This window comes from Lepidochelys kempii, chromosome 7, assembly GCF_965140285.1.
Source record: "Lepidochelys kempii isolate rLepKem1 chromosome 7, rLepKem1.hap1, whole genome shotgun sequence".
Classification (NCBI taxonomy): domain Eukaryota; kingdom Metazoa; phylum Chordata; order Testudines; family Cheloniidae; genus Lepidochelys; species Lepidochelys kempii.
This window is the reverse complement of record NC_136386.1, coordinates 108,361,971-108,488,434: the sequence shown is the minus strand read 5'-3', so window position 1 is coordinate 108,488,434 and position 126,464 is coordinate 108,361,971. Positions and strand designations below refer to the sequence as shown.

The 126,464-nt window shown below is 41.7% G+C and overlaps 2 protein-coding genes across 9 annotated transcripts; one reads left to right on the top strand and one right to left on the bottom strand.

The window, feature by feature from the left end:
- Window positions 1-4,911: 4,911 nt before the first annotated feature.
- On the bottom strand, window positions 4,912-38,063 carry MCMBP (minichromosome maintenance complex binding protein). Of its 4 annotated transcripts, none has more exons than XM_073354211.2 (16): window positions 37,809-38,057; window positions 35,728-35,825; window positions 32,484-32,624; window positions 32,023-32,064; window positions 29,524-29,625; window positions 29,143-29,272; window positions 27,181-27,332; window positions 26,056-26,156; window positions 22,015-22,190; window positions 16,494-16,617; window positions 12,997-13,114; window positions 12,269-12,434; window positions 7,848-7,981; window positions 6,864-7,028; window positions 5,940-6,028; window positions 4,912-5,329 (listed from the first exon to the last, which is right to left on the bottom strand). In XM_073354211.2, exons 1-16 carry the CDS (start codon window positions 37,864-37,866, stop codon window positions 5,203-5,205), a joined length of 1,923 nt encoding a protein of 640 aa, XP_073210312.1. In that variant the 5' UTR covers window positions 37,867-38,057; the 3' UTR covers window positions 4,912-5,202. The 4 variants fall into 4 exon arrangements, with proteins under 4 accessions (XP_073210312.1, XP_073210314.1, XP_073210315.1 ...); XM_073354213.2 differs by having other exon boundaries at window positions 35,728-35,813; XM_073354214.2 differs by lacking the exons at window positions 4,912-5,329; window positions 5,940-6,028; window positions 6,864-7,028 and adding an exon at window positions 9,552-9,753 and having other exon boundaries at window positions 7,888-7,981; window positions 37,809-38,063.
- SEC23IP (SEC23 interacting protein) lies at window positions 37,966-77,240 on the top strand. 5 transcript variants are annotated; one of them, XR_012160062.2, is made up of 19 exons: window positions 37,966-38,329; window positions 47,044-47,582; window positions 48,903-49,119; window positions 50,679-50,872; window positions 51,639-51,728; window positions 53,048-53,168; window positions 54,093-54,182; window positions 54,856-54,997; window positions 55,313-55,521; window positions 56,821-56,939; window positions 57,711-57,881; window positions 58,214-58,309; window positions 60,812-61,009; window positions 61,666-61,821; window positions 62,690-62,792; window positions 63,680-63,865; window positions 70,331-70,431; window positions 72,412-72,479; window positions 74,564-77,240. XR_012160062.2 is itself a non-coding variant. In XM_073354208.2 (19 exons), exons 1-18 carry the CDS (start codon window positions 37,981-37,983, stop codon window positions 70,410-70,412), a joined length of 3,225 nt encoding a protein of 1,074 aa, XP_073210309.1. In that variant the 5' UTR covers window positions 37,966-37,980; the 3' UTR covers window positions 70,413-70,431; window positions 74,564-77,240. The 5 variants fall into 5 exon arrangements, 4 of the variants coding, with proteins under 4 accessions (XP_073210309.1, XP_073210310.1, XP_073210311.1 ...); XM_073354208.2 differs by lacking the exon at window positions 72,412-72,479 and adding an exon at window positions 64,869-65,031; XM_073354209.2 differs by lacking the exons at window positions 51,639-51,728; window positions 72,412-72,479 and adding an exon at window positions 64,869-65,031.
- Window positions 77,241-126,464: the final 49,224 nt, after the last annotated feature.

Here is a 126,464-nt window from a genome sequence, read left to right as displayed (position 1 = left end):
CCCCTCTTTCCTACCCCCTTATGGGAGGTAGCAATGAAGTCAGGTAATCTGTCTTGAGAAGTGTAGTTCTTCTTCGAGTGGTCGTTCACATCGATTCCAATTAGCTATGCGCATGCTGTGTGCATGGTTGTTGGAAACCTTTCCCTTAGCTCTAGTTGGGTCTGCTAGGGAGCCCCCTGGAGTGGAGCCTTCATGGCGCTCAATATGACCTTGCTGAACTGCCCCTTCATTTCCTTCTGACCGTCTGTGGCAGCATTGGAACTGCATTCACTTGCTTGCAAGTGCTCCCTTAGCTTAGTGTCTAGTTGTTTGTAGTTTTAGTTTGTTAGTAGTAGTGATTGGGGACCAGGATTGATTGTATCCTGTTACCCCACCTTGGGCTGCAGGGCACGCTGCAAGCCCAGGGGTTTAAGTATTGTAGTGTTTGCCGGAAGCCTATGCTCAATAGTGACCCCCAACGATTCATCCCTTAGTTGACGTGCCTTAGTTGAAGCGCATCAGTTGGAGTGCTGAAAGATTTGGTTCTGGACTTGAAAGCCTTGCAAGAAGGAGCGGGATTTCTGTTTAAAACAACTATTGATGGAAGCCGCACTCCATCCCATGGCACCGACTGCCCAGCCGTGGACCTGAGTTTGTTGGTGCAGAGTACCCCGGCATCGGTCCACGCCTCTATGCTGAGGAAGGACTCCTGCGGGAGAGACCCTGGGCACCGTACATACAGCACCGGTCTCGACTGAGGGACAGCCAGCACTGATCCTCAACTCTGTCGTTGTGACACCGATCCCCAACCTCTTCTTCATGGCACCGACTGCTGTCGTGCCCTCGGGTTCCTCTGCCTCCAAGGCCAAATCGTTTTATTCAAGGTGCAGGAGGCCTAGGTATGGGAAGCACTAGAGAGACCTCCAAATGGCCCGGCAACCATAGTGACCACCCCCACACAATGCCCTTCTGGACCCCAGGGTACCCCTTCAAGGGCTTCCAGGTCAGTGGTCTCAGGACATCACCCCTCCCACTCACCAAAGGACAGACCTGCCCCTTGGGTGATGGGTGCAACCCTTGCCCAACTGCAGAGCAGTCACGGGAGGTGGCTCCAGTGCCACCTGTAGGCCCAGGACGCTCTTGACTGGGCTGGAACGATGGGGGAGCCGAGCACAATCCAGGCACCAGGGCACCTTGAGGGTCATGAGGACCCTGTGTCCCTGATTTCCTCCCCATCGTTCTCGCCTGACAACATGGTGGCAGGAGCGTCAGCCTCAGGGCTCACCAGGACCTATTCCGTTGTATTGCCCATAATATGGTAACTGAATTGGAGGACCTAATGGTGGACAGTTTTGCTCTGGAGGGTCCTTCCAGAATGGCACTACCAATAATTAAAATGATCCAGAACAACAACAGGACCCAGTGGCAGACTCCAGCCTCCATTCTACCCCCTGCCACGGGGGGGGGGGGGGGGGAGAGAAAGTACTTTATCCCCACCAAAGAATTAGTTTTTATTCTCTCATACCCCTGCTCCCTAGTGGTCTCAGCCGTGAATGAAAAAGAGCACTAGCGCCAAGAACCGCTGGCTCCCAAGGTAAGGAGGACAAATGTATGGACTTATTTGCCAGGAAACGGTATGCTGCTGGGGGCCAACAGCTGAGGATAGCCAACCAGTGGGCATAATTAACTCTTGGGATACTATGTCTAAATCCAAAGAGAGTCCCCGTGGAGTCAAGAGTGGAGTTCTCAGCTCTGGTTGAGGAGGGGAAGGCAGGGGCCAGGACATCCCTTCAGGCCTCCCTTGACATGGCTGACTCAGCAGCACAAACCATTTCCTCGGGGTGGTTATGAAGAGAACCTCCTGGCTCCAGGTCTTCCCCCAGAGGTCCAACAGACCCCTCCAGGACCTTCCCTTTGAGGGTGCAGGGCTGTTTTCAGACCTGACAGACTAGAGACTCCATAGCCTCAAAGATTCAAGGACAACACTGGAGTCTCTGGGGATGCATACACCTGCTACCCAGAGAAAACCTTTCAAGCTTCAACCTTAGCAGCAGCAGGGGCACTATCAACCACTATCAATCCTACCCAAGGCAGGACCCAGGCCATAAGGGCAGGAAAATAGGCATAGGCTGTCTAACCAGTCTTCAAGCCAGGGCCCAACTAAGCCACAGTCAGGCTCTAAACAAGGGTTTTGAGGGGATGCCCAAGGACAGTGTGCCAGACTCCATACCCCTACCTTCCCCATTTTCCAAACCGCCTATCCCACTTGTACTGTGTGTGGTCCCTTATATCAGCCCCATGGGTCCTTCACATGGTAAAGGTGGGATATTCTCTCCAGTTCTGCTCCTTCCCACCCCCCTTCTCTGTCCCTCTTCAGGGACCCTACTCAAGAGCAACTCCTTGTGAGGAGCCATTACACCTCCTGTACCTCAGGGGCAGTGGAGGACATTCCTCAGGAGCTAAGGGGCAAGGGCTTCTTCTTCCACTACTTCCTAATCCCTAAAGCAAAAGGCAGTCTCAGACCCATCTTAGACCTGTGCAGACTCAACCAGTTTATGGTAAAGTTGAAGTTCCACAAGGTTTCCTTGAGTTTGATCATTCCTTCCCGGATCTGGGGAACTGGTATGCTGCCCTTGACATGAAAGATGTATACTTCTACATAGCCCTTCATCTGGCCCACAGACATTTCCTGAGATTTGTGGTCAATTACAAGCACTACCAGTTCACAGTGCTCCCATTTGGTTTCTTGACAGCCCCCATGGCCTTTCTCTGCAAGAGGCAGGTACATGTGTATTCCTACCTTTTTGACTGGCTGCTATGGGGGTGTTCCAGAGAGCAGATGGAGTCTCAAGTCCAGTTGATCACAAAAATCACTTCCAGAGATTGTCTCCTGCTCAATGTGGACAAGTTGATGCTGTCACTGACCCAAAGACTAGAATTCGCTGGGGGCAGTGCTAGACTCTGTTCAGGTGAGAGCCATACTACCAGGGTCCAGATTCCAAGCACTAACAGGAATCAGACTGTCAAGCAATACTCCACCATGACTGCAAGGGTATGCCTGAGGCTCCTTGGACACATGGCAGGATGCACCTATGTGGTCAGACATGCCAAACAGACACAGGCTTGGCTCACCTCAGTTTATCACCCAGGCGGACACAGTTTGCATGCAGTAGTAACTGCTTGGACGAGTCCTAGACACTCTACACTGGTGGCTGGACAAGAGAGTCCCCTTCAGTGCTCCTCAGCTGTCCATGACCTTGGTAACAGACTCATCAGACCTGGGGGCCCACCTAGGAGATCTACAGATGCAGGGCAGGTGATTGTAGTCTAAGATCTTGCTCCACATCAATATAAAGGAGCTCAGAGCAGTGAGATGAGTGACAGACTTCAAGGTCACTGCATGGCTGTGTTGATTGACAATACCACTACCATGTTTTACATAAACAGGGTGGAGCCTGCTCCTCCCCTCTCTGTCAGGAAGCTCTCCAGGTTTTGGATCTTTGTATAACCCACTCTATTCACCTGGAGGTGTCCTATCTCCCAGACCTGCAGAATGAGATTGCAGACTGTCTCAGCAGGTTGTTTCTCAACCACAAGTGGTCAGGATGTTTTACATTCCATCTTCCACAGATAGAGCTTTCCCCAGGTGGACCTATTTGCTGCCAGGAGCAACAGGAAGTGTCCAGCATTCTGCTCCTTCCAGAAACACAGTTGGGGCTCCATCTCAGATGCATTCCAGCTACCTTGGGGGGGACCACCTCATGTATGCCTTCCTGTTGATCCCACTCATCCACAAAGTGCTGCTCAAGATCTGCAGAGAAAGAGCAGATGTGATCATCCTGGCCCCAGTGCGGCCAAGATAACATTGGTACTCCATGCTTCTGGAGAGGTCTGTGGACACTCTGAGAGCACTGCCACTTAATCCAGATCGGATCTCACAGGACCATGGTCACCTCCTTCACTCAGAACTGCAATCCCATCATCTCATGTCTTAGAAGCTTCATGGTTAAACCTAACAGAGTTATAGATTAGGTATAAAGTTATTCCTTATATACACATTAGCAATAGCACTGCAGTTGATAAGGTATATTTCATTGTTTATACTCCCAAAGGCAAATGGATGATGTAGCATATACTTGGTCAGTACTAGCCACACTTTTTCAACTACATGAAATTTAGCACTTAACTTGTAAGCACCACTCAACCATGATTAAGTGAAAAGCAGCCCTTTCCATTAATCTGTCTCACATGAGTGCTACAGGAGACTCCATGTTGCCAGGTAGGGTTTCAAAATGAAGTACTGTCCCATCTTGTAAGATTATCAATGGAAGCTCTCTGAGAGGTAGTTATGCCAGTTTTTTTAAACACTGGATTGACTGTGCAAGAATAAAAAATGTAACTTGTACCACCATCTGGGTGTTATGTATTTGATATGTCATTTGAAAAAACTAGAAGTTTATTACTAGGTCGAGAGGGACAAGGGATTCTGGCTTCTCCAGGTGGTCTAGAAAGTAATGCCCTTTCCATTTTCTGCTGATGAAGATTGCATACTGCCTATTCACTGCTCTGTTCCACTATTTGTTTTTAACTTTGTCCTTTTTACAGGATGTGCTTGAGTCAGGTAAGTTGTGTAAAAGTTGAAATACAGAAGTTCTTCTCCTTGGTAAACTGTTTTACAGATATTTATCTTAGAATAAGCCTGTTCAAGCAGCAACCATGGTAGTTGCAATCTACATCTGAGGCTTTTTTCCCTCAGTGTAAAAAATATGGGTTGGTTCTTGTCACATGATTTAAATACATAAGCCTGCTGCAGTGCAAGAGCCAAAGGCTGTGAGTGGAATGACCTGCATCTTATGAAGCAGTCAACCCTACTGTGCCTCTAGAACCTGTGATCAGACTTGACTTTACACTTAAGGAAATGCGTTTACACAATTTCAGTATTAAACTTTTAATATCAAACAAGTTGCTCGTTATTAATTCTCAATTACAAAACAAGCTCCAAAAAATTTCATAAAATCAGTAAGTTTCAGCATTAGCTTACTGAACCCCATATAAACTAAATGGGTTCAGGTTTCAAGGGTAAGTGTCCATAATTTTTTGGTATAAATTATCTACAAGAAACTGTGGAATAAACAGTACCCCATTCTTAGTGCTGGCTCCACTTATGATTAGGACAAACCTCATTTTCATAGTCACAGGTAAGCAAAATAATAGGAGGAATTATTAAAGTTCATTTCCATTGACACACTTCTGTTGCTGGAGCCTGGTTTTACGTAATGCTTCCAGCTGTTTTGCTCTTAGCCACCGCTCTCTTGACAGCGTTGTCTGCCCAGCACTGAGAGACAGAAACCTGGGGGCAAAAGTAGTATAAGTTAAATAGCAGAATTCATACAGATTCCCTCTTAAGCTTTGCCATGAGAAAGAAAGTAATAGCCCTACTACAGCAGAAAGTTACAGAACTGAGCAGTCAGCAGTCCTTACGAACCAACACTCATCCCCCACCCCTTTATCCCAGCAGTCAGTGCTTTAGAACCTCTTATTGAACTAAAAACAGGAAGATGTATTTAATAGTTTCTCTTACTAGCAAGAACATCTCCCACATTCTCATTTCAACCTTCCAGTGAGGTACTGGGAGCAGGCTGGGACACTCAAAAGTGGCGAAGCCCCAAATGGGAGGTAAGCAGAAGTCCTTGACATGGGAGTAGGGAGGAAGAGTCTGCCTCACTGTTCAGTGGCCACAGAATAGTTCTGGCTGTATAAGAAGTGGCCAACTAGCCCATCTAGGGGAATGGACTTAACTTGTCCCTGCTCTTCCTGCCTATGCTATTTTCTTCAACCCTCCCACATACTGAAATAGTTTGAAGAGGTAGCCAAACAATTATACAAGTGTCACTGGGAGGAAATTACATGCAGCTATCACAAGTGAAAAAAGCAGATTCACTAGTTATAAGGCTACGCACCTTGCTACAAGCAGAGTTCTGTGAAGGTCATCAGCGGTTATGCTCTCAGGGTCATTCTTACGCATTTCTACAAAGTCTTCCTCTACTGCCTGAATTAAGACAATACATTGATAGGTAGTTAGAATTTAGCTTCTTGCAGTGAACACAATATATTGCAATAGAGGAGATACTTCAAAAAAGCTACAGCACTAGGGCTACATGAAGAATATTCCTAGTTTCCTGAGATTATAAAATTCCTGCAAGACTTGTATAACTCCAAGGAGGGAGGCTAGTTTCAGCCTTGCTTGCTGGGGAAGCTACAGAGCTACTTCTGCCTAAAAGGCAGTAAAATGGTTGCTCTCTGGGGCCCTGCTTCAGAAGGTGCCTTAGAACAGCAGTTCTCAACCAGGAGATCGGGGCCCCCTGGGGGCTGTGAGCAGATTTCAGGGGGTCTGCCAAGCTGTTACTCTCTGGGGCCCTGAACCCTGCCACCCAGGACTCAAGCCAAAGCCTGGGCAGTTGCCCTGCTTGCTACCCCTGGTTTTTATATGCAGAAAAACACTTGTGGCACTGGTGGGCTGTGGAGTTTTTACAGCATGTTGGCGGGGGCCTCAGAAAGAAAAAGGTTGTGAAGCTTCCTTAGAATCAAGTCTCGGATTTTTCAAAGGGGATAAAGTTTTCACAAATTGCCAATTGTAAGAGCCATAGTTTTGTGCCTTTTGCTGAGGTGCTCGGAACATCAGCAACCCTTCTTAGGGATAGGAGTCCACCCAAAACAAAATGCATCCCCTGTCCCTTGCAAAGGAGTCTAATACCACACGGAGTTAAGTGCAATTACTAATAGGAAAGTAGTATTTCAGCTGTTCCAGCTTCTACAGAATTACTTCTCCCTAGTGGACGGCAGAAGTTATATAAAGGTGTTAGTATAAGAGAAGCCTTCCATACCTTGGTCACCTCATCAGATATGCTGTAATCCAACAGCCTCAGCAAGCTTAAAAAGATGCGGAATTTGTTCAGCATGGATGGTAGCACTGCTGTGAGAAGGCTGTTTATATACTCCTCCATGTTTGGTGGAATTATCTGTGGCTGTAACTGGACCTGACAGTCTGACTGAAAAACAAGATGGGTTGCACATCATCCCTTTCCCCATTCACATCTGTTCCATTCCAGTAAGACACTTATGATTTCAGTACAGCAGTAGAAGTCAGTGTCATCCAGTGTTGTCGAAGACAGGATAAAAATCAGTTTAATATCAACCATTTAATAATAAATGAAAACCTCTTTCCTGAAGAGCTCCCAGTCTGAAATCTCTTGCTGTTTTAATCACCCTTCTTTGGGAGGGAACACTTTTGCTTTGAAGAGAAATCAATATCACAATTTTAAAACAGCCAAGAGAGCAAACGCTCAGTACATAAAGGGTGAAGACAAGTTGTTTGAACAACTAATCATACTGTGTACTAGCAGCTGTAGACACCTCCATAATCCATCATACATAAATATAAGCTGAATTCATAGTCTTTTTAGTATGAATGTGAGATGGATCTCTCCACCACAAACAGGGCAGTTATTGCACTGGAATGGGATTGCTATCTAATAATAAATCTGGATCTACAATCTTTTTCCATTACCAGGACTACCCATATACTCTAATAATTTTTCATCCTCTTGCTACCATTTCTGCAGCACGCAGCCACTGAGAAAAATGTCAGTTTTTCCTTTCACCAAATAATTTTTTTTGCAGGCCACTGTCACTAAACACAGGTTTTCTAGGTGCACTAGCTGGAGCACTGTAAGCCAGGTCAGCAGCCTGCCCAGGCAGCTCACGGCAACAAGATCATCTCCCTGACATTTCTGGAAATGGCATGCTCAGTTTTCATTAAGCAGCTATCAACTGTAATTATCCCCCAACTTAAGAAGACCTTGCCATACCGGTAGAAGTGATCTGCCTTCTGAAGTGATAAGTACATTAATATTGCATGGGAATTCCATCTGGTGGTAACTGAAGTCATAATCCACCTTCTGCCAAGTTATCAGGTTACCCAGTGCTGTCACATTATGTACACCTAGAAAAAGCAAGAAAACAGATGCTGACAGCTGGATGTAAACAATCGGCAGAGTTGAAATTGATTTTTCATTCAGGTTTTAATTAGCAGTTAGCAGAAACTATTACTTGGTCACAGTGGAAACAACTAGGTTACTAAACGAACCTGACGTGCTAAACAAAATCAAGAGCCTTTGAAGGATTTCAGGCATAAAAGTTGACCAGCCCTAATATTAGTGTAGTTTATGGGAAAGATCAGATTATAAACATGTAGAAATATTTATGCAAAATTTGCTAGAGGGAATAAGGCTGTAGTTATTAGAAAGAGTTAAGCATGAGATTGGAATGGGTACCTTACTTACAAATGAGTAATTCAGGACATCCCAAATTAATATGGCTAATGCTCTATTCCAAACCGCACCATTGTGCATTCTGTATATTTTAGAAATGTACTTAAAAGTTCTGACTTTTTTGTCTTATAGCCATAAGGATACCATAGACACTGCTGGCTCAGCTCTCGAATACATTGACTTGAAGGGTGCAGGATCAGGGCCCTAGAGTTTAAACAGACGAGGCTCAGAACCATAACTTTTCTGTACCAACCTGTCTCCCCACCCCGCAAACAAGCCACACACAAATCTTTCAAGTCATATCCCAGGACCATTCAAGATCAGGAGTGCTTATCCAGCACCACTGGCAATGGCATAAAGCTCCAGTTTCTAGCCAAGGAGAGGTGAGATACTGGACTTTTAATGTATAGAAATAACTGAACTGGCTGAGGAAGACACCTACTTTCCTAGCTTCAAGAGGCCATATGCTGAGGCTACCCTCTCCAGCAGGTTTAGATGATGGAAGAAGTTCCTTTCCAACATTCAGGAATATCATAATAGCCAGACAGAAGCAGCTTTTAGCATGGAAAGAAGTGGCAGTATTTGCTGGAGTGACAATTCCATCGCATCAAGGAAACCCAGCAAGTTTTGGAATCCAAATGCTGATCATGTGTATCATAGTGCACTTGCATTCGTCCTAAGCAGCTGAGCGAATTTGACAGACATTTTCATGAGACACTCAAACCACAATTTGTTCTCCACAACTGGCTGTGTAACTGCAGTAAGCTATTCTCAAAGTAGGCATCTCTGATCTTGCTGCTGCTCAATTAAGTGATCATGTTACTTTTAAATTGCATTAGGAACAGCAGAATAATCCACGTTTTGCCAAATGAAATACACAGAAACGGAGAACAATGTTAATCTATGATTACAAACCACTCTTTAAAATGAAAAAGTCAGTTACAGAAACCTGGCATGATGGTGTTACTGTCCCTTGGGAAGTTCTGGAAGACTGTATGGCTTAGGGGATTGGTGATGAGCTTTAGAGCCTTTTTACTCTGTCACTGGTTAGATTCTTCACCTGCAGGCCTATAGTGACCAGTACAGTAAAGATCCTCAGATACCATGAGGAGTAGTGCAATGTGAAGACAGATCCAAGGGCTTACGTGAAAATAATTGGTGATTTTTGACCAGAACCTAGAGAACTGATAGCACATCATAAACACACTACCACAACTCACCAGGCATGAACTATTCTCTCACCCTAAAGTGGAATACTCTTCTGTACTCAGGCCCATTCGTAGATGTGGGATAGCTTCCACTGTAGCTGACCCTGTTGCTCCAATTCTAAGTACAACTTCACTCTGCAGGGCTGTCAAACCAGCTTTTGACAGATTCTCTACAGCACTCCCCTCTATTTCTTTGTACGTTACTTTTACGATGGCAATACACTGCCACTTTACATCTGGATAAGAGAACAAATCACTTTTTGAAGTCCAAGCAGAGAAGAACGCCTCATTACATAAAAGGTGAAGACTGGCCAACTAAAATGAGGAACAGCAGAAAGATTAAAGGGGAGAGAGGAACTGACTAAAATCTGTAGTTATTCCAGACTACTGGTAGAGTGATTAAAATCAAACAAACCCATTTATTAAAAAAATTATAGTAAGTTCCTTCCCACCCTGCAAAAAAAAGTCAAACCAGAAAAGACTTAAAAAAAAGTTAAAAAATGGAATTGAAACTTCATTTAAAGATAGTTTGTTGAAATAGTGAAATCCAGCTAATAAAAATCAGATTTCTCCTGAACACCACCACCTACTGTGCTTTGTATCTTTCAGTCCAGCAGACAGTCATTAAATACTCTTTAAAAAGGATGGCAAGCTGTGTATAATTTCCTTCTTTTGGGATTCTTTCCCCTCTCAATTCCTTAGTCCTTAATTACAGCAACATAGTATCAACTTGAAATCTAAAACTGGCTACTTCTGTACAGTTTTCAAATTGTCTATATTCTGTCTGGCCTTTGGTCTCAACTCTTCGAAATATACAAATGAACACTTATGGTTCACGGTTATTCCACTGTTATGGCTTGTAAAGAAGATGAAAAGAGGTCTAACAGGTATGGACTCACTAGAGCATTTCTTAACAGCGGAACTTAAGATCGTGCATCAGGACAGTTTTTGGTGTCACAAGCTCCAGGAGGGATAAGGTACCCTTGTTATATAAGGCGGATTAGGATGCTTCTTTTATTTTAATATAATCACCTTCACTGGCTTCCTATTCACCTGTAATCCAACTCAAAATTGGCCCCTGTGGGTTTGTAGACACATTGCTTTTGCTCGCTTCACTTATCTGACTTTGTGTTCCAACCTGATGTCCCCTACCTGAACCCGGAAGATGGAGGGGGGAGAAAAGTGAAAAAGCACCCCAATTGTATATCCCAGCTACCTGAACCCTCATCTGCTGCCTCACTCCCAGCTGTCAAATAACTTTTCTTCAAAGCTCACCTTAAGTCTTCCCTCTCTGTCTAGGTTGTGATTCATTGCTTTATATGAAGGAGTGTTGTAAGCAAGACACAAGAAGTAATTATTCCACTCTACTCTGGCTCAATTGGAATACCGTGTCCAGCTTGGGCACCACACTTCAGGAAACAAGTGGACAAAACTGGAGAAAGTCCAGAGGAAAGCAACAAAAATGATTAAAGGTCTAGAAAACATGATCTGTGAGGAAAAGTTGAAAAAATTGGGTTTGTTTAGTCTGAAGAAGAGAAGACTGAAAGGGGACACATGATCACAGTCTTCAAATACATAAATGGTTGTTATAAAGAGGAGGGTGATAAGTTTCTCTCCTTATCCATTGTGAACAGGACAAGAAGCAATGGACTTAAATTGTATCCAGGGAGATTTAAATTAGAGATTAGGAAAAAACTTTCTGTCAGGGTAGTTAAGCACTGGAACAAATTACCTAGTGAGGTTGTGGAATCTCCATCTTTGGAGGTTTTTAAGAGCAGGTTAGACAAATACCTGTCAGGATGGTCTAGATAATACTTAGTCCTGCCTTGGTGCAGGGGACTGGACTAAATGACTTATTAAAGTCCCTTCCAGTCCTACATTTCTTTGATACACAGAACAAGTCACAGTTTACAAGATAAATCTTGGAAATCCATAACACACAAATGAAAACTACTTCTTGCTCCTACACAGCATTCACTTTTCAAATGGGAAAAAAAAACCTAAGTGACTTCAGTGCTCAAAGGTGTCAGCTATGCAACCAGGGGTTGTTCTGTTTTCTACAGGAAAGGTGCTATACGAAATGGCAGAAACATAAGGTAGCCCACACCGCTCCACTTGTGACTAACCAAAACCTAAAAATACCACTTCTGTGGGGCAAGACAGTAGCTCAGGTTACAGCTTCATTTAATTTCTGGCCTTTTCTATTGAGAGTGCCAAAGAAGTCTTTGCAATGCAAATACCGATAAACTAAGAAATCAGACTGAGCAGTAACAGCTCATTTCACAATGGTCATTTGCACCCTTTCCTCGATTTTAACCGTTCACCTACAGGTGAAAAGATTCCTAATGACTTTCTCACCCTCTCTAGGAGCTCTATTTAAAGCTACCAGTTTTTACCTGAAACCTAGAATATTTTAAATAAAACAAAATAGCCAGATGCTTCCTGACAGTAAAGCAGTAATAAGAGAAATAAAATACAACTGCCTTGTTGAACTGTGATCAAGCACGCAACTTCATACAACAAGGCCACAGACTGACAGCAAGCTAGTCTGATACATGAATCAGTTGTGATATTCATGGACAAGGTGGTTTTTCCCCCACACAGCTTAACAGTGGAAGACCTGTATTAAAAGGTTTAACTATTGCCACATAATTAACATCACTGTATGTCTTGAAATGTACTAATTCAGTCTACTGTAATGTATTAGGTCAAAGTTTTACAGGGAGGACAAGAATACAAAGCACTGCCTACCTGTTGTGTCCAGCTGTCCTTGCTCAAGCAGCATCTCATCTATCACGAGGGAAGTGTTACTGGCCAGTTGCAATACTCCACTGACTAGGCGGTTAGCTGTGTAGTCCTTGTGTGGGATAAACCGTGAGTGATTCATGTTTTCTATGGTCATCTGCAGACGATAGGCCTGCGAAGAGCAAAGAAATTATTAGCTAAGGAGGCAAATCCCCGCTCCTCCACTTGTTAGGTAAAAGTACCCTGCTTTAATAAGATCATTAAGTTTAGAATCCCATAATAGGTACAAAATTATAAGGACAATTAAATGAAATACACAGTCAATATATGTAATCACAAGTTCCAAAGCTCTTAAAGGGAAAAAGGATTTCAAAGGCAAACTACTTTATGGCGAGTTAAGTTTTTAAAAATATAGTTATATATAGCTACGGGAATATCAGTACAATGTGTTGCAGTACTGTAAGTTACCAGTCAATATGGTCCCTTTTCAAATTACTGTGTTTTCTCTGCAAAATACCTTCCAGGAATTTGTCGTCACTGGGGGGGGGAGAAATCTAGGTGCTCTCTCAGATGAAAGTTCCACCCCCATTTTAGTTTTTGGGCTATCCTTTATCCAGGCACCAGGAGCCTGCCTCAAACTGAACTTAAGTTTTGTTTCAAAAATACAGTAACATTAAAGCTAAAAATCACTGCACAATCATAAATCCATTAAAGCATATTAATGCCATTCTTACTGCTGGAACGAGCTGCTGGATAATGCGGTATATGTGCTCTGTGAAGATGCTATTTCTTGGACAGCCACTCAAGTTCACGGTGAATTTTCCCAGAGGAAGCACATCTCTTCTCGCATAGCTAGAAAAAAAAAAGAAAGATGGATCAGCTGAACACTTGATACAGGGACTGCACCCCTGGTAAGTCCTAAAAACTTTTTAGAATCAAAATACACCCATAAAAAGAGCCACAAGCTGTGTGTGAACCATCACCCTTATCACTTTGCTTAAACGTCACTCCTTTTCACACATCTTTGTTTTCTTTCTTGGGGACAGTGACTGTCTTCCTGTGTGTCTACACAGGACTAGAACATACGGGGTGCTACCACACTATAAACAGATGATGGCTGGCACATGTAAAAATGAATCTCATATCAACTTATCTATGACCTTTAACTAACCAAGACCTAAAAAGACCACTTCTGTGGGGCAAGACAGTAGCTCAGTAGATCAGTGACAGAACCATGAGAGATTGGACTAATTATGACTAATGTAATGGGGCGCACACTCTTCCACGCAAGGCAGGAAGGGGCTAAGGAGCTTAAAAAGGATTCCTGCTTAGTTGGAAATGACAGGCAGAGACAGCAGATGTAGTAGTCATTTCTGCAACTCAGAAGGCACTGCAGGCTGGACAGACCATCAGAAGACTGGCTGGAAAAATGAGGCTGAATGTCTGCTTGACCACAAAATGCCACAAAGGGGTGGAATGGTAGAGACTCACTGGAACAACCATGAAAACAGATTTCCACTTAGACCATGAAATGTTCTATTTACACAAGCAGACTTTATGCCATTATGAAGTTTACTAGGCCTACCATATATTCAGGTTTCCTATATGCTGGGTACTAGGGTGAAATTCCTGATCTTCAAATAAGCTACTGGAAAATTGGCCAGGTCGTTGGGCAGGTATGACACCCGCAACACATTTGGCTGTTCAGATGTTTGGCTGTTCTGTGCAACATACCCAACGTCTACACTCAGACTGCTTTTTCTCTCAGGTGCATACATATAGGTCCACATTTTCCAGGGTGGCTCATGATTTTGGGTGTTAAACTGGACATACCTGACAGGGGTCTGACTTTCAGAGAGTTAGTGTTCAGGTTCTTTTTTAAGGCATCTTAAGTTGGGCAATTAAGATCACTAGGAGTTTCTGAAAATGTACCTAACTTTTTAATGAACAAGAATAAATCAGAAGAAAAATGTCAGTCATTCTCTAAACTAGTGGTTCTCAATGCATGGGCCACTTGCGGCCCAATCTGCACAGAGCTGTGACATGCTCAGCACCGAAACTAGGGCAAGGCGGGAGGGGCACCTGCGCCAGGCACAGAGTAAGTGGAGGGGTGTGTGTGCGCAAAAATGGGGTGGTGCAGGATGGGGCCCAGTGACATCAGGCCCTCCCCCGCAGCAGGATTGGGCCCTGCAGAATCAGCAGGAGGTTAGGGTGTTCAGTGCTCCCCCACCCTGCAGGATCGCGCGTCCAGTGACACCAGCTGTAGCAGGCTCCCTGGCACTAGGGCCACGGATGCACGAGGCAGGGCAAGCTTCATGGCTGAGCTAGGTGCAGCAGAAGGAGGAGACCAGCGGGTGCGGGAAGGAAGGTGCAGGGGGCTAGGGCAGAAGGGAGGGAGGTGCAGGGGCACCAGGGAGGGTTGCCAACTTTCTAATTGCTGAAAACAGGACATCTCTGTGCCGCTCCTTCCCAGAGGCCCGGCCCTGCCACCACCCCACCTCTTCCCCTAACACACACACCCCGCCCCCCCGGATTCACTTGCCACCTGCAGAGCCAGGCTGCCCAAATCGGGACACAGGGGAGATGGGGGGGTTGCTCCATGGAGTGAGGGGTTGGGGGCAATTGGAGCACGACAGGGTGGAGGGGGGTGATTGGTCCCCGGAGCAAGGGGCTGGAGACATTGGTGCACAGTAGGGCAGACAGGATTCCCGCTCTCCTCCCCCCACCCCACCTCATCATTGAGGAGGCTGTAGCCAGGTCCCGGAGCCAGCCAGCAAGTTCTCTCCATAAGGAGTCAGCAGCTGAGCAGAGAGCAGTTCCTCTTGGACAAGGGTTCTCAATCTGCAGCCCATGGGCTGCTTGCGGTCTAGTCAGCACACAGCTGCAGCCCATATGACACCCTCAGGGTTATACAGGTTGTATATTGTGTGGATGCAGCCCACATAACACAGAGAGCTGCATATGAGGTCCACCATGGTAAATAGGTTGAGAACCACTATTCTAGGCTGTAACAGCAGCTGCTGCTCTTCCCATCCTCTGGTGGTAGAGGCCGGTAGCTGGATTTTTAGTGTCCAGCAATGCTGACCAGACACTGCCAGGTTCCCTTTTCAACTGGACTTTCCAGTTGAAAACTGGACACCTGGCAACTCTAGGAGGGGGGTGCTGCCAATGCATGGGAGACCGACTTTAGGTAGGGGGACCGGTGGCAGTCCCTGGATGGCGGACTGGGTGTATGGGGAGCAGTCCCTGGGTAGGCTGTTCTTCCCTGGACAGGGCACCCTGTCTCTGCAGGGCAGGCATGTGTGCCAGCCCATTCTTTTGGATTTTTTTTTTTTTGAGGGGGAGTGGGGTTCTGCATGCTGCGGGGGGGGGGGGGGACGGGGGGACAGTCCCAGGGGAGTTGGTGATTGGGGGCATTCCCTGGTTGGGGGGGCAGTCTGAGGAGGGGCTGGGTGCATGGGAGACCGTCCCTGGCTAGGGAGGCACCCCACACCAGGCAGAGCTCCCCATCTTTGCAAACTGGCTCTGCAGCAGCACAGAAATGAGGGTGGCAATATGCCATGCCTCCCTTACAGGCAATTAATTAGTTTTCACAGTTAATGTTTTGACTTATTTTGTGAATTTAAAATGCTCTTGGTAGACATTTGCAATGTTGAAATGAAAGGTACTATATTGATTTGAATGGTATTGCCATCATAACACAAATCCTAAACTTTATTTTTATAGATGTACAGGTAGTATATATATTGTGTGGATGTGGCCCACAATGGTAAATAGGTTGAGAACCACTCCTCTAAACTATTAATGGAAATGTAGTAATAGCAGGTCTGCTCTCACACAGAAAAGAGATTAGATAGGAAACATGACATCCACATTGGTTACATATATATTGCTTGAGGATTTTAGTCTAATCGAAGGACAGAATAAAAAAAGGTGGAGAGAACAGAAGTGGGAGGGACTTTGTCAACTCAAATGCTAGGAAGATACTAAGCTTTGAAATTAGCCTTGTTTTAAAATCTATTTGGACTGTGGACAATAATCTCTGCATTTGTGCCTAATACAATGGGGCCCCTCAGCTGCAGCCTCCCTGGGCACAAAGGAATATAAATAATACTTATACCATCTCTGCTGAGAAGTTATTCATAGACTCTGATAGACTGGCAAAAATAAGTAGATAATATTTTTAAAAACAAATACACTAAGCGTTCTCAGCAGGCATCTACGTACTTACACTGTGGAGATGAGATGCAATATAAGGTACTCAGCAGCCAAGCTGTCTCCTAAGAGTGCATGAGTGAGAAATCCAAGCAGCTCTGCTCTAAGTGGCGAAAGTTCCATCATAAAACTAGACACAACTATCAAGAAAGCAGAAGACAAGTGTCAGAAATGCCCTGCATCTGTTCCCCCTCCTCTCCAAATGAGGCATACCTTGCAATATCACACATTGGGAATAGTGAGTGGAAAAGAACAGCACTCTACTCTGAGCAAAGTTTCCGCATTCACCTAGATTTTTCCTACCTTTTTTAGGTTCAGGACATTGTTCCTTGCTCTGCAGATTTGAGATGGAATAATGCCCTCTATTTAGACTTACAGCATATGTAATTAGAGTGATCTTACCCAAATAGGTCTTCTTTCCTAGACTACGCAAATCCAACTCAGTCTTCTTCACTATGTTGTTTTACGCTCTATTGCTGTGCTCCTTTGTATCTTGCTTTTTGCCACACCATTCCTGATCTCTGGTGACCATAACTTCATGCAACTTAATTGTTTTATCTTTGCATTCTGCTCTGATGGAGGCCTCAGGGCACCACTCTGTGTGCTAGGTGATATGCAGTGCTAAGAAAGTTCCTGCCCCAAATAGCGAACAATCTAAACTAACCTGAATGAGGGGATGTAACAAACACTGGGGGCGGAGAGAGCAGGAAGGCAATAGTATAGTTACATAGACCAGCTATATGCACAATTTACAAATTTGGTCCAAGATTTTCAAAAACTGAATCTAAAATAAGATTCCTAAACAAATGGGCCGCTTCTCTGTAGAGCCAAGTAAACAGCAACTCGCTGACTTTTAGACTCCTGGTTTTTAAAGTCTTGGCCCAAGACTTTTGTCATTTGGATAACAATAAATGAGACATTAATGATCTCAGTTATCCTTTCTTGCCACAAAAAGAAAAGGAGTACTTGTGGCACCTTAGAGACTAACCAATTTATTTGAGCATGAGCTTTCGTGAGCTACAGCTCACTTCATCGGATGCATACCGTGGAAACTGCAGAAGACATTATATACACACACAGACCATGAAACAATACCTCCTCCCACCCCACTGTCCTGCTGGTAATAGCTTATCTAAAGTGATCATCAAGGTGGGCCATTTCCTGCACAAATCCAGGTTCTCTCACCCCCCCCCACCCCCATACACACACAAACGCACTCTCCTGCTGGTAATAGCTCATCCAAAGTGACCACTCTCCCTACAATGTGCATGGTAATCAAGGTGGGCCATTTCTCACCCCCCTCCCCGGAAACACACACACACTCACTCTCCTACTGGCAATAGCTCATCCAAACTGACCACTCTCCAAGGCTGGAAATGGCCCAACTTGATGATCACTTTGGATAAGCTATTACCAGCAGGAGAGTGAGTTTGTGTGTGTATGGGGGTGAGAAAACCTGGATTTGTGCTGGAAATGGCCCACCTTGATTATCATGCACATTGTAGGGAGAGTGGTCACTTTGGATAAGCTATTACCAGCAGGAGAGTGAGTTTGTGTGTGTGTGGGGGGGGGGGGGGGAGGGTGAGAAAACCTGGATTTGTGCTAGAAATGGCCCAACTTGATGATCACTTTAGATAAGCTATTACCAGCAGGACAGTGGGGTGGGAGGAGGTATTGTTTCATGGTCTGTGTGTATATAAAGTCTGCTGCAGTTTCCACGGTATGCATCCGATGAAGTGAGCTGTAGCTCACGAAAGCTCATGCTCAAATAAATTGGTTAGTCTCTAAGGTGCCACAAGTACTCCTTTTCTTTTTGCGAATACAGACTAACACAGCTGTTACTCTGAAACCTTTCTTGCCACAGACAGTCACATCACAGCTACGAAGAGCCAAACTATTGCCTCACTTATACAGATTTCTATGGCATGCCTACCTTCCCCCTCACACACACTTTAATATCTGAATGCCATTACTTGATTTTATTTTAAACATTTTATTTTGAAGATCCTAAGGTATATTATGCAAACAGAGGTAAAGTACATAGAAGTTCCACCTGACATTGTCAGCCTCTGTTACATGCACCCAATTAGAATAGACTAATTCTGAATTATTATAGTGCATTCCTGCATCACAACAGAAATGTTTTTTGACTGTTGTTTTCCATTTGAAGTATTTAAAGGTACCTATCTTGCTGGTATATAAAAGCTCATAAAAGTTATGAAAAAAGTATGAGTTGAGAGGAAGTGGTATATTATCTCCTTGCTCCTTGGAAATTACAGGAGCATATAAATTCTTGTATTCAGAGAGTTATTTTTATTTTATCAAGGTGCATCTCACACTGATACAAACAGAGTTTGGCTTGAATGCTGTCTAATCTCCTCTGGCAGCATTTGCACTCCTGGGTTTACTATGCTTACCAATATGGAACAAGCTACTTTCAACAAATAAGGAATCAAAAGTGATTTTAAACATTAAAGAATACTCAAAAACAAAGGAAGAGAAGTAATCAGTTACCAATCCATAATCCTCTCAATGCAGAGGCCCAAGCTATGTTTTAAAGTGTTACCAAAAATACCAGTCAATGGAAAAATTTAATATTTCGGCTTCTTAGAATTTTTTCAGCAAGCACCAATGTATCCAAGTATAGCCCCTCTGCAAGAATTGGGAACACAAAATTCTCCTTTCACTTCACTATTCCAAGGATGCGGTTCATTCCCATTTCCCTTCTGTATGCCTTCACTCCAGCCAAGCATGTGGTGTACGCAGCCTTTCCCAGGACTGGAGATGGCAGTGCTTTACGGATCAGGATTTAAAGGGAGACAAAGCTGTAAAGACTCTCCCAAAAGACCAAATTAAGCAGCTTTGCAAAAGAGTCTACCAGCCAACAAAGCAAGTCACAGGCATACCAGGGTTGGCCATAAGCAAAGTTGGTCACAACTCAGAATTTCCATATTGTGGGGAAATTTCAGAACTTGGTTTCATTTAAAAAAAGAACAAAAACAGCTGTTTTTATTAACCCAGGAAAAAAAAAATAAATAAATAAACCCAGTTTGTTTTGGCACCACATGGACGTTTGGAGTTTGTGAAACCAAATATCCTCCCCAGCATCTGGCAGCAGCCATAAAACTGACCAGTCTGGATAATTTCATAGGCACCAGTAAATCTGACAGGAATCATGTCAATTTTAGCCACCAGCTGCTAGACTTCGAGGGCTGGGCGCAGCCCTAAATGTGCTGATTTCCTTAGAGTCAGAAACCCAGAACCTCCAGGGTCTGTGGCTCAGAGGCAGTCATGCTATGCTGCCTGCCTTGCGATGCTGACTGACTCAGGATAGGGGACTCCAGGGCTTCCAGAATCCCAGGCCAGCTGGTACCTGGGCTCGCTAACTCAGGGCATCTGGTTCCCCAGACCCAACTGGGTGCTCTTAGGGCTTCCACGTTCTCTGCTGCAGAGCTAGGAGCCTAGACCCTGAGAAGCCTGCTCAAGCCTGGGCTGCCAGGCTCCCTGCCACAGAGCCTAGACCCTGAGAACCCTCAAGGCTGCCAGGCTCCTGGACCAGCTGGCTCCCCGACTCATTTTTTGGTTTTAAACCATGAATCTGTTAGCATCCATGATTTTTTTTAAATTCCATTAGAGGGACTCAAAACAAAATAACGCTTGCCACTTTTGGCAAACTGCAAGTTATTGCCGCAGCTTTCCCACATGCGAACTGGGCTGGAAAAAACAAGACACAAATCTCAAGACACTTACCAAAATTAGTAAGTGACTGTAGCAGCAGCAGCACAGATTCACAGATCTATGGGCTCTACTGCGTGTAAGTTTGGTTTGTTTTTTGGACTCTGATCTGTATGTATTCTGTTTATTCCTTGGGCTCTGCCATCTGTGAGCTTCCACAGCTCTTAAAATTGCTGTAAGTGGAGTTCTATATAGACATACATGACATCTTAAACACTCGCTGCAGGTTTTGAAGCCAAACATATAATACACCTTTCAATTAAAAATCTGAAAGGATTCCCAAGATGATACTGAGCAGATCATACCGTCTGAGTCAGCAGTTACACACTCAGCAAACTGATTCATAAATCTATGCTGCTGCTACATTCATGTCCTCATTTTGGTAAGTCTGTCTTGTGGAATTATGCATTGTTTTTTCCAGCCCAGTTCATAAGTTCAGTGCAACTATTGCAATCTGATCACAGAGAAAACCCTCCTCCAATCCCTGCCACAGGCTCCTGGGGGAGAAGATAATGAAAATAAGAACAGGAGCTACATTCTGTCGAACAAAAACTGAAATGTTTAAATCAAAGGATGATCAAATTTAGCTCCCCACTGCTTCTTTGCTCTAACCCCCAAACTGTTTTTCTGATACATCATTTAATGTTCAATGCTGTTCCATAATGTTAATTGCCACCTTTATATAAATATTTAAGTAACCTATTTTGCATGTTAATGTCATTGAAAGTCAAGATTTTTAATGATAAAATAGGAAAAGTGGTCTATGTAGAAGAAAATATAGTTCATAAAACAAGGCCTAAAAAAAATTAGCTCTGGTTAGAAATGGCAGTTTACTCTCAAACATTATTGTGAAATAAGCAAGAGTTTTATGATTAATGATGTTTAAGAAGCTGCCCTCCATCTCAGATGGATGCAACATAACAGCTGCCATAACAAAAGTAGGATTTTTTAAAAATTAAAATGCCAATATGAGTAGGAATTAAAAACCCATACATCAATTTGTCGAATAACTGCTGACTTGGGACTAGTATGATCTGCTCAACATCCCCTTGGAAACATTTTCAGATTTTTAATTGGAAGTTCTATTATACATTTGGTTCCAAAACCGACAGCCTTCTACAGCTTCCTAAATGTTTAAGATGAGTCAAACATAATATCTATATAGGACTCCACTTGACAGTCATTTTAGGAGCTGTGGAAGTTCACAGATGGAGAGGAAAAATACAAACAACAGAAAAACAGAAGCGCGTGCCACAGTTTGTGGTGAATGTTTAAGAACAATCAAATGGGCAACTAGTTGCATAATTGGTTTTTCTGTTTTGTTTGTTTTTTTAAAACTTAGCTCCCTTTAAGCTCCTTGATAGTACAGACATTCATTACATATTTTATATCCGCAAGGTAATCCTATGTGTCTACATACTTCAGATTTACCTGTTTAGCTAAGCCTTAATAAAAGTAAAGTTTTCAAAAATAAAGTGATTCCTCATTTGAAAATGAATAAATCTTGCAATTTGTACAATAGTAAGTCGAGTTTTCAGACTTACAGAATGAAGTCTCTAATCATGACTACTTCAGAAGTAACTCTTCCTAAAATAAACACTTATCACCATGTCTGAGGCAACTCAGTATAAAGTAATGCAGCTGCCCCATCCCTTCTGAGTCCGCCTTAAACAGACTCTACCATTGCTGCATTTTCCTGCCAACAAACGATAACTTGTTTATAGTATGGAGTAGTACAATGCAGTCCAGAGTGAACCAATCTGTGATAATGTAAGGTTCCATTCCGCAGTTCAGATACTTACAGCTTTTACTCTCCTCTTCATTAAGGCAGGCAGGCAATAATGGATTAATGTGCTGTAATTTCTGTGCCAAAATCACATGGATTCTGGGGACTAATGAGGCAGGAGGACTATGTACTCTCTGTTCTTCTACTGTGTCCATACATTCCATAGGATCAAGTGGTGATGATGAGTTCTCCCTAGTAAATATCACAATTAAACTGAGCTTAAAGACATTCTATGCAAATGCCCCTGCTGTTGTCAAAATGAATCTGGAATCTATTCCAATAATGTTACACATAAACACAAGTGACATCCATTCCCTGCTTCAATTTACTGAAGACTACATTTAAACTAATATAAATTATAGATTTTAATGATAAAAGCTTAATTGAAATATTTTAGGTATCTATAAAAAGACTATAAATACAAAATACATGAAAATCCTATACACTGACAATATAAAACTACTAAACTGGATTTTTACATGTGCCATCTTCTGTATTTCTGAAAATACTTGGAGTGTACAGGCTTTAGTTTTGTAAAGGAGGCAAATCCCTAAATCATTCTACCATTTAAATGAGAGATGTAAAATATTCTTTACATTCTTTACAGGTTTCTGTTCAGCAGGTATCCAATGCAGACATTGTAACATTTCAGCAAATAAAGCAACTTTGTAAAGTAAAGTCTATCTTGTGTGGATACAGAGTTCCAGAAGGCTGCCAGATCATTAATCTTGGACACTTAAATTTTCTGTATAGCCACAGAACATGTAGTGCAGATGAAAGTCAAGAATTCCCACCAGTGTGACTCAACCCTAACTTGGAGAAACCACCCTTTGAGGTGAGAGAACAGGTTAGACCTCATGACTATTCAATTCTCAGTCTCTGAGGCCTTCCAAAAGTAGCTTCAGGTTTTTTTTAATTTTGGACATTGGAACAAAGACACAGACATCAGATGGCAACAAACTTCAGTCACTACTGACTTGGACTGGATTTGCACCAGAGACAGAAGCGAAAGGCTGTATAACCTATTATTAATCTTTAGGAGCCCACCAAATTCACAGTCCATTTTGATCAATTTCATGGTCAGAGGGTTTTAAAATTGGTCAATTTCATTTTCAGATGGGCTTGTAACCATGGGGGTCCCGACACAAAAGGGCTGAAGGGGATCACAAAGCTGTTGTGTGCGTGCGTGTGGGGGGGGGTGTCGCAGGATTGCCACCCTCACTTCTGCGCTGCCTTCAGAGCTGGACATTGAAGGCAACACAGCTGCAGAGCTTCCTGCAGCTTGAGGAAGTACCTGGAGGTGGGTCTGATCTCCCATCCCCTCACCCGAGAGCGGCTGCCAGGGGAAGAGGAAATCAAGTCCCTCCCCAGTCCAGCAGACTAGCAGCTGGAGCCCGCTGAACAGTGGGAACCCCTGGCTGAGGCATCCCCAGCCCTGCCTCTTCCCTACCCCTCCAATAACTAGATTTCACAGTGGAAGTCTGATTTCACAGTCCATGAATTTGGTAGAGTCCTACTAATCTTCTCAGCCTCTCCTCCTTCTTTTGGGCAAGATCTGTTCTTCATTGAAAGGACTGTAACCATTCTTTTCTCTTTCTACTTCATGCAACAAGTTCAAAATCCTTGCTGAATTCCACCATTTTGTCTTAATGTAGTTTGGTTGTCAACAGTCAAATACATTTGATTAGGCATACTGAGCCACCACTCTGGCCTTAGCCTACTGTTGGAAAGGAACAAAAACAGCTGGCTTTGCTCGTTTACCTTTACAAGCTTGCCTGGCTCTACTCAAGAACACAAATATCAAGGCTGTAACATACCAAAAAGAATGTTTTCAAAGGATCAAGGCTCTGAACACCTGCATCAATATGACAGAAACTGACATATTGGATGACGCCTGTGATCCATGCACTCAAATATCTACTCTTAGGGGAATTCTGTACACTGTGCAAGCACAGAATTAATGTTTCCCAGAGACAGAATAATTGATCAGAATAATTGATTCTGATGGGGAGACGAAGGGAAGCTTATGTGGCACCAGCAGAGAGGGCTACTAGCTCACAGACCAGAGCAGCCAGCCGCAGAGAGGGAGGGGGAAGCACCCCGTTTGTGTGGCCAGGTGAGGAGGCATGGGATATGAGGGGGATGGACAGAGCAGGGTACATGGGGCTGCTGGCAGGGTCACAGACTGGGGTTCAGAAGGGCTAATGGTGGGGGACGGACTGGGCAGAGGCACAGGAACTAGTGGCATGACAACATTGAACCAGGGGTTGAATGGGAGTGAGGGGAGAAGGGGTGGCTGAGTGAGGGTGCAGGACACATGGGGACAGAGGCAGCTATACCTGGCTGAATGGAAAGTGGGGGATGCAGGGCCACATGGGGACATGTGCAGATATGCCTGGCTGAACGGGGTGTGGGAGTGGAGGGACACACGGGGGGCACATGTGCTTGAATGAATGGGAGAGGCTAAGGGTCAGCCAGAGTCAACATGGGGGAGGCTCCCCAAATCCCTAACGATCCGTCCCCACCCTTCCCTTCCCCGCAAAAAAACTGTTCCATACTTCTCCCATCCAACCTCGAGATTCACTCTCAGGCTCTGTCCCAGCAATTACTTCCCTCTCCCTCAGCTCCTTCGTTACCCCTGACTTCCCCAAGTCTTTGGGCTGCTTCTGAAGGGTGCAGAAATTCATTTCTGTATTGTAGTTTAAAGGAATTATTACTCAAATTTCTGTATTAATATGCTTAGTACGGAATCTATTTGTCAAAAGATGATTCCTGAATCTTTTGTATTGTCTGTATTGTTACAGACATACTTGCTGACAAGTATTTTGAAATAAATTACCAAAATAATTGAAAGGGGCATAATTATATTGTGTTATTTTGACAAATAAAATATGTAAAATTTTGCAGAATTTTAAAATATTGTGCACAGAATTTTAATTCTTTTAGCACAGAATTCCCCCAGGAATAAAATATCTTATCTCCAAAAGTGTCTAATACAATATAATTCAGAGAAAGGCACTAGGAACCCAAGTGGATAATCATAAAATAACATGCTCTTTAGGGAAGTTTCCTCCTAAATCTCATCAGTTAGTGGTTGGTTTGCACCATGATACTAGGCTTTGAATGCCTTCTATTTTTAAAAAATGTTATCTAATATAACTCAACATTTTTTATATGGAAGTCTAATCACTTTTTTAGATTTTACCAACCTCTTGATCTCTCTACCTTCCTAATCTGTGGCAGTGATATGTACAGATTAATAGTGCATTACATTAAAAGAAAGTATTTTCCTTTATCAGTTTTGAGTCTGTTTTAATTTAATTGGAGGTTCTCATGTTCTTGTATTCTGAGAGGGTAAATAAGAACATCTGATAAAACTTCTTTACACCATTCAGTATTTTGTATACATCTATCATGCCCCTATTTATTTTCTGTATGAAGTAAACAGTCCTAATTATTTCATATTCTCATATGGAAGACTTTCCATGCCGCCAGTTATTTTCACTGCCTGTTTACAGGACCATCTCTCTTTTGGCTATACTTTTATAGGTAGTCTAAAAGTATTTTAAATTTTTTCCAACCCATTTACTTGGTCCTGAAGTAAATTTCTCCAGTTTAGTTCCAAAAATTATCCAGCACTTGAGAAAAAAAAAAAAGGTACATTTGCTGTCCTTTGTTATAGAAGCTAATTGTAATGTCTCATTAACTCCCACACATCATTCTGAAGTTCCTTCAAATCTCTTGGTCCTGTCCTCTTTATAAATTTGTTCCAGCACTAACACTTGATACCTCTGTTTGATAATGGGGCTGTCTGGGAAATATGTACAGCCATTGCTCATGCAGTACCTGTTCTGTGGACAAAGGACTTCAATTACCAGGGCTGTCAATCCAGTACCTTCCACAAGCATTACCTTTAATTTAGGCAAAAAGCATTTTTAGAATAATGCTCAGACAAATGGTTAGACACTTTCTTAATTTTTAGGGCACAACCATTCAAGCACATTTTGCTTTTTAACTTCATAATCCCTGCAGATCAGAATCACAGCCTAAACCTTACCTCTCTTCATTGTTCACTATGCTGAGCACTGGATCCACAGACAAAATGCCATACACCTCAAGAGTATCGTTGACTTTGAAACTATCCCATCTCTCATAGACCTGCCACAGAGATAGCATGATAAAACAAGGAGGCAGACAGAACAGAATGATCTATTGCAAGAACAAGGACATCATGGATTGTCAGACAAGAGCAGAAATCTCAGTAGACAACTGTAGATTCAAGAGATTCTGTGCAGAGAGGCTGTCCAAATAAGTTTTTAAGAAGGTGAGATTGGAAAAATTACTTTCTACTTTTGTAGGATTTACATTATCTGCCTTCTTCTGCCAAAGTGGTAAACAACCATATTCTACGCTTGTTAATTAAAGGATGAAACTCTAAACGTAGAATAGGATTGCTGAAGAATGGGATAGAAACAGCATAGATGAGTTTTACTTGCTTGCAGTTTCATAGTCTGCATTAAGTATTAATCAACAGGAAACTATTTCAAATATGAAGTGAAAACAAACATTGCATTGTTTCCCTCTTGCTTCATCACACCTTTTTCCGCTAGAAGAGCACATCTTGAACTTACTCAAGGGTCCATGAGTCAACATCATCCTTACACTTGGGTGTCTTGAACTGACAGAACACATTTTGCCAAGTGCAGCTATGGATATATGTGCTTTAACACCTACTAGCACTGATGTTAGCAATTCTAATATCCCTTATGGGCAGTGAAGAGGAAAACAAGACAGCTGTTAATTGAGGACACATTCAAGATAATATAGGTTTTACTAAAAAGAAAAGGAGGACTTGTGGCACCTTAGAGACTAACCAATTTATTAGAGCATAAGCTTTCGTGAGCTACAGCTCACTTCCTCAGATGCATATCGTGTATGCATATCAGATGCATCTGAGGAAGTGAGCTGTAGCTCACGAAAGCTTATGCTCTAATAAATTGGTTAGTCTCTAAGGTGCCACAAGTCCTCCTTTTCTTTTTGCGAATACAGACTAACACGGCTGTTACTCTGAAACCATAGGTTTTACTGTAACTGCTCTGGGTTCAGGATTCTCTCTCCCACCCCTAATCTATCCCTCAGTGAGGCAATCACACTTTGGTCATCACCTCCAAAGTCTGGTTACCTTTACGAGACATGCAGGGCCCTTCTCTCCTGGCAGCGGAAAGTTTAGATCAAGTGGAGGGGAGCAGTTTGGGGATATTAGCTGATGTCCTGCAGAAGCTTCAGTTTCTAATCGCTTTGGCTCGCCACAGCCATGGATATCACCTATATTCCCTGCAACATGAAGGAAAGACAGCCTTCTACAGCTTACTTAAGCATAACAGCAAATCCAAACAATTTTCCTTCCTTCAGAAAGCAATACAGAAGCATGCTGAATCAAAAAGGGATCCTGGAAGAACAACAAAGTAGTAGTTTCTACCAACTATTACTTTATTGTCCCTCACAGAAATAAAAGATTTGTATATCTATTGCCAAAAATTAACACCATGATGAATATGTAGGATTTTAGACATGAAAATCTGTTCATCTTGGAGACCTAAACATAGCCAAGGAGATTTAACTTGACTCAATCTATCTTTAAGCATCACATTGTCATCTGCAAGGCAACCTATCATTTGTGTAGAGCTGTAGAAACACTGCATTCTGCATCTTGTGTTTAAAAACAAGTTAAGCAGAAATAAAATACTTTCTCCCAAGAATCTCTTTAGATTTGATTTTCTAATGCAAAGATAAAATACCATTCTGTAACTGCTTACTTTAGGCCAGGGGTTCTCAAACTGTGGACCGGGGCCCAAGCCAAAGCCTGAGTCCCACCGCCCGGGGCCGAAGCCAAAGCCCAAGGGCTTCAGCCCTGGGCAGGGCGATTAAGGTTACATGCCCCCTGCCTAAGGCAGAAGCCCTGGGGTAGCTTTGCACCCCCTCTCCCTCCAGCCCAGGACAGCATGCCTTGGGCTTCGGTCCCCCCTCCTGGGCTCATGTAGTAATTTTTTTTTGTCAGAAGGGGGTCAGGTGCAATGAAGTTTGAGAACCACTGCTTTAGGCTACATATGCAGGTAAATCAATCTGAGTATTTACTTGGAAATCTAATACAGATATAAGAAAAAGGTGTATTTTAAACTGTAAACTATTAGAAAAATACTAAAAACCTTAAAATCTGACAGTTCAACTGACTGAAATATAACACCAAACAAAGCTTTAATTAACAGCTTCTGCAGTACTTTTATAAGAACTTGAAGGACTTATTTTTAAACTAACCCCCTCCTGCTCAAAAGAATACATTAATTAGGGCAGGCAATTTTCTCATCAGTTTGTGAATGCACAGGATGTGCACACATACCTGATTTGCCTCATGCTAACATTTGCCAGTTTTGGAAATACCATCCTTTCAGAAAATCTAAGGATTTTAGGTCTTTTTTCAGGGGACTACAAATGCCTGGTATTCCTCATTTTCCCTTCCAACCTCTGGAGGGCAAAAGACAGTTCCAGGTAATGCAAGTCAATTATATTCCTTTAAAAAGCCGAGGTAGGGGGGCTGTCACTGGAGATAGAGAGGCAAGGTGGGATAGTTCTTGAGGCCCAAATTATCGTTCATAGTAAAGCAGACCCAACTGATATTTAGGCCCCATTTTGATAAGTACTTTCTATACATGTAATAAGAGACAATCCCTATACCCAAAGAGCTTACAATTGAAACTGACAATTCCATTGTCTGTTTTATACCCTTTCTACAGGTAGGGAATAGAGACACTGAGATGAGGTGACTTTCTGAAGGTCACACAGGAAGTTTGTGACAGAGCTGGAAATTAAATTCAGTGACCGAAGCCTTTCCTTTCTTCACACAACAACCACAGTACTACTGCAGCAATCAAAAAATACTAGCTTTTTGTAAAGCGGTAGAAAACAAATCATATGTTACATATGTAACATTTGTCCTGGGCTAATTTCAAGTTAAACTGCTGGTTTTCCCCATTTGTTTCCATTCACAGTTCAACCAGCATAGTGATCAAGACTGGGATAACACTATTGACTCACCCTGATACATAAATAGTTCATAATGGTACTGAAATGACCAATCAAATGTTACCCATATGCTGCTCTTTCTGTTTAGATGGATGCAGCTCCATATCTTCATCTTCCTCATAACTCCTCTTGTGGCGACTTGGAGTGTAGGATGTTGAAGGGCTAACTCGAGCCTGACTCACACTAATATATGCGTATGATTAAGAATTAAGGACATCATCAAACTAATTTGAAAAAAGTCAACCAGAACAAGTAGCATTATCCAAATATTATTAGCCTGGCTATCTTGTTGGGTAAGATACTATTACAATAAGTGTGCAAATTGTACTATAGTGCTGTCCTATGATGAGGCATATCTAAATTAAGGAATTACCCTCTCATCCCCTCAAAATACTTTAAACGAATTTATCATAATTAACATCTCTCAGGCTTGAACAAAGGATATTTCTTTCACCCACGCTGACTCTCCAGGCACCGGCACACAGTAGAAGGTCTGTCTCTCCAAAGTGACCGTTTGTGAAGAGTTTAAATCAATTTCCTGCTGAGGCTACGATATCAATAATAAATCATGAGGTTCAGGTTTTTAACATTGAACGTATTTGTTTTTAAGTCATTACCTTACTTTGTCAGTAGAATTATGTACTTAGCCATAATGAGTTACAAGAAGTAGCTTCCTAATGAAACAATTTACTATCTAAAGCACAAAAATTAAGACTATAAAAACCTAAACACAATCCAGTGGTAATTTTAAACTGCACTTCATACAAGTTTTCCACATTTTGTTTAATCTTCTAGACCATATTTTTGGTGCCATAAGAAAACAAAGATATTCTTCTGAAGTTTTTACATGGAGGTTAGTGGGATATGATTTATTCCATTCTTTCAGTAAATGAATGGAAAATTTTTGGTGCTTTCAGCTGCTTTAACCCCTGTGGACAGAAGTAATAATCATTCTTTAAAGGATTCCCTTACTATGGGTCAATAACTTAATCACATTCTTTGGTCTCAAATGCAATCTCAATGCAATTGCATGAACAATGTCAAAAAGCTCACATTTAAAAAAAATCATTCTTATTCAAGAATAGAAAGAAAGAGTGATTGTTAGTTACTCTCTATACTCCTGAGGGTATTCTGAGCCAAAAAATTAAAAATTCTGCAAATTTTATTTGTCAAATAAATGTGGAGGCTCCAGCATGGCACTGGGGAGCACAGGCCACTGGCAGCACAAAGGTAGGCTATCACTGAAGCTTCCTCTCCCTCCTTCCCCACCCCCCGGACTCAGCGGTGAGACTGCACCCAACCCTGACACAGCACAAGGACTGGTCCTGTCCCAGAAACACCCCAGGGCCCTGCCTCTCCATACCAGGTGCACCAGGTGTAAGCAGGCAGGCTCAGCAAGGCAGGATCCAAGTGGAGGGGCTTAGTGTGGAGGGATCCAGGTGTGTGTTGAGAGGGTTCTGTGTGGGGGATCTGGAAGCACGGAGACTTGTTGGGGGGTTCTGGGTGCAATGGTAATGGGATTTTGCAGGTGGGTCCAGGTGAAGGTGGCTGGGGATCAGCTGGGGGGGGGGAGTTTGTGTGTGGGGATAAAGCTTGGCAGAGGAATCTGGGTGTGGGAGGCTCAGTGGGAGGTTTAGATGCTTGGGGAGTGGGGCTCATTGAGGGGTTCTGAGTGCACAGGGGTGAGGCTCAGTGGGAGGGACTGGGTATGACAGGGTCTGGATGCACAGCGGTTGGGCGAATGGGGGAGCAGGAAGCAGGGTGGGGGAAGTTTGCAGAGATACCTGCAACTGGGGGAGAAATCTGGGGGTTGGTCTGATGCGGCCCTGGATGTCGTGCAGGGGAAGAGGAAGTCCGATCTTCCCCAGCCTAGCCACAACTAGCAGCTGAGCCCGGCGGAGGGAAGGAGCTACTAGCCGGGTGTTCCCAAGTCTCACCCCCTTGCCCCTCTCTGTTGGCTGCCCTGGGCACCTGAAACATACTGCTGGGGAGGGTCACATGACTACTCTTGTGGCTTCCCTTTGCTTCACAGAAAGAAAGTCATTTTTCTTCAGGAAAGCAAAGAAATCTGCAGGGGATAAATTCTGCTCATGCGCAGTGGTGTAGAATTCCCCCAGGAGTATCTCTACCACACTTATGTGCCTCAACAGTAAGAGTGGCTTAAGTCTGCAGAACCTGCTTATAACCAAAAATTCAGATACATTTTGTAAAGTAGAATGGAAGCCTCAATTTTTTTCAATGCTTTGTAACAGAGATTGCAATTCTAGGACTAATGAAGTTATTCTATTTAAAAAAAAACCTTAACTGACTTCATTTTCAACGTTCGAAGACTATATTCCTTTAGGGAACATGCTTTGCCAGTGGTCTAACTTCTTGACGGGATTACTGGCCAAAATTCAATTCTTGGCCACAACTAAACTTCTGTACACAAAACTAATTTTAAGCGGCCTGGAGATGGCTCAAGACCTGTGAGCCACAAGGAATGCTCCCCAAACCTGGAATTCACTTTGAATCCCAAGAGCTGTATATTTCCAGGAACTGAGCTGAAGGGTTGAAAAAATGATTAATACTGCACTTATACAATACTTTTCATATTAACTGCATTTTCCAGATAAGCAATCTTTACAACATTCCTGGTTTCCACAATTTTAAAGACAGAAAAATGGAAGTAGAGAAGGGAAGGACAAAGAGGTAGGTACAAATTTTGTCCATATTACTCTCTAAAAATAACACAGTGAAAGTGGCAGAGATGATACCTTGTTGACAAGGAAAGGGAAATCAACTGATTTATTTTAATTAATTTTAAGGCTCATTGCATATTTTCTTGGAGGTCACTGTAAGGAGGAGGAGGAGGAGGAGGAGGAGAAGAGAGAATGAAAAGCTCAAATTTAATATAGTAAATTAAGTGCTAAATTCTTACATTGTACAGCATTGCACTACTTACCCCACATTCAGATACATCTCTGTATTTACCAAAATGCAAAACCTGCCAAAAAAAGCAATATGATAATTCTGTTCCTTTCAGAATCTTGACTCACATGAATTACTATTGATAAAAGAAACTAAGTCATTAGGCTAAAGTCCTTCCAAAAACATAACTGTGTAAACTTTTACTGTCTGTAGAATTCAAACAGAGAAGGGATTCATTTCAATTCCCACAGATCCCACAACACACTTGTTATAATTTCCACAACTATATCTACTTGTGGCAGATCACAATCAAAAATATAGTAAACTGTTGCGTCCCTAATGCCACTTGAGTCTGTTGAAACTGAACTAATGTTATGCAGCCTTGGAATACTCAAGAGGTTCAGTTCAGTGGACAGAGAAGGGTAAAGACATGAATGAAGAAAAGTTAGTTCACCCCAAACATTTACCCTAACAATTCATCAGTATTTTACTTACACGTGTTTTAGTATTTGGGTCAATTGTTTCATAAACTCCCATGTAAAATTCAGGATCAAACATATCTTGAACCATGCAGCGGAATTTCACTAAACTGTTGGGCTTCAGGTAATGTAGGGGGACGTCATTCAATGATGGTACCTTTAAAAAGTATGAACAAACATCAAATTAATATTAGATCTTATTTTAAACATGATCTATAAAATACTCAAGCACCATGAAGGAAGTGGGATAATACAGAGATACCATCCCATATTTTAGTTACTATCCTTAGATCATCCAGCACCCCTTATTATTCACCTCAATCACTTCATTATTGTGAGCAAAATTAATCACCCTGGTCTGCTCACCAGGTAGTCAGTTAGGAGACTTAATTTTTTGCTCATCTGTCCTAACCCAACTGTGTAAAGCACATTTCCATCTCTAATTTTTGTACCTACTGTTGTTACAGGGAACAGTTGGGATTACTGTAATTAAAAGATTAGGAAAAGTGTATTTCTGTATGTTGTTCCAGTTCATTTACTTTGGCCATTTGACAGCTTTGTGTATAATTAGTTTCACAGATTTGGTGAGGGTCAGTTGCACTTATATCCTGCTGCTGTTTCAACTTTGCTCTTTCCAAGGCTTTGATGTAAGTGAAGCTGAACAAGAAGGAAGGAAGGAAGGATTGGAGGTGGGCCTATTTTTAGTAGTGTTGCTCTTGGACCTTTAAGAGGGGCATAAGAAAAACACTCTACAAATACTTTACAGAATTTTAGTGACATGCAGTTTAAAGGGCATTTTATCAGAAAACTGTTTTTTAAATTGTTGAATTAAAAAAAATTCAAGTTGACAGTTTCTCTTGAACCAGATTTCACTTTCAGCTGATGTCCCTTTTTGACACACTTGACACTATTACTCCTGAGGGAATTCTGTGCCACTGCCCATGAGCGGGATTTATGTCCCTCACAGATTTCTTTGCTTCCCTGCAGAAAAATGACTTTCTGATAGGGAAGCCACAAGGGCAGTCAGGCGACCCTCCCCAGCACTATGGTTCAGGTGCCCAGGGAAGCAGACAGAGGTAAATCACTGTGGGGCAGAGAGAGAGACTGGGAATAAAGCATCATACTTTATGAATTTTATTCAATAAGAAAATTAAAATTGTAAAAGTCACTGTCACAGGGAGGCTGGCCCTTTAGAAGGAGATGGATCTCAGCCCCAGCTGTGACACAGCTAACTCTCCTTCCAAGGTTGGGAAAATGAAGGTCATGTGACCCAAACAGGTCTGTGGGATAGACAAGGGAGCAGCCTCAGTAGCAAGAGACCAGGAGGAGAGACAGACTGAAGCAGAGGCTGAGGGATGCAGAGAACAGAAGAATTCTGCAGGAGACCCTGAGACACCAAGGGAGAAAAGTCTCCAGGTAGGTAGGGCTGGGAGTGGCTTGCCAAAGCAGGGAAGACTCCAGGTAGAGAGACCTGGGAGTGGATTGATGAAGTATGGGAAAGGATGAATACATAAACTTTAATATATGAACTTTCAATATACTGACTTATAACTTTTAGACTTTGAGGACTTGATTTTGGACTTTTGTGATAAGAAGCTAGCCTAGTAAGAGGTTATTGGCTGCAAGAAAGCCTTAGTAAAATTACCGAGGAGCCCTAAAAAGAGGTAAGCTGATGTAGAAACACTCCAGGGCCACTCCATGCCATGAGACAGTGACTTTTTTCCATTTCATCAGGCCTGGCTGCCTTTTTGCTTAGCAACACAAGTGTAAAGTTTCACACACTGCAGGATGCACCTATCATGCAGAAGGTTTTTACAAAAATCTTTATTTTTATTCATTTTCATAGGGGAAAAGCACAACTCTGAGTAATGGGAAACATGAAAGGAATAAGGCCATGTCATTGCAAAAACAAGTAAGATACTGCATACAACTCTTCTGATTATCAAAACATCCACAATTCCAAATGGCCAAGAAAAGGCAGCCAAAACACAGGGTTCCTTTAAGGTAAGGGAGGCTTTTCCGTATGGGATGACGTTACAATTGCAAAAAGAACATAGGTTGTCCAGGAAAACCAAACTGCACGTGACTTGAATGACAGCAGCACAAGCTATACCAGAAGTCTATTTGATTTTGAAAAATCAGGTCTTAGTTGGATTGCCAGATTGCAGGAAAATATCCACATTAAAATATGGTTATCAGAAAAGTTACCAAGTACAACTGGAAACTTTTTACTAAACATCAAAACTTGTGTTTATTTTGAATCAGATCTGCTTGCTTTAAAATAAACAAATAAGGTTTTACTACTTTTAATCCTTTTACTACTACTAACTCTACTGGACCAACGTAGAGAAAGAGAGAGACAGAATTCTATTCCATCTTGTATATTATCAACAAAATTGTTCATTAACTTCCAATTGCAAAATCTTTTGATGCACAAGACAACTAACTATTTTCAGATTCCAAGCTGGGAAAAGTAGCTTTTCTACCATTAAAGTGGCAGATTTGACCTGAAAGTTCCAGAGGGCCAATAAATATAGAAGTCAGTGTCAATTTTAGTCACCTTTCCGAGTAGGCCCATACTTTGAGGAATCAAGTTGCATTGCACCTTACATTTGCAGATTAGGAGACTGTAGTAATCAGATTTCCAAACACAGCATAGGAATTTGGACGACACAAGAGGGTGCAGTTAGTGGGAGGTGTGAATTATTTTTGTACCTAACCAAACTGAAAGGCAGCGGTCATAACAGCTGGTTCTCCAAATCAGTTGAAGTGTCAAGTATTGCAGTAACAGATCCTGACCAGATGCTATGTTGCAGGAAACCACTCCAAACATTTGGAGTACAAAATGTATCTCCAATTTACAAGTAGTCAGGGCAGATTTTAATGCCTATACAAATACAACAGAAGACAGCATTTGTCAACTAGTGCCACCTAATGGAGCACATTTAGGTGGCATTCAGCAGTTTAGGTTCTGATTCAAAGTGCACTGAAGTTACTTCCATTGACTTCAACACACTTTGAATCAGACCCTTACATATTTTGCTTTGTGTACAGGTTTTTCACATTTAAATAACTTTAATATAAACCAAAATTGGGTCTACAATCTCAACAGTGTCCCTTTCAGATAAGTATGAGCAAGTTCCACAAATGCATTTCTAAAGGACACATTTACCAAAAAACAGTAAGTCACTATAATAGAGGAACAAAAGGCAGGAGTTGGAAGGATGGAAAAAAACTCTAAACAATTCAATCAATTTTACCCAATTAGTTGCATTATTTTCTTTTAGCTTCTCTGTAAAGTATTCGGTTACTTTCTTCTCCCAGTCAGGACTTGGACCATTTTGAGCTAGAAAACAAACTGCATTAAGAATAGCAAGAGTACAGTACATTGGACTTCTACTCAGCACTCTGACAGCACTGAGCAATCTGACACTCATTTTGAATCTGCTGATGTGAACTGATTTTTAAGGGGACTTTATCCCTACACAAATGTATATTATAACAACCTTGATGTCATTTGCCTCCTCTCATCTTGCTGTTATAACCTTAACAGAGGGATAAGGAAAATACGGACACTGTAGGTGGGGAAAAGCTCAGACACCATGGATTTCAAATACACTAGAAACTATTGGGAAGAGATGAGGGATTATCTTTTACCATTCCCTCTTACTGTGCATGCATGATTTTACTTTTGCGAAGTGTTTATTTCTGCATGAGCTCCTATACCAGTCATTAAGAAATCAGGAATTATGTTCTGGTTAAAATAAAGAGCTCCATTGGCATGTCCTTAAGTAGTGGTACTGGTAGTTGAGAACTGTATACCCAGTACCAGCAGGGCGATATAAACTCATATGGATTTTGCCTCATTTTACAGTCTATGTAGTGCTGGGCATCAAACAGAGCTTTAAGTATCATTTTTCAAAATGCAGTTTCTAACACTGATTGGCTGGTGCTAGAGCTTATTAGACCGATGTTTACAATTCTAGACAAGAACATGTTTTAGAAACACCTAGCATGCATTGGCTCGGTCCACACTAGCTCACTCAACTGTTACGTATACCTTCTTAGCCGGGACAGAATTAAAGGCATAGCTTCTTAAATTGGAGTCCAATGTAGACAGGGTCCCAAATTATACATGATGTACATGCACCTCATCAGGAAGTCCTTGAAATTAGATCCTTTCTAGTCCACCTCAGCTGCCTTCATTATTTCTTTTTACTACTAGCTGCCCTCACTCCTCACTTTGGACACCAGGAGATATTCAGAGCGTGTACCAATGATTTCCTGAGTTGCTTCTTCAGCAAAGTTTTATATTGCATAGCTCTATTTTCCTGTATGGTAAAATCATCCCTCCTCCTTTCCCTCTAGATGAGCCCACAGTAGAATTTGGAGAGTATTACAACAGACTGATTCAACAACTTCAACCATCGCTTCCTATCACCACCCATGAACCGTCTTACTCTTGCAATACTTTTTTCAACATTATAAAGGTTTCCTTCAAGACATGTAAACATGAAGAAACTGCATTCCAAATGCATCTTTTCAGAGGAAGTGTGAGACTTTTTTGTGAGAGGAGGATTGCAGCACAGTGAGATTATTAATGCAAAAGGAACAGGCTATAGTAAGTAATGGTGCATTCACATCTTGGGCACAAGTGAACGTGCCTGCCTTGCCCTGTCAGGTCCCTCATTAGGAAGGAGACTCCTTCACTGAAAGTAATATTTAAAGTCTTTGGTAAGAAAATAATGTTGCTGTGTCAGGAGACTTTTTGAACATCTGTCTCGGCTGCCCGACAGCTCTGCTAGTTACAGACAGCAACTCTCCCCCACGACATTTCTAGCCCGGCACTTTCAACACCCCTTCCCCAACATGCCCCTTGCCCAGTGTCTCTATTTTCTGGTTATTTTAAGGCACAAAACAGTCCCCAGCACGATTCTGCACCCCAGTGTTGTGATCGCTTCCAGGCTCGGTCTTGCACCAGAAACACCCACCGCCGCAGCCGGCTTGGCTCCCGTCCTCCCGGGCTGGGCTACTCCGCTCCTCCCGCACGCCGCCGACCCGCCCCGAGCCCCGCCAAGCGGGCAGAGGCGCCCCCTTCCCTGCGCCTCGCCACCCGCCGCCGCTGCCGCTCCCCGGCGCGACCCTGGCACCCCTCAGGGCCCCCCCCCCCGCCCCGCCCCGCCCCGGCCCGGCCCGCCCCGCCGCTCGCCCACCGCTTCCCCTCCCCGCAGCCGCCCCCCAGGCGCCCCATTATTCGGCGTCCCCCGCCGCCCCCCGGGCCCTGCCCCGCTGTGTCTTCTCCCGCCAGCCGCGGCGCCGCGCCCGGCCGCCCCGCTCTCACCGAAGATGCCCTGCACGATGCTGAGGGGGCTGTTCAGCCAGTCGGCCACACACGGCATCGCGCGGGCCGGGCCGGGCCGGGGCGGGCGCCCAGCGGGACTCCCCAGGCCCTGCCGCTCGCGGAGATGGGGCCCTGCGCCCCGCCGTAGCCACGCGCTCGCCCGCTCCCGGAGATGGGTCCCGAACTTCCGGCCCAAGCTGCCTCCCGCGGCGGCAATGGCGGCGGCCCGGCCGGCCCCGCCCCAACGCTGCGGCGTGAGGTGCGGGTGGGTCCCAACGCCGCCATCTTGGAGCCGGGCAGCGCTGCGGGCGGAAAGGGCCGCGCTGGCTGCTCCGGCTGTCCGGGGGGGAGACGTGGAAGAGCCGCAGCGATGGCCGCCACGAAGCCGCCTGGGCCTGGTTCTGCTAGCGGCACCAACCTGCTCTTCTCCTCCTCGGCGACCGAGTTCAATTTCGCGGTGCCCTTCATCCCGGTCAGCCAGGCCCCCGCTGCGCCCCCGGGGCCCGCTCTCCTCGGCGCAGGTACGCGGCGCCTGGCGGGGCTGCCAGGGGGGAGCCGGCCGGGGGATACTGGGGAGGCGCATGTTGTTGGGGGCCGATGGGGGCATTGCTGGAGGGGAAGTGTCTGGGATAGCTCGAGTGGTGGGGTGAGGGGGATGAGATGGGAGCCCTGGGGGGACGACGACACGGTGTTGGGGGTAACTGGAGGGAAGGGGGGATGAGATGGGGGCCCTAGTGGGGGGGAACACGGTGTTGGGGGTAGCTGGAGGGAAGGGGGGATGAGATGGGGTCCTAGTGGGGGGGAACACGGTGTTGGGGGTAGCTGGAGGGAAGGGGGGATGAGATGGGGGCCCTGAGGGGGACGACACTGTGTTGGGGTAGCTGGAGGGAAGGGGGGTGAGATGAGCGCCCTGGTGGTGTGGGGGAACATGGTGTTGGGGGTACCTGGTGGGAGCAGGGAAGAGATGGGGGCTCTGGTGGGGGAATACTGTGTTGGGGGTAGCTGCAGGGAAGGGGGGATGAAATGGGGGCTCTGAGGGGGACGACACTGTGTTGGGGTAGCTGGAGGGAAGGGTGGATGAGATGAGCGCTCTGGTGGGGGCGGCATGGTGTTGGGGGTACCTGGTGGGAGCAGGGAAGAGATGGGGGCCCTGTTGGGGGGCACGGTGTTGGGGGTAGCTGGAGGGAAGGGGATGAGATGGGGGGCCCTGGTGGGGGGGAGGCATGGTGCTGGAGGTAGCTGGGATGGTGGTGGGGGACCTCGTGGGAGAAATGGTGTCGGGGTGGTGGGGGAAGGAGATGGGAGAAGGCATTGGAGCTGGTGGAGTAGTGGGGAGATGAGATGGGGTCCCTGGTCGGGGAAGGGTGTCAGGGATAGCTGAGGGCATGAGAGGGGAAGGCATCGGAGCAGGTGGGGTGGTGGTGGGGGGAATGGTGCCAGGGGCAACTAGGGGGAGGGGGATGAGATGGGGGCCCTGGTGGAGGGGGACACGGTATTAGGGGTAGCTGGAGGGAAGGGGGGATGAGATGGGGGCCCTGGTGGGGGGAACACGGAGTTGGGGGTAGCTGGAGGGAAGAGGGGATGAGATGGGAGCCATGTGGGAGAAATGGTGTTGGGGTGGTGGGGGGAGTAGGAGATGTGGGAAAGTGTTGGGGGTAGATGGAGTTGTGGTTGATGGGTTCAGGGGTGCAGCAGATTGGGGAGGTGACCACTCAGTTCAGACCACTTTTTGTTATCTAGTGTCATGTTAGTACAGGTTGCTGCTCTTTTCCCCTATTTCATCAGCGATGTCCTGCAGCATCCTGCGCTGTGACACACAGATGTGATTTTTGTGCCATGAATAAAAACCCTGTGGAGAGCTGCTCCCTAAAAATAAGTTTTTCTCTGGATCTTTCATTTTTTTCAGAGATATGTGCTTACTGTGTTCACTAGGGTTAGCACTAGGAGCAGAAATTAAATGGGGGTATGTATTTCAGTTGAAAGGGCCTCCTACTGTTACATCAGTTCTGGAAGCCTTCCTGGATGATCCTGAATGGAGGGTAAATTGCACCACTTTATATGTGGTCAGAAGGGAAACACCATTTCTCTTTTCACTTTTCTACTTTGAGTCTCTCTGTGGTAGTAGATCCCGGAACTATATGTCCTGCTCTTTCCTCAGGCAGCAAGAAGGCAGACTTCAATCACTATATTTCATACCTGCTCAAAGAAAACTTTCACTGCTGTGAACTGAGTTGTTGTTTGGCCTTACCCTCCTTCTCATAGTGGGGTTCTTTATGTTGTTGTACAGCTGTAGTGCTAACTTTCATTTCAAGCCCCTTTTTTGAGTTTCTTAAAAAACTTTATGGAAAAGTTCTCTTTGGTCTGAAATGTCTTATGCGTGTTCTCTTCCCTGAAGTGTGTCATTTTGCTGTAGCTTTGGGAGGGGGCTGTTTGAGGAAGAAACATTTTTTCCCTTTTGTCAGTTCCCTAACTGAAAATAATAGTGCTTGTTTGAGCTATTACAAATTGTTTGGATGCTTTCATGCACAAGAATAGCTAATGTTTCCCAGGTTTACATACACAGGCTAGAAATCCCTTCAGCCTGGGACCATCACTTCCCCCAGTTCAGTCTTTGTTCCTCAGGTGTTTCCAGGTGTATTGTTGTAGGGAGAGTGTGGTACCATCACTTACTGGAAAGCTCTTTTGCTCTGACCTAGGTCAAACATTCCCAGTGTGTAGTGCTATCTCTGAGAGGTTTCTATTGTATGCAGTTCCTGGGGTAATCCTTGTGCTTGTGAGCATTTCCTCAATTAGCCATTAACATTGTTTGGCCTTTTTACTGTTGTACCTGAACGGCTGCTTGTGGGTGTTTTCAACCTCAAAACATGTTTCAGTAACACATAACCTAGCTAAACTTAGTATCATAACTTCAGATACTATGATAGCATATACAATCCAACGAGATATTAATGTCTCTCAGATTAAGACTTTTAGAGTGATACCTCACAAGGCGTACTTTGTGTAAAACATATCCTAATTATATAACAGGGGTGAATAAGGGCATGCCGGGGTGTCACACAGGGATCCACGTACACAGAACAGCTTCTGAGTTAGAGCCTTCATTTTCACAGCAAGGTATGTGAGAGAGGAAATCTTTGAGGTCCTAAACCATCTAGGTTATTATAATTGGTAATCAGCTTCTGGAATTGCAATAAGTGAATTGACAGCTAATACTGGAAGTAACATATTCTCATAAATCTATCACATCCTCAAAGGCCAGCAGTTGTGTTTTGTTGTCCACATCTGAGAGGAAAGCGTATACAGTAGAATCTCAATTTTTATGAACAGCAATCTTACGAACCACCAGTTATGCAGAGCATTTTTTCTCACAGGAAAAAAAAAAGCATATAAGGAAAGTGGTGTTGATTAAAAACAAGTCAACATCTCTCTATATTCTGTTGCCTTTGATGCATTGGAAATAACTTGGTGGTGGTATGGAGGACAAGAAGAAACCAATGCAGTGTGTCTTACTGCAGCTTATAAACTGTGCCTGCTTTAATTCTGAGATGTTAAATTTTATGAAGTCTTCAATTAGTTTGTAAATAGGGATTCTACTGAAGTTTCTTGGACAGCTGCAGATAAAAGAATCTGTGTCATCATTGGGAGCAGAGATGAGTTCAACAAGATCCCAAGATGGGGCAGTTCTTTTACTATTGCTGAGCAGATGGCCTTGGTTGAGGATGTGGCCATGACTCCTGTTAAATGATGAAGGCTGCAAATGAAAAGGAAATGAGTAGTTAATATGCAGTATAGTTTTATATAAAATATGTGAACAAGATTGAACCTGTGCTCAGTCCCTTTTTCTTTTAACATATTATTTGCATATTATACAAAATGCCAGCCTGTCTTTATACTCCAATTTAGTGTTTAGTAAAGCTAAATGAAAACAATTTTTTGCTTAAAAAGCCCCCAAAACTTGTCATCAGGAACTTTTTTTTGGTCTTTCATAGAAAGACATGTTAGGTCTCCTATACAGCGCTGTTTGGAAGGAATAAGAGTTGGGTGTTTTACTTGTAGGTATTTGGTAAAAAGTTTGAAATGTCTTGTCTTTTTTCTCCCATATCAGTAATTATTATAGTTCATAATAGTCTATATTTTACATGTGATAAGGCGGGGGTGGGCAAACTACGGCCTGCAAGCTGTTTTCATAGAATCATAGACTATCAGGGTTGGAAGGGACCTCAGGAGATCATCTAGTCCAACCCCTTGCTCAAAGCAGGACCAATCCCCAATTTTAGCCCCTGATCCCTAAATGGCCCCCTCAAGGATTGAACTCACAACCCTGGGTTTAGCAGGCCAAGTTTTAAGCCGGCCAGTGAGCTGCACCACACGGCTCAGCCCCGCTCTGGACTGGGTCTGGGGCCACACCATGCTTGAGGTAAGCGCTGCACGGAGCCTGCACTTCTGAGCCTCTCCCCATGCCCCTACCCCAGCCCTGATCCCCCTCCTGCTCTCCAAACCCCTCGGTCCCAGCCCAGAGCACCCTCCTACATCCCAAACGCCTCATCCCCAGCCCCACCCCCGAGCCTGCACCCCCAGCTGGAACCTGCACCCCTTCCCGCACCCCTACCCAAGCCCTGATCCCCCTCCCGCCCTCTGAACCCCTCGGTCCCAGCCCAGAGCACCCTCCTAAACCCCAAACGCCTCATCCTCAGCCCCACCCCAGAGCCTGCACCCCAACCCCAATTTTTTGAACATTCATGGCCCGCCATACAATTTCTATTCCCCGATGTGGCCTTTGGGCCAAAAAATTTGCCCACCCCTGTGATAAGGAATTAAAAATATAACCTAGAGATAAAAAATGTAGCAGTTATGGGAGTTTTCAAAGAGAAAGTTACATGTCTACAGACTGCACATAAATAGTGCTTATCTTGATAATCATAGTTGAGTTCCTGGTTCCTTTTGGCTGGATTGGAAATTAATATACTGAAATGTCTCACTTCATTGACCATGCTTGTAAAGTGCTCGAGGAAAACAGGAAATTACAGGCAAAACTTTCTAATTTGTACTAGTTACTGGGAAACTCGTGGATTGAATTTTTCAAGTTCACTTCTTTGCTAACAAACAGGGATAAAAATTCAAGAGTTACAGCATAATGACAAAAGAGACAGATGCACAAATTCAGGCAGAAGAGATGAAAAACAGAGGAGAAGAGGATGGAAAGAATTGAAAGGCATATCTGAAGGTGCCCTGCACCACTTTTTCCATTGAGATTTAGTGATGCTAAATGTAATGGTTAGTTTTAGTAACTAAGGGCCTGTATCTTTTGGTAAACTTCATTTGGCATAAGTGGGTATTGTTTTATGATTTGAGAGTAGTATATAAGCATAACTTTGTGCCCTACGCCTTAATTAAAAATTCAGTTTGGCCTTCACCACATAGTGATTCACATACTTGGTTGGTTTTTAATTCCGTTTTGGAAGTGCATAATATAATGTCCAAAGGTGAGAGAAACTCACAAATGTAGATGAAGTAGACTGGAACCACAAGACATAATGTCACTCTTTTATGAGGGGAAGAAACTCATTTCAGTATAGCCTACCTTACTGATGGCAGTTGTTTGTGTTAGCATGTAGTATTTAAAAAAAAGTTATTAGGGCAGCTGCCTTTGAGAACCAGTCTTCTTTCTCTTTGGATTATCAGTGGATTCCTCTCCTCTTCCTCAGTGCTCTATCGTATTGTGACCTTTCTTGGCTGCAAATTGATCTATGTTGTTAGAGGTTGCAAACAGCTGTCGGTATCTGAGTTGCATTCTTGTCTATGGTTGAGTGGAGCATGAGCAAAAGTGGCGTTATGGAATGATTTTTCCTCACAGCCTGTGGGGTCATTTTTAGCTCCCAGTGTAACTTAGAACAGTCTCATTGTTTCTCTAAATTGTGTTGCCTGCTAACAGCCTTTAAGGGGCTGTTCTACGTGCCAGGGATTGCTGACGTGCAACGATGCTGAGACCATGCCCTAGACGTTCTCCAAGCACGTGAGGGCTAGCTAAGCTGGCTCTGAGGGGTCTTGTAATTCCTCTGTTTTGTGTTGCTGGAGCATTGCAAAGCAGGAGCTATGAGGGACAAGGGTCTGGCCTTTGATTTATAATTGTTTTCAGTGTCCAAGTTATTATGTACTCACTGCAGGTGAAACTCACATGATGAAGAGGACCAGTGCAAGGTTCCATGCCATTTAAGCCCTCTGCTGGGGCTGCCCAGAGTGGGGCTCCTGTACTCCTTTTGTACCATAGAGCTAATTTCTGCACCAGTCTTGCATAGAGGGTTTAAACAGAATTGGGGCCCTCACTGCACTGTGCTGATGGGATGGAGAGACTACAGACCTGCATTCTGTCTCTGTGTTTGGGTGTGGGGGGTGAAGAGATTTTGCTTCCCATCTTCTCAAACTCCCACATAAAACCTGATGGCTTAGACTTTATGCAAATGCAGTCACTTGCTAAATGACTTTTACTGGTGAGTTTTGTACTCACTAACTTGTTAGATGGGACCCCTTCAGGATTTGTATTTAAGGCAGGGGACAGAATGAATTTCTGGCATGGCCTGTTCTAAGGGAATGTCCCTAAATGCTACTTTTGGACTTGATCTTGAAACCCTACCAATAAGGAAAAAGGTGACCTTGGGTTAAAGGTCAGTGCCACACAGTGAAGGAGAAGGGAACTAAATTAATTATTCTGTTTGTAGCTGGCAGGAAGTTGGATGCTGTTGGGAGCTTTTCCCAGATAAGGAAGCTAGAGGCAAGATTTCACAGTCATACTTTATTTTCTAACTGGCTACTGTGAGGTTCCTTGTTCTTTCCTCAGAATCAACTGGTATTGGACGCTGTCAGAGATAAGATACTTGAACAGGTGGACCACTGCCCTGATCCGGTATTGTGGTTCCTGTGGTCTTTCACTGTAGGTTCTTTCATATACTTACTTACTTGTCTTAGAAGTTTTATCTATCTGAGGCATGTTCATATTTATCTCCTGATTATGTGATGATTCTCAGCCTTCCAATTGAGACACACCCTATTTAGTGTTGATGTTGGTTAAGATGGGGCAAATCCTTGGTGGATCATTCTTGAAAAAACAACAACCTGCCTTTGGACCAAAAGGACCACAGAAACAGAGTGGAGGTAATACGAGTGGGTACTTGCACAAAGCAGAGTGCATGGAGGCCCTGTTCCTGATGAGAGGCTGCCAGGATGCTGACAATGATCAGCTGGAAAATGGGAAAAATCTAAAGATCTGGTGGGGTGTTGGCATGATCATTCTTCTGCTTTTAAAGCCTGTCACGCCAGTATCACGCAAAGTTCAGGCAGAGGGACTTCTTCAAAACTGCCAGCCTAGCGTACAGGAAACCAGATAGCAAAAGTGTCCCTTGTTTTGCCCCTTTTTACCTCCTCTCTTCTTGTTTCTTATGTTGCTCACCTCTCTGCTAAGGCTTCTCTATTAACAAATACTCACCTGCATGTTCGTGTCTCTTCTTTCTTCCACAGCGCTCTCCAACAAATATACCCTGCAGAATGGTGTCCAGCTTCATCTCTTAGTATTATTGTACTGTTACTTTAAAGACTTTTGATATTTCAAAATCTAAGGTTTCTCTCACCTTCCTTAGCTATTGCATAGGTTAGTCCAAGGGTCAGTGTAGTACATTGCCATATCTCAGTGGCAAAGGACATATCTGATGCATGGACCTTCTTATTTTAAAATAACCAAACATTTTTCTATGGAAACTCAGAAAAGGAAAGGTCTGGATTTTTATTGGAATAGGAAGTTTTGATTCTGAGTCCTTTTAGTTGCAGGCTATGATGTCCAAAATCCGAAGTATAAGACTCCAACTTATATAATACGTGCTAAAGAAATCAGGGAAAGTGTGCAAACAGTTAAGGAGCTACCATCAATGGGGTTGCTCCCTATAGCCAATGAAATAAAGGGTAAAAAAAAAAAAAAAAGTGTGTGTAGCATTTCAGAAGAGAACCACACATATAAAGTTGCTTTGGTGGGTTTAGCAGCCTTGCCCTTTCCAAAAATCAGTAAGAGGCAATCAAAGTCTGCAGCGGAGTAATGAATAATGGTGGAAGTAATTTTCTGAACTGTAGTGCTACTCGAAAGAAAATTTGGAAACTGGGAGGATTGAGTTCATCACCCCCCAGATTAGGCTATGGACTACAGTAGTGTTACAGTTCTTTTTGTAATGAGGCTGTGGCATGCTCATTATGGCTGAATTGTATCTGTGCCGTAATGTTTCACAAGACTGCCCTACATTGACCTCGTTTCCATGTCCACAGCTACTTAACTACCCAACCAAGTTTGCATCCATGCTTTATGGGAAAGTATGGATTGTGTGCACAGAGGCCAAGCAACACCATCAACATTATGTTGAAAGCTCGGAGGATGGAGAGCTAGCCAGTCAGTTATACAAGCTCTGTTAAGCAACTTGTCTAATGTAATGAAATAAATGCTATGACCTGGCTGCAGGAAAACAGTTGGACATTGGTAGGAGCATCATGCAGTTAGCAGCAACTTCCATTAATCGAATATAAACCATGTTGTGGTGTGAACACTAAACATATTTAGATCCAACCATGTCACTAATTGTTTAGAAACTTATCTCAAAGTTATGTTGCTGACTTGTGGGAGGGGAAGGGGGAGCTTTTGCCAAGCTGCTCCAAAATGTTCATGTACTCTGGAACTTGCTTCCCACTGGAATACAATAGAGTCAGAGTAAGTTCTCCTTCCATGCACATCTGTTTATACTGGCTTTTTCTTAGGAGGTGGAATGAGTTCAAATGGTCGTCTTTTTGCAGGTGGAGGAAAATAAAAGGGAGTGAAGTTCTTATAATGTAACTTTTATTTACTGCTAGATTAAATTTTTTTGTATTTGCAAGTACGCCTGGGTTGGTATGATAAGCATGTTGTAAATAAGAGGAATTCAGATCTAAGGCTAACAATCTAGGATTTTTAATTAACTCAGATTGCTTTGTCTGTGTTTCTAAAATGGACTATAAAATTATTCAAATGTTTTTGGAGACTTACTACCTTCTAGTGCATAGCTTGTTTAACCTTCATGAATTTGGGGCCTAAATTGTGCCAAAACACTTAAGATAAGCAAAATATTGGACATAGTTTATACTATTATAGAACAGTTTCAGACTGTAGAGCAAATGATAAAATTCCTTAGAATAGCTCCATTAACCATTACTCTGTGTTTCAATGCAGATGATTCCACAGATGTTGGAGAAGAGGACAGCTTCTTGGGCCAGACTTCTGCTACTCCTAATCCACCACAGACTTTTAGCTATTTCTCCCAGGTACCTAGTAGCAGTGATCCTTTTGGAAGCATAGGGCAGCCACCCTTAACAACAGTGACACCACCTGTTGGGCCATCAACCTTCTCCAAGGGTCTAACTTCTCTCCCACTCTTGCCTGGATCACAAGAGGGGCAGAATGCTTTTTTGCCAAGTGTTCCGAAGTCACAGCCATCTTATAGTGCACCACCTACTTCCCGCATGGGAATCAGTGCTTATCAGACTCCTCCAGAGAGTTGTCCCCCACTTGCAAACTTTTCTACTCCTCCCCATGGAGCACCGCAACAAGGATATAACCCATATCGCCATACCACCTTAAGCAGTAGAGCTAATCCTTACATAACTCCACCGCAGCTGCAGCAGATTCAGACACCAAGCCAGCTTGCCCAGCCACCACCCTCTGTACCGCCTATCCACATGTATCAGACACCTCCAGGATCATTGTCACCGGTATGCGAATGATCTTTGATTTCTTGGTGTTAATATAGAATTATTTCAGATTGTTCTATTTTAATTATATTTTTCCCTCACCATAGTCTTAATTTTCTCTGTTTTATTTCTGCTTCATGTTGCCCTTTAACAGAGTAAGAGAATCTTGAGTCCTTTTGACCTCTAATATCAAAATGTCTTCACTGATCTAGGACCAGTACTTTGGGAAAGTTTACTTTATACTAAGTGGCATCTTTAAAGCCACTTGATTTTAGCGGCTAGACTATGTAACAGATAAAATCCTGAATTCCTGGATTTCATATGGTGAAAAGCATTCATTTCTAGCTCTTATGATTCTTAAGATAGTGTTTTTACAATCCGTTGGTTTTGGAGGACAAGCTGGTAGTCAGAATGATTTCAGTTTTAAAGGGATGTTAGGTTAAACATATCTTCTTACACAAATTTTTCTTGCCTCTGTTGCTCACTAGGGAAAGAGGAATAGAAAGGTATGTGTCTATAAGTATATATAACATTTCCAAGTTAATGATGCCTGAACAACCTTAGCTTTTGGAATTTGAAATATTTTGACTTTCTGAATGCTTGAACTTGCCACCTTTTCTCACATTAACATGAGGTCGAAATCTTTGGTCCCCTTGATGGCAATGGGAAAAACTCCCTTTTTGCAGTTTGGGCCTGATCCTGAGAGGTCATCAGCATCCACAACTCCTATGAAATCTAAATTGAGTTTAGCCACAGTGCTTCTCAGAATCAGGTCTTAAATTTTCTGAGTCACTGGGTAAGGATCCACTTGTCCAGATTCATTTGCAGGATTGGGGCCACAGATTGTGTGTTCTTTGAACCCAACAAGTACAAGCCATTCACTGAAGTTAGCTGTGAACACTTGCATTGGTGGCTCCATGTTTAAGTGAGCAGCTAACAACGTATAGATATGTATTTGGTGCTGGTAGGAAAGACACATAAGATAAACATGCTGAGCCTGAATTTTCAAACTTCAAACATTTATTTTAAAACATTTTTTTCAAATGAAGGAAAGCACTTAGGCCATGACAAATTTGAAACTTTAGCAGTTTTAGTTGATTACTTTTTCTGAGAAGAGAAAAAGTCAGATCTTTAACTTGAAATAAGATGGATTTTTAAAACACCATCAGGTGGACATCCTGTAAAAGTTGTATGCCAAAAAGTTAATATTTTAGAAAGAGGGAAGCATATGAGAATGACGAGTGAGAATAATCTCCTAAATGAGATATAAAATATACGCAATAAACATAATTTGAGACTGAGATACTTGAATCATCTCTAATAAATCTAGTGTATTTTCAGTTTCCTCATTCGCAGCCGCCACTGCCATCACCATCACAACCACTGCAAGCCCCCAGACCTGCAGGTCCACTGGTGCAGGCACCACCTGTTTTGCTACAGAACCAATATGAACCAGTTCAGCCCCACTGGTTTTACTGCAAGGAGGTGGAATACAAACAAATATGGATGCCATTCAGCATTCTAGATTCTGTAACACTAGAAGAAGTTTATAACTCTGGTAAGCAGTGAAACTTTCTTTACATCTTATTCTTAGATTGTGGCTGCTTGCCATTGAATGTGAAGGTAGATGCTAGAGTTCTGTGGCTCATTTATAAAGATGAAGGAGTACTGTGAGAATGTTGGGTGTTGGCTTATACTGAGAAGATAAATTTGAACCAATCTTTTTTACTAATCCAGAGGTTTACTAGGTTGGAAGTCTGCTACTTGGCATCATTACTATTGAGGCTTACAGGTCTAATATATATGTAACCATCCCACAATAACAAACTCACTGTGCTGCATTTCTCTGTGATTGTATGCACTATATTTTTTTCTTATCTCTGCCTTACATCTTCATTCTTGTGAGTGGGCAAAATGTCAATTTTGGGGGTTGAAAATGATAGAGCAGAGTACATATTGGTCTTTCAGAAAAGAGGTGGTTGGTCTAACGATTAACCCTATCCGCCTTGACAGCCATGTCTCTCTCATTTATTTTTGCCAGTAATTGGACATAAGAAATCGGTCAAGTTTATAAGAAGTTATTTTCAAGGATCTGATTGAAACAAAGTTATAATGGGAAATATGGCAAAACATTCCACTGGCACTAAAGACCTTTCCATTAGAAAGTAGCAATGCTAGAAGGGTGTGATTTCAAATGGATTTACTTATCTTGATATCTTAGCCTTTACAGACTGATGGCCCAACTTTATTGGATGGTTATTAATGAAAAAATGGAAGTTATTAGCTGATTCTAGGTATGTGTGGGTGTAGATTAAGGTGAAATGGGGTGGTGGTTTTGCAAAATACTACTAAGTGGAATGAGATCTGTTGCACATAATCAAGCGGTGAGAGTAAACTTTCAGGGCTCAATTTGTTACACACTACAGTAAGAAAGGTAATTGAATCTGAGAGGTGGATACAGAATTAGTATTGTTATACAATATGTAGAGAAAATTTCTGTCATCTTGACTGTTGATTGAGGAACTTGCCTGTTCACTGTTGTTCTGATGCCTTCCAAGTTTTCCTATTATTTCTCCTCCTGTTTGCCCTAGTTCCTTTTGTGGTCTGTTTTCATTTTCCTGTTCTGTCCATCCTGTGGTGCTGTGCTTTTCCACAGATTCCACTCACTTCAGTGTACCAGCAGACATCTGAAACTGACTAGAATCCTTATCTTTGAGGCACTTCACTTCATAGATCAGGATAGTAGTATATTTTACTTTGCTCTCAGCCTACTGCATTTCATAATGGAATGAAGTGGAGTAACTGCAGAAAGTGGCACACCACAGTATGTCCAAATAGGTCTTTTCCCATTTTCACTAACAACCTTTGTTCAACAGAAAAAATAAGTACCTCCAAGCTGTCACTCCTGAAAATGTTTTCACTCCTTTATCTAAAAGTGTGGAAGAGTACATACATTATAAGGAAAGAGATAAAGGCAGGGGTTTTGAACGGAGTTCAAAACAGCGTAGGTTACTGTTTTAAGTGGTTGATTAGCATCCTGACTGACATTAATTTCACAGCTTTAAAAGAGGAAAGCACAAGTTACTATTGTAACAAAGCATGAATTTTGTATTCTAGTCCAACCTGATCCTGAGAGCGTGGTTTTGAGCACTGATGGGGGGCGCTATGATGTTTACCTGTATGACAGACTAAGAAAAGCTGTATATTGGGAAGAAGAGCCATCTGAAGTCAGACGATGTACATGGTTTTATAAGGGAGACAAAGATAGCAGGTTTATTCCTTATACTGAGGACTTCAGTGAGAAACTAGAGGTCAGTATTACTTTTAAGTGAACGTAACTAAGAACTTAACCTAATAATTCTGATCTATTACCTCTCTTCTAGAAAAGCTTTTACACCTGCTTGAAATTGTATTAGAGAAAGGGGCTAAATTAGTGTTTTCTAATTCACAAAGTGGGGCTTTGTAAGATGCTTTAAGACTCACTTCTGTCCCCTTGTGCTGTTGGCCTAAAATATATTATGCAGTTTGTCAGATTATAACTAGAGTCACATTATAGTGCTATATATCCCTATCATTTTCCCTACTGTAAATAAAATTATGCAAGTAGTGTCCTAGCATATTCTAAAAGCTTGTCAACCTGGTGCATTAGTGCAGTGTTTCTCAACCTTTTTGATACCAGGGACCACCTTTCTGCTTTCCTAAACTGTCATGGAGATCTCAGGAACAGGCGCCAGTCCACAGACCAGTCACTGAGAAATACTGCATTAGTGCACACCAACTGGGTTGTAAATTCTCGTGGTGCACCAGCATATCATGCACTAAAAGTTTCCTAGTGCACAGTGACATAGTACTGTTTGAAACAGGATTACATCACCGAGCACTGGGGAACTTTTAGTGCATGGCAGCAGGGTTCACACGGTCAGTTCATGTGTGACACACTGGTGCACATGAGAATATACACCCCAGCTGGAGTGCCCTAGTGCATCATGTAGACAAGCCCAACTTTTGATTTGGCATGTTACATGTAGTTAGTCTAAAAAGACATACTGGTTTTACATAACTTGTCTATTGTTGCAGGCAGAATATAAAAAAGCTGTAACTGCGAATCAGTGGCACCGGCGACTTGAATTTCCAAATGGGGAAACAATTGTTATGCATAATCCTAAGGTAATGCTAATTATCTGGTTTTTAGGTCTTTGCAGTGTAGCATGGAGTTGAGTATGCTTTTGTGTAAAATTAAAGCATAACTTGAATACAAACTTAGCCTTACGTGGAGTTTTAAAAATGCACTTATCCATTGCTCTGGGTATGTGTATGTTAAAAATAATGTTTTAAAACTCTCCTTACCCCAACAGCCTATCAGAAATAATAAAAATCATCCTCTCTTCTAAAACCTGAGAGATTTTGCAATGTAACCAAAAAGTCGATACACTTGGGTGTTCTTAGGCCACTGGGAGGTGGGACAACTTTTAAAGTCAAAGGCCTTTTGCTGTGAATGCCTGCCTGCAGCTCCCTAGTTGTTAAATGAGGGATTGTCAGCTCAGCTGACCTTGGCTATTGTGGTATCATGTGAGGAGATATGCAAAAGATTTTAAGGCCAGAAGGGACCACTGTCGTCATATACTTTGAACTCCTGCATAACACAAGTAGAAGAAGAGCTCTGTGTGAACTTGAAAGCTTATCTCTCTCACCAGCAGAAATTGGTCCAATAAAAGATATTATCTCACCCACCTTGTCTCTCTAATAACCTGGTACCAACACAGCTACAACACTGCATATAGCACAAGCTATGATGTTTCAGCTAGTAAATCTTTCAGGCAGGCAGTACTCAAACCATTACGGGCTGTTTAGTTTAAAACCTGTACCTTAAATTTCACCAAACCGATGTAGATTGTGGAATACAGGTGTAACATGCTTGTTGCTGAAAATTCAGGTAAGTAGGCAGATGGCTGAATTCTGTACCAGCTGAGGTTTCTGAATTGACTTAAGATATTGCCCCACGTGAAAAAGTGTATCATAATGTTGTCACTTTGAGAATGATTTATTGTAAGTAACTGTAGTGAGGTCTGTCTCATGGCAGAAAAATATCTCACCTGCTAACCAAGTTCGGGCATGACAAAGTAAGAAAGGTACTCTTGGGCATTGCAAACCTGAATCAATCAGCAGGCCAACTTCCCCTGGTTATGGAAGACAATCTGGCAAAGGTTATTTTGTCTAGGTACTTGCCCCAAACCAACAAGAATTACTTAAGTCTTGTTTGAGTTTAGTTTTAGTCGGCTAGCCACTCACCCGATAAAGCATAGGAATAATAGTAGCTAAGAGCAGACAATGTATTGGAGTCAATCACAAGAGATACATTTAGTGAATGAGAAGAGCTATATTCAAACATACAATACCTTCATACATTCCAAGACCAGAATTTTCAGGTAAACAGACTAGAAAATAAGTTTTCCTTGTTTAAAGTTAGACGATCTATTTCTTTTCAGGTTATAGTTCAATTCCAACCTTCTGCAGTACCAGATGAATGGGGGACCACACAAGATGGTCAGACAAGGCCAAGGGTGGTAAAGCGTGGCATTGATGATGATCATGATGAAATTCCTGATGGTATGTGACAGGGCACATGTGGACTGCAGTGGGAGAGTTCTCCTGAGTCCCTTTTTTGCCTGTGGTTTGCAAAGCTTTGATCAATCTGATTTACAAAACAATCGCTCTCTGCCCCAATATATTTGTCAAGCAGACAGTGTTTCCAGGAGAGTGCCATTCTTATAACCAAGAGGAAAGCAAGTATTACCAGTGCAACCATCATTGCATATTATTGGAGAACATTTGTTTGCTTTTGTAAGGGTCAGTCGCTCCTTGCCTACAAATAAATCTTCCATTTTCACAGTTAAATCGGCTTCCTAAATCTGCCTTTTTGATTTTTAAGCTACTCCATCCCATAATTCGGAAAAGTTTTGAAAATTAACAGTACTTAGTTTTCTGCTAATAGATGAAGACAGTGTGAGAATATAATCTGGCTGATGGTAGAGTTGTGCTAATTATATAAATCTTAGACTGCTTTGGCTGGAACTACAACTTTTCCTTCACATTTGAACAAAAGACCCAACATGGTCGTCAGTTTGAGGTGCTTGAATTGCTTTTAAGAATGCCCTTCTTTGAACTTGCACTGTTCTTCCATAGATGGGCAGGCTCTGAGGCGCACGCGTGTGTGTGTGTGTGTGTGTGTATATATATATATATATATATATACACACACACACACCGTATAATTCCACATTTTCTTGCATGTGGAATGACACCGGCATGGTAGTAAATAATAAAGACAGGAAAAGTTAAGTAAAATTGGAGGGGTGGCAAGAAATGGATTTTCTTAATTATAAAAGAAAATTTGTAGGTGAAATTGTATCCTGGGCCACATTATTACTGTCCTAACCCCCTAAATCCTTGTTATATAAAACTACATGACCAAACTGCGTCACTGTGAACATAATCAGATACTAATACTACTTGTTCTTTTGCTTTTTATAGGGGAGATGTCTCAAATAGACCATTTAGTGTTCATGGTTCATGGCATAGGTCCTGTGTGTGATTTACGATTTAGAAGCATTGTTGAATGTGGTAAGTCTTTAATCATAGCTTTATTCCGAAGTATTTAAACTCGGGTTATAGTTCTCTTCATTAATTGAATTCTTTAATGTGGTCTAGACAGTTTTTATATTGTTTTTGAAATGTTATTTGAACAATGTGTTAATTTAAGAACTGCAAATATTTCCTTATTTTGAGAAAGAAGCCAAAAATGGAAAAGAGTATTATTTTTTTCTCAAAACGGTTATTCATAATTTTAGCCATTGCTATGAGTCCCTCAACAGTAAACTCATATTTTTATAAGTTCCTGTATAACTATTGAAACAACTTAAACATTTAGGGTAAGACTTTTGCCCAATAAATTTATATTCCATATATTGTAATCAAAACAAAAAAAAAACCCACAAAAATATATTTGATCATGAAACTAAATATGGTTTTATTTGGGGATACACCAAATACAACTTTGAATTAGATATTTAACTATTTCCTGACAGTTTTCTTCTACCTAGATAAGTAGTTTTTGTGAAATGTTGTAACTTCTTTAAAAAAAAAAAAAAAAAAAAAGTAAATGGGGAAAGAGGACTTTAAAAATGTTTAGTATAGTTGAGAAACATATTTGAAATCATGTTGTGTTAGACTTTTTTTGATTAACATTAATATCCGATTTCCATTACTTCCTCTCCAACCCCCCCCCCCCCCCCAGTTGATGATTTTAGGACCGTGTCTCTGAAACTGTTGCAGACTCATTTTAAGAAGTCTTTAGAGGAACTTAAAGTGAGCAGAGTTGAATTCCTACCGGTTCACTGGCATAGCTCTCTACATGGGGATGCAACAGGTGTAGACAGGTCTGTATACAGCACGGTACCACTATGCACAGCCTCTGTCATACAAATTGCATAATACAATACTTTATAGAGTTAAGGAAAATGAATGAGAAATTACCATATGCCATAAAGGTAGGGTAGATAAACATGGTCTGATAACAATAGAATGATTCTTCTGTAATGTTTTAGTTGAGAAGTTTCTAATCGGTGGGTGATAGAACAAGCTGGATGATCATATAGTGCTGACTTCCCTTATTTCCAGTTGCTAGACTTCATTAAAAGATAATAGATTAAATATTTTCCTGATATTTCTTTTCCACATTTTTGCACCACCAGGAATATTAAAAAGATCACTTTGCCGAGCATTGGACGTCTGCGTCACTTCACCAATGAGACCTTGCTTGATATACTGTTTTACAACAGCCCGACCTACTGTCAGACCATTGTGGATAAAGTAGGCCTGGAAATGAACCGCCTACATGCACTTTTCATGAGTCGCAACCCAGACTTCAAAGGAGGAGTCTCTGTTGCTGGGCACAGTTTAGGTAATCTACTAATATATGTTTACTTTCTGGGACAAAATAGCATTGTTCGATAGAGGAAAATGCAAACTGCGTTTAAGCGTGGGGAAAGCTGGCCTGATATACCATAATGATTTTCTAGAGTGTTGTTGGCTCCTAACGCACATTGTCAATATACTCAGTTTATAATACTTAATTCTTAAGAGACATTATGATCTAGAGCAGAGGTGGGCAAACTCCGGCCCATGGGCCACATTCGGCCCCCGGGACCACTCTGCCCAGCCCTTGAGCTCTCTCCCCTACTGTTTCCCGTTCCCCCGCAGCCTCAGCTTGCCATGCCACCAGCGCTCTGGGCAGCGCAGCGGTGTGGCTGGCTGTGGCTGGGCGGCGCAGCTGCCAGTCCTACTGCTCTGAGAGGCATGGTAAAGGTGCAGGGAGCAGGGGGGTTGGCTGGGTTGGGGGTTCTGAGGGGGTGGTGGTCAGGGGATGGGAAACGGGGGCTTTGGATAGGCGTGGGAGTCCCAGGGGGCCTGTCAGTGGGCGGGAGTGTGGATAGGGGTCAGGGGACAGGGAGCAGGGGGGGTTGGATAGGGAGTGGGATCCGGGAGGGGGGGCGGTTAGGGCTGGGGGGTCCTGGGAGGGAGGGGACAGGGAGCGGGGGGGTTGGATGGGTTGGGGGTGCTGAGGGAGGCAGTCAGAGGGTGGGAGGGGGTGGAGGCCATGCTGTTTGGGGGGGCACAGCCTTCCCTACCTGGCCCTCCATACAGTTTTGCAACCCTGATGTGGCCCTCGGGCCAAAAAGTTTGCCCACCCTGATCTAGAGGTTAGAGCATGGAGATGGGAGTCAAAAGACTTGGATTCTAGTCTAGTCTTAAAAAAGCAATTTGACATCTGACCACGGGTTAGTCACTTATCTTCTGTGCCTGCTTTCCCCAGTTGTAAAATGGGGATAACACTATCCTACTATGCCTTTCTTATGAGTATTATGAAGCTATGAATTCCTGGCTGTGTTGTCTGGGCTCTGCTTCTCCAATCCTGCCTCTAGGAAGAGTCCATAGCCTTAGGTAATGAGTAAAGGTGATGTTGGCTATTGTAATTGCTTTTAAGTGAACCAGCTTTAAGCACTTCCTATACTCTAGGAATTCTCACATAAGTGTAATATCTAAACATGTTTCTTCTTGTTTTTTATTTTTTCTGTAAAATTATATAAATAATCTTTCTTGCACTTTACCTACAGCCACTGCCATCACCAAGAAGTCCTATTTGTTAAGATTTTGGATCAAGAAAACAGGAATATTTACTCAAAACAATTTATATTTCCAGGTGCCTTAATTTTATTTGACATATTGTCCAACCAGAAAGACTTGACTTCATCAGGAAACTCTGGCCCTCCCACTGCTGCGAATGGGCTTGTGAATGATATGGTTGTTCGTGACAAGCAGGTATTACTTGCTTACCTGAATTTTGAGATGAATTCACTCTGGTGGTTTTTTGGAGATGTTTCTCAAGCTGTCAGAACTGTTATCAGTTTAGCATATTACCTGATGTGATAGTACATTTTAATTGACTAATGGAAACATGCAATCTAAAAACAGTAAGTTTGTGTTTCTGTAGTCTCTATATTTGAGGTTTCTTGTACCTCAAAAACTTAAAGGTCTGTGGAGGTTCTATCTAGTGGATTTAAGCCTGGGGCTGGGACCCAGAAACTGTTAAGTTCTAAACATTAGCTCTGTTACAGATTCTATGGCATTGAGCAAGTAGGGAAAGTGAGGTAAAGCGGTCTGCAAAAGAGAGGTAAAATACTGGCTTGAACAACTTTGTGAGTAATGATGGATATACATGAGGAGGAATCCGTTTACTTTAGTTCTCAGGTCTCAGATTGAGAGTGATGACAGGTAGTTTTTTTTTTTTAAATGTTTGACGGCATTTGATGTGTAAACCATGGAGATTCAAAACTCCTGGAACCTCATTGCCACTTTAGTCTCCCTTTAAATACTTTCATTTAAGCTCAGTCTATACTCACTGGTCGAAAATTTGATGTTGATATTTGCTATTTGCTTTCTTTAAAGCCCTTAGGCTAGGATGATTAACAATGCTCAGATGTTACCGATATTTTAAAAATATGGTTTAGCATATATTTGTGTACTGTAGCTTGCTGTTAACTCCTCACTCTATCTGTCAGTCTCATTGTGCTGCTTTAATCTTCTCTCAAGGTGACAGAGGATACCAACTCCTTGGCACCCATGATTACTCCTTCTAGTGAGGAGCCCTGTGATCCTGATGTGGAGGATGAAGTTCCAACCTTACAGAAGGCTCTGGAAATGCTCAGTGTCTCAGAGTATATTGACACATTTGAAAAGGAGAGAATTGATATGGAATCTCTGGTACAGCTAACAGTTTAAGTTGACATTGGGAGCCAGACAATCTTTTTTGCTTTATAGCTTAGTCTAAATAGCTTTTTTTAAAATTGAAACTTTAATTGTATGTATTGTATACTTAAGATTAAATATTATGTGAATCCATAACACTTTCAATTAAGTAGTTTGGTCTCCTCTTATGTACATTTATTGTTGTCCTGTACCCTCTTTGATCTTTATTTAATTCCGTGTAAATCTTAATCTGTACTATTTGAGTTTACTTAACTAATTTTTAAGCCATATTTTCAGTAAGTCACTAGGTAAGAAATCCTATATATATTTTTTGGGTTTTTTTCCAGCTGATGTGTACAGTTGATGACCTGAAGGAAATGGGTATACCTCTTGGACCAAGAAAGAAAATTGCCAACTTTGTAAAAGACAGAGCAGCCAAACAGGTAAATGCGCAATGTTTTATAATGCATTTATAATGGTATTATTTAACATTATTTGTTTTTCTACTAATACGTAACATTCTCTACTGTTATGTAATGGCCCAAATGATTTCAATACTTCTATATATAATGTGCATAAAATTTCAAGTTTTCTATCCGAAATTGAATTGAAATAATCTTTTTTAAATGTTGTTAAACTCAAAATTCTGAAAATTTCAAACAGTTCTAGTTGCAATGGTTGATGGTGGCAGGCTTTGTACCTTTTATCTGAAAATCCAGAATCTGTAAAGGCTTTAACATCCCGAGATAGTGAACCATTCAGGTTGTGCGGGTGCCCTCAAATGAAGGCGTAGCCGCAGCCTCTGTCAACTGTTCAAAGTGTTTCCCTCTGCCTGCTATTATCACCTGTGTGGTATGGTTTGATCCTAAGCCAGCTAGCTTTCATGCAGGATCCTAATTCATTCAAGAACTAGAAAAACCAAGAAAACTCAAAATGTAAGTTTGATGAGTAGACATAAAAATGTCAACAGCAAACTGCTGGTATTACTGCTCAAAACATCTCTCTTACTATACATGTGTGGCTGCTAAGCAGGAGGTTTGACAGGATAGAACCCTACAAGAAACTCCTTTTGGAAAGATAAGCCCTAAATGTTGAGAGAGACTTTAAATATTGCACCCTCCTATCAGAAACTAAACTGACTAACTTAATTTTTAAATAATGTTTTGCCTGTTTATATTTCAGTAAATTAGACACGATTATAGTTTATTTGTCCAAGTAAAGATCTAATATATAGATCGATGAGTTAAAAGCCTTTGGGGAAAAACAAGTTCTTGCTTTTTCCTTTTAGGTGGGTTCTGTCAGAATCTTTGATTTTTCCTTCCCTCCCCCCACTAACTGCAATAACAATGAGCAAAAGAATAATGCAAGAAATTACTGAAGAATTTCCAGTAAATGCCAAATAATCTTTTTTTTAATTATACCAGATTTATAGATCTTATCTGTAGCATCTTAGGAATGTGCTAATTTTTTAACAAGGGGAAAAGTTAATGTGATTGAATTTTTTTAAAAATTGATTTCTGTGTATTAGCAATAAAAATCTATTTTATTATATTTGTAGATCTCCATACTGCACACATGACATGCTTCTGTAGAGTCTACACCAGGGTAATGTGGTTTGGCATTTTGAATTGAAAGCAAAACTGAATTTTATAGAAAAAAACCTTTCCTAACTGGTTCTACAACGATAAAATTTAATTCTGTATGGAAAAAAGAGAGAATGAAGCACAGTACAGGTAGCTGCAGTGCATAACTTCTTCATGGCATCTCTGCAACATGCCTCATAGCTAACTTGGAGGGTGAAAGGATATTTCACATTTTGCCAATTTTATCCTTGCTCAAATTGCCAAACTTGTTGCCAGTTGTGGTGGTGGATTTTGTTCTGTTGACTGGGAGCTGGACTGAACCACCAAATTAATGTAGGCCACTGTACTGCAGTCAGATAGTGTCTTGTGGTCACTATTGGTCTGAGCTAGATTTGAATGTATGACTTAGAGGTGAAAGTTTCTCTCTCTACCCTAGTCCCTCCCCTGATTAATGCTTGTATCTTCTTTGGTTGTTTGCCGTTCAGTTTTTTTATACTAGTTCTAAATATAACCTCATTTACTGATTGTGTTTTAATTGGTGCTTGTGAAAAAAGTGTTTGTTTTTTCCATAGCAATACCAAATGACTTCCTTCTTTAAATGGTTGATTTTCACTCTTGAGAATAGCTTTCGGTCATCAGTGTGAAAATCCATTGATAGTATAATATTCTAGATTCCTACCAACGACTAATTCTAGGTGGCTCAGTATCAGTTCTTACAGCACTTAATACAGAGTGAGGTGGTCTGCAGTTTAATCATTTTATAACTTAGACTCTCAGGTTTCCTACTATAAGCTGATATTGTCATAGTAATCCCTTTCTGTGCTTTTTTTAAAAGAGAGTGAACAAAACTGCCTCATTTGTTCAAATATTGAACTGATTTCACGCCATAAACAATACTTGTTTTGAAGATTGATGAATGGAGGAATGCTTTCATCTGCTTTCTGTCACTGTTCTTAACATAAACTTAAAATAAATGTTAACACATTCAGTGACTTGGCAACCAGTTATCAAGTAGAAGAATCAAAAAATGTGGTGTTTGCTTCGTTGGGTAACATGGCACATATTGTGAGTTTTCTTACAGTTTTACTTTGTTTGGCTGCCTGCAAGTGTTCATGCTAGTTGTGCCCTAGAATCCTCTGTGCAGGTTCCCACAGTGCTCCATAAGGAAGGTTGGTAGAAAGAGGCAAAAAAAAAAAAAAAAAAAGGGTGGGTGGGACGGGGTCGGGGAGGTGTGTGTGCTTCCAGCATCTGAAACAGACCAACTGTAAATACATAAGGTACATCTGAAAACCCAAGATAGGGACTGAGAAAAGTTGCCATAACAATAGACTTTTTCAGGTTTTGATAACTTTGTTTCAATAGGAAAAGAAAAAATCATTAGCAGAAAAAAAAGCAGTGCAAACTCAGGAAGCTGCACAGAAAGCAAAAGAAGTAGTTACTTCTGTTGCCACTTCAGAATCTAATAGTCTGCATGAGAGGTCAAAGAGAAAACTTCCTGTTGGTGCCTTGGTTTCTTCTGTGAACATTGACTATGAGTATTTTGAAGTTGGTACTGGCCAGGTAAGATTGTTAATTAAAACATCTTATTTGAGAATAGTGGTATATACTAAGACAAAACAAAAAAAGTAAAAACATCCCATTTCATTCTAGTCATGTGAAAGAACTTGGGTATTTCTTGTTTTTCATTATAAGTGTGGGAGGGCTTGTTAAAGTTAGCGTTCAGCTTTGCTTTCAGTAATGCGGCCACCACAATTAATTTCACCCCTTCAGAGTGGCTAGGACTGGCTCCATTCCCAAATCAAGGTCTCCTACATTAAATTACAGCACTTGGACTGCCATGGTGTTGAATAGTCATTTGGGTTTTCTTTGGATGCTTACACATTACCTTTGTTCTACATCATTGTAGACCTAAAATTTGAATGGTCTGTTCTTAATCTAAAGTTTTATTTTAAGAAAATACACTGAAATATTTCCTGTTAGTTTGACTTATCCTCATATACTTTCCTATATGTTTTTAAGGTGCCTTTGCAAGGCTTCTCCATGTAAGCCATATGGGCAGAATATCCCAGCAAATATCTGCCACCCTGCAGCGTAAACTAGCGGGTTGTTGGGTGTTTGCTGAGCCAGTCACCATTTTTCCTTTTTAGTTAGGCTTAAAGTGAATTGCCTGACATTTGAGGTGGCATTTATTTTGTTTGATTACTTTGTGCTTCTAGGTTTCTGTGGCTTACAGTGTGCTAGACTTCGAACCAGAAAATTTCTTTGCCCTGGGTTCTCCAATCGGTGTGTTCCTTTCTGTACGAGGAGTGGAGAATATTGATGAGAACTATAGACTTCCTACCTGCAAGGGATTCTTCAATATTTACCATCCAGTGAGTGAGAAGTACCTGTGAGATTGGATTTCAAGTAATTTAGATGAAAGGAAGGTGGGAAAACTACATTTGAACTTCTTAAGGCACCAAAAGTAATTTTAAAACAGTCATCGTCCCCTGAACGTTGCAGTCACACTCGGTTATTTCTGAACCTCTACAGAAAATAAGTAGCTGGTTGCAAGTCATGTACTTAATACTTAGCCCAATTACCTTGCCACCTGCCCTCTTCGCTTTCCAAAGCCAAAATAATAATCTTATTGAGAATCTGTTTTCTGTCATCTGACTTTTAGACTGCTCTTTGTCTTCCTCCACTACTCCACTTCCTCACATTGAGATTTGGAAACTCTTTATAGTTATTGTAAAATAATAGATTTATCCTTCTCTTCATTCCCATCTTGTCATAGTACTAGCCAGTATGCCAGCTATATGAAATACTGGAAACTGGGGAAAATCTGCGTTTTTATCTTGACTCTATGTTGCTTTCAACACGGTTGAGTAGTGTATTGCAAGGTTTTGTGGTGTGTTGAATGGTTACTGATATTTGCTTATTCTGTAGCAAGAGAAATCCTTTTGTGCACTGGATGTATTATGTTAAAGAGCTAGGGCAAAATAATGCTCATCTCTGCTATCATGTCCCTCTCCTACAGTCTCTGAACCTAAGAGAATGAAAACACTGATCGTGTTAATGAATCAGCAGTAATTTACAATTTAACTAAACATTAGTTCACTTGAGTTAACTGAAAAAGACAGAATCTACAAATTATCTTCACTAATTGTCAACAGGTTTCTTTAACTGAAACGTCACTAACATTTTGGATTGTTAAACATCAAATAATTTTAGTTATTCTGGCTTTCTCTTTATTTGCAGCTTGACCCAGTGGCTTATAGGTTAGAACCTATGATTATTCCAGACTTGGACATAAAACCAGTTCTCATTCCACACCACAAAGGCAGAAAAAGACTTCATCTTGGTAAAAGGTTTTTTTATATGTATATTTTACTGTATATGTATAGTCTATGATTTTCTAATGCATCAAATATTGTAGGTCAAGATTTTCAAAGGGGATTAATGATTTTTGGTGTCTGTCTTCTCATGCACCCAACTTGAGATGCTTTAAAGGAGGCTGAATTTCAAAGGGCAGGTTCTCAGCACTTTCTGAAATCAGGCTGTAATAAAGTTTTTAACTTCTTAAGATTCTGAGGATAAGAAGTAGTAGCCAAATTAACTGGATCCCCATCTCTGTCCCCCAATGCCTGCAATTCTGCCACTCCCAAATATAGTTGAAAACTTAGACCCACCCTGGGTGGACGTTGATCCTGAGTTAGCCAGCCTTTCTGCTTGGTGTCACTGTGGGGTAGTCAGGAAAAGATCCTTACTGAGACAGTAGCAGTATCTGGGTTAATAGGATTGGATTCTTGACTCTTGTGTCAAACTCACATGCCCTTGGTTAAACTGACACATTTCAGGATTATAAGGAACTTTTTCCAAGTTAGGTTGTCAGGGACCTGGAGGAAGTTCTGACTTCCTGTGGAGCTCTGGGAAGAAATCATCTGGTTAGAATGAAGTGGCCATTTCCAACATTTACTTTTTTCAGATTCTGAACATGTTTGGTACGGTATTTCCTTGCCTTTTATTAAATTGAACTTTAACAGCATCTACTTCAAATACGGGTGGCAAAATACTGCTTTTATAGTGAAGATGCTGTGTTCTATGTCATCTTTTAATCAAGAGGAATAAGAGGCATGGGCATATATGCCCCAATAATTGGTACTTTGGCTAGTACTTACTTTAAAAAATTGTGTTTGTGTTCACGTAACATTTTCACTCTAAATGCTTCTGATATTGTGATCTTTTTAGAGTTGAAAGATTCTCTTTCTCGTATGGGATCAGATCTAAAACAGGGTTTTATCAGCTCTTTGAAGAGCGCTTGGCAGACTCTTAATGAATTTGCACGTGCTCATACCTCTTCAACTCAGCTGCAAGCAGAACTGGAGAAGGTAGCTAATCAAATTAAAGAGGAAGAAGAAAAACAAGTGGTAGAAGGTAGGTTGACATTTCACTGATATTCTCTTAGTACACTAATCTCATGTTTGTGGAAACATCAAAGCTCAAATGAACGTTAGAAATGTTAGATTTTTAGTTAATTACAATTTGATCTTGTCCAGGAAAACATATTTTTTCAGATTCTTAATATGTTGTTCTTTGTATTTGGTACTGTATTTCCTTGCCTTTTATTAAATTAAACTTTAACAGCATCTACTTCAAAGGAGGCTTTGATTAGTGAAATCTTACAATTGAGCTTGATGTCAAGAGCAAGTTTCTAAATGTCTTGCCTTTACTCTTCTGTAAGAAAAATGAGTAAACAAATATTTAACATCTGTGGGATTTCTGCTTTTTAATTAAGCTCTACTGCCTAGAAGGCCAGGCTGAGTAATGAGACAAGAGTCAGAAAGAGTGGATGTGGAGAAACTGAAATGAACACTGTGTCTAGGTCATAGATATTGCCTTCTACAAACATTAATCTCTTGGGAGGTTGGGGGCTTGATTTCTGCCTGCTATCACTTATCTGACAGGTATTATTTACCATTGTATGCTTTGTTGTTTCTGGGTAGAATGAACAAACACTTCCTTAGTCTCACACAATCAATTAAGGATGGTCATTGCTGCTGGAGAAACAGATTGAAACAATTCATTTTTATGGTTATTAGTCACACTGCTGCATGACAGAATGAAACCACATGAATGGATAATGAGATGTGGTTCTTAATTACCTATCTAATGTCTTGCAGAGACTCTGTGCTTCAAGGTTGCACTGTTATTTAAATTTATAATAAAAAAAAACCTGAGACCTCCGTTTGTAATAATAAACCACACAGAAAACAGCAAAGGACTTATTTGTGTTTTATTCCACAGTTGAGTTGAGGCTACTACTGTCTTCCGAGAAACTAATGTAGAAAATGGTGACCTCCGTTTATAGTCATAGAATCAAGCAGTAATAAAGGGTTGAGCTTGTGACTGACTTCAATGTTAAAACTATCAATTCTAGCTGAAAAAATTGCCGAAAGTCCAGATCTTTCGAAGGAAGAGGGTTGCTTAGTAAAGGTTGGGATGCTAAATGGAGGACGTCGTATTGACTATGTTCTACAGGAAAAACCAATAGAAAGTTTCAATGAATACCTTTTTGCTCTACAGAGTCACTTGTGTTACTGGTAAGAATTACATATTTTTTTCTGTAATTCCACAAATTTTGCTTTTCCAATGTAGTTATATGTATTTAATTCAGGTTACTTAATTATCAGTCCTCTTCCTCTTATTTTGTACAGTTTATCTGTGACCAACATGACAATAACAAGAATGCTACTGCTTGTTTCTAGCATTTTCATTATGAAGATTGGGAGGATCATAGAGCTTAATTTTCCAGGCTTTTTTTATTTTATTTAATTTTATTGTATTTTTTAGTTTTGACAGAAATAGCAGTGTTCTACACAGGATTTTTCCTCAGTATGATACTGACCAGGAGTGGTAGAAAGAGGATATCTGTTGAAATAGGTTAGAAACAATACAAGCTATGTTGGATTTTTACTAATGAATACGCACCTTCAGTTTTGGCATGGGTTTGCTGGTGCACAGTGGTGAAAGAAAGGTTGCCTTTGATACAGTACTACAAAGAGGAGGAATGGTCCAGTGGTTAAGAGTCTAACCTGGCACTCGTGGGGACCTGGGTTTGGTGATTCTGTACAGGCTTCTATGAACTTGGACAAGTCCCAGAGAACCATTTTCAAAACAAAACTCTAAAGGGATTCTTGCAAATTAGCTTAGTCTCTGAAGTCAGTTAAGTGCTTTAAAAATTTTTACCCTTAGTCTCTGCCTCAGTTCCTCATCTGTCAAATGGGGATAATAGCATTTCCCTGCCTTATAGGGAGTGTTGTGAAGAGGAATAAAGATTGTGAAACGCTCAGATACTACAGTAAAATCATAGAATTGTAGAAGCGTAGGACCGTAAGGGAGCTCAATAGGTCATCTAGTCCAGTCCCCTGCCGTCAAGACAGGACTAAGTAATAACTAGACCATTCTTGACAGGTGTTTGTCTAACCTGTTCTTAATGCTCCAGTGACGAAGACTCCACAACCTCCTTAGGCAGTTTGCTCCAGTACTTAACTACCCTAACAGGAAGTTTTTCCTAATGTCCAACCTAAACTTCCCTTGCTGCAATTTAAGCTCATTGTTTCTTGTTGTATCCTCAGAGGTTAAGGAAAACAATTTTTCTCCCTCCTCCTTGTAATAACCTTTTATGTACTTGAAAACTGTTATGTCCCCTCTCAGTCTTCTCTTCTCCGGACTAAACAAACCCAAATTTTTCAATCTTTCCTCGTAGGTCATATTTTCTAGATCTTTAATCCTTTCTAGGAAGTCATTTCCCGTTTTGTATGTGTGCAATTGATTGGTCCGTCCTAAGTGGAATTCTTTGCATGTGTCCTTATTGAGTATCATTCTATTTACTTCAAACCGTATCTCCAGATCATTTTGAATTTTAAACCTATCCCCCAAAGCCCTTACAACCTCTCCCAGCTTGGTATCACCTGCAAACTTTGTAAGTGTACTCTCTATGCTATTATCTAAATAATTTGTGAAGGTATTGAGCAGACCCAGGACCAATCCCTGCACAACCCCACTCGATATGCCCTTCCAGCTTGATTGTGAACCACTGATGATTACTTTCTGGGAATGGTTTTCCAACCAGTTATGCTCCCACTTTATAGTCGCTTTATCTCGGCTATATTTCCCTATTTTATTTATGAGGAGTTCATGTAGGACAGTATCAAAAGCCTTACTAAAGTCAAGATATATCACATCTACCACTTTCCCCCTATCCACAAGGCTTGTTGCCCTTTCAAAGAAAGCTGTTAGGTTGATTTGGCATGATTTGTTCTTGACAAATCAGTGTTGACCGTTACTTATCACTTTACAGTAGAACCTCAGAATTATGAACTGACTGGTCAACCACACACCTCATTTGGAACCAGAAGTGTGCAATCAGGCGGCAGCAGAGACCAAAATATAAAGAGTACTGTACTGTACTAAAAGTAAATGACTTAAAAAAAAAAAAAAAAAGTAGAAAGCAGAATTTTTCTTCTGCATAGTAAAGTTTCAAAGCTGTATTAAGTCAGTGATCAGCTGTAAACTTTTGAAAGAACCATAACATTTTGTTCAGAGTTGTGAAAATTTCAGAATTATGAACAGCATCCATTCCTGAGTTGTTGATAATTCTGAGGTTCTACTGTATTGTCTTCTAGGTGTTTGCAAATTGATTGCTTGATTATTTTCTCCATTATCTTTCTAGGTACTGAAGTTAAACTGAGTGGTCTGTAATTCCCTGGTGTATTGTTATTCCCCTTTTTATAGATTAGCACTATATTTGCCCTCTTCCATTGCGGTCATTTTAGTACCTGAGGTAGCCAGCGAGTAGAAGCTATGTAACGTTGATCAGCTTGCTTTTTGGGAAGAAATATTTCTCTAATTCTCCAAATATTGCAACCTTGTGGAAAAGAAAACCTTTACAGTAAGCACGTTCTTTGCTTGTTATGTGAAGGGGACAGAGTTTATCATGTGTGTGGGCAATTAGCATTGAGAAATTGTATTCCTGAGGAGTACTGACTCTCTCTGAGTGAGACTTGGAATAACCTCCACCTTACACTCTTGGAAATATAAGTTGGTCACTCATAGTATTCCACGCTTAATCAAACCTGCTGCTGCTATCTCTTATTGTGACTAGCAAGATCTTTTGTATCAAACTCAATATTAAAAGGTCCTTTGGCTTTTATATAAAGCTGACTAAACCACCATTTGTCTTCTTGTTTCTTTTGGCACTGGTATGTTAGATCAGGCTGCCTCCAAGAGAGCCATGTCTAAATTCTGCTACTTGGCTGACTCACAACTTCCAGGTTCTGTTAATGAGCACCCTAGCAGAGGTGCACCAGCCTCTGTTTCCAGCCTCAGACTCTTCTAACCTAGAATATTGGCTGTGTTCAGCCACATGAAGTTCTGTACGCATCTCTCAGAGATGCTCTGCTTAGGTTTATCCAACTAGGTCATCTAGCTAGTCTCTCTGAAGACATTGCTACTTCAATTGAACCTCATGGCATGAATTTAGCTTCAACCTTTTATAACAGTAACCTTAATCATCTGCCACCATGAGCCTTCACTGCTCCTGCACAAGCTGAGAATGGGTTTCATTACTATTCAAATGGCCAACACTTTTTTTTTTTTTTTTTGGACATCATTTTGTACCTGGCTGAATAGTACTATTTCTAGTATGACTTATTTTTCAGGTGACATGTTTTGCATTGACTACACCTAGAGTTTCAGCTGATATTTTAGAAGGTGTGAGATCCCTGGTATTCTGAAATCATCCCGTTCTTTAGAAACCAATCTTTTTCTCTGGGGTTATCATGGAATGTCACTCTCAGAAGTGCATGTGCCTATCTAGGTAGCATTATCATTTTGTTCTGAAATAAGAACTGCTATTTTTCTGCAAAGAAACAAATTGATATTCTTATCTCTCGTATGATGCTTTGCCTTGACTTTATCGCTGTTCTGAACTTGGTGCTCAAAAAAGGTAAATGTAGCAAAGATCATTTTCAAGGCTAAGCAAGGACACCATATTTGTTTTGACAGCTACAGCTTTTCAAATGCAACCATTCCTGAAGAGAGATTCGAGCACAATAAGTAGCAAAACTTTATTTTACTTTGTGTGGGAATGAAATTGCAAGATATTAATGCTCTGTCATCAGATTTTAACAAAATAAGGAAAAAAGAATTGCCACAAATGGATCTTCCTTCAAAGCTTTGATATTTGTTATGATTTTTACTGCTGATGTACACAGTGGTTTCAAAGCTGGTTTTTAGGACATGAAAAGGGAAATTTCATTTCCATTGTGTAATTGGCCATGCAAAACACCATTACTTTATCTGGATTTTGAGTTTAAAACAATAGTTTAAAAAAAAAAACTGATTTCATGTATTTCAGATGGTACAGGATATAGAGTAACTTGCATGAGAAGCAATAACCCGTTGAAAGGAAAAAGCTGCCAATCTGTATTCACTCTTATGCATACTTAATTTCTCACTTTTGTATATCTTAGATTTGTGCGTTTTATTACCACAGTACATTTGAATAGACATGGGTTGTGGGATGACATTGACATGTATGTAAACTGCATGTGATAGCTAACATGACTTGTGTAAAACATGAACAATAACTGATCCTCAAACATCCAGATGATTAGTTAACTGTATCTTTTTCTCTTATTGCAAAGACCAGTTGGTATTTGGAAAAACAAAAGTAAACTAAAATTGGTCCTTCAAAACAATGGCCTTTTTTTGCTGAGTAAAACTAGTACTGTGTGGCTTTGCTATAATTTTCATAATAGTAGAAGCACAAGTAGCTTACTGCACTAGTTATCAAGTGCCACTGAAATAGGGTGACCAGACAGCAAATGTGAAAAATCAGGATGGGGATAATAGGAGCCTATATAAGAAAAAGACCAAAAATCGGGACTGTCCCTATAAAATCGGGACATTTGGTCACCCTACACTAAAATGTCTTCTGACTATTGGAAAGAAAAAACTCCATAGAAATAAAGTAAATTATGTCTAGAAATAGACAGTGGTTAAACCACAGGACTTGAAGTAATATCTAATGGGGCTTTTTAGTGTTGATGATGTTTACATGGTGGTAAATTGACAGTTGATTGTATAGGAGCTGTTCTTATCGCAGCTCCAATCCTGATGTATGACAGTCATATCAACAGTTTGCTCTGATAGTTGGGTTTCTCTAATCTAATCAATAATAAATTCCAATGGTGGTGATTTCTTCTGCACAAGCCTTCATTGTCTGGATTTTTTATGTTTTATGATGAATCGTATTTGTGTAGTTTGTGTTTTCCACAAGGTGGCAGTCTGTAGTTATTTTTTTCTATCTAAAGATTTGTTACTCTAATAGACTAAGCCATATTAAAGTACCTAATCAGAAGTAAGCAAGAGTAGCATATAGTGAGTAATACCCAAGAATTCAAATTAAAAAGTCTTCTCAGGAAGACATCGGTGAAGTGAGCCAAACCTTCAGGATGAGGAAACCCTGACATTGATCCCTTTGCCTGAAAATTTGTTGCTTGTGTATGGTCCAGATATACAGAGGGGTATCGGGGTGTAATGTGGTTATGACCTGTATGCTGAATCTCATTGTAAATATTTGAGCAATTGCATAATTTCTCTTGCATTTTTAACTGTGTATTGGCAATCTATAAACAGCATTCCTTAGAGGGCAACATCCTTTAATATAGATCATAATCATAGTCATAATTACACCTCTCTCTCGCTCAGCTGCCTTCTGGCATGTTTGAAAGGATATGAGAGGGGCTTGTGCAATATTTGCACAACTCTTAGGACTTGCCTCAAGCAATAGAATGTTGGTTATAAAAAAAACTAACGGACCCTTTTTATTCATAGGGAATCTGAAGACACAGCTTTGCTACTTCTCAAAGAAATATATAGGACTATGAATATCAGTCCGGAACAGCTGCAACACTGATGTGTAGATACCTGAATTTGTAAGTTTTGCCCTCATATAAACTGCATGCACTTAAATCCCAGCATAATTTGGTGAACATGATTTTGAAGGCCATTTTCTTTTTCTTTTCCCATCAAAGCTTACAGTGTGAAGCAGGCAGTTACAGAGTGTGTAATGTTGTTGCAATGTGTGAATTGTGGTTCTGGCTATAATGATCCTCCACCGACTGATGAAAGTTGTGCATGTGCATAGTATGGAGGGGACAGGGAGAGTAGAATAACTGACCTTCTAAAGAGTTCTGCCCAGACAAATACATAATCTAGAAATACAAACAATATAGCTTGAGAACTGCAGCATAAATAATTCCCCCAAAAGACACTAGCTTATTTTAAAAGGAACCAAAATAATAAACTGCATATTGTGCATCTCAGAATAAAAATATCTTTAGTACATAGCAGTTTTAAAGTAGTAAGTATCCCATCTGAGGGTCCTCACTCAGAGTTTCTTCCACTGAGCACTAGGAGCCAGAGTCTGAATTTGAGGTGATAATGGAAATATCATTTTGGTTAGTATCCTGCTGTTTTTCCTGGGGTTTGTGTTAATTGTTAAAATCAAAGCAACTAAGACATAACAGAGTTGTAGAAATTAATGAAACAAATAGTTTCTTGCTCTTTGGCAGTGACTCAGGCTATGTCTACACTGGCACTTTTGTTGGTAAAGCTTTTGTTGGTCGGGGTGTGAAAAAAACCCACTCCCCTGACTGACATAAGTTTCACCGACAGAAGCACCAGTGTGGACAGCACTATGTCGTTGAGTGACGCTCTTCTGCCGACGTAGCTACTGCTGGTCGTTGGGGGTGTAATTATGTACTTATGTAATCGTTGGGGGTATAATTATGCCAACGGGAGAACACTCTCCCGTCAGCATAGAGCAGCTTACAGTGGCGCAGCTGAAGCGGTACAGCTGTGTCGCTGTAAGGTCTGTAGTGTAGACATAGCCTCAGTGAATGTTACAGTTCATGCTCATACTATGCTTTGCTGATACCATTTTCAGGCACTGACTATTATGGACGTGGAGGTATTAAAATATATATATAGAGAGAAATCATCTTTGCCCCCCAGAAAACTTGCTGACATTCTGCATTAATGTTCTGGAAAGTACCCCCTTTCGACAGCAGCTTTTGATGCTTTCCTCGTTCTCAGACATATCAACAATAAAATCAAGAGAGGACAGTACCCTTCCTTATTAAAAGCACAGACGGGGGTCAAAATACTCAATCTGCGGGAGAGTACATGAACTTTCATAGGAGTATCCCAGATGCCTGTACTGCTGCTGTACGATCGTAATACGTTTTTGTAAGAGAATGTTCCTGCTGCTAGTGTACTAAATAGCCAGTTTAACTGATTGCCAGTGGGGGTGGTGTACCAGTCTAATGTCAGTCCTGCTCTGCTGAAGTATGTCATAGCTGATTGACTGCACTTTAAGTGTAGCAAAAGGAAAAACACGTTTGAAACTATTGCCTAGCAACACAACTGCTTATATCAATTGTCAAGATGCTATCTACAGCATCTCTCATCGTCATAGTTGTAATGTTGCACTCTTGGCTTTTGTCTCTTATATTATGTCCTTATAGGTTAAAATCCTCACTCACCTGTTCTCGCTACAGAATGGTTGTTTTTAAACTCTACGTAATTTTGTTTGTTTAGTGGCAAATCATTCTACAATAAACTCATTCCTGGTTTCTGGTGTGTAGGCTGGAACACTCTCTTTCATTAAGACGCATGCACAGTATCGCTCATGGGAAAGAGCATGGATGTACAGTATATCACAGTCTATTGCTGTTTGCTAATGAGCAAGTCAGGAGTGTCTGTACAGTTGCAGCAGCTTCAGGAGTTGCTCGGAGCTTTCCCATCCCTTGCTTGGCTAGCCAGCAAGCATATGAAACTACATTTCAAATAGTAAATGTCCTGGATGGCAAAGCAGTCCAGGCCCTTTGGTACATTTGTTATTTTTATTTCAGCGACAAGAAATATCTCTCTGCTTGCGTTATCTAAAAAGTCTTTGCAAAATCCTGCTCCTCTAGGAAAAGTAAGTATTTTTCCCAGGCTAGCATGACCAGCCATGTTCTGCAGAATCTAAGCAGTTCTTCTTATAGTTGCAAAAAAAAAAAAACCACAAAAAAACCCGTTAGAACAAGAACTGATGAGTGCAATTGGTGCTGTAGCTGCTATGCAGTGTGAGGCAGCGTCGGTTACCTGATGGAATTACAAAAAGAGCTCCATTTACTTTGCCGCTGTTTAGAAGCAGACTCAGTGGACAAGCAGCCTATAGGTTCCTTGGCTCATGAACAGGAAGAATAAAGATCAGCAGTAGCCCTGGGCTTCCCTTCCTCTTCTTTCCTCACCCCTTAGTATGGAGGCCTACACACCTCTCCTGTTTTGCTGTCCTGAGCTGTCTGCTAGCCCAAGCGAGTGGGACACAATATGCGTGGCTCCTGATTCCTCTCCTGGGAGAGGAACAGTGATATTGTGGCTCCAGTGAGTGGGGGAAGAATAGGACCCCCAGCTTCTCCATGAGTGTTGTGATCATAGAACAGCCAGAAGAAAAGTCCCTGCCATCAGGAAAAGACTAGAAGCCCAATTAGGGAAACGTGCTGAGGCAGCTGTGAGGAGCCTGAGGGGCTGAGATGGCCAGTGTGGTTTTGAGAAGTCTCTGCTGAGTGACAGTAGATTTGGGAAACTGAATTGTGGTGGTGGGGAAATTAGGGAAGATTCTGCAAGAGATGGAGAGATCAAAGAGTGATGAATTAAGTGGAATGGTGCTCAGTGGGTAGAGGGATTAATGGGGGTGAGTCAAATTTAGGATGTTGGTGGTTACTAAGTGAATTATGAAGTGATCAGTGCAGTACAGAAGCTGGCGTGAAGTGTTTGTGAGAGTAGAGAGAGAGTGTTTGGTGTGAAGTGTCCGAGGAGGTGTGAGTGCATGAGTCTAGTTGTGTTTACTGTTGTTTGACAAGGCCGGGCCAGTGTGTTTTGTGGGGTTTTTTTTTTTCTCATCTGGGCTGGTGATAAAAAAAAATATTAGCCATGATTGGATTCCCATAATAATCAGTGAGTAGCTCCCAAGATCTGACAGTCAGCTGTGACCAAAGTCATCTAAACCATGGGAAAAAAATCTTCCAGCCCTCTCATCTAACATGACTAGGGTGACCAGATGTCCCGTTTTTTGGGGACTTCTTATATAGGCGCCTATTACTCCCCACCCCGTCCCAGTTTTTCACAGTTGCTATCTGGGCACCCTAAATAGAGTGTTCTGCTTTGTCTTCCTGAAATTACTCTTTGATAAACAATATTGTAAAGTTCACAGGAATTTTTGTAGGATGTTTGCGTGCTTAGAATAACAGAATTTATAGCCAATATGGCCTGGTTGAATAGAAATGTATGTTACATTAAGATTTAATCATTTTTACATAATATGTTTCTTTGTATGCTTAGTGTTTATTTGCACTTGCTTGTCATTTTTGTGTCCTCTAAATATTTGTAATAAGAGAGTTCTTCCAGGCAACTTTATGCCCTACTTGTATTTTTACTACTTGTACCTTATGCCCTACTTGTATTTTTAGTTCTTTTGTAGTGGGTCCTCCAAAGTGCACAATACGCAAGTTAATATAACTTCATAAAAAGCCAGAGCTATTAAATTCTGTGTTCAGCTGCCCCAGCACATCCTATAAAATAAGTTAAGTTAAAGGGTATGCTTACACATATGGGCACAGTAGCTAATCCAACTTTCCAGTGATCCCATGATCAGAAATCAAGATCCAGTATCAATTTTATTGATATTTAGGAATGAATTCAATCATCATTGTGGGGGATTAACACAAGTCTCCCATTAGTGCAGCATTGCAGTACTCCCATCACTCTAATTTGCAATCATAACTCCCATCACCAGAATGAATCCTGTTCGTGGTGGTGGTGTTTAGAGGGGAATGGGGGGGCTGGGGAAATAGACCTTGGGGTATTACATTTTTATAAAATAATGAGTGGTGTGTGTGGGTTTTTAATCTTTTTCTCTTTGAAAATGAACATTAGTGTGTTTAGTTTTAACATAGTAGTACTACTGCAAGATGAGAAAGTTCAGTTTCACCTTTCCTGTTTTTCTTTTTCTCTACACAGCATATCTAACGTTCCAGCAGGCTTGCTGACAAAACATTTTGAGGAACCTCCAGTATTTCTCTAGTCACACATGGCAAGAATCCGAATCACAACAGCATTTTTTTTCTTCAGTCCAGAACTATTTGATTTAGATAATACCTTCTTGTTTCCTTCAAGAGTGTTTCACAATTTTAAAATGATTAGCACCGCAGTTTGGGAAGCATAATTGGAATGACACCATTTAACCTTCTTATTGAAATTTAGTTGTACTGTTGCCAAACTTTGACCAGTGAAGAAATATTTGTGGCATGCAAATTATTATTATTTTCTCAAGCTACCTTGTCTGTTAGGTGTCAAACATGTATTTTCTATGAAGGCAATATGTTCTTTATTAAAGAAAGGACTTGTTGAGACACAGCAATAATCTGCTCTTTTTAAAAAAAATGCGTTTCCACTTTTAAAAACAAAATGTGAATTTTAGTTATAAGCTGCTTTACATCAAGCTTTTGTATTTGCTAAAATCAGCAGCCAGAATGACTTTCTTACTACTGTGAGTTCAGTGCTGAGATTTTATAAAAGCTTTTTAACCCTCTGACTTCTTTGCAATGGAGATAAAATTATCTTTTGTTATAGAAAATATAAAGATTTGTTACAGCCAGTTCAGCATTCACCTCTCTTGGAATGTAACTGATGTAGAGAACGAAGAGGGATGAATCAAACTACATTTCATTTTGGTAATTAACAGTTCATGTGACCTCGTGGCTGCTCTACCTGGGAACTGAAATTATGACATTGACCTCAGGAAATTAATTTCTCTCACCAAGGCATGTGAATGTAGAGCCTCTTTCAAGCTTATTGGAGCTAAATGTAACAGCCAAGGCCAAGATTTGTGATCCATATTCTATTTTCATCTAGTGAAATCAGTGGAGTTGTATGGGGTGAGGTCTTTTGGATTGGTGTCTCTGTGAACGCTGGGCTTCTGTAGCTTTCTTCTGGCAGCATCTTTAATGCAATTACCTAACCTATAGTGCTAATAATATTTGCTTCTGTTACTGCAGTAAGGACATTTTGCTAATGTTTACTTAGTAAGTTCTTATGGAACACAGTGACTTTTTTGAGTATATGTAAAATACACATTTTTGTGTGTATATTTTGGTTAGTATAATTACAAGTTACTGTAATGCCAATGAATCTTTACTGCAAGCTTTTGTACTTATCTCAACAATTAATGATTTGTTCTCTCACTTAATGAGAAGGAACTTGGATGCTTTTGGTGTCACTTTTCCCATTCTGAATATTCAGGATTACATATAGTACAGTAGTTTCCCTTCAATTTTTTTTGTTAAGCTAGAATACATTTTGCCAAGATATGTCGGATGGACCAGTCTCTTGGCTGATGGCACAATGAGTGGAAAAGCCCAATCCCTTCAGTAAATCCTGTATTAAAGATAAGTTTCCCAACAGCTTTCAGACCCATATAATTGGTATTCAGATCATGTAGCCTATAGTACTGGATAAAATACCAAAGAATGAAAGATATTATGGTTTTCAAGAACCTACAACAATGTTGAATGTGTACATTGTGCTGAAGTGAGGACATAAAGGCAAACAAAATAAATTTAATGAAAAAAATGTCCAGAGGGTGTTTGATATGACTTATCACTTTGAATCTAAGGGAAGATGCTGTTGGGAATTCAGCTTGCTTTTTGATTGTATATTATTCATTACTGTGAAAGGAAATTACTGTTTAAAACAGATTAAGCAGTTAGTCACTTAAAATAGATATGTTTATTTGAACTTGAATATTTTAAATCTATTAACTATTTTTAATTCCAAGGAATGTAACCTTTTTTTAACACTTTTGTCTTGATAGTCTGAGATAAGCAATTATTTCAGGGGGAAAAATTCTGACTGGGATCTTAGACTTATGTGGAATCTCCTCCATTAGAGCCACCTAAAATGTGAATTATATTCTGAAAAGTGACTTTTTAAAAGTTGCACATTAATCATCTTGTATGTATTCAGTCATTTCTGCTTACTGCAGTGACAGAAGTTTCTGCTTTTAAATCCTGTTCCATCTTGTAACTTGGAACTTAGTAAACAGTTCTGTTGGTGATCCACAACACTACAAACCTTTGGAGGGAGTGAGGTATAATTTGGCCAATGGAAACTTTAATCATGTAGAAGAAGGGGGAAAACCCATCTTGATTTTTTTTTCAAATCCAATTTTCAGAGTTACCCTCTAGAGGCCAAATATCCTTTCTAGTAAACCAAGGACACTGATCTGGAAGTCAGAGAGACAATAAACACGGCACCCCATAATGTCGGAGAAGAACAGCCATTTAAATCTAGGCAGGAACAGAGCACTAGAAAATGCACTATGGGGAACAAAGGGCACTGGCAAGAGAGTGGAGTTATATTACCTTATAACTGACTCCTGTGATATTTGTTTTTCCTTTAGAACTCTGGATTATTAGCTACTTAGGCTGTAAGCTTTTAGGGGCATTTTTGTGGGGACTTTGTACGGTGTCTAGCACGGTATGGGCCTTGTTCCTGACTGGGACATCTAGTTGTTGAAATAGAAAATCTCCTTCAGAATAATAATATAAATGTATAACCACTTAAAAGGTTTATATAAATATTATAGAAGTGTTATCTTCAAGACATGTTTCAGAGTAACAGCCGTGTTAGTCTGTATTCGCAAAAAGAAAAGGAGTACTTGTGGCACCTTAGAGACCAACCAATTTATTTGAGCATAAGCTTTCATGAGCTACAGCTCACTTCATCGGATGCATCCGATGAAGTGAGCTGTAGCTCACGAAAGCTTATGCTCAAATTGGTTAGTCTCTAAGGTGCCACAAGTACTCCTTTTCTATCTTCAAGACAATATATTTGGTGCACCCTATGTTATGGGCTTCGTCCTGCTCCTATTTACATCCAGGGAAAAACTCCATGGACTTAAATGGAGATAGGGTTTGGGTTCCATGTACTTACTTTCTTTAAATACAAATCGGGTTGCTTTTCCACTACGATTGTTCCAAAATATTTTACCCAATTGAATAAAATTCATCTTCATCTTCTAATATTGATTTATTTTCTTTCATGCACCCTAGTGCAGTGTTACTATACCACCTCATGACTTCTTTATATCTACATAGTTGTCTCTCACACACATCTGCCACCTCATAATCCCTTCTTAATATTCTCCAGTTCAGCATATTACATCACTTGTCTTGTCAGCCTGAACTAGATTCCTATTCTCTCACTTCTTCAAATCCCATTATCAGCTTTGAACTGAACTACACAGGTAATAATTCAAAGGTTGTCATTGTAATCTGAAAGTACTAATGATTTAACCTAATAACCTATTTCAATAATGTTCCCTAATTCTGTATCTATTGTCTTCTGATGAAAGCACCATTTGCATCTGACAAAGGATACAGAAATCACACACACTTCTAAGTTGGCCATCACCAAAGTATCTGGGCCCCATTACTTACATTTAGAAATAATTTAGCATCAAGAAAGGGCACAAAAGCATGTAATATTGAAACTTTAATATTGGAATACTTGATAGTAATCCTTAAAGGATAGTAATCCTTTTAAATTAATTATTTTTACTGTTCTCTGTTTCCTAGCATTTAATTCATCAAGGCCCTTTCCTATGGCTGTTTTGTGTCTGAATTTTACTGAGTAAGGTATGATGTCAAACCTTCTAAATTCTGTTGTTTTTTCTCCCCCGTCTCTGGGCTTATTATAGCATTTGATGATGTCAGACAAAAAGTTGGAGAAAAAGGCTTTGTAACTAGTTGGGCTTTAATTTCTTGACACTCCTCTGGGGTCATATGAAGCTTGTTGGTCTCTGTATAGTTTTCAGCTATCTCATCTGACCTGTGTGAACTTGCCTGTTGCAATTTTCCTTAGAAATAACTTTAATGCTGGTAAGAGACCTGGATGTATTTGGTCTTGTTTTGGTGACTTATTGATTTTTATGGCTTTTCTAGCCTCAAGACGATACTACCATATCTTTTTGCTAGTTTCACTTGGAAGCAGAAACTGTAAAGTTTCCTTTAAACCTAAAACATCTTCTGATCTTGTATGTTGATCAACAGATTAAGAAATCTGGCTCTCTGCCACTCTCAAGTAGTTTCCTTCTTTAAAAGCTCTGTCCATCATTATGTCAAAATAATATAAATATACTGTGATCAATCCTCTACTTCTTTTGGGCCTCCTTTGTCTACAAAAACACTTTTTGATTAACCTCCTCTTCATAATGTACAAATATTCAGCTTTCCAGGGATGATATTCTTGTTTACTTATCTATTATCAGTGACCTCCACTCCGTTTCTCTGCTGTTACAAACAGTATATGGTGGATTTCAATTGTAGTACTTTCCCTCCTGTCACCCGACCCTTTTGTGAGTCTTTTTTTTTAATATAAATATCTATCTAATGAATGAAACGTCAATCTGTACAGCCGTTGGTTGGTTCTAAATCGCAGGGGTTTACAGTGCTAAAATCTTGGCCAAAACACTACAGCAGGTGCCTTGCTGTGCTAAACTTTCTTAGAATTCTTAGTCTGGATTTTCCACAAGTTAGGCACTTAATTTTGCATGCAAATCATGCAGTATTCAAACTGGCACACTCAGTCATGGTAACTTGTCCATGCAAATGTGACAAAATTGCATGACCTAATTTATTTGAAAATCTGGCCCTTAAATCCCTAGATTCTTGTATTTTAAATTTGTCCATTACCAACGTCATGGATGAAAGTACAAAACTTAATATCAAGCACTTATGTGGTTTTCATCGGAAGATTTCAAAGTGCTTTACAAAGGAAGTCAGTGTCAGTATCCCCATTGTTATAGATGGGGAAACTGAGGCACGATGGTGATGTGACTTTCCCAAGGTCACGCAGCAGGCCATTGGCAGAGCTAGGAATAGAACCAAGGTCTCCTGAGTCCAAATCAGTACTCTATCCACTAGGCAGCACTCTGAGGCTTGCTGTGTTTTGTTTTGTTTTGTTGTTTTTTTGTTTTTTTTTCTTTTAATGCTGTCAAACTGCTGGAGGAATTGAATTGTAGAGGTTAGGGTCCTCCAGAATGAGTGTGTGGTGACCAACCCCTGGACTTTTTTAAAAGGGTGGGTTGTTACCTTAAGCATTTCATCTGCCCTCAATAATCTTGGCAGCACACAGGAGATAGTGGTCTACATAGCCTTCCTGGCTACCAAAGAGACTACAAGTGAACACCTATTGCACCTAGAAGTGAATAGGAAACTACTACTTCTGATGAACTGGTGTAATATGGTTTCAGTGACTTTTACTGCTATGCAGCCATGGAGAGGCAGCAACTTAATAGACACACACACACACACACACCCCTACTTAATGTCACATGTTCCTCGTGCTGTGCTGCCAAGTTAGAATTGTGGCTGTTGGGCCAGAATAATAGAATAAGGCTAGTGTGAGATAACTGTAAAAAAATAGAGATATGATTTGTTATAAAAGTTGCCTAAAATGCTGCGGTCATGTCCTATCTTTTTTCTGCACCAGCACATTACTGCAGTATATATTTGTGTCTAAGCCTATTCATGAATTGGTTTTTTTTTCTTCTTCACCCAAATTAGGATGGCGCTGGCTTCTGGGTGAGTACTGTTTTTCAAAGTAACCAGATTTTTATTGTTGTTAAAAAGTAATATTGGGGAAAAAATAGAAAAAACTAATTTTATGGTACTTCCCAGACAAATTTTAAGGCTTATAAAGTCTTATAAATTTAAGGGAGAAAAATACTCTATTGTAGGGTTTTTTATTGCCACTGATTGCTACAGTAACTAAGCGTGTATCTAAGAATATTGTAGTTACTTTTAAAAAAAATATTTGAATGCCAGGAATGCATAGGTAAGATTCCACAGACAACTTTAACTTTGCAGCAGTTGGTAAGCTATCTACCACCAATTTTATTAGGTGAAACCACATGTGACATTTCCAGTATGAAATCGCAAACTGAAAGTCTTCTGGATCTACAAAACCCACCCAAACACACACTTCATGGGTTCAACCACCAGCACGTTGGTCTGTGCTTGATCAGAAAAACAGAATAGAAATCTAAAAAATTAGAAGACCTTTTAAATAGCTACAAAGAAAAAGGGCATATTGTTAAGGGTGTTGGCTAATAAATGTATTGAACTGCTGACAAATATTCTTAGGGAAAGTCTCTGACAACTGGAGAAGAAACCAGAAGACCGAGAGGAAACACATGCAATCCTGATTTTCAGAAATGAAAAGAGTGGCCCTATCAATAACCATGAAAACTGCATTGCCTTTTCTGATTGATTTTCAAAACTAGTGGTTGGATTGAATGCAGTGGATGTATTATATGCAGATTTAATTGTGGATCACAATCCCAGCTGGGGAAAATTAATTCAGATTTAGTTGAGTAGCAACAGTAGTCTGAACATAAACCCAGTTTAAGCCTCTAATAAAGAGTAATGGTAAATAGCAATTCGTGTGGTGTTGTGTTTTGTTTCCCCCAAGGGGATTGAAAGGAAGGATGCTTTGGGGTGTGGGATGAAGCCCAGATTTGTTAACCTTCAAGCCTGCCTGGATTTTTATTCAGGCATTTGAGGAAGGAGGTGAGTTAAAGGTAAGTGGATGGTAAGAGAGCTGGATTTTAGGATTAATATTATCATCAGAATTCCGTGCAGCTGCACCTGTTTCCTCTCTCTGTGGTCCAGCAAAGGCACCCACTCTCAGGCTTCCAGCTCCCCAGCTGTTGCCTTTCTTGGGTGGAGACCGATGTCTCGCTCCCTTCTGATAGATATTTCCAGACTGCACACTTCTCTGCCTTCACTGTGTTTTTCCCAGCAGATGAAGGATGCCCAAGCACACCTACTTGCTTTCCCTTCAGAGACTGATAAAGTGATTGTCAACAGTTATAAGTTAGCACACAGCTCGTTCTGTGCAAGCCTATTTTATTCTTAAGGTAAAAACACTACAGAGAAAACATTAAAAATAAAATAACCTACGCACATTCTACTTAACATTACTGGAGATCACCCCAAATCTAACACGAGCTCTGGCAGAAGCAGTCCTTGAAACCCAAAGGGTGGGGTGTTCCTTTGTGGTCACAACTTCAGCACAGCTTCAGCTCACAACAAGCATCCAGTCTTATGGGGCCACAGCAGGTCCAGTTCTTCTGACCCTACCCTAAGGATTGGGGCCTTCTGTGGATCACAGGTCCTGTCTGTTTGCTGGAACAGGAAGAAAACATTGAGCCAATTTGAAAAACCAGGCTGTTTTATCCCCAAACCCTTTCTTTGTCTGTTGGTCTCCGGAGAATCCATTTTGAACTCATACCTGTGTACCTCTCCAGGGAGATGACTTCCAATGGCTGAGAAGGGACGAAGTACATTAGCATCCCTCTCCTCCTAGAGAAGATGCATGAAATGTCACAATAACACATACAGCACTGCATCTTTAATACAATGTAATCCAAAGGTATTAACCCTAGTTCAATAAGATTTAACTTAATTCAGTAAAGTGGTCTTAATTCCATAAGGTTCAGGATATTACAGGATCCAGCCATTATGTCAGTTATTAGGTGTGGACGTTTCCTTATATTATTAACTTGATTTTTTTAATATTCTGCATTTGTAGTTATTGTGAAAGCACCCAGGGAAATGGATATGTCCTTAAAAAGTAATAGCATATGGATCTCACTCTATTTTTAATCAACAGACTGTTGTGACAGGGTCTGGCCCGATGGCTACAGGAGAGTGATAGAAGGCAGATATATTAGCCCCAGATTAAGTGGGTCCCTTTTCCCTGGGTAAGGTAACAGGGAAGGTTCCAGAACAATCAGGAACTTTCTGGAAACAATTAAGGCAGACAGGCTGATTAGAATACCTGGAGCCAATCAAGAAGCTGCTAGAATCAATTAAGGCAGGCTAATCAGGGAACCTGGGTTTAAAAAGGAGCTCACTTCAGTTTGTGGTGCGTGCGAGGAGCTGGGAGCAAGAGGTGCAAGAAGCTGAGAGTGAGAAGGCATACTGCTGGAAGACTGAGAAGTACAAGCATTATCAGACATCAGGAGGAAGGTCCTGTGGTGAGAATAAAGAAGGTATTGGGAGGAGGCCATGGGGAAGTAGCGCAGGGAGTTGTAGCTGTCACACAGCTGTTACAGGAGCCCCTGTAGACAGCTGCAATCCACAGGGCCCTAGGTTGGAACCCGGAGTAGAGGGCGGGCCCGGGTTCCCTCCATCCCGCCCAACTCCCTACTTGATACCGGAGGAGTTGAACTGGAAAGTGGGTTCCACCAGAGGGGAAGGTCTCTGGCCTGTTCCCTGATCCACAAGGTGGATCAGCAGAGACTGCGGGGATTGTTCTTCCTTTCCCCATGCTAGCCAGTGATGAGGCTAACTGAGTGAACGGCAGATTTGAGCCACAAAAGTGGCCAAACTGAGGGCTGCCATGAACCTCTGAGGCGAGAAAATCCACCAATAAGCATAGGACACACCAAGGCAGAGGAGGAACTTTGTCACACTATATAGTCTGAAATGCTCACTATGAAATGCATAGAATCATAGAATATCAGAGTTGGAAGGGACCTCAGGAGGTCATCTAGTCCAACCCCCTGCTCAAAGCAGGACCAATCCCCAATTAAATCATCCCAGCCAGGGCTTTGTCAAGCCTGACCTTAAAAACTTCTAAGGAAGGAGATTCTACCACCTCCCTAGGTAACGCATTCCAGTGTTTCACCACCCTTCTAGTGAAAAAGTTTTTCCAACCTAAACCTCACCCACCTCAGCTCACCCACTGCAACTTGAGACCATTACTCCTTGTCCTGTCCTCTTCTACCACTGAGAATAGTCTAGAACCATCCTCTCTGGAGCCACCTCTCAGGTAGTTGAAAGCAGCTATCAAATCCCCCCTCATTCTTCTCTTCTGCAGACTAAATAATCCCAGTTCCCTCAGCCTCTCCTCATAAGTCATGTGTTCCAGACCCCTAATCATTTTTGTTGCTCTTCGCTGGACTCTCTCCAATTTATCCACATCCTTCTTGTAGTGTGGGGCCCAAACCTGGACACAGTACTCCAGATGAGGCCTCACCAATGCCTCACATCCTGAGGCCTCACGTCCCTCGATCTGCTCGCTATGCCCCTACTTACACATCCAAAAATGCCATTGACCTTCTTGGCAACAAGGGCACACTGCTGACTCATATCCAGCTTCTCGTCCACTGTCACCCCTAGATCCTTTTCCACAGAACTGCTGCCTAGCCATTCGGTCCCTAGTCTGTAGCGGTGCATTGGGTTCTTCCGTCCTAAGTGCAGGACCCTGCACTTATCCTTGTTGAACCTCATCAGATTTCTTTTGGCCCAATCCTCCAGTTTGTCTAGGTCCCTCTGTATCCTGTCCCTGCCCTCCAGCATATCTACCACTCCTCCTAGTTTAGTATCATCCGCAAATTTGCTGAGAGTGCAATCCACACCACCCTCCAGATCATTTATGAAGATATTGAACAAAACCGGCCCCAGGACCGACCGCTGGGGCACTCCACTTGACACCGGCTGCCAACTAGACATGGAGCCATTGATCACTACCCGTTGAGCCCGACAATCTAGCCAACTTTCTACCCACCTTATAGTGCATTCATCCAGCCCATACTTCATTAACTTGCTGACAAGAATACTGTGGGAGACCGTGTCAAAAGCTTTGCTAAAGTCAAGAAACAATACATCTACTGCTTTCCCTTCATCCACAGAACCAGTAATCTCATCATAGAAGGCGATTAGATTAGTCAGGCATGACCTTCCCTTGGTGAATCCATGCTGACTGTTCCTGATCACTTTCCTCTCATGTAAGTGCTTCAGGATTGATTCTTTGAGGACCTGCTCCATGATTTTTCCGGGGACTGAGGTGAGGCTGACTGGCCTGTAGTTCCCAGGATCCTCTTTCTTCCCTTTTTTAAAGATTGGCACTACATTAGCCTTTTTCCAGTCATCTGGGACTTCCCCCGTTCGCCACAAGTTTTCAAAGATAATGACCAATGGCTCTGCAATCGCAGCCGCCAATTCCTTTAGCACTCTCGGATGCAACTCATCCGGCCCCATGGACTTGTGCACGTCCAGCTTTTCTAAATAGTCCCTAACCACCTCTTTTTCCACAGAGGGCTGGCCATCTACTCCCCATGTTGTGATGCCCAGCGCAGCAGTCTGGGAGCTAACCTTGTTAGTGAAGACAGAGACAAAAAAAGCATTGAGTACATTAGCTTTTTCCACATCCTCTGTCACTAGGTTGCCTCCCTCATTCAGTAAGGGGCCCATACTTTCCTTGGCTTTCTTCTTGTTGCCAACATACCTGAAGAAACCCTTCTTGTTACTCTTGACATCTCTCGCTAGCTGCAGCTCCAGGTGCAATTTGGCCCTCCTGATTTCATTCCTACATGCCCGAGCAATATTTTTATACTCTTCCCTGGTCATATGTCCAACCTTCCACTTCTTGTAAGCTTCTTTTTTATGTTTAAGATCCGCTAGGATTTCACCGTTAAGCCAAGCTGGTCGCCTGCCATATTTACTATTCTTTCGACACATCGGGATGGTTTGTCCTTGTAACTTTAACAGGGATTCCTTGAAATACAGCCAGCTCTCCTGGACTCCTTTCCCCTTCATGTTAGTCGCCCAGGGGATCCTACCCATCCGTTCCCTGAGGGAGTCGAAGTCTGCTTTCCTGAAGTCCAGGGTCCGTATCCTGCTGCTTACCTTTCTTCCCTGTGTCAGGATCCTGAACTCAACCAACTCATGGTCACTGCCTCCCAAATTCCCATCCACTTTTGCTTCCCCCACTAATTCTTCCCGGTTTGTGAGCAGCAGGTCAAGAAAAACTCCCCCCCTAGTTGGCTCCTCTAGCACTTGCACCAGGAAATTGTCCCCTACGTTTTTCAAAAACTTCCTGGATTGTCTATGCACCGCTGTATTGCTCTCCCAGCAGATATCAGGAAAATTAAATGCAGATCTTACTTCAGTAAACTGGGAGGTGGGAGTAGGGCTAGATCACTAATGAATCATTGCTCATAAATATTCTTTAGAGAGAAGATTCCCCCAGACACGTAAGTCTCAAACATGCCAGGTGTGACAAGACTAATTTGAAAGTGGCACTTATTTCCTTTAAAAGTGTGTTTTAACATTCAAAGGAGACTGTTTATGAAACCGCTGATGCTTTGTTTCAGTAGCTGAAAAATTCCTACGGTTGCTCTTAGATAGTGAATCTCACTGTTTCAAATACAAATGATTATTTATGAGTTCATGCTTTAAAAAAAATAATCTGAGTGGATGCTAAGGACTGTGATAGGATAGATGCTAAATAAATGAGGGAAGTGTACAGCAAGCATGGAGCTAACTGTAACTGCTTTCATGGGCCAAATCCTCATGTGGTGTAAATCTGCATAGCTCATTTGGAGTTAACAGAGCAAATTTAAGCAACTGAGGATCTGGCAACTAGTCTTGAAAGGTGCTTCCCCAGATAGCAAGTAAAGTTGGGTGAAATGTTACTTTGAAATAGTCTTCAAACTGCTAATGAGAAGGGAATATATTAGGCAGAAGAAACGGGAAAGGGGGAGAAAGTGAAGAAGATGGTTTAATGGAACAAGATCTATCCTGCAAAGTTGAAAGTCAGATGGTGGTAAGCCAATTAGTGCACTCAATGTAAGAAACCCAGTACTGAAATAAAGGGATGATCATCTGAGACAGCTGCCATATGGGTGGTATTGGCATTCAGCAGTAAAGGAATTTAAGTGGAGAAAGTGAGAGAATATTTTTAAAAAGGAATGAAATGCAGAAGATTAACCAAAAATAATTCAGTGAACTCAAGTCTGTAACTTGAACTGAAAGGAGAAATTGCTGAAAATGCTCACTGGAGGTATATCCAACTTTATTTTCAGTTTCAGAAAAGACACAACTGGAACAAAGTAACTGGAAAATGACACTGTGAAATAACAATGCTGAGGGGAAAAAAACCCAACCAAATGTGGAACAGTTGGTAGCTTGTAGTGCTAAGCATGCGAATGATGGTTTAAAGAGAAGTTTGTAAAGAAGGTCCCTGAACCAAGAAGTTTACAAGCTAAACACTTATGACAATAAGAAAAGGAGTACTTGTGGCATCTTAGAGACTAACAAATTTAGTCTCTAACGTGCCACAAGTACTCCTTTTCTTTTTGAGAATACAGACTAACACGGCTGCTACGCTGAAACTTATGACAGTAAAATTCTACCAGTTTTTCTCAGCATGCATGGCTGGAGTTCAAGGATTTTTAGTATTAAGAGAAACTATTGGTTAGAGCTAAGAACTCTCACTAAACAAGCTGCTCTCTAATTTAATCTTTTCCAGTTCTTGAAAAGTTAATGAGCAGCCTGTGAAATTCGGGAATCTATACCCCGAGGAGGAAGGCTATTACTTCATCCTGCACTGAAAACATTCCAGTATTGGAGAAAACAAAGTAGCATTTCACTGGAATAGGGGAGGTTTTATAAAGCTGTGGGCAGGATCGAACCTGGGGTGCCTGGAGCTTAGTGCATGAGCTAAAAGCCAATTGGCCCTGGCTGTTAGCTAAGGCTGTGGAGTCAGTCAATCAATCAATATATATATAAAATCTTTATCTCTCTCTCTCTGGTGATGCTAAGCATCCTACAAACCCAGAGTGAGAGAGCACCCCTGCCCTAAAGAGCTTGCAGTCTGAATAAAAAAGACAGAATAGGTGGGAGAGGAAATGGGCACAGAGAGGGACAGTGAGTTGCCCAAGGCTAGCCAAGAAGTCTATGGTAGAACTGAGAATGGAACCAGCAATCCCGGGTCCCAGTTCAGTACTCATTTATTTGATCATGCTGCCTCTTGAAGCTTTAATTTAACAATTGCACTGGGCTGGGGTTGAAGTTCTGCCTACACCTTTGGTGCTATTAAAACTAATTGCTTCTTTTCTTTTTCCTTTTCTTTCCCTACTTTGCTTATTATTACTGTGTCCAGCTAGCATCTATGACATTGGTCTCAACCAGCTCTGGCTTTTGTGGAGGACGGGTTCTCAGAATTAACAACGCTAACTGCTCTTGATTGGCAGATAAATAGTAAAGGGGAAATGGGCTGATTAGTGTGTGTCATTCCCAATTCTTCCTGTGGCTTCTGCACAGCCACTGTGTAATTGGTTTCTTTGGCCAGACAACAGATGTGGAGCTCCTCACTGTACTCCTCTCAAATGGTCAGGGAGCCAATTTTAAGTTCTCTAAGTTGCATGTCTTTTGAAATTGAAGAGGCAGTTGAATGAGAAATTCTTTAGTATTTTATAAATGGACACTTTTGTACTTTCTTATTTAATCCCAGTAGTGTTAAGTGTCCCTGAACAGTACAGTAGCCACAATAAAGCGATCAGCATTTTGTTTAGATGAAGAGGGCAATACAGAGTACATTTAGGTCTGTTTTACTCACACTCCGTGGTTCAGGAGCCTAATTAGTGAACCACATTACCCCAAAGAGCCCCAGTCTTGTGAATTCATTGTTTCTGCTATAGTACTATATATTCATATTTAAACAATATGACAGGGGAAATATTTAGTGTGTATATATATTATTCTCACAGCAAAATGACTGCTCAAGCATTATTATTTTATCAACTGCAATTGGTTAATAACATAATAAAAGCATCCTAATTGGTTAATCACTTAGATTGGTTAATAATTAAATCAGTGTTGTAATATCACGGGCTGCAAAGAGCCACAAGAGACACATCAAAGAGCCACTTGTCGCTCATGAGCCTCAGTCTGAGTATCCCTGTTTTAGATGAATAAAAAGCTTATGAAGGTTCTATAACTAAATGCCTCAAAGATTTGTTACGTCTCTCTATTTTGCTCTCTTCAAATTGCGGAGTTCAGGTTAAGGGAACATTGTTCCTTTAAACTTGGTCTAAAACTTAAACAAGTTTTTACAAAATCATAGTTCGATAGAAATGTGCTGATGTATTTAAATTCTAAACAGGCTTCTCCTTGTCAGATCTATAATCTAAAGGTGGCATGGCTGAAAACCTGAAAGTAAAACTGAATAATGTGAAAAGTGAAGTTGACTTTAACTGATTTTCATTGTCTTGTGATGAGAGAAATGAAAGAGGTAATGATGGCAGAAATAGTGCCAAGGGCCCAGATCCTTGGGAGCCTAAATACTTCCAGGGATTTCAGTGGAAGTTGGGAGCCTCCTAAATACTCTCTTTTTTTAAAAAATACTAATTTCTAACCCTATCAGGTGGTGAGGTCAGCACAATATAACATCAGAAACAAATAATAAATACACATAAAGATATTACTTGTATTACAGTAGTGGATGGGACCCCCAGTCATAGGCCAGGACCCCACTGAGCTACGCATTGTACAAAGACATAACAAATAGTGCTGTTTATCTGGAATAACTATTAAGTTGACTGTGTTAATAAAGAAGAAGGAGAAGACAAGCATTCTTACTGGGGACTCACCAGGAGTTGGCTATGTTCTCTGCTCTGCAACAGACTAGGTCATCTTGGTTAAGTCACCCAAAGCTCCAGCTTCAATGTTGTCACCTGTAAACTGTGGCTAATACTTAACCCCACTTGTGTGTTCTGAGACTTAATTTATTAATGTTAAGTTTTTTGAGACCCTCAAAATGGGCTATAAGAATTTATTATGTTGCTGGATGAGTGAGATTTATGCCTTCTCTTTAAAATAAAATGCCAAAGGAATTTTTTGTCTTGTCAGTAATTACAACCAATTTATAAAACAGATTATAAGACTAGAGGGACCATGGTGATCATTTAGTCTGACCTCTTGTATAACACAGGCCATAGAATTTCCTGAAATAGTTCTAATGGTTAATTACCCTCACTGTTAAAAATTTGTGCCTTATTGATAGTCTAATTTGTCTACCTTCAACTTTCAGCCATTGGCTCTTGCTGTACCTTTGTCTGCTAGTTGAAGGGCCCTCTTATCAAATTTTTGCTCCCCCTGAAGGGTACTTATGGACTGTGATCTCTTTGTTAAACTAGAATGACTCAAGGAGCTGAAGCTATCAGTATGAGGCATATTTTATAATCCTTTAATCATTCTTGTGGTTCTTCTCTGAACCCTCTTCCATTTTTAAATATCCTTGTCGGGACACCAGAACTGGATATGGCATTCCAGCAGAGATCACACCAGTGCCAAATACAGAGGTGAAATAACCTCTCTACTCCTACTCAAGATTTCCCTATTTAATCCCCAAGGATTGCAGTAGCTGTGTTGGCCACAGTGTTACAATGGGAGCACAGCTGATTATTCACCATCCTATGATGTCCACTCTTTTTTCAGTCACTACTTCCCAGGATAGAGTCCCCCATCCTGTAATTATCCTTTGTTCCTAGATGTCTGATTTTACATTTGGCCATGTTATTTATTTTTAAACTATGCAGCCCTAGTTGAGCGTATAGTAAGGAACCAATGACCTGATCCAAGATCCATCAAAGTCATTGATTTCAACAGGCTAAAAAATCTGGCCCTCAGAAGGCATGTGTACTAAATGTTTCAAATGTGTCTATTTGTTACTTTTGTTTCTAAAGGATTTTTTCCCCAAACATGCTAATGAATGCATATGAGTAATCTCTGTGGTAGCCCTCCCAGTTGCATTTACGGACAGCTACTGCAGAGACCAATTAAACCCGACCCAGGGAGAGTAGCTCAAAGAAAAGTCTGGGCTTTTGTGTTTGGAAGGTCACAAAACTGCATGTGAATCTTGCCTACCAGAGTTGGAAAGCTCCCAAGTAAGAACCTGACACAAAGTTACTGAAGTCTGACCAGGCGTGTCAAACAATTCCTTGCAGAGACCAGAAATGTTCCCTTTTGATTATTTATGAAGAAAAGCAAAGCATCCTGAGATGAATAAGAAGGCACTGTTTCAAAGTTAGGTAGCGAAATAAGCTTTAACATTTTAAGCTCATCCATGCAATAAATAGCGAGCAGCTCTTAGTGTGGAATCTTTAACCCATGACAGGAGGTCAGCCCAAGGCTAGTGTGCCAAGAAGGGAAAATGAATTGAAGCAAATGCCCAAGGTGATGTTAGTGCCCTTTAAAGCCTAAGGGGATTCTAAAAGGTAACAGCCTTTTGGAAACTATTTGAATTCAAACTGAATTCAGCAGAACTGCTTGTCAACCCAAAGTCAGGATTAGTACTTTTTCCATCTTATACTGTCAGCGCTGCTTACCTCAGTAAAGTGAGTCATACCCCATTGCTTGGTAAAGCAGCACTAAGAACTTCTAGGTGAAGAGAAATTAAACATTTCCATGGTCACAGAAGAAACTATTTATACAGGCATTACTTGTACATAATTTTACACTAGCTTCCACCCTGTGAGGACAAAAGACCTATCTGGCTTTAAGATTAAACTCAATAAGTTTATGGAGGAGATGGTTTGATGGGATAACATGATTTTGGTAATTAATTGATCTTTAAATATTCATGGTAAATAGGCCCAGTGGCCTGTGATGGGATGTTAGATAGGGTGGGATCTGAGTTACTACAGAAAATTCTTTTTTGGATATCTGGCTGGTGAATCTTGCCCATATGCTCAGGGTTTAGCTGATAGCCATATTTGGGGTCGGGAAGGAATTTTCCCTCAGGGCAGATTGGAAGAGGCCCTGGAGGTTTTTTGCCTTCCTCTGTAGCATGGGGCACGGGTCACTTGCTGGAGGATTTTCTGCTCCTTGAAGTCTTTAAACCACGATTTGAGGACTTCAATAGCTCAGACATAGGTGAGAGATTTTTCGCAGGAGTGGGTGGGTGAGATTCTGTGGCCTGAGTTGTGCAGGAGGTCAGACTAGATGATCATAATGGTCCCTTCTGACCTTAATATCTATGAATCTATGACACAAAAGGTGTTGTGCAAGAATGACATTTTTATAGAATTTTGCCTTCTCTCTCAGGTTTGCTTGCTTGCTTGCCTTCTCCATGTGCCTCTGCTATGGTCAGTGTCACAGTATGGATTTTCAGTCTCCTTACTGACTGATTGCTTTTGAATCAGAAGCGCCTAGGGTATTGAGATCTTTGTTGTTGTCTTCATCCTGGGTACTTCTGGCACCTTGAAGAGAAAAGGGAAACCTTAGACATAAATCTAGCTGGTCACCTTCTCTAAGGTGCAGTAGTGCTTAGTGAAGACACTACATATGCTGGCAGGAGAACTTCTTCCATAAGCGTAGGTACTCCACCCTCCCGAGAGGTGGTAGCTTTGTCGACCAGAGAAGCCCTCCTGTTGACACAGCGGTGACCGTGTTGTCTGTGCTGGGATCTCAGTCAGTATAACTGCATCGCTCCAGGGTTGTGGATTTTCCAGATCCTTGAGCAGCATAGTAATATCAACATAAGTTTGTAGAGCAAGGCTAAGACATTATGTTGGTGGTGCTTGCATGTCATTCCTCTTTACCCTAGCAATTCACTGCTGCGCAGCGTGACCACAAATTCACCTTGGGCATCATCTAAATGGCTGAGTTTCTCCTTCACCTCTTTAATAATTGGTAGTGAAATTACTTAGAAGAGGCAGTGTGGTCTAGTGGATAGAGCACTAGATTGGGACTCAGGAATATGGGTTGTATTCCTGACTCAGCAATTGCCCTTTTCTCCGACTCTGGGTAAGATACCTCACTTCTCTGTGCCTCTGTCTCCCCTCCTAGCCTTTGCCTCGTCTATTGAGATTGTAAAATTATTGGGGCCAGGTGCTGTCTCCTACTCTGTTTGTGCTGTGCCCAGCACAGTGGGGCTCCGCTCTCAATGGAGGGCCTATAGATGCTGCTCTAAGACCAATAAATAATCATTGTTGTTCAAAAGGGACAGAGAAATAAGAGAGCTGCCCGTCAGGAGAAAAAGGAGATGCTGTTGCTGATATATGTATTTGAGGCCTGCTACTGTTGTTATGTAGGGATGGAGGTGGCAGCTACAGAGGCCAAAGATCGCTCTTCATTTTGTAAGCCAGGCTTCTGAACTGGAGAGGTTACGGAGCTGCCATCTATACAAGACCTGATTGCTATTGTGTGAGTTATGTAAAAATTAAATAAAAATAGTTTAGTTGCTAAATACCAGCGTTTCCCTGCTATAATCAGAACAATAACATACACACTTCATCTCTTGTTTCTTTTCAGTTAACTTCAGGGGCTGCGGTAGTTATTTTCTTGTCATCTTTGAGTGGTTTTCTATTTCCCGATTAGTCATTTTCCTATTCAGTGAATGTTTTGTCTCTGCTCTCCGTCTATTCAATGCTCTTTCTCTCCTGAGCCAGTAGCCAGGCAAAAGTTGCATAAGAGTCTTGTGACAAAATAATGAAAAGGAGTGCGCCCCTAAGTTTCCCCTAGTTTGATATGGGAGTCGAGCTTTCGGTTAGTGAGATCTTTGAAATCAATTAGGGTAACCCTAAAATGGAGTGATTTAAAATGTAAATTGCTACAACAGATGCCTTTCTTTAAGTGTCTGGAAAAACAAAACAAAACATAGAACTTGCCTGATTCTGATCCCCACTAATGTTGATGTAAATCAGGAGTAACTCCAATGATGACAATGGAGTAAAACCAGTGCAAGTAAGATCAGAATCATGCCCCCTCAATGAAGCTACTAAGCCCTGAACCTACAAGATACCAAGCACCCACAATTCAGACTGGAGGGTCACAGGAAGTCAATAGCACCTGGAAGAAGTCATTCAGTAGTGCTTGCAGGAGCAGGTCTGAATAGGTAATGTTGAATGTGCCCACAGGTGAATTAGAGGAGGAATATGTAGTATTTATGACACAAAGTTAACCTTAATTTTTTAATGAGTGGAAAAATAGGCTGAGACAATCCCCTCCCTAGATCTTCATCAGCTAGATGTGTAAAATAAATGTATTTTCAATCAAAACATCCGAGAGATGAAGGGCTCAAACCAAAACCATAGATCTGAACACATCAGTGCTGGTTCTGGATCTGAGCTTGGGAATTGGGCCCATCTCTCTGAGCTAGCAACTCAAAGTAAAAATGATATTAACTTTTTTATGCACCTTTTATAAAATAGTAAATGTTAAAATGATGTGCAATAAAGATTCTTTCCTCATCCAAGCAAAGTTGTCAGTCAGTAATAAAGCTCAGGTATGCAGTGTTGTCAAAAAATGTCACTATACCTTTAAAAATATTTAACTTTCCAGCACCATAAATGAATGTCTAAATGGATTTACTCTACAAGCAAAAAGCAGGATGAAACAAAACAAATCAATTCAGCAGTTGCAAACGACCATACTAAAAAAGGGCATTTTAAAGTAGATGGAGATTGACTATAACCAATACTGTCTTCTACAGAACTTTTAATTAGCTCTCCATTTAAAGTGCATCAAAGAGCAGATACTTTGAATGTTTATTATGAATTATTATTAATATGAACCCACACTGGCAGGAATTCCCCCATTCTCCTGAGAGCAATCACAAGAGGAAACAACTAAGGGCTAGCCCATCAGCACAGAAAGGACACATCATAGTATATTCGTTTTAAGCTATAGAAATCAGAGTAGCAGACATGTTAGTCTGTATCTGCAAAAAGAAAAGGAGGACTTGTGGCACCTTAGAGACTAACGCATTTATTTGAGCATAAGCTTTCGTGAGCTACAGCTCACTTCATTGGATGCATTCAGTAGAAAATACAGCTGGGAGATTTATATACACAGAGAACATGAAACAATGGGTGTTACCGTACACACTGTAAGGAGAGTGATCACTTAAGATGAGCAAATACCAGCAGGAGAGCGGGGGGTGGGGGGAGAAAACTTTTTGTAGCGATAATCAAGGTGAGTCATTTCCAGCAGTTGACAAGAACGTCTGAGGAACAGCGGGGGAGAGGGGTGGAAATAAACATGGGGAAATAGTTTTACTTTGTGTAATGACACAACCACTCCCAGTCTTTATTCAAGCCTAAGTTAATTGTATCCAGTTTGCAAATTAATTCTAATTCAGCAGTCTCTCGTTGGAGTCTGTTTTTGAAGTTTTTTTGTTGAAGAATTGCCACTTTTAGGTCTGTAATCGAGTGACCAAAGAGATTGAAGTGTTCTCCGACTGGTTTATGAATGTTATAATTCTTGACATCTGATTTGTGTCCATTTATTCTTTTGCGTAGAGACTGTCCAGTTTGGCCAATGTACATGGCAGAGAGGCATTGCTGGCACATGATGGCATATATCACAATGGTAGATGTGCAGGTGAACAAGCCTCTGTTAGTGTGGCTGATGTGATTAGGCCCTATGATGGTGTCCCCTAAATAGATATGTGGACACAGTTGGCAACGGACTTTGTTGCAAGGATAGGTTCCTGGGTTAGTGGTTCTGTTGTGTGGTGTGTGGTTGCTGGTGAGTATTTGCTTCAGGTTGGGGAGCTGTCTGTAAGCAAGGACTGGCCTGTCTCCCAAGATCTGTGAGAGTGATGGATCGTCCTTCAGGATAGGTTGTAGATCCTTGATGCGTTGGAGAGGTTTTAGTTGGGGGCTGAAGGTGATGGCTAGTGGCATTCCGTTGTTTTCTTTGTTGGGCCTGTCCTGTAGTAGGTGACTTCTGGGAATTCTTCTGGCTCTGTCAATCTGTTTTTTCACTTCAGCAGGTGGGTACTGTAGTTGTAAGAATGCTTGATAGAGATCTTGTAGGTGTTTGTCTCTGTCTGAGGGGTTGGAGCAAATGTGGTTTTATCATAGAGCTTGGCTGTAGACAATGTATTGTGTGGTGTGGTCTGGATGGAAGCTGGAGGCGTGTAGGTAGGAATAGCAGTCAGTAGGTTTCCGGTATAGGGTGGTGTTTATGTGACCATCGCTTATGGTTCAATGTATGGTTCAATCCAGCTCCACTAAAGTCAATGGAAAAGCGTCTCATTGAATTTAGTGGGCTTTAGATTTGGCCCTCTGTACTGAAGGAAGCTCCGAAGACCCAGATGAGTACACCATATTTTTTTTATAGAATAAGTAACTGCATTTTCACCCTGTTTTTTGTCTTTAAATATGTATATCCAACTCCTTGGAAACTTCTAATAGTTTCTCCTGGGGGCCTACTCCCTATATTATCTAATAACTAAGCAGAGCAAGTTTTGCCTAGATTTCATTAGTGTTTTTGCTGCCCCAGGTGAAATTCTTGGCTCCTGGACTTTTACTGGACACTAACCAAAATGACCTTGTAACAGCTGTCCTCTCTCTTCCCCTCAATCATATTTACCTTAGTGAAGCTCATGTTCCTCTTCCTCAGCCAATGTGTAAGAATTTTCTCCCTGGCAGATTGAGAGCTGGATTTTGCAAGATGCCAAGCAGCTCCTGACTTCAGCGGCATTTGAGGGCACCTGGCGCCTTGTAAGGTGAAGTATCTGGGATTGCTGAGGATTCAGATTTTAGATCCACCACTGCCCTGTGCTCACCTTCCAAAATAGTACTACTCAGCATGCAGACCTGCTTGTGTAACGGGGAGCGTGGTGGCCCCCTCGGTGTTTGAACACACAGAAACTATTACTTCTGTCACCTGCTGTGCTTTTGTTCTTCTTTAAGTCTCATTATTATGATGTACTTGTGTTACCACAGTGCCTAGGAGCCCCAGTTAGGGACTATGACCCCACTGAGCTAGGTGCTGTTCAAACACAGAACAAAAACGTAGTCCCTGCCCCAAAGAGCTTAAATCTAAATATAAGATGAGACAACCAATGAATGCAGACAGAAAGATGGGGGAAACAATGAGACATTATTGGTCAGAATGATAGTTGATGGCCTCAGGGCATAGGTGGCCTCACCATTGTCAAGTTTTTTGTAGGTATGGCAAAGGACAGTTTTGTTTTGTTTTTTTAAGGAGGATATTGAGGTAGCTCTGCAGATGTTTAGGATATTGAGGTAGCTCTGCAGATGTTATTGAGCTCCTCCCAAGCATCAGCTGCGGTTTCAGTCCCTTTCCCCCTTCATTCCTGTAGATTGCTGCTGAGCTGCTTGCTCTTGAGTCATGGCACTGTTCTGGTCTCAGAATTCTGCAGTGAGATCTCATGAGTGAAAGGACAGATGGAGGTTCCCAGAGCAGACAGAGGGATGATTTAAGTAGCGCAGAGTCACCACTAACGTTCCAACTTGGCCACCATAACGTATCAGTTTTTGATCCTAAGCCTGACCACAAGTAGCTGAAGTTCCCTGAATAAAGCCAAGAGAGATTAGTCTCAGTTGATGATGAATGTTTTATGCTCTGTGGTTAGAAAGATTAATAGTTTAGCCCCACTCTGAGTAAAAACTGGGTTTATCTACCTGGACGCCAGTGTACTTCCATCCATTGCACTATCGTTTGTAGGCTGGCAATTAGAAACCCAAAGAGTTAAATCCACTCTTTTCCTCCTGCCACAGGTGTCACCTAACTGCAAGGCTGGCATAAGGAGGAACATAATGGAAAGAAAATTGGAAGTTAATAAGAAAATGTTAAAAAACAGACGAATGTGGCGGGATCACATAACAGTATCTGGCTCTGGGATTTAGGACACTGGCATTTATAGTTTTAAATCCTTTCTTGTTCCTCACAAATTGGACACAAGTGCAGGGTAATTATTTTTGTAATTGGCTGTAGCCCCAGAATTAGAATTTTAATTTTGCTTTATTCACTTTTATTATAAGAATTACCTACTTTCTGATATAATGATAAGAGTGGGTTGTTGGTTAATTTTGGTTCCTGGGTCTTGATAAGGTAATGGAAGTAATTTGCAGAAGAACTCTGTAAATTACAAAAATGTAAGGGGCAAGATTCTGATCTCACTTAGGGGAGTGTAAATTTATAGTAGCTCCAATAACTACAAGGAAGATGCTCCTGATTTACATCAAAACATATCCAATCAGACACCGGCCTTGAAATAATTTATCATGGCAGCAACATTAACGTTATTAAAGCAGTTATAGGCAGTTATTTATATGCAATTTAGAAATAACACTAGAAATCTGGCTTTTGGCTGATTTCCCAGATAAAAACCCTACGATTGTTTGGGTAAATACAGCATTCAGCTTTAGGCTCATAGGTCTATATAACTATAGTAAGGGACAAGGAGTAATGGTCTCAAGTTGCAGTGGGGGAGGTTTAGGTTGGATATTAGGAAAAACTTTTTCACCAGGAGAGTGGCAAAGCACTGGAATGCGTTACCTAGGGAGGCAGTGGAATCTCCTTCCTTAGAGGTTTTTAGGGTCAGGCTTGACAAAGCCCTGGCTGGGATGATTTAGTTGGGGTTGGTCCTGCTTTGAACAGGGGTTGGACTAGATGACCTCCTGAGGTCCCTTCCAACCCTGATATTCTATGATTCTATGATTTCTGTTTTAGGGGGAAACAGGGTAAAAAGGCATTTCAGTGCAAAACAGAGAAACTCATTGAAGTCAAGATTCACGAGTGGACTTCTAATCTATTTTGTTGGTGGAGCTATGGTGTTAGGTATCAGCACTTTTTTTCATTTTCTCCATTTATACTTGATTTTTGGCACTTTCCTGCAAACCATGTAGATTATAACTTCATACATAGCTGTTTCTGCTGCGTTTCCTCTGTGCAAAGTCCATTTTCCACATCCATACTTAATATTTACTTCTGTGGTCCTGAATCGCTTGCCCTGTTGAACCAAATGCCCCATGACCAAGTCTTTTTAGAAAACAAAGATGTATCATGACCCCACATCCATACGTGAACCTTCCCCAAGTTCAGAGGGCCATGGATGTGGTGCTACAGTCCAGGCCCATTAAGTGGGTTTGGTCTAGGGTTACCCCGGGGATGGCATGGGTGCTTCTGCAGTAGTTGAAATCATGCTGAATGTTCTTGTGCAATCCCTTTAATTCTACTAGTCTAATCACGAGTTTGATGGAGACAGGGAACTTTTGAAGGGTGAAGAACCTTCAGTTGCAGAATTTGCTCTCCCCAGAGTCCACATCTGTTCACACTGCAAGACCTATATCGTCTCCCCGGCTTTTCTCGGGAGTGAAGGATTATTTGATAGTGGGTGTCTGTGGTTGATCGAAGGAGCTTAATATTGTTGTTTTGGAGTCTGTTGGAGTTGTCAGTCATGTGGGGTTAGGAAGGGAATGTGATCGGGGGTATCGTCTCTATTAACATCGTTTTTGTTCTGTGTTTGTATAATGTCTAGCACAAGGGGTTCTCTAACTTCATTGCACCGTGATCCCTTTCTGACAAAAATTACTTCATGACCCCAGGAGAGGGGACCAAAGCCTGAGCCCACCCGAGCCCTTCTGCTCCAGGTCGGGGGTGGGGGGAGCCCAAAGCCCGAGCCTCGCTGCTCTGGGCAGGGGGGCCAAAGCTGAAGCTCAAGGGCTTCAGCTCCAGGCAGGGGGCCTGCAACCTGATCCCTGCCACCCAGGGCAGAATCCCTCAGGCTTTGGCTTCGGCCTTGGGCAGTGGGGCTCAGGCTTCAGTCCTGGGCCGCAGTAAGTCTAAGTCAGCCCCTGGCGACCCCATTCAAAGGGGATCCCGACCCACAGTTTGAGAACCAATGGTCTAGCACAATGGGATCCTGGTCCATGGTAAGGCTCCTAGACACTACAGTAATGCAAATAATAAATAATAGTGTTATATTTTGTTACCCAAAGGAAGGAAAATAATGCTTTAATACAAAATGAAAACAATAAAATAATAGTGGATGGGCCTTGTCTGTCTGTAAATGCCAGTCAAACCATGTCTCACAGAAAATAATCGTTGGTTTGCCTGCTGGTTGTACTGAAAAGAATCTTTCCTTTCTGAAAACTGACAGGTCTCTCTACAGCTTCAAGCCAAGATGTGGGACAACTTGAAACAGAGTCAATGATGGACACAGAGTGATTTTATATCTACTCAGAAACGAAAGGAAGGCTCGGATTCTCTTCTCATTTACTCAGTGTCAATCAGGAAAAATGTAGCAGAAATCGACATGTTCTGTTAAAATTCAGAGCCCAGACATACAACATATACTAGTGTCTATGGTGCAAGCAGCCTGCTAAGAATTCCAGGGACATTAACACAAAAAATTGGGACCCTTGGAAATATCTGGTATGGGGCAGATCTGTGAAAAGGAATCAGTAGTGTAGCAGGTTCTAGAGGACAGATTTTTAGGTGCTGATCAAAACAACATCAAGGACAAGCGACAAGAATACCTGAATGTCGATCCTAATCATCTTATATGTGCCTGAGAATTAAAGAAATGCATGTGCCTAGAAATAAAATACATTCACTAGTTCCCACTGGAGAAAATGAAAACACATTTGAAACACTTTGAATTTGTTCAAGGAGAATCAAGTGAAGATGCACAGATGTTGTTTTCCAGTAACATGAACTAGCAAACTGACTATATAAAATTAATTAGCCAGGATTTTGTCTTTATGCCCCTTTGTTTTTAAACCCCAGTATTCATAAATTAGCTCTTATGTAGGTATTGAACCTGGTGCGAGGAAGGAAACGTTAGGCTAGCAATGACTCCAGTGAGATCCTTCTCTCTCCATCTACTTCCTAACAGCAATAACGAGTCCATGAAGATGTGCTCAGAGGCTTTTGCAGAACTGTGGGCTGAATATGTGGTGAGTAAATAGTGGGTTATAGCTGAAATGATTTCTTCTTTACTAATTTCATTGTGGGTGGGATGTGTACAGGGAACCTCTCACCCTTATGTGCCATATTCAAGGGTCTATCTCAATTGCTCCTGGGGGAGTGCAGGGATTGCTTCCTCCATGCATCCCGGCAGGTGCACCTTTTACCCCAAATGGCATGGTGAGGAAGCAAAGTCTCATGTCCCCACTGCACTGCCTCATGGAGCTCTTCCTGTGGTTGTGCAGCTCCAAACAAATCCGCTTGTAGGGCTGGACCTACATGACACAACAGAGACCAATTTATATATTCTATTTAAGCAATGTGGTAATACATAGCCTGCACTGGACCCTGTATTAGTTTCAGCTGTTAAAGGAGCATTAGATTTGGTTTAGGTGGTTAATTGTTGCAAATAGACATTGTATTTGTGGGCTTGGAAGAGACACAGAAACCACCCGATCATGGAATTTACAACTCTGCATGCTTTCCCCAGCATGTGTGTGTGGAATTGTCAATAAATAAGGCAAATGAACTAACTGGAGATTCTGAGTCAGGTGTAAATTAGTGTAGCTGCTTTGACTTCACTAAAGGTATGCTGATTTAAACTAGCTGAGAATCTGGCCCAATCTGTTTTTAATAATGTATTATTTACCTAATAGCCAATTTTGTTAAAGGAAGCAATAGAAAAAAAAACATGAAATGATTTTGGAACTGAGCCACCACACAGTTGCTTCTGAAACTCTGTGCCAGTAATCAGATTGCTAGATTCTTCTGTGACTACAGGTTGGCAAAGCAGCTGGCTATTAAATCAGTGTTGTTTCTCTTGCTAAATCTACAGAAGTTACAAATCCAATACTGAAAGTGTGTGTCTTTTCCTGCACTTATTAGTATGCTACTCTGGTTTAAATGTCAGCAGCAGAGCGTGTAGTATATGATGAGTTTAGAAGGAATTTTAGAGATTGAACTTAAAATGAGCCATTACTGATGGCATGTGCATCGCTACGGATGTGACAAACATGCGGTTTAGCAATTTGCTAGCCTCCTACATTTTTTCAGTTTTATTAACATGATGATGCATCAGCATATTTACCCAGGATGTTTTGCTCTGACTTCTGCTTGGTTTTAATCTCTTCTAGTATCACCAGCCATTGGAGTAGCTTCATGGGTTTTTGCTAAAAGAAAAGCAGGACTTGTGGCACCTTAGAGACTAACACATTTATTTGAGCATAAGCTTTCGTGAGCTACAGCTCACTTCATTGGATGCATCCCGTGGAAAATACAGTGGGGAGATTTATATACACAGAGAACATGAAACAATGGGTGTTACCATTCACACTGTAAGGAGAGTGATCACTTAAGATGAGCAAATACCAGCAGGAGAGCGGGGGCCTGGGGGGAGGAGAAAACCTTTTGTAGTGATAATCAAGGTGGGCCATTTCCAGCAGTTGACAAGAACGTCTGAGGAACAGTGGAGGGTGGGGTAGGGGGGAAATAAACATGGGAAAATAGTTTTACTTTGTGTAATGACCCATCCACTCCCAGTCTCTATTCAAGTCTAAGTTAAGTGTATCCAGTTTGCAAATTAATTCCAATTCAGCAGTCTCTCGTTGGAGTCTGTTTTTGAAGTTTTTTTGTTGAAGAATTGCCACTTTTAGGTCTGTAATCGAGTGACCAAAGAGATTGAAGTGTTCTCCGACTGGTTTATGAATGTTATAATTCTTGACATCTGATTTGTGTCCATTTATTCTTTTGCGTAGAGACTGTCCAGTTTGGCCAATGTACATGGCAGAGGGGCATTGCTGGCACATGATGGCATATATCACATTGGTAGATGTGCAGGTGAACAAGCCTCTGTAAGTGTGGCTGATGTGATTAGGCCCTATGATGGTGTCCCCTGAATAGATATGTGGATATAGTTGGCAACGGGCTTTGTTGCAAGGATAGGTTCCTGGGTTAGTGGTTCTGTTGTGTGGTTGCTGGTGAGTATTTGCTTCAGGTTGGGGGGCTGTCTGTAAGCAAGGACTGGCCTGTCTCCCAAGATCTGTGAGAGAGATGGGTCGTCCTTCAGGATAGGTTGTAGATCCTTGATGATGCGTTGGAGAGGTTTTAGTTGGGGGCTGAAGTTGATGGCTAGTGGTGTTCTGTTATTTTCTTTGTTGGGCCTGTCCTGTAGTAGGTGACTTCTGGGTACTCTTTTGGCTCTGTCAATCTGCTTCTTCACTTCAGCAGGTAGGTATTGTAAGAATGCTTGATAGAGATCTTGTAGGTGTTTGTCTCTGTCTGAGGGGTTGGAGCAAATGTGGTTGTATCGTAGAGCTTGGCGGTAGATAATGGATCATGTGGTGTGATCTGGGTGAAAGCTGGAGGCATGTAGGTAGGAATAGCAGTCAGTAGGTTTCCGGCATAGGGTGGTGTTTATGTGGCCATCGCTTATTAGCACCGTATTGTCCAGGAAGTGGATTTCTTGTGTGGACTGGTCCAGGCTGAGGTTGATGGTGGGATGGAAATTGTTGAAATCATGGTGGAATTCCTCAAGGGCTTCTTTTCCATGGGCCCAGATGATGAAGATGTCATCAATGTCGTGCAAATAGAGTAGGGGCATTAGGGGACGAGAGCTGAGGAAGCGTTGTTCTAAGTGTGGCTGACTGGGAGTGGATGGGTCATTACACAAAGTAAAACTATTTACCCATGTTTATTTCCCCCCACCCCATGCCCCACTGTTCCTCAGACGTTTTTGTGAACTGCTGGAAATGGCCCACCTTGATTATCACTACAAAAGGTTTTCTCCTCCCCCCCCGCCCCCGCTCTCCTGCTGGTATTTGCTCATCTTAAGTGATCACTCTGGTTACAGTGTGTATGGTAACACCCATTGTTTCATGTTCTCTGTGTATATAAATCTCCCCACTGTATTTTCCACGGGATGCATCCAATGAAGTGAGCTGTAGCTCACGAAAGCTTATGCTCAAATAAATTGGTTAGTCTCTGAGGTGCCACAAGTACTCCTTTTCTTTTTGCGAATACAGACTAACATGGCTGCTACTCTGAAACCTGTCTTCATGGGTTTTGACACTTTTATGCTTTTTCTAGTGCTCAACATTCAGCTGACCTGTGGGATTTGTACCTAAAGTCGCTGCACTCTGTTCATCCAAGAGCAGCTACAGCAGCATAATAGGGCTCTTTGAAATGAGAGGTGGAAAGAGTTCCCAACACTGGGGAAAATGCTACCTCTGCCCAAGTTGATGGGAGTTTTTGCTACTGACTTTACTGGGAGCCAATTTTGGGACAGGTGCTACACAGATTAAAGAAATGGTTGGAGTGCAGTTACTTGTATCTCATAGTGCATCATGCTCATTAGCCCTGATATTACATGGATGTGATATTTCTCAATGCTTCCTTACAAGGGTGCCAGGTTTAGGAAGGGAAAGGAACACAGGAAAAACACATTAACAGGACCAGTTTGTGGCAGCTGTACTCATGATGAATACTACTTTACACCACAAGCAATCCCACTGAATCAACAGGGCTTCGTGTGGAGGAAGGTACTGCCTATTGTGTGCAAGGGTATCACAGTCTGGTTCATAGTGACTGATGAAGGAGCATGATCATTACATGGGCTTTGATCCTCCCTCGGACTTACACAAGGGGGAATCTTAGGTAGGCAGAACCCTCTGTGGAGGGCAGTATCTCCTCAGCAGCATCATTCCCACGGAGGAAGCCTCTGTACTGGTGCTCCATGGAATCTTTCTGTGCAGAGCTGTAAGGGTGGGCCAGAAACAGAGCACCCAGCATTCTCCATGGCATGGTCCCCTGCCAACCTCATGGAGACTGGGAGGCGCCATCCTGCTGACGGAGTTGCGATGCCAAGGGTGAGGTGGGTCAAAGCACAGAGATCTGTCCCTGTAGGATGGCTCCAGCCTCCATAGATCTGGATGTCACTTAAGGCTCCTTTGGGATCTGCAAGTCTTCAAACTCCTTCCTTTGGAAGCCTGAAACGATACCAGGTAACATTTTATGGTGTTTCCTGCTTCTTCTATGGCTAGGCATATTCTAGCTCCTGGTTATTATTTGTGTTGGTATTAGGCTAGGATTAATTTGTTGGTAAAATATAGGATTTAGGCTCCTTATTTTGCTGTCAATCATGAGAGAGTCTGTCAATCCTCATTCATTAGTGAGGCTTTAATTGCCAAGTGGGTATTTTCAAATAGGAGTGCCATCACGCTGGTCTCTCTTGAGTCTAAGGTTTTGGATAATAATAAAAATACCTAGCTCTCACATAGTGCTCATCATAAATAGATCTCAAAGTGCTTTACGAAGGAGGCCAGTGTTGTTATTCCCTTTATAAAGATGTGGAAACTGAGGCATGGGGAGGTGAAGTGACTTGTCAAGGTCACCCAGCAATCCAGTAGCAAAACTCAGAGTAGAACTCAGGCATCCTGAGTCCCTATCCAGTGCACTATCCACTAGGCCATATTGCTTCCCTGGATAGGGCTTGTGTAAACATACTCAAGGGTAACAATTGTGCTAAAATGTTCACTCTACCCATTGAAATAAATGTTTTTTTTTTCCCCCACAGCATCTGAGTGAATAGTGCAGTGCTGGAAGAATAGTATATTGCTGGTTATAGGACCTAAGAGTGCATTTCCTGGGTGAAAAGGAAACTTGCTATAAGAATGCAGGTGGAGTTAGGAGTTTTGTTCTCCTCTTACTATCTGGATCAGGATCATTCATCTGGTGTAAATCAGCATAGGTTTGTGAGCTACACTGATTTACACCAGCTGCGGATTTCGTCCATTATATTAATTAGCCTCTTCTGGAAAAGCAGAACCCCAGTTCTGTGAGCTACACTGCTTTACAGCAGCTGAGGACTTGGTCCATTTATATTAATTTGCCTCATCTAGAAAAGCAGAAATGAGGATGTAAGCATATTATTAGAATTTTATTATATATCAGCCATATTCAAAAGCAGGGTGAGGGATCAGGGAGAATGAGACAGATTCCAGTAGATCCATACCTGTTTTACCTCTTTTCTACCAGGGATTCTGCCCATACAATGGAGACAATGATGAGAGATTTCAACTTTTAATAGTTATAGCAAGGACATGAATGATCAGAGGAAAGTCACAAAGATGATTTTGTTACATTAATTGGGAGCAAAAGGACAAAAAATAGTATCCCAGCTGTAGCTATAAATATAGGCACAGAATACACAATTACCCTGAAAGCACCATAGCAGCTCTGCCAACCAGCTGTTTGTATCATTGCGGAAGGTTGCTAACTCAGGGGACAGAAGACGCAGGGTCAAGATTCTCTTTATTCCAGCTCGATGAAGATCTTTTACTAACTTTTAAGATTTTGCAGGAAAATTCCTGCCAGTCCTAAAATTTAAGAACATAATGAACTATAGTTTAGTCTCTGGTAATTTTCATGATGCTGAAAATCAGAGAGAAAATAAAGGAACAGGTTATTGATATTAAGGGGGATAGCAATGGTGATATTTTTGTTTTGTTTTTCGCAAAGACCACCTTGAGGACTTCGTCTGACCTGTTTAGCTATCTTGTTTGGCTGTTTGGTTTGCAAGACAAAGGTGCTCCTAACTTAAATACCTCATGCTTTCAACTATCTGGCCAGTTCTAGTAGTGACCCATTCATTAGAAAAGAACATTTACATAGCTTGTACAAAAAGCTGACTTAGGCTCTAATCTACCCATTCTACATTGATACTATTCCGCTTTCAAAAGAAGTTTCTGTGGTGGATCAGACCACTGGTCCATCTCGTCCAGTGTCTCACCCCAACACAACTAGTCAGTAGTTCAGTACTGAACACGGGGCAGGAAACAATTCCTTCCTGTTCCTCCAACCCCTTATAGGCAGTTGACTTCATCGAAGAATGCATTTTGGTTAGCCCTTATTACTGGAGCTTGATTTACTACACATCTTGCTATTAGTGATAGAATTACCTATATTTTCTATATCCAATCACTGTATTTGGACAGTTTAGAAAGTAAGTTTTGTCACAGTTACTTGGCATAGAGAAGTTCATAGGTATGAGCCAACCAATAGTAGAGTGAAAAGTTACTGACCTTGCTGGTATTAATAGAATCTGTGGTTGGCTATCGCAGCAATTGTATATTGGTGAACAGTTTAGGTGGTTTGAGGATTTTGCTCAGGCTTTTCTAGCTAAAATATAATAAATGTGTCAAATTTTAAGATTAATTCAATTTGTTCTCTTAATTAGATCAGCTACATTTTTTCCATATAAATGTTTGGAAAGAACCTGGGTTTAGTTGTATTGGTCCTGCAAGAATATGTAGCAAGTACTGTACCTTAAGCCTTACAAGAGAATAGAAATTTCACATTTTTATGTTACACATCAGATATAAATGGAACTGTCATGCAATATTCCACACTCGCTAAGAAACCAATAACCCTGGAGAAGGAAGGGGGGGAAATCAAGAATAAAAAGAAGCAGTGATTGATGGGCACATAACTGTGCTGAGTTTTCAGTGAATAATAGCAGTTACACAACATGACAAAAGAGTCTCAGATTCATGAAAGGGAAATGTTTTATGGTTAACTGATAAGTTGTAATCAGGACAAGAATGTTTGTTTGAATTAAGCATTACTAAGGAAGGGTCTAAAAATGAAATGTGTGTTAGTGTTTCAAACAGAAAATTTAATTTTCTATCTGTGAATTATGGTTTTTTAAATTGGTGAAAAATCTCATTAAAACAAAATCCTTACCTATATTACTCATACCCTATGTTATTAAATCTGAAATAATATCACTTACTTTTCATCCACCACCTTTATATTATGTTGTCAGTTTACTGTTCACACATTCTTTGTCTTGGACAATAAAAATAACCCTAGTCAGTTTCACTTTCTGGCTGTCATGCTTGAGCAGAAAGTTGCCCTATTTGGGTTGCAGAAGTGGAAGGGGCATTTAAAGTCCAAACAGAAAAGAGTTTACAATTAAATTAAAAAAAATATATGACAGGTGTAAATCAGGTGTAGATTTTGTAAAATGCTATTTTCAGAAAACTTAAATGAGTTGTTAGGGTCCCTTTAAGGACCATGTACAATTTATGCTGTCAGTGGAGCCAATTTGAAAAGTTTGAGAGGCAAACACTTAAAAATTGGGTTTTATAGGAAGGTCTAATGGCATCACAAGCGTGATACTATAATATCTTATCACACACTGTACTAGAACTTTACATGAGCCTGAAAGTAAATGTTTGTGCCAATGCCTAGGTAAAGCCATCCAAGCACTTGTACACGTATATCTGTAAACCAGACAGTCAGTTATTACTTATCTCTTAAAACCTGACACTTATCCAATGGATCACTGTAAGAAACTCACAGCAGAGTGGTGCCCACAACAGGCACATAATATTGACATCTGCTGGCCTCATTTTATATTCCAAACCAAAGCAATCTAGTTAGTTTCTAACAAAACCAAACTAAACAAAAAACCCAACAACAATATTTAGTAAGGGTTTGTCAACACAGAGAAGCATACCAGCAAAAATATACTGCTATAATTATATGTATATAACTCCCCATATGGAGACTCTTATTCTGGAGTAAAAGTGTCCACAAAGGGAGGTTTATATCGGTGTAATTATAGCCGTATAATTATGCCAGTAAACTTCTCTGTGTAGACAAATGCCAGTAAATCCAAGCGTCAAATCCGTTATTCTGCTGTATGTTTTATATCATTACATGCATCCTGTGTATATATCAAATTCTTTTAAAACATCTATGCATACTTTTAGTATTGACTTGCTTTTAGTTCTTTAAGAAAAGTAGTGTTCCTCAATAAATATAATTGGTGAATTGTAGATGACAAAATCTTTTAAAAGCATGATTTTGGTAACAAATGGCCCGTATACTAGGTCAGATTATCACAGTTTAGCATTTGCAATTATGTCCATTCATTTGTGTGTGCCTATATTATGTGTGAAAATATGCAATCTACGTGGTAATAAATATTTGTGGCACACATAGCAAGATAGACCCTGATTTTTGGAATCTATCTGGGGTTAGATTCCAAGTCCAGCCAAGTGAATCCAGCTGCAGGATTGAGGCCTTAATCGCCAAACTAGCCACATGCAGTCGTTTGAACTGTATGAGCACATTTGGTATTTGTATGTATCTGATGTGTACACACACAACATTGAAAATATGGACTATTATGGTTACCAAATTAAGGATGGGATTTTCAATGGAGTTGATAGGTATGAGGTATTCAACTCCTATTAAATTTCAATGGGTACCTCACTCTTTTTAGGGTCTTTTGAAAAGTGCAGCCTAAATTATTATTGATAATCATATTTATTACAGTGGTGCCTAGGGAATGACCAAGAATGGGGACCCATTGCACTAAATACAAACCCAGAGTAGTAGACAATTTACAATAGACAAGACAGACACAAGTAGGGAAAGGGGGTTTAATAACAAACAGCTACTAGAAAGAACGATCAATGTGATGGCAGCAACAGTCACATTAGTTCCACAATTTATTTTAAACCGGGAAGATCATATTTAATTTTCTTAACATTAATTCAGGCCTGTTTCCTTGAAAATGTTAATCATTAGATGCTGTGTGTGCTCAGAGGATAGGCTGTGGAAAGCTACCCCTAAATAAGCCATTTTTAATCAGTTCTGAACTTGCAGCTCTTTTGTTTTTGGAGTTAAAAGTGAAGGGGAAGAAAAATAACAACCAAAAAGTTTGATATTTTCCTCCTCTCTCTCTCTCTCACACACACACACAGTTGGATGGCAGGAACCAGATCACATCTTCTATTCTCCCATGGATTGTCTGCACCTGCTTATGATTCATCCATTTTCTGGCTCATCACCTTTTTCTTTCAAGGGATTAAATGGCTCTCATGCTTCCTAAAGAAATGTGAAAGATCATGATTGCACAGGGTTGACAAGAGGGATGAGTGAATTGCATTTCAGTATGGTTCTTGCTTTTCCTTTCCTTGTTTCTGTGCTTCTTGATGGGAACAGAAAAATGGTCTGATGTCAATTTAGATGTAGGCATGGAAGTTGGACAGGCCCAAGGGGACATTTTATCTCCAAAACTAACACAGAGCATTCAAAGAGATATTGCACTACAACCTGGATGCTTGTAGGAGAAAGATTTCTGTGAAGGGATCTCTCTCTCCTGTATAAAAAGAAGTTGTTGTAGGGCTGCAGGAAGTCTCAGAAGTGTTCTTCAGATGGACTCTCACAAGCCCATTAAGCTCCATGACAAGAGGTCTGTGATCAGTCCACCCACATTTATTCGGATTAATATATTCTATTTCTTCAGTGTGTTTATGGCAATGTAACTCACTCACTAAAAATTAAAGCACGCATACAGCACAAACAAAATCAATTTCAACATTGATACTACACACTGGGCCCATCCAGGTCCACCAACACCACAGACTAAGACCCTCTCCACTCAACCTACCCCATTAGGAAAAGCCTGAATGAACATGCAGGCTTTATACTTGCCCTGAAAATCAATAAACTCCAGCTCTGTCAGACTAGGAGGTTGCACTGCTTATTTCCCTGTGCTGGGGAAGACCATGTCATGTGGTGGTGCTATGGCTAATGCCATCATGTTCTTGGAACAGCTACTAGAAAAAGGAACAAAAGCTAATTGAGACCTTATTGGGCTCTTCCTGGCAACTCTGCACATTAGAGTCATCGGGCCAGATCATCCCCCTGAGAGCTGCATGTGGAGAGGACCTTTTTCATGGTAACCTTGCCCTTCTTCACAGATATGGGTGTGTGAGGAGGGGTGGGAGAAGGGGGCAGGGGCTGTCGGCTACCTCTTTAGGACCATGCTTGGATTGCCTTCTGAGAGTCCATGTGAAGAGAAGAGGCAGGATGTAGGCAGATGTATCATCCAGAGGCTGGCCTAGGCAGGGAGTGGAAGGGGCAAGTCCAGAGCCTCTTCCAGCTACTGGGACTCTGCCTGGTGCAGAGCAGCAGCTGCCTGCAAGAGCGCTTGGGTGCAGTGGTGGCAGGCTGCCTCCCTTCCAGGCTTGGCTTCTGGGGACAGCAGCCGAGCGAGCCACAGTTCTTCCCCACCCCGGCATGCTTGGCCCCTGTCCCCAGAAGCTGAGGCCGGGCAGAGACCCAGCCACTGCCCCTCCTCACCCAGGCTCTCTCCCAGGCAGCTGGATACACTGCACAGAGCAGCAACCAGGAGTGGCTCTGTCCGGCCAGGGAGAGTTGCAGAATGTGCTGGGGTGGGGGTGGAGAGCCAGTGCAGTGGGAGGATAGAGCCTCTCCTCACCAGTAATGTGGGGTGGGAAGGGGGCAGGGAGAGCATGGGGTCCTGGGCTGGGCAGGGAGGAGACATGGGGAGATCATGTGTCCTCCTGTGATGGGTTGTACCACCAGGGTACCTCCTGGAACTGGGGTACCACTAAAGCCTCTGACTCACCAGCCTGGGCTCCCTCTCACACTGTGCTGATGTGACAAGCTGCAGACTGCTCCTGGTCCTACTCTCCCACCAGCATTCACACAGGCAACCACTCTGGACAGCCACTGCATGAACCAACAATAGAGAAACTATAGCCAAAATATCCCCCAGTTCTCCAGCCTAGGATCCCAAAGCTGTACCGTCCTGTCCTGGTCAAAAACCTGACCAGTATGAGTTTATTATCCAGTTCTCCCCTTCCTTGTGTGGAGAGGAATATGCACACCAGCCCTTGTTAGCTGAGCTGAGATTTTTCCCAGCTACTCGACTCAAAATACACTGGTTAAGATAAAGCATAAAACAAGTTTATTAACTACAAAAAGATAGATTTTAAGTGATTATAAGTGATAGCAAACAGATCGAAAAAGATTACCTACCAAACAAACAAAAAGAACCACAAATTAATCTTAACATATTAGATAGGATTTGAATTAACTATTTATCACCCCGACTGATAATACAGGCAGTCCACCAAGTTTCCATACACAGGCTAGAAATGCCTTTAGCCTGGAACCAGCACTTCCCCCAGTTCAATCTTTGTTCCTCCGGTGTTTCCAGGAGTTCTCTTGTGTGGGGAGTGAGGCCCTGAGATGATGTCACACCTCACATTATATAACTTCTCCATATGGCAGGAGCCCTTTGTTCCAAACTCAGTTCCCAGTCCAGGTTGTGGAAAAATAGATAAAATGGAGTTCAGTGTCATGTGGTCTGCTCACCTGCCCTTGCATGTCCTGCTGAGTCATAGCAGCCATTACTTAGGGGCTGGCTGAAATGTTTACAGGAGGGCTAAGTTCTTCCATGCTCCAATGTCTTTGCTGAAGGGCCATCAGCACTGTCTAGTTTCTTCATTGTTGTACCTGAAAGGCTAGTTGTGGGGGTTTTCCAGAGTAAGCACAACTGAAATACAGATACATGGTCAATATTGATAACAAACTGACCATGTACAGATACAAAAACGATACATGCATACAAAATAGGATAACTATATTCAGCAAATCATAACTTTTCTAGTGACACCTCACAGGACATATCTTGTACCAGATGCATCATAATTATGTTAGAATCGTACAATCATGAAGAATATGGGGTGCAGTGTCACACCTCCCCTTTAGTTTGTGCCCCTCCAGTATGGGGAGACACCAGTCATAACATCCCTCTCTTCCCCTGCCCAGACTGGTGGGGAATCCAATGAAAAGTTAATTCACTCTGAGCTTTGCTTGGTCTATGGACTCCCCCTCAATGGCCTATTGAACCTTTCTCCCCTGTGAAGGAGATTCTGGGTCAGTGGCAGGTAGGAGAGGTTTTTGCAGGTTCCCTTAGGGCCTTGCTGCCAAGCTGGAAGTTGGCTCTCAAAGGTGGAGTGGGTGTTCCTGCACTTTGCGTGGATGCCCTGAGAAATAAGAGTTTTGCCTGGTGAAGCACCTGCTAATTCTTGGCTGAGGAGGAGGAAGAAATGGCTTCCCCATTCTGGCCATAGTGGAATGATCTCCACTAGGACAGCCTCACAGACTTCTCCTTCCCCTGTGGCTCTTTTGTGTGGAGATCCAGCCCAGAATGATTAGGGAGAAAAGAAACCTCTAAACTCCTATAAACATCGCTATCAGTGAAGCTGGAGGAGCGAAGTTCTTCCCCAAACAAATGATTTCTCATGAAAATGGACTGCATCGCTTAGTGTGTGGGACTAAGCAGCACCCACATGTCATTTCTCCAGCCTGCTGCCTAGAGAGGAAAGAATCTAAACCCAGGTCTGGCTTCAACTATCCCAGATTCCAGCCACATCAAGGTGTGAAAGTGATCATAGAAATGAACTAGAGCTGTGAAACATCTAGCAATGCAGAGGGCGATGGCCACCTGGAGGACCAGACGAACCTAGGGGGTCATTCACTCAGCTGATCACTAACTGCTAGGAAAAATCCACCCCAGAGGTGATTGTTGTGATAAATATCCAAAAATCAGAGATGTGGCTGAACTGTGAAGTGAAGGGCTGTGTCTGGATCTGAACTTTCCAGAGTTTTGGGGTGTTTGGATCTGTGGTTTTGGTTTGTGCTCACCATGAGTGAAATAGGCTAACACAGCAATGAACACAAAAGCAGGATTCCTCTCTCAACCCAACAGGTTTATAATTGGTTAAAAATATCTATGTCTGAATGTTCTTATCTTTTTTTACTGTCTTACCAAGGACAAACAAGAATATTACAGCAACTCTCAGATGTAACTTCTGTGGTGAGAAAGGCATATTTGGTGTTATGACTTCATGCATTTAACAAGTAAATCATTTCTTTGTTACAGGTATTGTTTTATCCTAGATCCTTTGTTCCTTCTCTTGATTACATTCTGCCAGTAAATATTGGTATATATCAGATAATATATATCTATCTTTTCCCACTTTTATATGTGAGATGGCCTAAAGAAGAGCCTAAGGATTTGTCACTCACAATTATTTCTGAAGGTAGTCATAGCTCTTGCTGGGAACGAGGAAACTTGCATATAACTTGATTTGAATGCAAAGTTAAACTGTAAACAAATATGTGGCAGGCTGTATGCTGGACACAGTATTTTCAGGCTAGCTGAGATAAGTGGGAACACACTGAACTGATAAGTTTGAAATGTAGCTAAGTTGAAGACGTAAGCAATTGGTCTTTACATGATCCATATGATGTCCAAACCCATTAGATTCAAGTAGTATAGATGTTAGGCGCTTGGAAAAATGTATATAAACTGTGTGGTGTGTGACAGGAGCGAAAGAAGGCCCCTAAAAGTGGGGGGACCACTGGTGCCCGAACCATGGCCCCACCTCCCCTTGCCGCCCCTTTCCCCTAAGGCTCTGCCCCTTCTCCCTAAGCCCCCACCCTGCCCCTTCTCCCTGAGCCCCCACCATCGCTTGCCCTTATGATCAGTTAAAACTAGGAGGGCCATGACCCCCCTGTCCCAGCACCCCTGGTGTTGACATGGTTTGGAATGCTGATGATATTACCCTGTACCAAATCCCTCTAGTCTGGGCCTGGCCAGTGAGGGCATAGAGCTGTGACATACCTAATAAAGTAAGCTGAGTGATGAGCTGGAGCCAAACTGAGTTTTCCCAGAGAACTGGATGAAATGTTCTCTCAGAATTGCATGAGGTGTTCTGGATAAGCAGAGGGGGAAAAGGTCTTGGAAAGAATGCCAACACTACAGTTAGAAAAAACACAGGCCTTTTGGATACCCTTTTTCAATTCATCTTATCACAGATGTACTAAATGGCACCTTTGTAAGCCACCTAATCAGACTGGAGATAGACTGCATACTCCATGGAAACAGAACTAAGTTCTCATCCCTAGAAATGGTCTCTCAAGGAGATGCCAGGCCAGGCCTGAAATTTACCAATAAATAACGAACTTCTCAGCCATCCAGTTGTCAAACTACAAGGGCCCCCTTTTCACAATTTCCCCTTTTTATTAACAATACCCAGCATTTATATTACACTTGCCACATGCAAAGCATGGTAGAGAGAGTAGCTAATTAATCTTAACTCACTTACTCTCCAAAGCCAGGGTAGGCCTCATACTATCTAGTGAATACCAACAAACCTCATCTCCATCCTGGCCCCATTCTACCAATAAAAGGGCTGTAAGGGTAGAACAGGGCCCTCTATCCAGCCAGGGAAAGAGCCTCCTGGTGCAGGTACTGCAAAACAGAGCCAGTGGGTTACCTTCTGAGGACCTCCTCCTCATGAGCCTGGGTGCAGGGAGTGTGCTGGGAGGGGACTGAGGGAAGAGGGGCAGAGCTACCCCATGCAACACTGTGGAGATTACAGGTGGAACTACAATCCACAGGGCAATCTGGGGAGACTACTGTCATTGAGACAGGCCCCAAGATTCACTAAATTATGTTGGGAGCCCTGGAGCAACAAGATCACAAGGCAGCAAAGGTCACTTATAGCTACTTTAGCCCTATCCCTCCTGGGGCCAGGAGATACATGCAGTACTTCTTAGAGGCATAGCCTAGAACCCCACCTTCAAACTCTATCAGGCCAAGCAGCAAAGTCCCTCCCTAAAAATAGCTGCTTAAGCATGGCTCTTATTTAGACTAGGCTTTTGTTAGCTGGATCACCACAGCTGACCTCAATCATAACAATATCACACAAGCAAAGAGGCCAACCTCTTACAAAGCCAGACACCACACCATTTAGGGCTTTATAAGTGAAATATAACAAGTCAAATTGCACCTGAAAACAACTGAAGGCTAGTATAGATCATGTAATGCAGGTGTAACATGCTCCCAGCCAGGAACCCCACTGAGCAAGTTGGCTACTGAGTTCTGCCCTAGCTGGACTTTCAGAATAGAAACATGTGGCACATGAAGGAAGGTTAGTGGGGTTCTCAGGCACCTAATATAAGTCACAGCAAACAAATAAACTAAATATACTGCATGTGTAAGCTAAGGTATTGTGATTAATTTGGAAAGACTGGGATGAAAGAGTTATAACCTTGAGGAGCTGGTGGAGGGGAAAGCATGATGGACAATTTAGAACTCTGGTCTCAAAAAACCCAGACCTTTTCTGAAACAAATACTGTGTTTTCTGCACATAAAGAAAAGGTGCTAATAAAGTGGGTTAGGACATACCTTATTTTATTTTGTACAAGAGAAATGGGACAAACAGTGAATGAGGGTCTTGGTTCCAGTAAGCTGGTGTAATTTATACCAGCTGAGAATCTGGCTGTTGAGTCTGACAGTTTTGTTTCAGAGTCTGTTCTGTATTTTCTGCATCTGTTCTGTATTTCTGTATCTGTAACTGTATTTTGGAGTATAAGTCTTATAGCTGCACTTATTTCCTACTTATTATTTCCTTATGCTTGATTGACATTCTGCATCAAATTACTTCTCCCCCACACCATTTTGCAGCAAGTAGATGCATAATAAATAACACATAACAGAGGGAAATGCATAATTATAGTATGTATTTCTCTTCCTTTTGAAAAGCCACACATAATACAGGCTGGGAAAGTTGCATAACATTTTCAGAGAAATATTTCCCTACTTTTAATGAGATTCTTTGCACAGACTGACCCGATGTGACTTTCCCATTTCTCATGTATGAACCTGTCACTTTGTTTCTGTTGGTGGGGGAAAAATAAATAGCTACCCCTTGTCACTGAGCATCTTTTCTCTCAGTCATCAGTGATGGCTGACATGACGGCTAATTGCCCAGGTACCTTTAAGAAGCAGAAAAATATTCCAGATTATATATATCTGCAAATCTCTCTTCACCACCAAATGCCTAAGGGCCCAATCCTTCAGTCACTTCTTAGTGGGTGTTGGCTCACTACTCTGAGTGAATTCCCGGTGGGGAATTTTGTGGGGATACACATGCTATGGCTAGGCCATGTTTGCAGGAGCAGCCCCTAACTTCTCAATCATTAGTTGAGAATTTTTGTAATAACTATTTAGTTAGGAAGTTTTATAAGGTTTATAAATCATATGTTAATATCAGAAACAAATCTGTAATAATTACAAGAATGAACTTAATTTTTTGTTTTGAGAAACATTATACAGTAATATAATAATCAAATCTCTCTATTTGACAGGGCATAATATAGTAATAATACTGATTGAGCCGCACAACTTTTCTCACATGCAAATAACACCTTGTTTTTGATAAGGGCTTATTCCATAGATGCAATTATTCTATATAAATAAGAAGGGGATTTATTCCATGGGGTTCAGAATATGACTTTTGGTTTTGAAATGCGTTGGGTGCAATCCAGTGAGCTTCACTTTACTCCTGGACATAGTCCCACTGAACTCAGTGAGCCAACATATTCCAAAGCATTTTCAGTATCGGGGCCTTTGTTGGTAAACTGTGGCAATGAACTTGCGTGAATGACAATCAGTGTTGTCATTATGCTGAGTTTGCTGTTAGCAATGATTGCCAGTCAATCTCGTGTGCATATTAACAATGACAGGTTAACCGAATCAATAATACTGCTGAATCTCAAGGTACAATATTCTCACATGAAAGGTTTGGATAGAGAGCTAAGGAAGAGTATTGCCAGAAGGAATGCAAGGTCCTTATTCGCTGTGGGTGTAAATTGGTGCAGCTCCACAAACATCGATGGAGCTGCATCAGTATATGCCAGCAGAGAATTTAGCCTCAAGTTTTTAATTTAACTTTAACTCACTGAAGTGCAGGAGGCGGCGGGTGGAAGATCCTCATTAAAATTCTCCCACCCAAGAGAAGGGACCATTGGTCTGATTTCCCTTCCTCTGTTAGAGTCTTCCCCTCTCTGGACGTTGCTAAATCTTCCTTGCTAGAGAGAACTTATCCTTGGGGGATTTTAAAAATATTTCAGAAGAGCAAATATTTAACCTTTAGAATGAAGTTGATTGCACTAAATGATAGATTTATTTTTTAAAAAAGAAACCTGTGGAAGATACCTCAGCAAAATACCTCTTTGCCCCCATCTTTGCCACTAAGGTACAGGAGTTGCAACACTGCTAATGTAACCAGCATATTTTTCAGCAGAAAAATTATTAATATACCCAGCAACAAAGTATAAATAGTTCAAGTAAACTGCAGGATAATGTAAGTTATTTGGCCAAGTAGTGTTGCATCTCTTCTTGGTTATGTGTGTTTTCTTTTGTTTTTTGTTTGTACACGGGCTTATCACAGGCTAAGTTGGTGGTGGTGGTGATGGAGGAGGAGGAGGAGAATGGTGTGGTATTTTTTTGGAAGACCCTGGCTAAAATACTGGCAACATGTTTTTGAATCCTTCCTGCACTTAGGGCACAAACAAGGCTCTTCCATTTCTGTCTATCCTAGGCCACTGTTCGCATGTGTTCTATGTCAAGTCTCATAAGTTTTCCCTTTCTATCTGATGGAGGAATTCTTTTGGTCGGTACCTTCTATGTATTTCTTCAGCTGCCCAATGGCGTCTCTGCCATGAGAAATGCTCTGGCTTCATTCTTAACACAAGTTCCAGATAGTTTCATTTTATTTTCAATTTTTGAGATACCAAGTTATTGAACTCTCTGGTGGATCTCAGCATTTGTTATACATGTATTCAGTTTAAAACCTAGTTATTTTCATGAGGCAATTGCTTTCAAAGACATGTAGATGCCCGTCTACACCTTTTGTGGATGTCCGTTATGTTATAATGGAAATAACTAATGCTGGCCAGAAAATGGAAATCCCTTCCTAGAAAAAATCTGTTTTTTTTTTTTTAAATTTTTTCATCTCAGATCATGATGAAAAGTCAAAAATGCAAAATATGTCATGGAAAGGGATTTCCAGAAAATGTCAGTTTGGGGGAGAACAGAAATGGAATTTTTCAGCTTGCCAGCCTGGAAGAGTCTTGCTGATTTCACTCTCCCACTGCAGGCAGAAATTGAAATTGATAAAAGCCTTGCAGGTAGGCAGCTAGGGAGCTTTCATTTCAATTTTTCCATGGGAAAATCAAAATTTTCAGGCAAAATTAATTTTCCACAGGAATTTTAATTTTGTTTAATTTTTATGAAAAGGGCATTTTCCTCTAGAAAACCATTCTGATGGAAAATTCCCAACCAGCTCTAGTAATAACATTTGAGTTGAAGATACATAGCTTGGTCTTTTTAAGTTGTAGATTTTCGATGACCAAATCTTGTTTAACATACATTTAACTAGGTTTGAAAGAAAACATTTTTAGGTAGAGCTGGTAAAAAGGTTTTGAAATGTCAACAAAAATTGTTTGCAAAAGTTTTTCAAAACTGTCCATGAAAAAAATTGATGACTTTCCCCCAGTCCCCTAGGAACTTATAGACACGGAAACTTAAAAAAAAAAAGTTTTTTCATTTTTTTTCTGCAGTTTTTGACCAGCTCTAATTTTAAGTGAATTTAGTAAGAAGATGATAGACTGATATCCTGGAAACCCAAGAGCCTAGATCCACAACATGGGCAACATCAGTACAAACGACACTGATCATACTGTCCTGTCAGCGTCTCAGACCTAACTTGTAGGAACCCTCCCTAGGGGGTCACTCACTGTGGGCCTTTCTGGATTGGGCACTCTTCTGAAATAGCACTGTAATTACATCTGGTTTTGAAACAAAGCTGTCTCTTCCACCAACGATCTTTAAAATTTTACTGTCAGTCCGGCACAATTTTTGCAATATACAAGCTGACAGGATGTTTATTTGTACTTAGCTTAGCCCTAATTCCTTTATCCTCTATACTTCCTATGCAATGTCTTGTTTGATTAGTTGTGCCATTAATTATCTTTCAGAGGAACAGCCGTGTTAGTCTGTATTCGCAAAAAGAAAAGGAGTACTTGTGGCACCTTAGAGACTAACCAATTTATTTGAGCATGAGCTTTCGTGAGCTACAGCTCACTTCATCAGATGTTTACCGTGGAAACTGCAGCAGACTTTATATACACACAGAAATCATGAAACAATACCTCCTCCCACCCCACTGTCCTGCTGGTAATAGCTTATCTAAAGTGATCAACAGGTGGGCCATTTCCAGCACAAATCCAGGTTTTCTCACCCTCCACCCCCCCACACAAATTCACTCTCCTGCTGGTGCTAGCCCATCCAAAGTGACAACTCTTTACATAATCAAGTCGGGCTATTTCCTGCATAGATCAAGGTTTTCTCACATCCCCCCCACCCCCATACACACACAAACTCACTCTCCTGCTGGTAATAGCTCATCTAAACTGACCATTCTCCAGGTTTAAATCCAAGTTAAACCAGAACATCTGGGGGGGGGGGTAGGAAAAAACAAGAGGAAACAGGCTACCTTGCATAATGACTTAGCCACTCCCAGTCTCTATTTAAGCCTAAATTAATAGTATCCAATTTGCAAATGAATTCCAATTCAGCAGTTTCTCGCTGGAGTCTGGATTTGAAGTTTTTTTGTTTTAAGATAGCGACCTTCATGTCTGTGATTGCGTGACCAGAGAGATTGAAGTGTTCTCCACCATCCTGGCTACTATGGATGTAGAAGCCCTCTACACCAACATTCCACACAAAGATGGACTACAAGCCGTCAAGAACACTATCCCCGATAATGTCACGGCTAACCTGGTGGCTGAACTTTGTGACTTTGTCCTTACCCATAACTATTTCACATTTGGGGACAATGTATACCTTCAGATCAGCGGCACTGCTATGGGTACCCGCATGGCCCCACAGTATGCCAACATTTTTATGGCTGATTTAGAACAACGCTTCCTCAGCTCTCGTCCCCTAAAGCCCCTACTCTACTTGCGCTATATTGATGACATCTTCATCATCTGGACCCATGGAAAAGAAGCCCTTGAGGAATTCCACCATGATTTCAACAATTTCCATCCCACCACCAACCTCAGCCTGGTCCAGTCCACACAAGAGATCCACTTCCTGGACACTACAGTGCTAATAAACAATGGCCACATAAACACCACCCTATACCGTAAACCTACTGACCGCTATTCCTACCTGCATGCCTCCAGCTTTCACCCTGACCACACCACACGATCCATCGTCTACAGCCAAGCTCTGCGATACAACCGCATTTGCTCCAACCCCTCAGACAGAGACAAACACCTACAAGATCTCTGTCAAGCTTTCTTACAACTACAATACCCACCTGCAGAAGTAAAGAAACAGATTGATAGAGCCAGAAGAGTTCCCAGAAGTTACCTACTACAGGACAGGCCTAACAAAGAAAATAACAGAACGCCACTAGCCGTCACCTTCAGCCCCCAACTAAAACCCCTCCAACGCATTATTAAGGATCTACAACCTATCCTAAAGGATGACCCAACACTCTCACAAGTCTTGGGAGACAGGCCAGTCCTTGCCTACAGACAGCCCCGCAACCTGAAGCAAATACTCACCAACAACCACATACCACACAACAGAACCACTAACCCAGGAACTTATCCTTGCAACAAAGCCCGTTGCCAATTGTGCCCACATATCTATTCAGGGGACACCATCACAGGGCCTAATAACATCAGCCACACTATCAGAGGCTCGTTCACCTGCACATCCACCAATGTGATCTATGCCATCATGTGCCAGCAATGCCCCTCTGCCATGTACATTGGTCAAACTGGACAGTCTCTACGTAAAAGAATAAATGGACACAAATCAGATGTCAAGAATTATAACATTCATAAACCAGTCGGAGAACACTTCAATCTCTCTGGTCACGCAATCACAGACATGAAGGTCGCTATCTTAAAACAAAAAAACTTCAAATCCAGACTCCAGCGAGAAACTGCTGAATTGGAATTCATTTGCAAATTGGATACTATTAATTTAGGCTTAAATAGAGACTGGGAGTGGCTAAGTCATTATGCAAGGTAGCCTGTTTCCTCTTGTTTTTTCCTACCCCCGCCCCCAGATGTTCTGGTTTAACTTGGATTTAAACCTGGAGAATGGTCAGTTTAGATGAGCTATTACCAGCAGGAGAGTGAGTTTGTGTGTGTATGGGGGTGGGGGGGATGTGAGAAAACCTTGATCTATGCAGGAAATAGCCCGACTTGATTATGTAAAGAGTTGTCACTTTGGATGGGCTAGCACCAGCAGGAGAGTGAATTTGTGTGGGGGGGTGGAGGGTGAGAAAACCTGGATTTGTGCTGGAAATGGCCCACCTGTTGATCACTTTAGATAAGCTATTACCAGCAGGACAGTGGGGTGGGAGGAGGTATTGTTTCATGATTTCTGTGTGTATATAAAGTCTGCTGCAGTTTCCACGGTAAACATCTGATGAAGTGAGCTGTAGCTCACGAAAGCTCATGCTCAAATAAATTGGTTAGTCTCTAAGGTGCCACAAGTACTCCTTTTCTTTTTATTAATTATCTTGTGCTTTAACTCTGAAGCTGCTGCTAAAAAAACAAGGAAAGGTCAATATATATCTCAAGAAAACTATCCCTAACAAGACACATTTATCAGCAAATTAAGCACAATGCAAGTTCAGCACACGCATGCAATCACAAAGCTTTTTGCTTTCGTTCTAATGACTCCCCGGTATTTTGCTGCAGAGCTATTCTAAAGTGCCTACTGCTTAAAGGGACACTGCCAGGTTAAAAGAAGAGATATGAGAAAATAATTCCTTATGTGCTACAACAAATAGAGCTGGTTAATAAATGTTTCTCAAATAATTCATTCAGCAAATAATATTTGACAAGCTATCATGACAAATAACCATTCTGGTTCTTAAAGTACTCTCTTAAAATTCAAGTTTAACTTTTATCATTTGTACTATTTCTCTCTTCATTTTGCATTTCTCTTGGCACCTACAACAAAGATAGACTCTGATGTTTCACTTTGATCAACTTCTAACTAATCCAGTCTGTCTGTTGTCCGGTGGTAGCACTGTGCTGTAATGTTTGGGTTCCAAATGCTGAATGAGACTTTGTTTAAAACTGGTTCCCAAACTTGTTCCGCCGGTTGTGCAGGGAAAACCCCTGGCGGGCCGGGCCAGTTTCTTTACCTGCCGCGTCCGCAGGTTCAGCCAATCACAGCTCCCAGTGGCCGTGGTTCGCTGCTCCAGGCCAATGAGAACTGCTGGAAGTGACGGCCATTACGTTCCTCGGCCCACGCCGCTTCCAGCAGCTCCCATTGGCCTGGAGCAGCGAACCGCGGCTGCTGGGAGCCGCAATCGGCCGAACCTGCGGACGCAGCAGGTAAACAAACTGGCCTGGCCCGCTGTTAGGGGGCTTGTTCCTTCACACACTCACTTCCCTGGTCCTTCTTGCATGAACAGAGAGCAACAATACCCGAAGTCCAAAGGTGCAAACAATTCGATGTTTATTGGGGTGAACTTCCAGCAAGCATGGTTCCAGTTTCCTTCCTTAGTGTCCGCCTTCCCAGCTCTGACACCACAGAGCCTTACACCTGTGTCCCTGTTCCCATTCCTGCCCTTAGCCAAACATGATTCCAATTTCCCCAGCCCCATTCCCTGTTCCCATTTCCCCTTTTAGCAAAACAAGATTCCAATTTCCTTACCCCCATTCCCTGTTCCCATTTCCCCCACCTCCACCCCCCTACTTCCTGATTGACTGCAGACTATATAGTAAAACTTGACTTCTGCTTTGCTATACCTTAACCAATCATGTTCCTGAAATTTAACTAACCAATCCTAACATATTGTAACATGATTATGTATCCAATTATATCCCACCACCTTAATTAGTTTACATCCAGCAAAATTAATTATACAGCAGACAGAAACAATCACAGAACCAGACAAAGATTATACAGACAAACAATAGCAAAGTGGGAACTATAATGACAAAACAAGACAGAAGTGAGGATTTCACATCCCAGCTATTGATAAGTGAGTTCTTGCCAGACAGGATGCTATCAAACTAAGTTTCCTTTTACATTTTCTAGGCACTTCCCTTTCTCTGGAGGTGATAGGCACTATCAGGACAGGATTGTATTCCTAACAGCCCAATAGCACCTTATTTCAATGTGACTAGTTTGGAATGTGAGGATGTGACCGTTCGCTTCCCAGCTTATGGCTGCCTCTGTTGCTTAGCCAAAGGCCTTAGCCTAAGAACAGGGCCTCAGACTGTCACAGTAAGAGAAGGCCCTTACACCAGCAGATAGTGATTTTGATTCTCTTTTGTACCTCTATAACTAGCCAAGTGATAAGAATACACCTAAATTCTTAGAGTATAGGCCTTTACAGACAGGCCTGAATATCTATATCCTAACACTCCACTCCTTTTTTTTCTTTTTCTTTTGGGATCCTCCTGCCCAGGTATCCCTGGAAAAGCATAGGACATATGGCAACACATTTCCTGATAGGGCCAGGCATCAAGGTGGAAGGTGTTGATATTCCATTTGTCCCACTGCCCCTTGTGCAGTATAGTGCCCTGCACCTTCTCTCATACGGGCATACCACACCTATTCCAATTAGTGTTCGAGACTTCTCATTAGAGTGGGCCCGATAAGGTTGAGTCCGGGTTGTCTAGTACACTGTAGGGTTTGGAGGGCTTATTACATTCCTTATAGGTTATCTCCCTATGCAATGTAACATAAGTACAGTTAACAATACAAAATCCGCAACAACACTGAGTCCTGACCACTGCAGTATGGTCCAACATTCGAGACAGCCCCAAAACACTGCCTCTCCTCCTTCGACAGGGTCACAATCTTATGTGTCCAGTTGCTGGCAGTTGCAACAAGCTGCACCTGGAGGTTTTGCTTGCTTTTGTCCGTATCATAAGTCCATTGAATGTTCACAGAGAAATGGGATATTGTCCAAACCAGTTTGACCACTTGGTATGGAATCAGGCAGTATGCCCTGGTTTGATTATTCACAGCAATAAGATTCACAGATCCATTTGTCCACCAAAGTCCAGATAGCAGCATGTAAATGTGTGTAGTTTGGTTATGGGCTGGTGTAATTGCGCCCCCAGTAATATGTACATTCTCAGCAAAACACCTTACACACAGTACACCCAATTGTCCACCCCTTGCATAGGCCATTGATCCTGCTCCTCTATAGTCATAAGAGAGGGGCACATCCAAACATCTTCTGTTGATTTACCCTATTTTACACACCCCTCCATTGATTCCCAGTGAGTTCCTCCCCTTCTCATTATTTCCATAGGGCTTATAGGGACCACCTTAGCTGCCATTCCATTTTCAGGTACCACGGTAGCTATTACACAGGTGCTGGCCTCCTAGTTGAGCATTTTGCATTCCCATACACATCTTCCCCCCCAAGGTCAGCCTTTTGAAGCCATCCCCCACCCACATCATGAGGTTTTCTGTTCATTAAAACACAGCAATGCTAGCAACAAGACAAACACCACAGGCAAACAACACAAAATCCATGGTATTCTGAGTTATTCTTCCGCTGGTGCCAGCTTGCTTGTAGAGTGCCTGAAAAACAAAAGAAACAATTTCCACCCCCCTGGTGGGGACAGATTATTGCTTAATAATAATACCACTTTCTTTTACAAATTTCCTTGCTAATTGCAGGAAAAACAGAAGAATTACCTCCAGGCTGTACTTATTTTGTTCTATAGTCAGGCTGTTCTATAGTCAGGCTAGTGAATTACCCCACTCACTGGTCATTTATGAAATTCATGAGGTGGTGTACCTCAGTTTCCCCTCTTGTACAACAGGCCATGTTTGCAATAGTTTCTCTGCTGTACAAAGCTTTAAGTTTATTCTCAGGTAATAGCTGAGTCACAGCTTCAGATTTTAGCACTGTACACACCCACACACCCCTTAAGGTTAACCTGTCCCCCTTATTTTCAGGCTTGACTTGTTTTTTTCACCTCCCTTTCCTGGAGGTCCATAATCTGAGTCTTCTAGTAGCTTGTTTGCTGACCAGATGTATTCGTTATTTGCAGCTCCTTTGTGCCCATCAGCTAGGTAATTTGCATTTACACACAGAGGCTTACTAGCTTGCTTTTGGATCCAAAGCTGTTAGCAGTTTAGAGAGTGTCTTAAAAGGGAAACATTCTACTTCCACTAGAGTTCTGATTACTTTCCACTTTCATCTCCTGCTCCAAAACACACAGAGATCTGAAAAAGAAAGCACAACCTATTGTGGCTCCTTTTGGAGCCCTATTAGGATTTTAATGAAGTACCATGTTTTATTTGCATTTCTTTTACCCCTTCTCCAATATACACCGCACACGTCCTGGGAAAATGCAAATTCCTTCCATATAGTTTAACCTCCATAACATCATATTAGCCAAATTAATTTTACACAAGGTGTAACTGCCTCCCTTTATACCGGCAGACAGTGATTTTCATTCTCTTTTGTACCTCTATAACTAGCCAAGTGATAAGAATACACCTAAATTCTTAAAGTATAGGCCTTTACAGACAGGCCTGAATATCTACAGCCTAACACCTGCCAGGGGCACAAGTGGTGGAACAAGTTTGGGAACCACTGGTTTAAAAAAATGCTTCCATTATATTTTGTAAAACAAACAAACAAAAAAGGCTTGAAAACATTTCTAAAGATTTAGTAAAAGTTTGTTTTTACAACAGCTAACAGTTGGGACAAATTTAACCAGATTGTGTCCTTTTAATTAAAAAAATAAAACAATGTTCAACTTGTGTAGATATTTTGTTTGCTCCTTTTCATTCCACCTGTTACTATAAACACAGAGTCAGATCCTCAGCTTGTGTAAATCAACCTACATCCATTGACATCAATGGAGCTGGGACCGTTCCTTCTATCTTGGGCATCCCATGGCTCCCCTTACCATAATATCTTAGCATGTATCGATCTTTCAATGACAACACATATGTGAGGTGGGGAAGTATTATCCCCATTGTACAGATGGGGAATAGAGGCACAGAAGCCCAGATTTTAAAGGCGTGTAGGTGTTTCTCTGCTGAGCATTGCAAGGCCTAAGTGACTTAGACAGCTAAGTCCTATTTTCAAAAGTGACTTGGGCACTTAGGGGAAATATATTCAAAGGTATTTTGGCACCTAAAGATGCAGATTTTCAAAAGCACCTAGGTGCTGAACTCCCACTGTTTTCCATTTAATTTACGGATTATCCAAACTGACTGCTCTCAGGTTTTATAGTGATTTCAAATAGGGTTTGACAAGGCAAGGGAGGGTCTTCACAAAAGATCTTTGTGCTATTACTTCAAGTTCAGTTAGGGCATTTAGACTGCGCTACCCAACCTGTTAGATGCGTCAGAGATACTGACAGCAGGACGGCTGATAGGGCGGGGCACAAAGAGGACAATTGCCCAGGGGCCCTGGCAATTTAAAAGGGCCCCGGGTCCCTGGCCACCGCCATCACCAGCAGTGCAGCGGGGCTAACGCAGGCTTCCTGGCTGCCCTCATTCCGCACTTCTCCTGGGAGCGGCTGGCATGTCCCTGTGGGCCCTGGGGAGGGGGGGGTCTCTGAGCGCTGCCCCC

Excerpts from the sequence above, each read along its gene's own strand:
- MCMBP (XM_073354211.2), bottom strand. The coding sequence starts at position 37,866 with ATGCCGTGTGTGGCCGACTGGCTGAACAGCCCCCTCAGCATCGTGCAG. Across the intron at positions 32,625-35,727 it reads AAAATAATGCAACTAATTGG|GTACCATCATTGAATGACGT; the intron begins GTAAAATTGATT and ends TACTTTTTAAAG. Across the intron at positions 29,626-32,022 it reads GAGATGTATCTGAATGTGGG|CCTCAGCAGGAAATTGATTT; the intron begins GTAAGTAGTGCA and ends TTGATATCGTAG.
- SEC23IP (XM_073354208.2), top strand. The coding sequence starts at position 37,981 with ATGGGTCCCGAACTTCCGGCCCAAGCTGCCTCCCGCGGCGGCAATGGC. Across the intron at positions 61,822-62,689 it reads TCTTCAATATTTACCATCCA|CTTGACCCAGTGGCTTATAG; the intron begins GTGAGTGAGAAG and ends CTTTATTTGCAG. Across the intron at positions 63,866-64,868 it reads AGAAAAACAAGTGGTAGAAG|CTGAAAAAATTGCCGAAAGT; the intron begins GTAGGTTGACAT and ends TATCAATTCTAG.